Source organism: Nyctereutes procyonoides, unplaced genomic scaffold, assembly GCF_905146905.1.
Source record: "Nyctereutes procyonoides isolate TBG_1078 unplaced genomic scaffold, NYPRO_anot_genome, whole genome shotgun sequence".
NCBI lineage: Eukaryota > Metazoa > Chordata > Mammalia > Carnivora > Canidae > Nyctereutes > Nyctereutes procyonoides.
In genome coordinates, this window is record NW_026575139.1 from 11111610 (window position 1) to 11238003 (window position 126394).

Here is a 126394-nt window from a genome sequence, read left to right on the forward strand (position 1 = left end):
GAGTTAGAGTGTATTATGCTAAGTGAAATGTCATATAATCTCACTCATTTGTGGAATTTGAGAAAGAAAACAGATAAACATGGGGGGGAGGAGACAGGAAAACAAGCCATAAGAAACTCTTAACTATAGAGAACAAATTGAGGGTAGGTGGAGGGTGGGGAGGTGGGGGATGGGCTAGGTGGGGGACGGGCATTAAGGAGGGCACTTGTGATGAGCACTGGGTGTTGTATGTAAGTGATGAATCAATTATACTGCAGAAACCAATATTGCACTGTATGTTAACTACTTAAAATTTGAATTAAAAACAAAAAACAAAAAAACCATTTGCTTTGTGATGCTTTATAGCTGGAGGACATTCCTCATTTTGCAGATGAGGCTTTTAAAGAGGTGAGGTCTTGGGCAGCTCTGGTGCATTCAGCCCAAGGGAGATCCTGGAGACCCAGAATTGAGTCCCAAGTCAGGCTCCCTGCATGGAGCCTGCTTCTCCCTCTGCCTGTATCTCTGCCTCTCTCTCTCTCTGTCTCTCATGAATAAATAAATAAAATCTTAAAAAAAAAAAAAAAAAGGAGGTAAGTTCTCTGTGCTTTCAGAGAAAGAGATTACTCTAAGAGCTCCCTAACCCTGGTCCTGCTCCAGGCAGTATCTCCAGGATTTGGTCTTTAAAGTTTCTCTTTCACAAAACTGCCTTGCAGCAAAACCTGATTTTAAGACATCAATTAATACAAACAGGTGAGCCTGGGTGGCTCAGTCAGTTGAGCACCTGCCTTCAGCTCAGCTCATCATCTTGGGGTCCTGGGATCAAGTACCCATTTGGGCTTCCTGCTCAGCAAGGAATGTTTCTCCCTCTGCTCCCCTCCCCCATCTGTATATGTGCTCTCTCTCAAATAAATACATTTTTTAAAAAAATTTTATTTATTTATTCATGATAGACATAGAGAGGCGGAACTCGATCCCAGGTCTCCAGGATCATGCCCTGGGCCAAAGGCAGGCGCCGAACCGCTGAGCCACCCAGGGATCCCCAAATAAATAAATATTTTAAAAAATTAATACAAATATAGCCTTCATTTTCGCCAGTATATATTCAGAAAATACATGGACATCCTTAGATCTGCCTCAGAACAGGGATCTATTTGAGTATTTCTTGTACCACACTCTTCTAGGCACAAGGAATATGGTAGATGTTAAATAAATAGATCCTCTTGCCTTCATGAAGCTTACATTCTTTTGAGAAAATAACTGTGAGAGAAGAGAGCAAGCAAGCCAGAGCTGGTTTGATGACTTTTACAAAGTATCCAGTCTAAATCCATTCACTACATATACCTATAGTCAGTGCTGCCTTCATGGATGGATTATTCAGTTAGAGGATTTTCCGCAAGAAATGTGTAATGCCAAACTGGAGCCCCCAACCTATCCCACAGGAAAGAAGTCTTGTCTTCTCCCTCACCACCGTCCCCAGCTCCCTCCTTCTCAACCCCATAATATTTCGATGATTATCTGCTATTTGGGATTCTCCACCTCACTAATCATCTCCATGAGCTGGAAGAGATTCTTGCTGTTTGTGTGTGGATTTATATTTCATTAAACGATTATTATTAAAGCCTTACTATCTCTAACAACAAACATTATTACTCTAATAACAAACATTTCCATTATTTTTCCATTTTAAATTTTGCTGTGAAGGTTTTTTTTTTTTTTTGGTATAATCTTTTATGAATGGCTCTTATAAAGGTAAAGAACAAAGGGAGAATTCTAGCATTACATTGAAATTTTTAAATGTTACCATCAGAACACAATAAGCAAGTGTTAGACCAAGACCTTGTACCAGGAGAAAAATATGATCAATTTTAATATATGTCTATTTAGTGTCCTATGATATTAATTGAATCGTAAACAGACTAAATGCCCTGCAGTATGTTCCAGCTTTCAATACTCATCAATATATTTAGTTAATGGTCTAAAGTACAATATTTCCAAACAGCACCATCCACCTTATATGTTTGCCCCATTCTTGCTTTTTTCTTTTTTTTAAATGCTTTCCTTTGTGGAGTAGAGGACATATCTTGCCCTCCATTCACAGGGCTTGTGCTTGTTTTCCTAGTAGCTGTGGTGATGGATTTGCACGATTCCCTCTCTGGCCTGTTCTACCCTTGTGACCAAGGTCATGAATATGCAGCACAGCAAGTTGGGGTCAGGGATACAGAACAGAGCAAAATAATTGGCCATTAATAAGTCTGGACCCATGACTTGGGCTTCATTAGCTCTGTGCTTTCACCCACTGAGCTCTTAAGTCACAGGCAGCCAATGGTTGTACAGACTTAGGAAACAAGTATGTGAATTCAGATTCTAAAATGCCCAATGGGATAAGATCACAGCTTTTTGTGCTTTAGTTGTTTACACTAAATCCAAGCCAGGAGTTTTTTGTTTTTCTTTCTTTCTTTTTTTTTTTTTTAATGTAGCTGACCTACTGAGAAGTGTATCCTCAAAGTCATTTTATTTTGGAAATTCTTAAGTCACCATTTTCCCTATTAATCCCAAAGTTAAGCAGACGAGTCACTTTAACCAACTTCCAAACACGCAGCAACTTCTCATGTCTCATGTATGTGCTAGAGGAGAGGACAAACCAGAGAGCTGGTCTAAGATACCCCTACAATAGGCATTTAGTGGCTTATAGATGATCTGATAACTATGGAGTTAAGGGATAAGCAGCCACAGTATAAGCTGGAATGGCATGTTTTGTGGTGACTCAGTTTGCCTGAAGAGCAGAGCCAGTGATTGGCACAGATTGGTACTTTCAATGAGGTCTTGATATAGAGAAAACTGACCACGGTGATTAATCAGATAAATTGACACCGATTGTGGATTATAGCAAACAACGGGCCTCACCAATTCCCGCAGAGGGAAGCTCTAGTTTGGTAACTGTGTGGTTTGGTTTTGAATCATAACAGATAGCCTTGGTCCTGCATTTAGGAGCCATGTTCTCCAATATAGTAGCCACTAGCCACAAGTGGCTATTTATAGCAAAATTACTTAAGATTAAAAATTCAGTTCTTCAGTGTCATTAGCCACATTTCAGCTGCTCAATAGGCCCAAATGCTGGTGGTTGCCATATTACACAGCATAGGATATTTCCATCATCACAAAAGTTTTATTTGGACAGCACAATTCTAAAGATTTCTTTCTTTCTTTCTTTCTTTCTTTCTTTCTTTCTTTCTTTCTTTCTTTCTTTTAAGGAAAGAAACATCCATATTCGTCTGGATCAGGAATGTTGAGAACCCCCAAATTTTTAATACTTGAGCCATGATTCTTTGTCCATCCCAAGGAACATGTCCCCTTCTGAGCCAGGCAGCAAAGGGCAAGCAGATTGGTTTCATTGTGTCACTTCACTCCAAAACCTTCAGTTGCTCCTGAGTGTCTACCAGGGAGAAATGCTAAGTCCTCAGGCCTAGCATTCAAAGCCCTTCAACAGTTTGTTGATCTACTTTTTCAGAGTTACTTCTGTTATTCTATAAATATGAATTCTCTGCTTCACACACGGCAGTTTACTCTCTGTTCCCTGAATAAACATTGTGTCCTCCCAGCTCATTGTCCTTTCCATGCCATTTCCAGGGTCAGATGTCTGTCCGTATCGTTACCACCTGTCTAAACCCTAGGGGTCCTTCATGCCCAGTTTAAATCCCACATCTTTCCAACTTTACTGATTCTTATAGCTCCAAATGGACTTCTTTCCCGAATTCCACATCTCTTAGCCATTTTTACCTGATATATCTTTTCATGTATCTTAGCTCCTCATGTAGATAGTAGCAGAAGCTCCATGTTTTACTCTTTGAACTCAGCATAGTCCCTGAGTCAATAAATACCAATATATTATTTAATTGGTTAGTATTGAGTTCAGTTCACTCCCAGGACTAGGGAAGATATTAGACATAAATTTTCCAAAGTAGAGACAAGAGGAAAAGGAAATCTTTACTTTAATGCTGAACTACCACCTGAAATCAGTCTCCCTAGATTTGGTGGCAGGCCACATCTCAAGAACAGGCTGGATTGTTTCTGCCTTGCTCCTTACCTGCACCCTGAGCAAGCATATCCTTTCTGCAATTTTCTCTCTGCTTTCACATAACTGGATCCATTCCCAGCTTCCTGTGATGGAGAAAATATGGCCAAAGGCAAGTTGTACTTGAATAGGAAAACTGAACTATCTACGCCCAAGTCCAGTGAAAATGCTTCTTGAGTTTTATTCATTCTAAGTAGAGACTCTGAGTCATTGGGTAATAAACCAACCCTCGGCATCACAACGGGATGAGTGGACCATTCGGTCACTGAAAAGATTTACCTTTAAGAGAGTTTGCAAGTTGTACAAATGAGTATTGGCACGCCCCCCTGGCTTCTCACACCCTCCTCCGAAAAACAAGAGGATAGAAATAAATTTTGTCTCACTTCAGGGAAAGTTTATTCAAGGTTTTATTTCTATTAACCTTGACAAAGCCAACAGCTATTTCCCAGAAGAGGAGTGAAATATTGTTGTGAAATATTATTTGCTATGTTAAATGGCTGCTTCCTTGGCTACTCAGCCACAGAGACTCAGCTATCTCACCTGTGAAATGGCTGTAATCACAACATACCTCAAGGGCTCCTATGAGGAAAAAGAAAAAATGAGAGAGAAAAGAATGTCAGATTAGTTTGTAGACAATAAAATCCTAGACAAATATAAGGTGTGGGTGTCTATAATATCTAAAATACGTGTCAGCTAAATATGGCAAAGGTCAGGTCAGAAGTCAGTTCAGGACCAGTCAAGGGAATCTGAGGCAGTCATTCTAAGGCTCTGCAGTGGGAAGATCCAAAAGGTCTCCCATCGCCCCCAACAGGCTGCTGCCCGGGGCAACAAGCCCTCTCGGCCTCACTCCCTCCACCACTCCAGTGGAATGCTGCTGAGTCATCACCGTCTTATAGAGCAGCCTAAGAGATTTGTGACTCAGAGAACTGATTTATCGTGTCAGGTTTCACTGCTCCAGCTCTTCCCTGCCACACAAATTTTCATAGTTGCACCTGTTTCACATTGTTTGAAACCTAGGAAATGACCCCCAAATTGAATAGCGCAAAATATACAAGCCATATTTTAAATGGCTTATGGACAAGTGATTCACGTACAGGCATTTCTGATTTTCAAATCCCAAAGAAAGGTGAGAACAGATTAAAGCTACTCAGCACTTTGTACCTGCGGGAGCTTTGTATTTTGGGATACTTTGAGGTTTGAACACTGTTTCAGCCTGTATTTTGTATACAGAGGCTCACACCGAGCTATTCTTTCTAAATTTTCTTTTTCTTTTTTTTTTTTTTTTTTTTGCTTGTGAACATTTGCTAGACAACCAGCTAGGTGAGGGGGGTTAGGTGCTGCTAGAGCCAGAGAACAAGTTTTTCCTTTCTGTGAAAGAGCACCATGCTCTAAACTAGTCCAGTCATACCTGTTTTAAATCAGCCGAAGAGAATCAAATTTTTAGAAACCAGCCTAAAAGTTGCATAATGAGTAATGAAGATAAAACCATGATTATTCTTTATTAGCACTTTGCAACACTCCCTAAAATATTTCAGAATGTTGTAAAAGAATTACAATTGCAAAAAAAAAAAAAAAGAATTACAATTGTATAGCTACATTCCTTTTCATTTGTTGGTTACTCCTTTCAGAATATAAGCTTCTCTGAACTCATTTGGGAAGAAGAAAGGGAAACACTGCTAGCCTGAAGAAGACAACAGTAAAGAAACTGATAAAGCTTAACAACAGGAAAGTGTCAGCAATTTAAACGAAGGTCAAAGATTTTAAACCAGCTGTATAGATAAGACATAGCACAGAGAACAATTCAGGACAGCCAAACCCTAAATGGAGTAACAAAGTTCAAAGCAAAGTCATCTCAAGATTTTCCATAGTTGCTGGGAGTCCTTGTGGATGATAACATTCCTCTGCTCCCCTTATTACAATTAATCTTTGATTAAAATGTTTTCAAAGGTCAAAGGAAAGATCAGTATGCTAAGGATCCTAAAGCCCACTCTGTCCCTAACTATTCCCTTCTCAGAATTTAGTTTTCTTATCCGCAAAATGGAAAAGGGGGGACCAGATGGACTTTCTGTAGTTCCTCCTAGATTTAGAATTTTATGATTCTAAATATTTTGCTTGTGAATTTTGCGAGGGATTTGTGCAGAATTCCATTAGTAACTAGGGGACCCCCGGAGATGTGGATATAAATAGAGCTAAGGTCACAGGGGACTTGAGTCAGGAGTTATATCTTTTTACAAACAGTAATAAATTAAGATCATTATAGAAGTCCTACTTTGTTGAATGATAGTTGATTAGAATACTTAGAACAGACTAGGCCATACCTACTCAGACTGACTGTGATACTTAACCCCCCAAATTACAAAAAAAAAAAAGATCAAAAGATCAAAAGCTGGGTAAAGGACATTATCTTTGGGGCAGCCTGGGTGGCTCAGTGGTTTAGCGCCTGCCTTCTGCCCAGGGTGTGATCCTGGAGACCCAGGATCGAGTCTCATGTCGTGTTCCCTGCAAAAAAAGATAATGTCCTTTTTTTAAAAAAATATTTTATTTATTTATTCATGAGAGACACAGAGGGAGAGGCAGAGACACAGGCAGAGGGAGAACCAGGCTCCATGCAGGGAGCCTGATGTGGAACTCAATCCCAGGACTCTGGGATCACAACCTGAACCAAAGGCAGATGCTCAACCACTGATCCACCCAGGTGCCCCCTGATTTTTTTTTTCTCTTCTAAATCTTTGTGTTGTTCATAGAATGTAATAGAATACACACAAAGGAAAGCTTGGAGATAACCCTTGATATTTAAGAAGACATTATTAATTTCCCAATGATGATATTTCCTTAACTTAAAAATAAAAAGCAAAGACAATTGGAGGAAAAAAATTATGTTAAAAAAAAAAAAGTACCTTCTACATTGTAGACTATCACTAAGTATTGGTTGGTTGATTTTCTTGGAACTCAAAAGACACATTCACATCTGAATTCTTCTACCACCGTCCCAATTATTGTTCATTCATTCCTTTAATGAATCTTTATTGAGCTCCTGTAGTGTAAAGTGAAATTCACTAAGCACAGAGAGTATAAAGATGAATTGGATAGGCCCTATCCTTAAGGAGCTCACAACTAGGGAGCTAATTGCTGACCACCCGAAAGCAGCAGGTTTGGTATGTACTAGAATTGAAGTAATAGGCCCAGAGGAATATTTTGTAGCACACTGATTCACAGTCACATAATCTTGGGACAGGCTGTACAGTAAACCTAACTTTTTAAGCAATGGGGACTCTCCCTCCAGAAGTACAACAAAGATTACATGTGAAAATAAATGTAAAAGTAACTTTAAAAGCCTAAAGAACTATATATAGTAGATAAGACTAAATGTAATGACATGATAAGGGCTGGGCCTAACTTCTTCACGGCAGAATAAACATAATAGTAATAGAGCAGTTAAGGAAAGCTGGAAATCATCTAACCCAATCCTTTCATTCTACAGAATAGAAAACTTGAGGTCCCAAGAACAAAGGGACCTACGCAGGAATTCCCAATTTGTTAGCGACACAGTCAAATCTCTTTTCTGGCATCATGATCTGATTTAACACAAAGAAGTCACGGTAGAGATTTCCTATAACAGATATATTGCAAAAGAAATATGATGTATTGTTTCTTTGGGCAGGTATCTTTACGATGAGTTGCTGGTTTGGAAGTTCAGAGATTGCTCACTTGGCAAGCATCTTTGGGGATGACTACTAGCCGCCTACAGAAAGAAAACCACAGCTTTTCTCCTTTTTGAACAAGGCTTTGAATAAAGGTTTGAGAAGCAGCAATAAACAGCTACTGGCAACTACAGCCTTGGATCAAAGAACAACCTTTACATGGGTACAGCAGAAACACCACCACCAGTTGTGAAGCCTCAGGAAACACTATTAACAGCACAACCTTAGAAACAGGATGTGAACAGAGAGACTAGTTCAATCACAAAAGATCATTAGATCATCAAAGCCCTATTGTGTCAAAATCACAGATCGAGGATGTGAAACGAAACAGCAGTTCTAAGAAATCCACGAGACCTCATTTTTCTCAGCTAGATTCCTAGAGTACAGAAAATAAACCAAGTAACATTTCTTCTCTGCTACTTTTTCTGGAGGACACTGAAAACTGTGTTCGGAGAAACGCATTCCTGCAGTTCCCTTACTTTCTTCCCAGTTGCGCAGTCAAGTTCCCCAAACGCTTGAACCATCTCACACCTAGAGCATCAGCTCCAGAAAGTGAGGGTATTTACTGGAGAAAAAAGAAAAAAAAAAAAAAAGAAAAGAAAAAAACCCAAAACAACAACAACAAAAAACCCAGGCTTGGGAGACAGACAACCTAGACTGTGCTCTGTGCTCTGCTACTAAATTGCTATTGTGGGGGAACGCCTGGGTGGCTCAGTGGTTGAGCATCTATCTGCCTTCAGCTCAGGGCGTGATCCCGGGGTCCTGGAATCGAGTCCCACATCAGGCTCCCTGCAGGGAGCCTGCTTCTCCCTCTGCCTGTGTCTCTGCCTCTCTCAGGAATAAATAAATGCAAATCATAAATAAATAAATAAATAGCTATTAGGGTCACTATAGGTCTGTTAATTGACTTTCCTCGATCTCAGATTTTTTTCAATGCATGAGGGCTTCGAGGTGCTTAAATAAGTAAGTAAACAAATAAATAGCTATTAGGGTGACTATAGGCCGGTCGATTAACCTTCCTGGGTCTGATTTTTTTCAATGCAGGAGGGCTTTGAGGTGCTTAAATAAACAAACAAATAAACAGCTATTAGGGTCACTATAGGCCTGTCGATTGACCTTCCTGGGTCTCAGATTTTTTTCAATGCACCTGGGCTTCAAGGTGCTTAAACAAACAAACAAACAGCTATTAGGGTGCCCAGAGGCCTGTGGATTGGCCTTCCTGGGTCGAGTGTTTTGAATGCACGAGGGCTTGTTGCACTGAATGCCGACCTCAGTCCAGGAGGGCCTTTCCCCCAAGAAGTCACCGGGGCTTTCGGCGGGGGGAGGGGCGGCCAGCAGCTTCCCCCGGCCCCCAGGTCCCCCAGCCGGGTCCCCGCGGGCCCCCTTCGCCTCCCGGCCGGCGGGAACGGGGCACGGGCCCTTCTGAAACAGAAGCGCGCAGGGGCGTGCGGGTCGGGCGGCCGGGGCCGGGGTCGGGGTCGGCTCCGAGGCCGTCGGAGGCGGGTTCCGCGATGAGGGCGGCAGCGCTGCTTCCGCGGATCGAGCCGGGTACACGAGCCCGGGCCGGGGAACTCGGGCCTTGTTTCCCAGGGGGCGGGGAGGAGGGGGCCAGCCCCGCGGGCCGAGCCTCTCGGAGCCGGGGAGAAGGAGCGGGCCTCGCGCCGGAGCCTTTCAAGAGCGCGCGCGCGGCCGGGCGGGCGGGGCGACCGCACTATATCTCCCGGCGGAGGAGCACACGGCGGGGCCGGCCGCACACGCCCCACCGCGCGCTCGGTGAGCGGCCGGGTGCTTAGCTGGCGCTGCGGGGCCTTCGTTCCTCGTTCCGTGTGACACGGGCGCTCTGATAGGCCAGCGCGACCCTGCAGTGGTTGGCCGGAAAGCGTCGAGCCGTCCGATTGGCTGCGCCGCCCCTGCAATGCGTCAAGCCGCGGCGGGCGTGGAGGGCTCCGCGTGAAGGGTCGTGGCTGGCGGGGCGGGAGCGGCTCCGCCTGTGGCCGCCATCTTTACTAGTGGCAGCGCGCGCGGCCCCGGACGCAGGGGCTTTGGCGGGCGCCCTTTGGCCGGTGGAGCCAAAGGCTCTGTGACACAAGTTTCCTCTGGGGTTTCTTTTTTTCCCTCCTTTTTTACTTTGCAGAGGGCGGTTTTGCGTTGGCTCCGGCCCTGGAGAGGTGGCGGGGGTGGAGTCGGACGGGGCTCCCCGCTCGGGGCTCGGAGCGCGGTGGTCACCGGGGGGGGAGGGGCGGGGCGGTGGTCCCGCGACAGTGGTCGCCGCCGCCTCCGTCTAACCGCTGGCCTGGCCTTCTCCCGGGTGCGCGGCTCCTCTCGTGTTCTAGATGCAAAAACGAGATTGGCTCCCCGGGCGTCTTGCTCGAGCTGGAAAGCCGTTCTGGAAAGCTCTCCCGCATACGTCATGGTTCTTGCTCCTGCTGCTGTTGCGCGGTCCCGCCCGCACGGATGCGTTTGTTGTGTGTGTGTGTGTGAACCATAAATCCAACAGACGCCTTGGAAACAAGTTTATCGGCTGCAGAGACCGTTTTTCTTTTTCTTTTTTTCTTTTCTTTTCTTTTTTTTTTGCCTGCAGGGGCAAAACTGAGCTTGCCCGACAGACATGCTCCGAGACGTTTGGCTGAAAATTATTTTGATCCTATCCGTCGATTTGCCTTTTTTAGGCAACTGTGATGTGCATGTGTGTGTGTGCGCGCATCCGGTTTTCATCCGTCTCTGATGTCCACCCCCGCAAAAACGGGGGCAAAAAAAAAAAAAAGCAGCAGCAGCAGCCGCCTTCCTATCTTTGCAGCAAAAGTGGTCGTTCAGGATGCATCCCTCCACCCCCCACCCCACCTCCAGCTCCTTTGCATGGATGTGGGTGAAAAGAGAGAATATGTTCCCTGGATAAGTTAGGGATGGGGAAACGGAAAAAGAAAGCCATGGTTGTCTGGGTGTCGCGGGAGGCGGCGTCTTGGTTGGTTTTATTTGAGCTGCGCAGGTGCACGTTGGGTGGAGGGCGGCTCTCCCCGAAGGTGAGCCCGTGGGGCTGCCTTGGTGTCGGGGTTGCCATGGCGACGGGGAGATGCGGCTGGTGGGGTTGGGAGGCCTCTCCCACGTCTGGATCCGCTCCCCTGGTTCCCGGGTCCTGCCTTTCACACTCTTCTTCCCATCCCTGTCCGAGATTCCTGGGTTGGTCCCTGCAGGCACACGGGGGCGTGTCAGGTGTTGGTGTGCGCTAATAATACAGGTGCATTGGCTGCCTCGTGCACATTTTCTGATCAGATGCCGCATATTCTAGGCAGGATGGTCTTCGGTACCGTTGTTGGCCGTTACAGTTTGGTTTGCAAGTTGTTGCCCCTCTTGACTCCTCCTCGCCAATCTGGAGCAGTTGATGATTGCCTTTTATGCCTTTTTCCATAGGTGAACCACCACTTTACCGTAGGGTGCCTGCCTTCTGCCTGCAACTAACGCTCCCCTGGACTGTGTGTGTCAGGAGAATGCCCCAGCACTGAGTTCACACGGACCTTGCAAGAGAAAGTAAATTGCAGCTTTGCACAGCCTCCAATATAGCAACCACTCCCCGTGTGTGTGCCTCTGTGCGACACTCAGTAATTCAATGTTCTTTGGCAGCCGCAGTGCCAGGAGCAGCCACTCTGCTTGCTGTTGTGAAGGGTGGCAGAGGACGAAATCCTCCAGAACTGTGGTTTCTTCTGTAGCATGAAGAGAATCCGGTCTATCTCCCAGAGTCCTTGTGAGTTTTGCTGGAGACAGGAATGTGCCAGCACTGTGTACCTTGTAGAACCATGGGCAGAATGGTATTCAGTTACCAAAACGTATATTGAAGGCCCGTAACTGTCTGACCTTAGGAGAGAAAGATTTTCCTTCAAGATTTTTCTACTTGGTAGGAAGAACAGATGGAGAAACTCAGATCCAAAATTTTAAATGGCATAATTTTTTTCCCTTAATTGAAGGCATAGTATTAATATAGCCTTATTAGCATACGCTGCCAGATTTGAGGGCCCTTGGGGTGACTGGCTCATCCGTTTGCCTAGGACGTTCCTTGGGGTTAGCATCAAAGGCCCATGTCCTGGAGAGCCCCTCTTGTCCCAGGCAAACATTTGGTCACCCCTGGACTGTTCAGTGTTGCAAGATGGGAGGATGAACGGAATGGGAAATGAAGGTTCCTACCATAGAGAGGCGATTAGGTTTCCCTGCAGCTGAAGGCCACTGGTCATAAGAAATGAGATAAGCATGGGCTGACACCTGAAACTCATCCAAAGTCACATTGATACTTTGATCCACCCTCATTCTTCCCTCTCTCAGTCCCCACACATGTTTTCGTTGTTACTGTTTATTTATTTTTAAGATCTTATTTATTTATTTATTTATATTTATTTATATTTATTATTTTATTTATTTAAGATTTGATTTATTTATTATTAAGATTTTATTTATTTATTTATTCATGAGAGACACAGAAGGAGACAGAGGCAGAGACAGGCAGAGGGAGAAGCAGGCTACATGCAGGGAGCCTGAAGGAGTCGAGCCCCTGACTCCAGGATCACGCTCCAGGCTGAAGGGGGTGCTAAACCGCTAATCCACTAAACCACCAAACCACCGGGGCTGCCCCACTGTTTTTATTTAATTCAAATCTTTATCTCTGGTAAAGCCTTTATTGAGCTTTTAGTGACTTCAGAGTGCTTCTTTTTTTATGCCATGGATCCCTTTGCCAGTCCAGTGAAGCCTATTTGCTGCCATGGTTTGCTGCCCATATTCATAATTGAAGGCATGCTAAGTTTCACTTTGAGGTTAGTGCAAGTAAACATGTTCTACCTTTCCATCCAAGTTCCCGTACCCTGTGAATTGCCTCCATGGGGTCCAGGTTGAGAGCCCCTGCCCCTGCATTGCCCCATTGCAGTTCTCTTTCCACTCTTTCCCCTTTTACATTCTTTCACCTTGACATTCCCACCGCCACCACCATAGTTCAAGGCACTGTTGCTGTTTCCCTCACTCTTTGCAGAGGTTTTTGTTGGTCTCCTACCCTTTGTTCCATCTTCTGCCCAGCTGATGGAGTCGTTTTCTTAAAGTAAACTTCTGATTATGTGATTTCCGTCCTCAAACTGGCTTTGGCTTCCTAGGGCCTCGAGAATTAAATCCATAAACTTAGGAGTTCTTCAGGGCTCTTTATAACTTGGTCTTTTCAGTCCTTCTAGCTGTATACTACCCTTTGCATCTCCTAGGTTTGAGTCATATGAATTGTTATTCAATATTTGTGCTTCCCCCCTCCCTCCTTTATTCACATGGTTCTCTTGGGCTAGAATTCTGGTTTCTATCACCTCTACCTCACAAAGTTTTTGAAGGCTTACTTCAAATGCAGCCAGTGAAAATAACCTCTTTCTCCCCAGAGCTCCCTTAGCACTTTATTTCATCCTCTTCTGTTACTATACATTATATTTTTACTGAGTATTTGATTATTCATTCCATAAATATTTATCAAGTACGTGTTGTGAATGTGGCCCTGTACTAGAGGCAAAGGGGATATGAAATGAAACCGATTTGTATCTTGGTTTTATTTTTATTTTTATTTTCATTTGCAGAACAGATTTATTTAAATGTTAATTTTGGATGCATTTAGGGGACCTGGTGGAGTGGTCCTAAAACCACCCCAAATGACCAATTTCACTGCTGCTTTTTCCTTTTATTTCTCCCTCTCACGCTTCTAAAACTGATCTTCATGGAGTACCTTGGCATCCTCCTAGGCCGTCCTCCAGTAGTCTACTTTGTGTGGCATTAACTATTTCTTTCTGAAACTTGCCTGTATAAACTCGTCTTTCTTAGACAATTGTATTTCTTCTTTTTAAAATTCCAATGTAGTTAACATACGGTGTTATCTTAGCTTCAGGTGTATAGTACAGTGATTCAACAATTCCACATAGTACTCAATGCTTCTCAGGATAAGTATATTCCTTTCATCTATTTCACTGCTCCTCCTGCCCCCCCTCCCATTTGGTAACCATCAGTTTGTTCTCCATAGTTGAGTGTCAGTTTTTGTGGTTTCTTTTTTTTTTCCTCCTTTGTCATTTGTTTTCTTAAATTCCACATATAAGTGAAATCATACAGTATTTGTCTTTCTCTGACTGGCTTATTTCACATAGCATTAAACTCTCTAGATCCATCTATGTCATTGCAAATGGCAAGATTTTACTCCTTTTTTATGGCTGAGTAATATTCTGTTGAATATATATACCACATCTTCATTCATCAGTCATTGGATACTTGGGGGCTGCTTACATAATTTGGCTATTGTAAACAATGCTGTAATAAATAAGGGGTGCATTTGTCCTTTTGAATTAGTGCTTTTATATTCTTTGGGCAAATACCCAGTAGTGTGATCACTGGATCATAGGGGTAGTTCTATTTTTAATTTTTTTGAGGAACCTCCATAGCATCCTCCATACTGGCTGCAACAATATGAACTCCCACCAGCAGTGTATGGGTATCCCTTTTTTCTCTTCATGTTCACCAACTCTTGTTTCTTATGTTTTTGATTTTAGCCATTCTGATAGATGTGAGGTGATACCTCATTGTGGTTTTGATTTGCATTTCCCTCGTGATGAGTGTCTGCTGGCCATCTGTATGTCTTCTTTGGAGAAATGTCTCTTCATGTCTTCTGCCTATTTTTTAAGTTGGATTATTTGTTTTTTTAGTGTTGAGTTGTATAAATTCTTTATATATTTTGTATACTAACCCTGTATCAGATATGTCATTTGCAAATGCCTTCTCTTATTCAGTAGGGTTTTTTTTTTTTTGTGGATTGTTTGTTTTGTTGTGCAGAAGCTTTATTTTTTGATGTAGTCTCAACAGTATATTTGTTCATTGGTTTTTAAAGGACTTACATTTCAGTCTGGGAGATAAACTTTTTTTTTTTTTTTTTTTTTTTTAATGATAGTCACACAGAAAGAGAGAGAGAGAGGCAGAGACATAGGCAGAGGGAGAAGCAGGAGAAGCAGGCTCCATGCACCAGGAGCCCGACGTGGGATTCGATCCTGGGTCTCCAGGATCGCACCCTGGGCCAAAGGCAGGCGCTAAACCCCTGCGCCACCCACGGATCCCCAGACTGGGAGATAATATAAACCTAAGAAATGCTTTTTCAAGGTAGAAGAAAACAACCAAGTATTTCAGAAGTGCAAAGGGAAAACTAATTTTACTCGAGGAATCAGAAAAGATTTTGTGGAGGAAGATGGCCTCCAAACTAGCTTGGAGAATCGTGATCTATATGGATGTACATAGAGAAGGCATTCCATGCAGAGAGAATGCCAGGAACAAAGGAAGGAGGTTGAAAAGAGCAGCATGTGTTGGAGAAGAGGAAATTTAATCTGTTATTAAGGGGCCTCATGAGAGAGCAGCCTGGTGTCAGGTTGGTTTAGGGTAGACAGAGAATGGCAATAAGATAAGACTCTCCTGTATGCATAGAATCCATTGAAGAGTTTTGACAAGAGACTGACAAAATCAACGGTGATTCAAGAATAATTATGTAGCGCCAGAGTGGGAGGTGAATTTTATAGAGAGTGTAGACAGGGAGACTGATGAAGGCAGTAACAATGAGAATAATGGCAATATTTATTGAGCATTTACAAAATGCTATGCAGGAATGCCTGGGTGGCTCAGCAGTTGAGCGCTTCCCTTCAGCCCAGGGCCTGATCCTGGAGTCCTGGGATTGAGTCCCCCATCAGGCTTCCTGTGTGGAGCCTGCTTCTCTGGGTGGTCTCTGCCCCGCCCCCCCCTCTGTTTCTCATGAATAAATAAATAAAATCTTTTTTAAAAAATGCTATGCAGGGATCCCTGGGTGGCGCAGCGGTTTGGCGCCTGCCTTTGGCCCAGGGCGCGATCCTGGAGACCCGGGATCGAATCCCACGTCGGGCTCCCGGTGCATGGAGCCTGCTTCTCCCTCTGCCTGTGTCTCTGCCTCTCTCTCTCTCTCTGTAACTATCATAAACAAATAAAAAAAAAATTTTTAAAAAAAGAAAATGTCTTTAAAAAAAATGCTATGCAATATCTTTATTTGCAGTATCTTGTGTATTACTCACAAAATTATTCACTCCTTTTCACAAATAAGGAAATCCAAGCTTGGAAAGAATAAATAACTTGTCCAGGTTCACCCATGGTGACAGAGCTGGAAGTTGAACCATTACTGTCTGGAGTAGTTACTGGTCCACTAGTTAGCTATAATCTGAAAATACTAGCAGTGGAATTAGAGGAGATCCAAGAAATGATGATGCTCTTTTTTAAGTAGTAGTGTTTTTGTACTTTGTATTTGAGGTGAAAAATGAAAATGCAACAAATATCACCATGGTTGGGCTAAATTCCTGGACTACCTTCTTAAATATTGATCTCATTGTGTAGTAAAGAAATAAGACCCCAGTAAGCAAAATACAATTGCTACAGTTTTGCCTCAATTTATAAAAACTCATAATACCGAAATGGAGAAAGAGTTTAGAGGCTAGTTGACCTTGGCTTTCTACTTAGACTCCTCAGAACTTCACAGAAGAAAGGAGTAACAGAACTGTGTTGAAGGTATACCGAGTTAGGCTACCAAATAGGCCTCTTGAATGTGAACTAGAACTTTTCAAAGTATTTACCTTGGGTGAAAGATTTCTTGGGCTAGCATCTGTTTAAAGATGTTTAATGGTTTCAGGGCACTGGAGGAATGGTTTTCCTATGCTCTTGGTCAAGTCTGCAACCTTCACTCACTTTGTCTCCCTAAGAAAAAAAGCAGTAAGGAGAAAGCTAGTGCTGTGCCCTTCAGGAACCACTAGATTAATTGATTCCCCTTGGTACTGTCTTCTCATTCACTGAAGATTATAAAAAGAGGAACAGGGAAGGGGGAAGTTTCATTTGTCCTGATATCTTTATTCCCCCTCTCCCTACCATTTAAACTTTCCATCTTTTTCTGATTGTAGATGGAAAAATTAAACCTTGTATGTGTCAAAAATCCTTCAAACCTGGGAAAGGCTCACCTTCAGAAGTTCTAGTATACATTTTATAACACCTTGACTAAGTTTTCCCCTTTGCTCTAATAGTCTTACTGCATTTTATGTTTTATTCTAATTAGATATATCACGGGTTCCTTAAAAATAAATTACCCTTTTTTTTTAAAAAAAAAGACCTCCCACTACCTGTTCCATTGTCTTGCATATAGTAGTCACTCAGTCTTTTCTTTTTCTTAAAGATTTTATTTATTCATGAGAGAGATAGAATCAGAGACAGGCAGAGGGAGAAACAGGCTCCCTGTAGGGACCCCAATGTGGGACTTGAGCCTGGGAATCCAGGATCATGACCTGAGCCAAAGGCATATGCTCAGCCACTGAGCCACCCAGGTGTCTCATCACTCAGTCTTGATTTGTCATTTTTCTCATTTTTTTTTTATTTTTCTTTTCTACCCAACACTTGATGATTGCATTAAAAAGTTCAGTGATACTCTGGAAAAAGGTTATTCATTTACGATTCATTCAACCATGTTTATTGATTTCATTCTAGATGTCAGGTACCTTTGAATGTGAGTGCCGATTACTCTTTCCTGGAGTCAGGGTTCATAATCTTATTTGGGTCACCAACACCTTTTTTTTTTTTTTTTAATTTATTTTTTACCAACACCTTTTAGAATCTAATAAAGGCCATAGAAACCTCTCAGGAAAAAAAAAACTCTCAGAAAAGCATATGTATATAAAATAAGTCTGAAACGTCTGCCATAGAGTGTAGACTTTCTGACTCAAGACCAAAACAAAAAACATTTTTAAAAATCCCAAAATCCGGGATCCCTGGGTGGCGCAGCGGTTTGGCGCCTGCCTTTGGCCCAGGGTGCGATCCTGGAGACCCGGGATCGAATCCCACATCAGGCTCCCGATGCATGGAGCCTGCTTCTCCCTCTGCCTGTGTCTCTGCCTCTCTCTCTCTCTCTGTGGGACTATCATAAATAAATAAAAATTAAAAAAAAATTTAAAAAAAATCCCAAAATCCTCTTCAGTGTGATGTGTTTAGAGGTTTACCACTGTATGATCAATCATCTAAGATCTTTATAGGTAATTATATATGTAAGCATTCATATGCAATTGCTCAATGATCTAGCACCAATGGAGCTATTCCAATACTTGAACTGTTTGTTTTAATCCTAACACTGCCTAAAGCAAAAATGGCCATCTTTCTACTCCTAGAATTTGGAAGATGAAACATCATAGCACCATTATTCTTTAAGAGTTCTAATTCAGGGATCCCTGGGTGGCGCAGCGGTTTGGCGCCTGCCTTTGGCCCAGGGCGCGATCCTGGAGACCCGGGATCGAATCCCACGTCGGGCTCCCGGTGCATGGAGCCTGCTTCTCCCTCTGCCTGTGTCTCTGCCTCTCTCTCCCTCTCTCTGTGTATCTCATGAATAAATAAAATATTTAAACAAATAAAATAAAAAAAAAAGTATTTAAAAAAAAAAAGAGTTCTAATTCATCACTGATAAAAACATTTTTCAAATTATAAAATGTCATATTGGTAGACCTAGTCTTTAAAGCCTTGAAGTTCTAGTCTGTTGTTTTAAATTTTGTGCCAACTGAAATGTATATGATTCAACTAAGAAATAAGGTACAAAAATTAGATTTTTTGTAGAACATTTTCCCATAAGATTTAGTAAAACTTCTGTTTTCAATCAATGTTCACTTACTGTCTTGGAAAAAATATTTATTTTAGCTGAAGGGAATGAGTAGTGACAGCATGAGTTATTCTCAGGACAGTTTCCCAGTAGGTTTTTTGTATTAATTCCCTCATGCTACTCTTCCTCATTAATGTTGGTATTTGCTGGATTTTATTATAGAAAGACTCATAAAAAGGAAACCTATCATAATCTATAAATTTGTGTAAAACTTGTATGTTTAAAAGGTGCAGAGAGGGAACAAAAGCTGCCATTCGAGAATTTCTTCTCTGTGAATAATTAATGATGGAACAATTGGACACTGAACAAAATTTACAAACATCTACAACTCTTTACCTCCACCTGGAAACTTGTTGCAGTAATTGTTATTTCAGTAAGACAAGGCTGTGGAGATTTCCAAAAAGGATGAGATTCTAAATGGCTTTTAGGAATCCAGTATGACAGTGTCCTTATCACAGAATGAAGTCTGGTTGATTGACTGACTGAAGTTTATTTAATCTCTACACCAAATGTGGGGTTTGAACTCATGACTCTGAGATCAAGTCATATGCTCTTCCAACAGAGCCAGCCAAGGGCCCCAGTGAAGTCTATTTTAAGTGGCAAAATGATCTGAATATAGCATAAAGAATTTTTTACCCAGGCCCTGTCTGGCTGAGTCAGTACAGCCATGTGACTCTTGATCTTGGGTTGTAAGTTTGAGCTCCAAGTTGGGGATAGAGATTACTTACAGATAAAATTTTTTAAGGGGCACCTCGGTGGCTCAGGTGGTTAAGTATTTGCCTGTGGGTCACGTTGTAATACCAGGGTTCTGGGATCAAACCCCACATTGGGCTCCCTGGTCAGTGGGGAGTCTGCTTCTCCTCTCTCTGGGTCCCTCTCTGCTTACCACCCCCCCCCATTGCTTGCTCTCTTTCTCTCAAATAAATAAATAAAATCTTTTTTAAAAAAATTAAAAATAGGGGACACCTGGATGGCTCAGTGGTTGAACATCTGCCTCTGGCTCAGATCATGATCCGGGGTCCTAGGATTGAGTCCCACATCGGGCTCCCTGCAGGGAGCCTGCTTCTCCCTCTGCTTGTGTCTCTGCCTCTATCTTGGTGTCTCTCATGAATAAATGCATAAATAAAATCTTTAGAAAAATGGGATCCCTGGGTGGCACAGCGGTTTGGCGCCTGCCTTTGGCCCAGGGCACGATCCTAGAGACCCGGGATCGAATCCCATATCGGGCTCCTGGTGCATGGAGCCTGCTTCTCTCTCTCTCTCTCTCTGTGACTATCATAAATAAATAAGTTTTAAAAAAATTAAAAAAAAATCTTTAGAAAAATAAAAATAAAGTCTTTAAGGGGCGCCTGAGTGACTCAGTTGAGTGTTTGGCTTTTGATTTTAGCTCAGGTCATAATCTTGGGGTCCTGGGATTGAGCCCTGCCTGGGCTCTGAGCTCAGTGGGGAGACTGTTTCTCTCCCTCTCTCTCCCCCTCTTCCCCTGCCCCTTCCCTCTCTAGTGTGTGCTCTCTCTCTCTCTCTCTCTCTCTAAAATGAATACATCTTTTATTTAAAAAAAATCGTAACGTGTGGGGCGCCTGGGTGGCTCAGTCAGTTGAGTGTCTGCCTTTGGCTCGGGTCATGATCCCAGGTCAAGCCTAGAGTTGGGCTCCTTGCTCAGCGGAGAGTCTGCTTCTCCTTCTCCCTTTGCCCCTCCCCCTGCTTGTGCTCTCTTGCTCTCTCAAATAAATCTTAAAATTGTAATATGTTAAAGATTGCTTTAAAAAAAGGATTACACATTTAGGAAGCAATTGAAAAATAAATATGTTTAATAACAATCATGTGGGGGGATCCCTGGGTGGCTCAGCAGTTTGGTGCCTGCCTTCTGCCCACGGTGTCATCCTGGAGTCCCGGGATGGAGTCCCACATTGGGCCTCCTGCAAGGAGCCTGCTTCTCCCTCTGCCTGTGTCTCTGCCTCTCTCTCTGTGTGTCTCTCATGAATAAATAAATAAAATCTTAAAAAAAAATAACAGTCATGTGGAAGATCATTTATTACAGTCCCTTTGGGTATCATCAGAAAATAGTAAGCAAGGTTACTTCTATGTGGGAAATCCTGGGGATGTCAGCACAGTCTACTATACACACAGGGAAGGCAACAGATACTAGAGTTCATTTTCTAGTGTCTTGTTTTGCCTTGGCTTCCCTCATGTAAAATTATTTTTGCAACGTCATTTAAAAAATTTTTGCTTTAAATAGCTTTTCTGTTTGTCTTAGGTGTTTTTAATTTCACAGTCTCAACACTCTCATCATCTGGGGTATATTTTTACATAGATGCTGAGTGCAGCTCTTCCTGTGAGTTGTTGGTGAAGAGATTTTAAGTTATAACACTGGTTATAGTTAAAAGATTTACCAAAGCAGAACATAAAAAAACCACTAATAGGGATCCCTGGGTGGCGCAGTGGTTTAGCGCCTGCCTTTGGCCCAGGGCGCGATCCTGGAGACCCGGGATCGAATCCCACGTCGGGCTCCCGGTGCATGGAGCCTGCTTCTCCCTCTGCCTGTGTCTCTGCCTCTCTCTCTCTCTCACTGTGTGCCTATCATAAATAAATAAAATTAAAAAAAATAAAAAATAAAATAAAAACCTTTAAAAAAAAAACCACTAATAGAATGGTTATAGCAACATCTATCTTCTCAAATAAGAATCCTTACACCAATGTTTACTAGGAGCGTGCTTTCATATAATACACAGTATATCACGTCTAGTAGCATAAACGCAAATTCCAACGAAATATTCTGAGTGAAGAGGATTCCTTCCCAGCACAGTTTTACCCTTCCCATTAATCTTTGTACATCTGGTTTCCATTGCAGTTCTATATGCAGCCATTCAAACAAACTGTCTTCCTGGTTTCTGTCTTTTAATTTTTTGGCCTAATATCAGAGTTACAGAAAAGTTACAACAGTAGTACAAAGGATTCTCATGTACCCTTCCCCTGTATTTCCCAACTGTTAACATTTACCACATTGGCAAATTTGCACATGTTCTCTTGTGCTCACTCTCTCTTGTGGCAGATGTCATGCCCCTTTGTCCCTAGACAGTTAGGTGCATAACTCAGAAATAAGATCATTCTCTTACATAACTATAGTACAAATGATCAAAATCGGGTAAACGACATATACCATTGTTTATTATCATCTAATCCATAGTCAAATTTTGTCCCAATACTGTTCTTTACTGCAAAAGAAAAATCCCAGATCATGCATTGCGTTCAGTTGTCATGTCTCTAGTCTCATTTAACGTGGAATCCTTCTTGAGTTTGTCTTTGTTCTTTACCACATTGACTAATTTACTGATGTCTAACCAATCAATATGCTTTTTAAGGAAGTAAGTATATCCTAAGTAACTGAATTAATCACTGTCAAGACAGACAGGAAAAGGTTTAGGTGCTAATTATCTTATGTGACATTCATTAAAAAATCATGCCCAAAGAAATGGTAAAGCAAAGGATAAGAAAAAGCAATTTAGAATTCTAGAGTTTTCCACCCCGATATGACACAATCCTCTGTTAATGAGAAAATAGGAAACAGACTAAGACAGTTTGGATAATTGATCGGAAGCCCTCCAGCTCTTGTGTTTGCTGGATCCCCGTACTTCTGTCTATAGCATATATGCTTAATGGAAAAAAATCCTTATAAAGCCTTGGAAGTAGTATATTGGCTTATTTTTTATTAATTCCATGTACTGTGTTTGGTTTGCCCATAGAATTCTGCTTACCAGGGACTCCTGGGTGGCGCAGCGGTTTGGCGCCTGCCTTTGGCCCAGGGCGCGATCCTGGAGACCCAGGATCGAATCCCACGTCGGGCTCCTGGTGCATGGAGCCTGCTTCTCCCTCTGCCTATGTCTCTGCCTCTCTCTCTCTCTCTCTCTCTCTCTCTCTCTCTCTCTGTGACTATCAGAAATAAATAAAAATTAAAAAAAAAAGAATTCTGCTTACCAGTGATCTGTGTTACTCTGTACAACAGCTGTATAATAATTGATATTTGATTTATATCATAATGTTTATAATGTAATGCTTGTCATAGAATCTACATTTATCTTAGGACCACGTACACAGGGTTTAGACGGGGCAGTGTGACAATCTGTCTAGGCCACAAGTGTAACATGACCATATGTACTTCACAGCAGACAAGTTGGGCTCGGTGGAAAGGAACCCTTTAACCAGGGACTGTTCTGAGCTTTCCACCAAAGTATCCCAACAGGATAGGAGACCAAGGGTGTCTACTGCTGCGGCCCTGAGGGTGTATACCCTGAATGAGTCTACCCAAATCTACACACCTCTTCGAAACTTTATGTATTTCATGTTTAAAATTCAGACAAATTTTATTGTTTCTTTTAATTAAAAAGATGTTATGCACCCCTCCCCCAGTCATCTAGGAGGACTTATTCTTCCTGCAGCTTCAAATACCACGGGACATCACCACACCCCAGTTTGAGAAACATGTGGACAAATTTGTGAAGAGAGTTGCAGAATTCCAGGCTCGGGGTAACTCATGAGCAATGCTCTGACAGGTGAAATTCTGTGAAGAAGTGCAGAAGTGGGACTTGATGCAGAGTCATCGTGGACTTTGGTGCCACCGTAAGGAGTTGGAGACGTACAGTGGCCAAGAGCAGTGGTGCTGGGTAGAAGGAAGGAAACCAGGATTCTAGTTTGCACTCTGCTACTGCCTTTGCCATATGACCTTGGGCAAAGCGCTTGAAATCGGGACTTGGGTTTCCTTATCCAGAGAAAGGCAGTACCAGAATAAGTGATTTTAAGTTTCCTTTTGGCTATAATATTTTGTGATGCATTATGGGCTAATAACATGCATTAGCATGTATGGTTTGCCTGTTTTGTAGTTTACAAATTTAATCGGATAGGTACTCTTAATATTATTCCTAGCTACCTGCTGCTGATAATACACAATATCTATTTCTAGGCAGTGAGTATATTTATACTTTCAAGAATATAACTGGGGGCGGGGGGGGGGGAGGAGAAGAAAAGGAAAATATCACAGTGAAATCTAGGCCTGCCATCTTATGGATTGTAAATGGTACTACCGAAATACAGGGTAGTGTGTCTGTTAGTGTCAGCAGATGATTCTTGCACATGTCAAGAGAAGACCTGCTTATGTGTATGTAGCTCATTTCCAAAGGAGTTCATGCAGTATTTTAAAGTTTATTTTCTTTGATAATTCTTAGTTTTAGCCCTCCAGTAAAGAATTGAAGTAAATCTAAGAAGCCCCTGCCTCCAATTTTAATTGTTTATTGATCCCAATAATTATTTCCTAGCAATATTTCATTCTCTAAATGGTTACCGGTAGTTCTTTTGCTTTTGAAATCGTGCAGAACAAAAGAATGTTCTTTGAAATGATGGTACACAAGTGCTGCCGTGCATATTTTATGAAAGCTGTGATCATCCACGACTGTGATATAAGACAGTCTTCCTTTCTCCTTTTTGCAAAATAGCTGAGAGATGATGAGAATAGATGGTTTTCCATTGCAGCTAGGATGAGCATTTGTGGAATTTACTCCTTCCATCCCCTGCTGATGCACCTTAGCATTTATTTCCTGTCATTTAAAAAATCCACAACACAGAACTTTTATTCACAGTAAACATGGGGGAGTTAGACAGTAGCAAACATTTCTCAACTCTTTCGAAACCGTAACTTTTCACATATTGCGAACAAAGGACCAAGGAAAAAGACTGCATCCCAAGCAAATGATGGAATTTGTCTCTAGTTAACATTTTGTTTTGTCCAAAACAGATCCAAATAAAATTCTTCAGCCTCCCTTCCCAGTAATAAAATTTGAGACACTGAAATATCCTAGAGGTTGCTTTTCATGGGCATTCTGAAATGTTCTCTGGGGGCAAAACCAGTAATTCTTCTGTTTAAGGTTGCTGGCTGCTTGAAGCTTTTTAAAACTGTGTTCTACTTCCCACTGGTTTTCAATTTATTTTCAATATGCTTCAGTATTTATGGAGATTTTAATCCCTTTCAAGTTGAAACGCGATTATTAAAGTACAGTAGAAGGCAGTGCTTGGACAAGGCTGACAGTACAAGTACTTACTTAGTGCAACTAATTTTCACCGGTATGGATCCTTCTATCTGAATCCAACATCACCAGTTGGTATCAATCATGGAGAACTATAGCAGAGTTCTATCCAAGCCATTTTAGCTTCTCAGGGCTCCCTTTTTGACCAGAGACGTTGGCTCTTCCCACTGCCTTCTGAAAGGTCAACACTTTTTCTGATTATCTTGTGATTTAATAATCAGTTCCCCTTTCTTTAGAATTTTCTCTCCTCCTGGTTTGACTAAGTCCTATCAACTTTCAGGAGACAATGCAAAGTGTTATTATACATTTAGCCCGATTGAAGTCTGTGATATCCACATTTTCTTGTTTATTTTGGTTATGTATTTTAAGATTTTTTTAACAAACATTTGGAATATTTTAAAACCCTGCTCAAGGTTTATTCTTTTGTAGCCTGACTCTAATAGTTTACCTAAAACATATTGGAGAAAGCTTTTGGTTTTACTTCCAGTTGCTCAATTGATGTTTCAGAATTTCTAAATCATCTACATTTGCTTTTACTCTTAAAATAATGCTGTCATATTATACAATCAAACGACTGTCCAAATGCCAACAATATGTTTTATAGAAATAAAGTTGTTCACAGAAATAAATCACTGTAGGAGAGATAGCTCATAAATAAGTGTTTTGTAAGGTTCAAGTTTCACTTAAAAAAAGGTAGAAATTCAAATAATTCTAAGGCTGAAACCTAGTTTTGGGAAGGAATGCAAATGTGTCATTTACATGTTGAAGCATAAGTGTATGGCTATCTGTTAAATTTCAAAGTTTAGTTTACTTTCACTCCTGCCACAGGAATATTCCAGTGGCCATAAATCAAAAAATAAAATGATTGCCAATTCTGTGCCTTTCACTTAAACAAGCAATTAAAATGTTTTTCTTTGGGTCGTTATTTTTGGAAGAATAAGATACCGGTTTAAAATTTAAATTGAGCCAACTGGTTTTATAGAGTTTCATGTCATAAGATATATTTGAAAAGCTTAAGTAGTATTGCTTAATAATAGAGGGAGTTGGCTACAAAAGAAGTAAACTGGGCGGAAGGGGGGAAGAAGTAAACTAGCTCATTGCTTCTGTGAAAACTCAAGCATCAATGGGGGGTGGGTCATTGTTGGAGATTTTGTAGAATGTATTTTTTCACTGGAGAGAGATTGGGCCAGATTTTCTCAGCGATTCTTTCTAACTCTGAAAGTCTAAGATTTTAGTAAATGTATGACTAATCCTTTATGGAATTTACCTTCACAATTTCAAAATGGGAGGCATTTTGGGGGTGTTCAATCATTATTCTGGAAATATATCCTGACTTGGGACAGTGGAGGAAAATCCCTTTTCAATGACATTGAAGGCATGTTGACAGTAGAGGAAAAAAAAATTGAGCTCCTGTAGCTGTGAAAGGACTTTATAAAAGCAGTTATCTATTTCATGTTTCTCTTCTGTTCCTGCTGATCCTCAATAAGTCCTTTTTAAATAGAATGTGGGAATCATTTCCTGTCATTATTGGGTTCTGGAGTTTGACCTCCCCTCCCCCAAAATGACTGTCCTATGGTAATTGGCCATGTGTGGGGGCCACTACCTTGTAGCATTTGGGTGATAATCAATGGTGAAGATTTTTCCATTTTAATTCCAGAAGAAAAACCTTGTGACCAGAACCTTTTTGGGTGGGTGCCAGCTGCCCAGCCTCCCATTGTCCCCCAGCATCCATCTAGTTGGAGAAGAAACCATCCCCTGGCTGCCAGTGTCTGCCGAGGGCCCATGAAGCACCGTAGACCCCCTGGGAAGGGGTCTCGTTGACCCTAGGTAAGTTGTGATGTGACAGATTGTTTCTGACCAGTGGAAGGTGACCCTGAGCAAAACTAGGACATAAAAAAGTTTTTTTTTTTTTTTTTTGTTATACTATTCACCCTGGTTCCCACATTTATTTTCCTTCCTGGTCACCAAGTGACAGCTTTCATCTTTTGACTTTCAGAGTCTTGATTTAATATTCACAACACACCCTCTCCTCCTGCTTGCTTTCTGGAAAGGATGTGTTATTAATATGCTAATGCAAATTTAGGTTAATGTCTGATCTCTCCCAGGGATGTGTGCGTTTCAGACCTTTCTTCTTGTGCAACAATAGCATCAGCTGACAGAAGAGGTATATGGGGCCCCTTGTGGAAAGTATGTCACATTAAACTGTCTCCTAGCCTGCCTTCCCTTAAGGTCTTAGCCTCTAGTCTCATCTCCAGTATGGGCCTCATACCTCTTTCATTCATTTTTTTCAACACATTTGCTGTATTTACTCAATATAGCAAATACCTGTAGAGCTCCAATGTGTGTCATGCACTAGGCTAGGCCCGGGACATACCACAGTGAGCAGAAGAAGGCTCAGTCCCTACTGGGAGGGACTTTAGAGTCTACTGAGAGAGTGGCATGATCAAATAATTGCATAAATAAATATCAAATTATAACTACAGTAAATGCTACAAAGGGGGCGGGAGCAACAGAATGCTGTGTGTATACAGCAGGGCATTCGACTGAGCCAGGAGGTCCAGGACACACTCCCTGAGAGAGTTTGGCTGAGTGGGAGTTAATGAGACAAAGGGAATGACAGGATATTTGGTTGCCCAGGATCTCCATAATAACACATCAAAGCTTGGGTTGCTGAAAACATCATAAATTTATTGTCTCACAGTTCTGGAGACTGGAAGTCCAAGATCAAGACGTCAAGAGGGCCACGCTCTCTCTGATGGCTCTAGGGGACAATGCTTCCTTGCCTCTTCTCGCTTCTGGTATTTGCTGGGCATCTTTGGTGTCCCTTGGCTTGTAGATGTACTAGTCGACCCTGCCTCCTCCCTATGTGCCTTCCCTCTGTATGTGTCTATCTCTGCCTCAGAGATGACATATGGTGTTGGATGAGGACCCACCCTCGTGACCTCATTTCCACTTGATTACTTCTGCAGAGACCTTGTCTTCAATAAGGTCACATTCTGGGGGTCCTGGGGGTTGAGACTTGAGCATATCTTTCTGGGGGAAACAGTTCAATCCATAACAGGAAAAGAGTAGAAGAGTAGAGCATTCTAGGCAAGGGAGACAGAACATGCCAAAGTCCTCTGGTAAGAGGAAGCATGGCCTGTGTGGTATGGAGAGTGAGCAGGAAGTGTGGTGTGAGAAGAAGCTGGAAAGGAAGTGAGATTAGTCGTTAGGCCTACCTTAGAGATTTGGGTCATAATGGAAAAGCCCTTGCTGAATGCAGGTAGGGGGGACTCTGAGAGCCAGGTAGGGGGCAAAAGAGTGCAAGGTGTTTTTGGATATGCCGGGCTTGGAGTAAGTACACCTTAGAGTAACCTGTCAGATAGGCATCTGTAGGTCTGGAGCTTAGAGGAAAGGTCCCTGCCGAAGATAAAAGTCAGTGGCATGTAGGTGATACTGATGGCATGCGCCCTGAGGGAGAGCCTGGAGGGAGAAGAGAAGAGGCCCCGGGGCCATAGCACGAAACTGGTCTGCACAGAATGGAGATGCAGAGCAGCCGGGTTCAGAGGAGAGGAAAATCAGGAGAGAGTGGTCAGATTCAAAGCGTGTCCATCGGACGCGGCAATATGGAGGCCATGGTGTCCTTAGAGGAAAGTGCTCTGGGGTGGCCGTGGGAGGAAGCCAGACCAGAGGGAGCTGAGTGATCGGTGAGGGGGTGGCGGCTGCCAGGAGTTGAAGACAGTCTTCCTAGACACTGCCTTTCCAGAATCTCGGCTGTGAAATGGTGGAAGCGGTGGTTTTTGGAAGCAGAGTATGGGAGTGTCTTGGTTCGGGCCCCATGACACAGGGCCATGGACAGGGTGGCCTAAACTACAGACATTCATTTTCTCATGGTCCTTGTCCTGGAGGCTCAGAGTCTAAGATCCAGGTGCCAGCACAGCTCCCTTCCCGGCTGGTAGGGGTCACCGTGTCTCCATGTCTCACACGGTGGGAAGTAAGAGAGAGCTCAAGCTCTCTGCATCTTTTGTTAGAAGAGCACTAATTCCATGATGAGGGCTTTACCCTCATGGCTTCATCTAAACGTAATCCCCTTCCAAAGGCCCCACCTCCAAAAGCCTTCTCATTGGGGGTCAGGGCTTCAACATATGAATTGTGGGGGGACAAAATTCAGTCCATAACAAGAGAGAGGGGTTGGTTTATTTGTTTAATGGAAGAGCTTTTGGCCTCTGAAAGTTGCAGCTGAGGGGGAAAGATGGAATATTTGAAGAAGAGAAGGGTAACCGAATGCCTACAGCAGAGGAAAACAGAATAGAGAAGGCGGCCCTAGGTAGGAGAGGAGACACTTCCTCACTAAACAGGATTCTTTAGGATTTTCTGTCCCTGGCTCTCCTGTGTAACAAGGCAGAGGGGACCCCGTCACAGCCAGTTGTCAGCCTTGGGGCAGATGCTACATGCTGGGGCAGGTGTCTTCTACCCTTGTGTTTGGTAGTCTTATCTGACAGCTGCTATAAATACAGGAGGGATTGAAGGCCAAATCTTGAGTAATTCAGTTTGGGTAATCTATCAATCAATCATAAGATATGTCACCATATCAAAATAGATGATCGTTTCCACTTTTAAAAATAAAACTTTGGATTTTTGGTCACTTCAAGGTACACTTTTTCCATTTTTCTTCTTCGGCAGTGAAAAAAAGTTATATAATTTTTTTTTTTAATGCATAGTTTGGCAGGTCCAACCCAGAACAAAGTCCATCTAGTCCTCTCTCTTCATCTGGGTAGCGATTCATTTTGTCCTGATCATCATTTCTCTCCCCTTTTGTTTTTTAAATTCTCGATTCCATTGGTCCTTAATATAAAATTTTCTGGAATACCTCTATGTTTTCTTGTTCTAATGTATTCCACTCTGCATTTCCTGTATTAAACACTGTGTTCCAGGTATGCATTTATGGGCTGGCCTTCAGTTGCACCTGCCTGGGCGTGTTGAAATTGCTGATAAGAAAGACTGAGCCCCAGCTGTTTAGCAGCTCAGGAACACTCTAGTTCATACTGGTGGTGTAAGTGGGCTTAGGATTGATTTTCATGAAAGTCTTCCTCTTTTGTATTTTTACTTTTGTTTTTTAAAAAACTTGCAAAAAACATTATCTGGAAATATTCTTATCATAAAAGGATTTTTTTTTTAATACAGAAGTAGAGCCAGGCGTAAAAAAAAAAAAAAAAAAGAATTATCTGCTATACTTTTCCCAGCATTCTCCCTATCAATTCCATTTGCTACTTCCTAAGTGGAATTTGTATCTTTAATACGTTTTTGCAGTTTTCTCTTGCCCCAATTCTCCCCCTCTTACTCTTTATAATCACTGCAAAGGATTCCATAATGTAGATGTATCAGTATGTAATCAAATATTTTTTGTTGCTGTAATTGAAAATGCTGCAGCAATGTTATTTGTGCATTGTTTTCCATATATGAATGTATTTCTTTAGGTTAGATTCAAAGAAGTCATATCCTGGGCATATGCATTTGAATTTTTGGGAAGTGTCTTCTGGCACCCTTTCTCCCCACCCCCATTTGCCTCTAGATGTGCTACTCTGGAACTCCCTGATCTGGTTTGACTGGTCTTCCTAGCTCCAGGAATTAGGTGCCCACGGTGCTGGGGGTTGGGTGGGCAACATGGCAACTACTGCTGGCATATTCCTCTCTGTCAGAGAACCAAAACACTTTGCTAATGTGGCAAAAGAAAAGGATCTCAGAAGTGCTAACACCTGTGTTCTTGGATCACCAGAAGCACAGATGGACACCTTGCTCTGGAAAGCAGAAATCTAAAATTCCAGGCTTTGAAGGAGGACACAGCACATGGCACCATCTCAGTTGGCTTAAATGGAAATTAACTTCTGCGGCTTTACCCAGAGATTGAGACAATTGGCTAACTCGTATTTAGAGAATAAACAAAACCTGATTTCTACTCTCAAGAGTACACTCCATGGTACATCTACATAAAATTTCAGACAAATCAAAAATTTAGATGTGAGTAATGGAACTAGAAAGTGCTAGAAGAAAACTTTGGTGATTTATATACATATTGTCAAGTTGGCCTTGATTCTTCTAAACATGACACCAAAGCTAGACACAGCAAAACAAAATGAATTCATTTGACTAAAAGGAAATTTGTAAAAAACAAAAATAAAACAAAACAAAACAAACAAACAAAAAAAAACTTCCCAGAGGCAAGAAAAACCAACAATTTAAGGTAAAACGGCGGTGGGTGGGGGGGCAGGATGGCGAGTGCGGGAGGACCGTCCATCTGCTGCGGAGCCACCTGGGTCCCCTGGCACCGCGCAGCGAGCACCAGCCTGGAGCCACCAGGACCCCCTCCGCGGCTGGGGTCACCTCCCTATCATGACACCCCTGGGTGGCTCAGCGCCACCCCGATGCCTCCCCGCGGGCTCTGCAGCCTGCAAGGGGCCCTCCCGTCGGGGGTGCTCAGGCAAGTGCCTCCCGTCCAGCCACAGTGGCCCGGAGCCCCCGTCCTTGTGCCCACATGGTGCCCGCTGGGCCAGCCCGGTTCGTGCCTCGAGGCACGAGGGCACCAGGACCTGCGGGGAGGCCTCCCCACGACCTGGGTCACACTGGCACCTACCTCACGGCAGGTGACCAACTCAAGGCCTTCCTCTGCGGGGAGCCCCGACCTCTGCCCCCTGCGCTCCCCCTGCGCACCCGCCCGCCTGGGCACCGCTTGGAGCAGGTGCAGCAAAGCTGCGGCCTCACAGGTGTCCTCCTGGGGCCTGGGCGCCAGGGGCCTGAGGTGTCTCAGGGCGCTGTGGCCACCCTTAGTCTACCCTGATCGGCGGGGACTGCACCCAGGCCGCGCTGTGAGCCACCTGGGCTGTGGGAGGGATGCCCCCCGTGCCCCCCCCCCCCCCCGCACATGACGGCTGCCTGCAAGGACGCCCCTCCCTGTGCCATCATGATCAGCTCTTGCTGATAGGCTCCATGGAGAACAGCCTCTGGCCTCTTAAAAGGAGGTGGAGGTGCGGGGGGTAGGGGGTGACAAAGACCCCATCCCTTCCACGGATTGGGACAGACAGTGGGTGGGTGGAAGGAGACTGTGTCTCCGCACTGAGCCAAGGGGGTAGGGGGCTGCCCCTCTAGGCCCACCCAGGCCCCCCTCACCCAACAGCTTTCTTCCTGCCATTTCTCATTTCCAAGCCCCAAGGATAATCACTTTTCCACCACCGCCCTCCACCCCAAGTTCAAGACCAAATCTGCTAAGGGACCCCTCCCTTCCCACCATTTCTCTGTGTGTTTGCTGTAGCTGGGTCTGCTTCCGGAAGCCGGAAAACCTTGGGGCCTGGTGTAGTCTGCACCCATTCCTGTTCATTCCTGGAATCTAAAGATGATGAATTTCTTAAAAAAAAAAATAAGGTAAACTAAAATCTGAGCCTATATATTTAATATATGTATGTAATATATAATAGCCGTGTGTAAGATCCCATATACATACATATAAAGAATTCTTAAAATCGGAAAAACCAACATCTCCAATAGGAACAGGGGCGGGAAGTCATGATTAAGCAATTTATCAAAGAGACAACACAAAGAACCATAAATATTTAAGTATACATTGGCATAATATTTCTAGAGCTCATCAGCTTCAGGCATTAAACCATGTATATACTAAAAGTGTTTTTACTCCCTTTGACCCAGAAATTCCACTTCTTAGAATTTATCCTAAGGAGGGCAGCCCGGGTGCCTCAGCAGTTTAGCACTGCCTTCAGCCCAGGGCCTGATCCTGGAGACCCGGGATCAGGTCCCACGTTGGGCTCCCTGCATGGAGCCTGCTTCTCCCTCTGCCTGTGTCTCTGCCTCTCTCTCTCTCTTTCTCTGTCTCATGAATAAATCACTTTTTTAAAAAATCTTAAAAAAATGTGTCCTAAGGAAATAACAATGGACGTGCACAAAGATTTAATTTATAGATATTAATTTCAGTCCTGTTTATACTATTTGAAAAGTGGACTATCATCTACCAGAGAGAAGTATTCCATGAATCATGGTACAACAAGATAATTTTAATGGATTCGTAGAATGTCACTAATGCTGTAGAAAGGATTATCAGGCAAAGATCCCCATGGTGTACTATTAAATGAAAAAAAATCAGGATCTGAAGCCTCCTGCATATTGGGATACCCCTACTTTGTGTTCCCTAAATACACTTCTTTGTAGCAGAAAAGACCAAAACTTTAGTAGTAGTTATCTGGTTTGGGGGATTTTGACTGATTTTCATTTCATTATTTTTGCTTGTCTATAATTTTTAAATATTTCATGCATTATGAAAAATTACTTTTGGAAGAATTTCATATTTTTTATGTACCATTTTTAAAGATTTTATTTGTTTATTTTAGAGAGAGAGAACATGAGCAAGAGGAGGGGCAGAGAGGGAGAGGGAGAAGCAGACTCCTTGCTGAACAGCAAACCAACTGGGAGCTCGATCCCAGAACCCTCGATCATGACTTGAGCTGAAGGGAGATGCTTAACCAGCTGAGCCACCCAGGCACTCCTCATGCACTATTTCTAATTCATTGATCTCTCTTCATCTCTTTATACCTATATATTGAAACATTACCCTCTTTTGTAGAGTCTCCCACTTGGGGGTCACTTTTCGGAAATCTTTAGTGAGTAGAGGTGCTAAGTCTTGCCTTAAAAATATGAAAGAACAGGGACACCTGAGTGGCTCCATCAGTGAAACGTCCAGCTCAGCTCATGATCTCACGATAGTAAGATCAAGCCCCATTTTGGGCTCTGTACTGGGTGTGGATTCTCTCTCTCCCTCTCCTTCTGCACATGTGCTCTCTCTCTCTCACTCTCAAAAAAAAAAAAAAAAAAAGAAAGAAAAGAAAGAAAGAAAGAAAGAAAGAAAGAACAGACTTAGAGGTAAGAAAATAAACTAAAGGGATCCCTGGGTGGCGCAGCGGTTTAGCACCTGCCTTTGGCCCAGGGCACGATCCTGGAGACCCGGGATCGAATCCCACGTCGGGCTCCTGGTGCATGGAGCTTGCTTCTCCCTCTGCCTATGTCTCTGCCTCTCTCTCTCTCTCTCTCTCTCTGTGTGACTATCATAAATAAATAAAAATTAAAAAAAAATTAAGAAAATTAAAAAAAGAAAATAAACTAAAATACCTCAAACTTTTGTAATAATATTTTATTATGATTTAAGACATGAGACACACTGTCTAAAAAATGGCTCACAAACACACTCTTAGATATACATTTTGAGAATATTTCTGGCTCATTCTTAATTACATGTGGATGAGTACTAGGGTAGAAATTCAGGAATAAAACAAACATTAATGCTACTGTCTCAACTCCCTCCAAATATTTATGGGTTATATAATGAATTAAGAAAAATGATATCACTTTCAATTGTTAACACTTTCGGAACTGGGAATTAGTTTACTCATGCAAGTTTATTTTTAATTCACTTGGTTTCATTTTTAATTTGCCTTATTTTACTCGAAATTGTTTTTCTGCACATTAAAATAGAATGCCCCTTGCATAACGGTATTACTCAGACACCCTGAACGTGATGATTTGCTTCACATCTGATTCTTATCTTTGATCGTAGCTGAACACAGTTTTCAGTGAAGACGGATTTGCCTAGTCAAGTATTCTGAAGAAAAAGTGCTATACCCACATAGTTGAATGAGTTTATCTCCTTGAATTCGGTGAAGCTAGTGGATATTTCAGATAACTAAGCACAGGGGGATGGTTGGATATTCACTTATTCCTTCATTCAACACGCTTTTATTTATTATTATTTTTTAGATTTTATTTGTATTTATTTGAGAGCATGCAAGAGCATGCAGGGGGTGGGCGGTGGAGGGGCAGAGGGAGAAAGTCTTTTTTTTTTAAATTTTTATTTATTTATGATAGTCACAGAGAGAGAGAGAGAGGCAGAGACACAGGCAGAGGGAGAAGCAGGCTCCATGCACCGGGAGCCCGACGTGGGATTCGATCCTGGATCTCCAGGATCGCGCCGTGGGCCAAAGGCAGGCACTAAACTGCTGCACCACCCAGGGATCCCAGAGGGAGAAAGTCTTAAGCAGACTCCATGCTGAGCACAGAGCCTGACGTGGGGCTCCATCCCATGACGCTGAGATCGTGATCTGAGCAGAAACCAAGAGCAAAAGTTGTACTGACTGGGCCACCCCAGTGCCCCCAGCAAGCCTCTATATGGTGTCTACGGCAGGCCAGGAGCCAGGCACCTGCACACCCCTGTCCCTTTCTTCCTTCTTGCCTACCTTGGGCCAAGCTTGGTGTAGACCATGACAGGACAACCTGGAGAGAGACAAATATGACGTCAGCCCCTGCAGGCCTTGCCAGCCGGCAGAGGCACAGAGGCGTGTGCAGCTGGTGAACAGTGAGGGGAAAAGCCTAAAGCAGGCAATCAGAAACCTCTAGAGGGGAGGACCTTGCTGAATCATAAAAGATGAGGAAGTGATTGTTGTGCAAGGGAATTAATTCGTCACTCTGCCAGCAGCATGGGAGACAGAGGAAGAGAAATGCTGGACTGGGGTGGGGGGACCAGGATGCTGGTGAAGGGAGGACAGGACCCTAGGTGAAGGGAGTGGCAGGGCAAGGAAGAGAGGCGAGAACACACACAACGCGTTAGAGACAGAACTCGGTCTTGAGGCCTGGCTTTGAGAGGCCAAACAAATAAAAGGGGCCAGGGAGACACCTGTGTCAGGAAGCCTCGGGAGTCACCTGGGGGGGTGGTGGTGGTGGTGGTGTGAATATTGGCGCTGCCCCTGGCCACAGGACAAGCTGTTGGGGAGGACGCACAACTGGAGGCACCTGCGAGTCCCTAGCTGAGTGCATATAGGTCTGAGAGCCAGGGTGGGGGGGTCTGGAGTTTGGACCTGTAACAGATGTGAGAGGCATCTGCATCTAAGGGTCACATTTAAACGACAGTAGAAGAAAGCCTAATGTTTTAGGCCTTTAGACAACGCTCATTTTAGTACGTTGGTATTTTGACAGAGCCACTCTTTTCCATCATTTCAAATTATTTATTCCATGAAGGAATGTCACCCACAGCAGATCATCACAGTGCTGCAACTCTGAATTTTATCACCAAGGGAATTTGAAAATGCAGAGTCCTGGGGGCACCTGGGGGGCTCCGTCAGCTAAGTGTCTGCCTTCAGCTCAGACCATGATCTCGGGGTCCTGGGATTGAGTCCACTTTTTCCCCCTCCCTCTGCCTCTCTTCTCACCTACCCTGACTCATGTTCTCTTTCTCTCTCTCAAATAAAGAAATAAAATCTTAAAAAAAAAAAAAAGAAAGAAAGAAAGAAAGAAAGAAAGAAAGAAAGAAAGAAAGAAAGAAAAGATGTGGAGTCCTGGATCCCACCCCCAGGGACTGATTGAGTAGGTAGGTGAGGCCGGACGTGGAATGTTCACCAGAGACCCACGGTCTCAGCCCTGGGTGGTGGGTGGGGTCACGTGATGGGGTCTGGGATGCATTGTGAGTACATGTGCCAGGAGTCCCCTCGGCGCCTCCTTCCCCTGCCACATCATCAGCAATAGGCCTCGTCCCCACAGCAAAGCCACAGGAGAGAAACCGCCTGCGCTGCTGGGCACCTGCTCAACACGTGTTTCCCTGGAGGATGCTCGCGAGCCATGGTGGCCTTCGCACGAGTGAGAAGTAAGCCTGTCGAGGTTAAATCACTGAGCCTTTCAGGTGTGCCTGTGACAGTGGCATAGCCTAGTCAGTCCTGACCACGGCAGCCTGCCTTCCGCGGGGCCCAGAAGCCATAGACCCACACTGTGGGTGCTTCTGCTTGCCCTGGGCCTGACCACATTTTGCGATCAGTGACCACAGCAACCTTTGGTGATAGCCCGGGTCTTGTGGGTACCTTAGAATGTTCTTTAACCTTCCATAGAGGAGGCTTGGCTAGCAAACCGTGTGCCCTCCATTCAGAAATGTTAAGGCATATGTCACTGAAGGAAGCACGATCCATCAGTATAGTTAACGTGTGCATCACAGTTTGTTGAGCACTTACCACGTCCCGGGCACAATATTAAGGGCTTCATATATATCACCTCGTTGTCCTCACCCTTACAAGGTAGATATGATTAGATGTGATTGTATACAGTTGGCTAGTAGTGGGGTGGGATTTGAACCCAGTTTTGTCTAATTCCAAACTTATGCATTTTTAAAAGTTTATTATTATTATTATCATTATTATTATTAGTAGTAGTAGTAGTAGTAGTAGTTTCTACATCCAACATGGGGATTAAACTCACGGCCCTGAAATCGAGAGTCACATGCTCTTCAGACTGAGCCAGCCAGGTGCCACTCATTTTAAACGTGGACTTTTTTTTTTTTTCTAAACGTGGACTTTGATCTCTATGCTCCTATTTGCAAAATTTTACTTCCCTTATGTTTTAGAGCTTGGGGTCCTACAGTTGAAGATGGCTGTGGGTGTCCCCCTAGAGTGACTTGCAAAGGCTGTGGTAATACTAAAGTTTGTGTAACAATAAATAGTAAAAATTTTCTTGAACTTGCTTTACACTTTTAGGCCAAGCATTTTTCAGGCTTTGAGGACAGCTATCTAGCATACTTTCAGCTTTCCTAGCAATAAGTGAAGATTTTCGATTTGTAAGGGCTGTGAAGTAAGTTTGCTATAGGGTTAGAATTCCTTACTCCGGGGATCCCAGGTTCTAATGAATTTGCCTAGCTGTAAAACCAACTGATAGCACAAATCGCTTGTAATAAAATCCTTTGGAAGTTTCTCTGCACAGACCTTATGTCAAAAACTCTACAAAATAATCTCTACAAAGAAAAGCAAATGTTGTATGATCTTGCTTATATGTGGAATCATTTTAAAAATGGCAAACTCAGGATCCCTGGGTGGTGCAGCGGTTTGGCGCCTGCCTTTGGCCTAGGGCGCGATCCTGGAGACCCGGGATCGAATCCCACGTCGGGCTCCCGGTGCATGGAGCCTGCTTCTCCCTCTGCCTGTGTCTCTGCCTCTATCTCTCTCTCTGTGACTATCATAAGTAAATAAAAATTAAAAAAAAAAAAGTAAAAATGGCAAACTCATAGAAACAGAAGGTGGAGAGTACAGGTTGCTAGGAGTCGGGGCGTGGCGAGGGCAAGGGAAATGTGATGTTGGTCAAAGGGTACAAACTTTCCGTTATAAGACGAACAAGTCCTGGAGATGTAACGTACGGCATGGTGATTATAATTCATAGCTTACAGTACTGTATTGTATTCTTGAAAGTTGCTCAGGGAGTGGATCTTAAATGTTCTCATCACACACCACTAAACAAGGCAGTTATGTAGGGTGATGAACTGTATTGTGGCAAACATTTCACAATATATACGTGTATCAAGTCATTGCACCATAATACCATGTTATGTGTCAGTTATCTTTCAATAAGGCTAGAAAAGAAAAGAAAAAGTCTCCAGATCAACGGTCTGTAGAGCGCATCTTCTCTTGAATCTCAACAACTCAGTGTTGTCTGCTAGAAAGCAGAACTGTCTCTTCTTAGGCCCAGTCTTCTCCCAGTCACATAATTTTGCATTTGCTAGGGATCCCTGGGTAGCTCAGTGGTTTAGCGCCTGCCTTTGGCCCAGAGCACGATCCTGGAGTCCCGGGATCAAGTCCCACATTGGGCTCCTGGCATGGAGCCTGCTTCTCTCTCTCTCTCTCTCTCTATGTCTATCATGAATAAATAAATAAATAAATCTTTAAAAAAAATTTTTTGCATTTGCTGGGACGCCTGGGTGGCTCAGAGGTTGAATGTCTGCCTTCGGCTCAGGGTATGATCCCAGGGTCCTGGGATCGAGTCCCACATCGGGCTTCCCACAGGGAGCCTGCTTCTCCCTCTGCCTGTGTCTCTGCCTCTCTCTCTGTGTCTCTCATGAATAAATAAATAAAATCTTTTAAACATTTTTTTTTTTTTGCATTTAGTGCCTCTCCTGGACAGGCCAACTCACTCACGGACACAGAGAAAACAGGTATGTCCCACTCACGTCAAGGGTTCAGCTAACCAGTGGATGGCAGTGCCATACGGAGAATGTTTAACAACAGTAGCAGAAATAATTCAAACTTCTCAGTAGAAGAAACTGTTGTCACAACAGACCATAGATACGCTTCTTCTTTGGCTCTGTTAAATAGCAAACCATTCAATAGGGTCAAATGTTGAGCGTTCAAAAGGGCTTTTTCTTACCAAATAGAAAACCTTCCTGCAAAATCATCATCTACCATCTGCAACAGTTGGTAATCTTGTTAGAAACCTTGATTGAAATATTATCTGGGTTTATTTTTCCCTTTAACTTCCCTTCAGAAATGGGTAGCATGGAGGGAGAGGTTACCCTGGGATACCACAACTGGAGAAGTGATTCACCCTGCGATGGCCAGAAAACGTGGGTTTGTTGATATAATTTCTTTATTTTATTTTTATTTTTATTTTTTTTGGTTGATATAATTTAATGCCAAGTCTCAGAGCAGTTGAAAATTAGAATGATTACATGCAAGCTCATGAAATATCTCCAAGCATGATTTACTCAGGTCCCATTTTCTTCCCCTCCTCCTTCTTTTTCTGATTTTATTTATTTATTTATTTATTTATTTATTTATTTATTTATTTATTTCACACACACACACACACACACACACACACACAGAAACAATGCACAAGCATCAGAGGGAGAGGGAGGAGCTGAGTAGAGAGCCAGACTCGAAACTCAATCCCAAGACCCCAGGATCATGACCTGAGCCGAAGGCAGCAGCTTAACCCATTGAGTCACCCAGGTGCCCTGCTCAGGTCCCATTTTCAAACAAAGGAACCTGGAGGAAAAATGTCCCTGCAGTCCCAAAGGGCCCCATCCAAGGACCCATGCCTTGCCTGCCGAGCCACAGAGGAAGGAATTTATCCTGGGTGGAGAATTCACCGAACATGCTGCGCTGACTATTTGAGAATGACTTGTTCCAAAAGCCCTTCGGAAACCAGTAATCCTTTTAGTGTGGCTTCTGGAACGGTTACCTACCTGCAGCAAAAAGTAATTACAACTGTCAGCCAGCAAATAATTGCTCCAGTGTCTAAATGAATGGGAAATCTTCTCTGGATGGAATTACTGTTCCTAAATGAGTCAGCTCAGCCATCATCTTTGCTTTGGTTGCTGACAAATTGGGCCATCGGCCTACACCAGTGAGGAAGGGTGAAAGGGGTGAGGGAGCTTTAATTGGTGGAGATGGGCCTCTCAGGGACTGCACAGCTTACCAGCTGAAGGGCTCTTCTGAGCTGGGAGAAGCCTTCCATGAAGGCACGAACACCCTGGACAAGTTTCAGGTCCCAGGACTTGGCTACCCGCTGCACCCTAAAACCTCTGAAGCCCCAATCTTTCCCCCCCATTCTCTGCCAGCACTCACTAAATATACAAGGGCGTCCAGTACATAGGAATCCCCGCGCCCACAGCTGAGCGACGATGTCAGGAGTTGTCACAGTAGACCTTTCTGCAAAGGAATGAACGGGAAGGGTTTGGCAAGGGCAAGGAGTCAGAAAGTCTGAAAAACATTTTTTTAAGAAAGAAAAAATTCCAGTAAATTGGAACAATGCCCTTCCAATAAGACTCAAAGGCCCCGGGTGCTCAGGAACCCTAAAGGACCCCACGTTCATGTGCCAAAAAGCCAGCCCTACTTCGGTTGGAATCCAGCCCCCTCCCCCGGCCACTAGAAGCTGGAAGAAGGGGAGATAGCAGAGCCCCCACCCGCCCTGGGGGAAGATGGGGGTTCTGGACCAGCCGTGCTCTGAGCCAGCTGCAGTCTTGGGCCGGATTTTTCAGGTCCCCGTGTTTGGTCACACGTGCTGCTGTCACTGTCAAGGGCTCTCTGGCTTGGAAATCCTCCTGGAGATTTGGGGCATGGTGAGCCCGCGTGGTCCCAACACGAGCAAGGTGCTGTGCGGCAGCCAGCATTAGGGCTGAGGCTTCTCAGGACCCCTCAGGAGCTTAACTGCAAGGTTTTTAAAAGATTCCTGTGCGTGGAGGACCAAAGGGCATGGGTCAGCCCTGCAGGAACTTACAGATAAATCGCTGCCAATTCAGGAGAGGGTAGATGATCAGGTAGGGGCCTGGCCCCATGGTGACCGTGTGCCTACAGGCTGGGGCCTAGTGCCAGTGACCAAGCCTGCCTGACCTTGATATTATCCATTATCCCCTGCCAAGGAAGAGGAAGCAGGGGGCGTTAGATGGGTGAGCACCACTGTGGGGAAGGAGTCGTCCCTCCTGCAGAGCCCAAGCCCAGCTTCCTGCCGGGTCTTCCACCTCAGTCACACCTGGTCTGGCGGCTCACAGCTGCCTGCATAAATCTCAGACCATCGGGTGCTTAGACAGCTGTGCACCTACCTGTCTTGTGTTCTCTCTTCCGCCCCAAGTTTAATATTAATATTGATTCCTAATACTGAACACCTGACTTAACTGCGGATGCATTTCCACGTAGAGACCAACAATATCCAGTTTAGAATGTGTTGCTAAGAAGATAGGGATTCTTTCCTGAATAATTATGCCTGGGCTTAGTTGCATCAGTAAGTAAGCAAATACCAGAGATAATTATTTACTGATTATTATGAATTCAGTGTATTTTCCCTCCGCACCTTAGATTTACTTTGCTATCGTCTCTTTGAAAAATGGTCATGAAAGATGCATATTTAACGTGTACTATTAAGGATGTTGTTTGACTTTTCAGTGCGTTGCTTAAAACCACATCTCAGCTGCAACACTTTCATAAATAATTTTTGACGCAAAGACGAAGGAAAGAATTCACCTATTTTTGACAGAGCACTTTGTTTGAAACATTTTGCTGGCAAATTCTGACCTTGTCACTGCCCATGCCCTTAGATATGTTTTTTTTTTTTTTTTTTTTTTTTTTTTTCTGGAGGAGCATCTGGGTAGTTTATATATGTTCTGTTTTGAACATCAGGTCACATTCCACATTCACTCTGTAAGCTTCCGAGGGCTGCTCTTTGCTGGGGCCTGGGCCTAAGCACCCCCATGCTATGGAAATCAAAGATGAGGGACACTTGGGTGGCTCAGGGGTCAAGCATCTGCCTTGAGCTCAGGTGTGATCCTGGGGTCCTGGGATTGAGTCCCCGCATCTGAGTCCCAGGAGGAGCCTGCTTTTCCCTCTGCCTGTGTCTCTGCCTCCCTCTGTGTGTCTCTCATGAATAAATAAATAAAATCTAGAAAAAAAATAAAAATAAAATCAAACTCTTCCTGTGAGCAGGTCTTAGCCTGCGAGGCTCTTTTGCTGGGCCTGGGAGGGGTGTGGGGAGAGGGCGGGGAGGTGCTCTAGGTTGGGGAGCATCCGAAGGAGTTGGGGATAAAAGCGGTGTGGTGACGCCACCGTCAGGCTCCTGCGGGCACTGCAGGCAGGGGGAGCAGAAACCACCCGTGAAACCTTGTGTTGCGTGGATGAAAGCAGCAGTGGGAGGGCCTCAGTGTGCAGAATGGACAGGAAGGACCCTGGAGTCCGCCGGGAGCATGCTTAAATGTTGCAAGTACAGTGTGACGATAGTACTGATTACAATGACAGACCATTTCCAACCTTTTGGAGGAGGAGAGGGTCACGGACCCTTTAAGAATAGAAGGAGGGGCACTGGGGGCTCAGTGGTTGAGCATCTGCCTTGGCTCAGGGCGTGACCCTGGGGTCCTGGGATTGCGTCTCACATCAGGTTCCCCACTGGGAGCCTGCTTCTCCCTCTGCCTGTGTCTCTGCCTCTCTCTGTGTGTCTCTCATGAATAAATACATAAAATCTTAAAAAAAAAAATGCAACGAAAGCTTTGGATCTTCTCCCCAGAAAAATAAGCACACATGTACCAAGTATTATGTGTAATTTTTTGGGGGGGGGCTCTTGTGTCCCAGTGGGTGATGAAACGGGTGGATTTGGTATTCCCCAAAGGGAACAGGAATAGCACAGTGCAGCTGGTGGAAGTCAGCTGGGAAAGGAGGTAGTTCAGGAAAGGGACTAGGACGGGCAGAAATGTGGAGATGCTCTCTGAGCAGCACATTTGTGTCTAGGGTTGTGTGAGGAGAGGCCCAGCGGCGGGGCTGGAGGGGAAGAACTGAGTCATTTGATCTGATCCTACGAGTTTTCCTTTTGAGGGATGCCTGGCTGACTCAGTTGATGGAGCATGTGACTCTTGATCTTGGGGTTGTAAGTTTGAGCCCCACGATGGGCATGGAGATCACTCTTTTAAAATCTTTTTTTTCACTCTTTTAAAATCTTAAAAGAGAGAGAGAGAGAGAGAGAGAGAGAGAGAGTTTTCCCTTTTAGAATAAATGAGCTCCTGGAGTTAACAAAAAAGCAAAAGGCAACCAAGTACTTCCCCAATATAAATAATGGAGGCAATAAAAATGTCAGTAGTATTCCTAGAGGGGTTTGAGATTGCTGCCCTAAAAAAAACCCCTGTAAAATAAAGAAACCGACGCGAGGTAAATTCCCAAGTGCGCCTTTTCATTAATATTCATTATGAAGCTTAAAAATGAAGCGTAAGTGGTAAGAATCAAGATCAGGAGAGAAGCTGACCATTTAAGATTACAGTTATTAAAATAAGCTTTCAGAGGGACAGATACATCCAGATGTCTACACTTTTCAAAATTGTTTTCACGGTGTCAGTGTGCCGCAGCGAGAGCGGTGTAAGTGAGGACACCGTGTCTCTCCTGTTCCAGGTTCTCTGCTGGCATCACCAGAGCTGGCAGCTGACAAAGCAGCACCTTAGGCTCTGTAAGCTGCACTCCAGTGGGAGCTCTCTGGGGTCTGATCTCCTGGGAGCAGATGTGAGGAAGTAGACCATTCTCCCCAAAGACATAAGGGAGACAATATGGTTAGTTTCCAGAATATCCAGGGCCAGGGCCCATGTTCCACAGGAAATCATCACCCTGACATTTGGGTTTGGGGAATTCACCTGTTCTCCGGACTGGGGCCAAAGCAATACACCTACCTGTTCTGGGGACTACAGAGGGGCATAGCTCTGAATCTTCCCCTCGGCCACCCTTCCCAAAGGGTCTGGTGGCCATGGGATAGGCCATGCAGAGCTCCCGTGGGTCCAGGCTGGGACTAGCCACCCTGTGCCCATGAAGCACCATGGAAGTGAGCACTGGTCGTGACTTTCTAGGAACTACACCCTCTACTCACTATAACTATGCTAGGTCTCTGCACCTGGGGTGTTCATATAACCTCAAAGCTGATGCTGTAGAATGAGTGGTCTGGGTATTTCTGGAGACAGTAACTGATCTATCAAGGTAATTGTGGTGGTTTTGGAAGCCCCAATAACTTACTTCCGGGGAGCTACCTAGCTTGGGATGCACGCGGATGGTATGGCATAACAAGCCTGAAAGTGCTCTGCTCCCTAGAACTTGCAGCAACTGGAATCTGCAGCATATTTATTTTTGCAGCGCTCATCTATTGTCAGAAAACATCAAAGGACAGGAGAGGTAACTTGCGTCAAGGATCCCAGGGTCTGGTCTTGTTAGCTGATGAACTGTATTACTGGGTGAACCATGACCTCGTGTGGCCATCACTGATGTTGGTATTGAGGATACCAAGCTACACACCGTTCCTCATCGTTCACCATGACTTGTGCAGTTACTCAAAGGCAGGAGGCTAGATTTTTCTGAGCATTCTGATTCTGAAAGATTCGCTTCTGGAAGGTTATTTGCAGGCCTACCAGGCCCAGGACCCAGCGTCTCTGGCTGGCATATTAGAGATGCTAATTTAGCCTTCTCTCTTTATTACACGATCCTATTTGGAAGAAAAACTGCCCAGTACCATTCATGTGATTGCTTAGAGTCTCATGCCATGTTATATAAAGTTTTACAGTAATTGAAAAACTAATGAATAGCACCCCAGGCAGTAAATAAATCACAAAGTTCATTAATTCAAAGCACCGAACATCAATTTGTAGAACACCACAGCACAGTGTAAGAAAACATTACCTACAGTGTAAGAATGAAAAAGTGGGAATTAATTTTATTTTAATTTTTAATGCACCTTTGACTGCTTGAAAAGATATTAAACATTAACATAATTTAATATATACACTAGCATTTATTAAACCAGTGATTCATGAACAAATTAAGCACCATGTGTTTTTTAAGTATTAAAGATTCAATAGTGATCATTAACTTGAATGTCAAAGAGGAAACCATTCTCAGCCTGTTCTGCAGAATCCTCCGTAAATCATGCAACCCATATGCTGAAGGTTGCGGAAAATTGCAATCAGCTGCTTGATCATCTGAAAGGAGGTTGAAAGATGTTAAGCTTTTGTTTGTTCTGATCAATCAGTTAGCTAAACATGTGGGAATGGTGAGAAATCAGGCGATGAATGGGCACCCTTGATGCCCCCATTCAGTGTCACGGGAAAAGATTGGTTTCTCGGGTTGAGGAAAATCAAGCTGCATCTCGAAGGTTCTGTCTATGATACAAGCATCACTGATGATGCAGAATCAGGAACTACACAGGGTGTGTCGCTCAGTCTGCACAACCGTCGCCAACATGTGACCTCTGACTGCTGAGGTCTTTGAATTTGAGAGACCTGACTTGGATTTTGATTCTTTAAAGAATCAAAACACACAAACACAAAAAAACACAAACACACAAGAAAACACAAACCTGAACTCCAAATAACTAGCAAGTTGGGGTGATTTTTTTCACTCAAAGGAATGAGTAGTCACTCCAGTAGTCACTTGATAAACCAATCAAGAGCTAAAGCAACGTACTGTACAGTGTATTGTTGGTTTTTTCCTAATTGTAAAAGTGGGTTTATCTGAGGAACTCCACATGGTTGGTATTAAAATTGTGCATATAGGCAGCCCGGGTGTCAGCGATTTAGCATCACCTTCCGCCCAGGGCCTGATCCTGGAGGCCTGGGATCGAGTCCCACATCCGGCTCCCTGCGTGGAGCCTGCTTCTCCCTCTGCCTGTGTCTCTGCCTCTCTCTCTCATGAATAAATAAATAAAATCTTTAAAAAAAATTGTGCATAGGATTCCAAGTTGCTAGAAAAAGAATTTATTGTCTTTGAAATTTGTCAGTGTATTTATCTACTCGAAGCGGCTTTTGGCTTAAATTATCTATTTTATCTGGCTACATGGATCAAATTAACAGGTTTGCCAAGTATCCACTAAGTACATCCATAAATTCTATTGGGTAATTGCTATTTACTTAGGTTCATAATTTCTCTGCAAATGAATAACTTCCACTCAAGACTGCAATCGCCTCACATCAGTGGCCTCCTTGCTGGCAAATCCCGTAGAGCAGCTTCGGCTCATAGGCTGCAATCATTTATGCAAGAAATTAGTAATCAGATACTGGAACTCACTTAAATGATCCTCAAAGAAATTTGGGGCTGAACTGTCCTTTAGGAAATAACTTTTTTCACACTTCTCAGGATGAGCACTGACTAAGGTATAGAATTGTTGAATCTCTATGTTGTATACCTGAAACTAAAATAACCCTGTACGCCAACTATGCTACAATGATAAATTAAAAAATAAAAAACCTTTTTCTTCTTTCTATGAAGGTAAATATATTCATTAGATATTATGCATAAAAATATAAAGTCGAATGTGTATATTCCCTCCAACTCTGCTACTCGGATGTTACCTTATTTACTTCAGGGTGCATAAACTTTGTTTTTCAAATATGTATATGTATTTTGTCATACTAAACCTATTGTTTTAAACACCCTTCAAGAAATATGTCATGTACAGGACACACGGGTGGCTCAGTCGGTTGGGCATCCAACTCTTGGTTTTGGCTCAGGTCATGATCTCAGGGTTGTGAGATTGAGCCCCCAAGATGGGCTCTGGACTCAGCAGGGATTCGTCCTCTCCCTCTGCTCCTCCCCCTGCTCACATGCACATGCTTAAGCTAGCACTCTCTCTCTCTCTCTTAAATAAACAAACAAACAAATAAATAAATAAATAAATAAATAAATCAGGATGCCTGGGTGGCTCCGAGGTTGAGCAGCTGCCTTCAGTTCAAGGTGTGATCTCGGGGTTCTGGGATCGAGTCCCCGCAGGGAGCCTGCTTCTCTCTCTGCTTCTCTTTGTGTCTCTCGTGAATAAATAAATAAAATCTTTAAAAATAAATAAATCTTAAGAAAAAAGAAACATGTAGCATGGCAACTTTCCACATTAACACATATAAATCAATTTTATCACTTTTAAGGCTGCATAATATTTTACTATATGGACTTTCAGGTTGTTCCCAATTTTTCATTATTTGTTATGGACAAAATTGTGTTTCCCCAAAATTTACACATTGAAGCTCAACTCCTCAGCGTGACTATTTGGAGATGGGGCCTTTAAAGAGGTAACGAAGAGGTAAATGGGGATAATAAAAGCGGGGCCTTAATTCAAAATGACTGGTATCCTTATACAGGAGGAAGAAACACCAGAGCAAATGTCATGTGAGGACACAGGAGAGGATGGCCACCTGTAAATCCGGGGGTGCGGGGGAGGCCTCAGGGGAAACCAACCTCCCAGCACTTTGATCTTGGACTTCTAACCACCAGAACTGTGAGAAAATAAACTTCTGTTGTTTCGGCCACCTCTGTGGCATCCTGGTAGGGCAGCCCTAGCAACCAACAAACTATTACAAACGCAACAGATGCACAGTTAAGATAAATACCTAGAAAAGGACTTGCTAGTTCAAAAGTATTCCCTTTACCTTCCCTCCTCCCCTCAACCTACCTGTATTTTTTTTTCTCCTTTGACTTTTTTTTTACACATATTAGCCAATCCCCACCCAGCAGATTTCTACCTAAGTATCTTCCCACCATCGCTATATAATGTCTGCTTTCTGCACACACGGGTATCTTTCATCTTTTAAATCGTCACTATCATTTATTGGGGTGAAATTTGCATTTCTTTGACTATTTATGAGAACAATATCTGTCCACATAATTATTTGCCTATCTTTTTTTGTGAAAAGCATTTTCATTTCATTTCCCCATTTTATGGGTGAGAATCACATTTACCTTATTTATATATAACAGCTTTTTAATCTGTCTTAAGGATGTTAGTGCAGTTTGTTTTTTAAGATTTTATTTTTTTAAGTAATCTCTCTGTCCAGTGTGGGGCTCAAATTTACAACCCTGAGATCAAGAGTCCCTGCTCTGCTGACTGAGTAAACCAGATGCCCCTGGATGATCTAGTTTTTTTTTTTTAATTCTTGCTTCATGTTTTATATTTTTCTTTTTAAGATTTTATTTACTTATTCATGAGAGAAACACAGAGAGAGAGAGAGGCAGAGACACTGGCAGAGGCTCGAGAAGCAGGCTCCATGCAGGGAGCTCGATGTGGGACTCGATCCCAGGTCTCCAGGATCACACCCTGGGCTGAAGGTAGCATTAAACCGCTGAGGTATCCGAGCTGCCCTACATTTGTTTTCCAGAGTTGTCTGAGTTCAGAAGTTTTAAATTTTAGTCTGGTAATATCCATCAACACTTCTTTTTAGAAATTCTAGCTTTGGTGTCTTGTTAAGAGGGATATTATTTGCCCAAAGATTTTTTTTTAAAAAAGGTTTTATTTATTTATTTGAGCGAGAGAGAGAGAGAGAGAACACAAGCCAGGGGGAGATGCAGAGGGAGAGGAAGAAGCAAACTCCCTGCTGAGCAGGGAGCCCAAGGCTGGACTCAATCCCAGGACCCCAAGATCATGACCTGAGCCGAAGGCAGATGCTTAACCAACTGAGCCACCCCAGGTGCACCTTGTCCAAAGGTTTCAGAAATACTTATATTTTCTCCTTGATGTTTCATGTTTTTTAGCTATTTAATTTTTTTAACTATTTAATTTTTGATCCAACTGGAATTCATTTGCTACTAGGAAGAACTAGGAATATGATTTCCTCCTTAAAATTTATTTCAAGATCATTTATTGAATGACCCATACTCCATTCACTGATTTGAAATACGATGCTTATGAGAGACCAGATTCTGTATCTGTAATCTCTACTGTGTTTTATTATGTCCACTGAGTTCTAAACCAGCGCCATGCCATTCAAAATACTATGGATTACTATATCAATGTGTTTCAAATCCGGTAGGGCCAATTTACTCGACTATTTTAATTTAAATGGTGTTCTCAACTCCTGTTACAAGGTTATAAACCATAGTTTGATCGTGATGAAGAAGGGTGTTGCTACTACCAACCGAGTCTTTAATTTCATCTCTGCTGCATCCATACTGAAAACAATCTCTCTTTCATTGTCCCATCACATTATCTTCTGAATAGTATCCGCTGATGTGTGTTTCCCTTTCTGGATCATGAGATCCTTGCAGGCTTAGGTGAGGTTTACGTCACTTGGAGATGGTATTTTATCACTAGTGTAGAGCACAGCACTTAGTATGCAGTTGAAAGGTCTCAGTGCAGGCAGGGGCGCCTGGGTGGCTCAGTCAGTTAGGCATCTGCCTTCAGCTCAGGCCCTGGTCCCAGGGCCCTGGGAGCTAGCCCCACCTGCTCTCACTCATATTGAGCTCTCTGCTCAGCAGGGAGACTGCCTCTCCCTCTGCCACTCCCCCTGCTTTTGCTCTTTCACTGTCTCATGTTCTCTCTCCCTCTCAAATAAAGATCTTAAAAAAGAAGAAAAGAAACTGGAAAAACGAACATAACCAACCAACCTCTGTCCTTCTATGTAATTCAGGAGAGGTTACTTTTGGGGAGAGGGTGGATGGGAAGTGGGTTTGGGTTTAGGGAGAGATGCTTGGGGACCTCAATTTTATGCACAGTATTTTATTTCTTTTATTTGAATAAGGATTTTTCAGCCTCGGCACTATTGATGTTTAGGGTCAAATAATTCTTTGCTGTGGGGGCTGTCCTGTGCACTGTAGGATGTTTAACAGCAACCTTGACTTTTATCCACTAGATGCCAGGAGCACTCCCCAACTGTGACAACCAAATATACCTCCAGATGCTGCCAGATGTCCCCTGGGGAGAAAAGTTGCCCTTCCTCTCCATCTCTAGAGCCATTGATTTATAATAAAGAACGAGTAAGTGTAAATAGAACAACTTAAGAAAAGGAAGAAAATGTTACCAAGTGCTAAATCCGAGGTAGGAGGTTAGCTCATGATTATTTGTTGTATTTTTCTGTATCTTTAAAATCTTCTAGTAAACTCAAAAGGAAAATGTATCTTTTTATTCTTATTATATTTTTTAAAGATCCAAATCTTTTAGCTTGGTGATACTTTAAAGTGATATTTCAAAAAAAAAAAAAAAACTGCTGCCTCTATCCCACAGGCTGGACACATCCTTGCTAAACCAAGCCCCGGGGATGCTGCTCTTTGATCTGCTGCTCCATACACTTATTTTGCAGAGATCTTTGATAATTCATCCTCGGTATTGATTGCTGTGTATTGGCATAGTTTATTGCTCCTTTCTGATTTCCGGCAATCCATAACAACCTCTTTCAAACTCTCCCCTCCGTCTAATCCATTCTTCACACTGCCACATAGTGGTTTTTTTAAAGACACAAATATTTGATCCCCTTGCTTAAACTCTTTCAAAATAAGGTTCAAATTCCTCAGCATGGTGCAGTCCTGAGATATGATTCCCATGCAAATCACCTGCAATTAGCACAGACATGAGGGGTAAGGTCACCATCCTTAATCAGACCACTCTCCCTTTAGATGCTAGCCACAAGTGTAGGGGTGCCCAGGCTAACCTACACTCCTGACCAACTGGCTACAAATTCAGGGGATCCCTCAGCCACCCAAGGTACGATAATTTGCTACAACAGAACTCTCAGGGAAGTGCTGTAGTTATGATTTTATCCTTTATCCTATAAGAGATAAAAATCAGGACCAGCCAAATGATGAGATACATAGGTGTGAGGTCTGGGAGCATCCTGCATGGAGAGCTTCCCCCCACTATCTTCATGGTACCAGGATGCACCACCTTCTCAGCACGCTGTGTTCATCAACCAGGAAGTCCATCAGAGAATCAGTGCCTAGAGTTTCACAGAGGTTTCATGACGAAGCCACGATTGATTGCATTATTGGCCATGTGATTGAACTCAACGTCCACCCCCCATCCACTCCCTGGAGTGGCTCAAAGTCCCTCCCCTCTAATCACATGGTTGGTCTTTTCAGGCCCATCCACATCCTGGGCCCTCTTGTTAGCATAAATGCAGGTGTGGTCAAGGGCCTATTGTGAATCACTTGGGAAAGTCCTAGGATTTAGTGTTTGCCTCCACCGAAGAAGTGGGGACAGGGACCACATTTTTTATTGTACACGCTGCCACACGGCATTGTTTGTGAGGACCTGACCAGAGCCTGTCTCACTTCGCAGCAGCCACACAGCCCTGGTTGAGGATCCTCAGATACACCTTGTTTTAGAATTTGGATTCCTCTCCTTGTTTCTCCTGTCTGCATTTGCGTTCCATTTGGTCTACCCAGTGAATTGCATCATTTTTCAAGACCTAGGTAAGCGGCATTACTTCTGTGGAGCCGGGCAGAGTGGACCCCCGCCACCCCAGCATTGCTAGCTCCCCTCGTTCATTTGTGGATTATCTTTGCACATGCCTCCTCTGGCCAGAATTATGTGTTGATCTGTCTGTATGTACTGTTGGCATGTAGTAGAGTGACTTTGCTGAATAAGTGTTTTTTGGAGCTTTGTCTTTATTATTTGAAGTCATATTTGTCTTTCTAGAAAGTGTCCTCTTGTTCACCATTTTGACACCCCACCCTTTATGCTCTGGCAGGCATCATTATAAACACCCTTTATAAACACCCCTCTTCAGGGGCAGCCTGGGTGACTCAGTCGGTTAAGCATCCGGCTCTTGATTTCAGCTCAGGTCTTGGTCTCCAGGTTGTAAGATTGAGCCCCGAGCTGAGCCTTGCTTCTGGCTCTGGGCTCTGCAGAGAGTCTGCTTGAGATTCTCCCCCTCTCTCTGCCCCTCCCTGCACTTGTGCTCGCTCCTGTGCACTGTCTCTCTCTCTCTCTCTCTCTCTCTCTCAAATAAATAAATCTTAAAAAAACAAAAACAAAAACAACCGATCCCCCTTGGCCACTGGTGGATGACCTACCATTTGCAATCTTGTGGCTCACAGTCCTGTCTGGCCATTCAAGTTTGGAGAACTCATAGATAAACTCAATGAGATGACACAAACAAGGTTTGCTAAATATCTAGAAATAGGAATGGTTACGTATATTGTGATTCCATGCACTGGATGATATATTATACATCTATTCCATGTGCATGACATTTGTGTAAAACAGATGCATAGGCAGCATATTAGGAGGAAAAGTAATCACAACTATGATGAAAAAACATTCCCATAAACTAAGATACCAGAAAAGCGGAAAAGAAAGAAAAGGCTTGTGTAGAAATACTCTGAAATAGTATTTATCCTTGGACAATGGAAATATGGGGGATTATTCTGCATTTTCTTAGTACTTCCCTGCATTTAAAACTTTTTATGTATCAAGCAGGTATTGCATGCTTAAAATGGAAAGGGTAGTTCTGTCTGCATTCCTAAATAGATGGACAGAAGGTGAAACCTGTTTAATTTAGATACTTTCATCCAGAACTGGAAATTTACAGGGGAAAAAAAAAATCTGCACTTTGTTCCTTTGGGTGGTGACAGGAGGCAATGAAAACAGAAGCATAGATGGGAATAAAAGAGAGGTGATACACAGGCCACCCCTGCCTCATACTCAAAAGATATGTGACCAAGGGACTGACGCCTGGGTGGCTCAGTGGTTGAGTGTCTGCCTTTGGCTCTGGGCGTGATCCCAGTCCCAGGATCGAGTCCCACATCGGGCTCCGTGCATGAAGCCTGCTTCTCCTCTGCTGTCCTGCTCTCTCTGTCTCTCATGAATAAATAAATAAATAAAATCTTAAAAAAAAAGATATGCAACCACAAGCCCCAAAGACAAAAATTAACAAGATAAAGGAATTTTTAAGTAGACATTAAGGGCAAACAAGTTCTCAAAATGTCACTTTTCTAACCAAAGAAAGGCAGCCTAAATAGTAGGGATTTAATTATTTGCTAAAAATTATTTAAAATAGAAGGTTTATTGCTGATTTCTTTTATTAATGTTTTATTATCTATTAAAAATGGAAAGCTTATTATTGATTTTATTACTGTTGCCTTCTTATATTATTATTATAAACGGTATACATTAAAATATATACGATAATATATACCAATGGTATATATTTGAACATAAAACATTTTTCTGGAATAACTCTTATGACAACAAAAGCTGAAAATTCTTTCAGGCCATTTTGGGCAAAGGTGCTAGTTTAAGAGTAAGCTCTCTGGGGCAGCTGTGTGGCTCAACTGGTTAAGCGTCTGATTCCTAATTTTGGCTCAAGTCATGGTCTTAGGGTCTTAAGATAGAGCCCTGCATAGGGCTCCTCAATGAGCATGGAGCCTGTTTAAGATGCTCTCTCCCTCTCCCACTGCTCCTTACCCCTCGCTTGCTCTGTGTCTCTCCCTCAAAAACAAAACAAAACAAAACAAAACAAAACAAAAAACAAAACAAAAAGGAAGGTGAGCGCCTGGTTGTTCAATTAATTAAGTATCCGCCTTCAGCTCAGGTCATGATCCTAGGGGTCCCGGGACTGAGCCCCTCCTCAGGCTCCCTGCTCAGCAAGGAGTCTACTTCTCTCTCTCCCTCTGCCCCTCCCATCTCTCACTTGTGTTCTCTGTCTCTCAAATAAATAAAATATTTAAAAAGGTTTATCTAACCTTTTGAAACTGGTTAAAATCACTTTTTTTTCCCCGTGGGGTGCCTGACTGGCTTGGTCAGTAGAGCATGTGACACTTGATCTTGGGGTTGACTTCAAGTCCCACATTGGATATAGAGCTTACTTTAAAAAAAAAAAAAATCACCTTTTCCCCAAGGCTCTTAGGCAATGCCCTCAGCCTGACCATACAGACCTCCTTCTAGGAGCGTTAACCTAAGTGAGTTTCCTTCTATAGAGTATTCTGAAAAGTAGCATCATCATCAAACCCTGCTGCTAACATCCTTCTCGAATTTCTGCATGACTTTTCAAGACCTTACATATTTCCGTTTCTTGAGTATGTGGACTGTGATTGGGCACAAATAGGCTAGTTTAGCTGTGATTGAAGAACTGCTTAAGATTGTGTCCACGTATTAAGGCATTTCCAACCTCAGACAACAATAACAACAATAACAAGATGGAAAGCAGACCACACCAAAAAGTGGCTCAGGCTCTTTTCTTTCTTTCCTGAGATCTCTGTTTTCCAAAGGCACATTTTCTTTCTTTTTGCTCTGTAGGGGCCACCAGAAAACTCCTTGCGATTGAATGAGTTGAGAGACCTGCTTCTCCAGGTCCCCTGAGTCAGTGAGTGAGGATTCCTTTATTCATAAGGCGAAAGGAGTTCACTCTTCCATTTTTTGTTAGACCAGTTTAAAAGTCTCATTCATCGCGGAAACTAATTAGAACACCTCCAGACTATGGGATTACAACTGTGAATGTGGAAATGTTTGGCATCATTCACTCACTCATTCTGTATTACTTGGGACTCTGGATTGTAAATGACAGAAAGTCAGCTTGAATCTGTTAAACCGAAATATTGGGTTATTCCCCAGAACCCAAGTACAGGAATGAGGCTTCAGGGACAACTGGAAGGAGTGTTCCCGAATCTCTGGGACTGCCCTCTCCAACTCACATCTGCTTTCCTCTTTCTCTCTTGACAGGCATGTTTCCTCTGCTTCTCCACCAGCTCCTGGGCTATTATATCTTGCAGCCTAGATGCACTACGAGGTCAGTTTCTCTTCTCAGCTCTAGTTCCAAAATCCCCGGAGAAGAACTTGGCTTGGCCTGGTTTGGGTCTGAACTGGGTTGGGTACCAACCAACTGAAGACTTGGCTAAGTCTGGTTACACAGCTACCGGGAACACTCAGATGGGGCTCAGGAGGGCCAGGCCACTCTGTACTACCACGCCCACCTCCCACCGTGTGGATTCAGGAAAGAATCCACTGCTAACAAAGCAAAACAAAAGGAGTCCACTACCTATTCTTTTTCCTGTAATATCCTTCTCTAAAAGCAGATGGGAATTCTGTTATTTTGCATCTACCTACTTTGTGTCTAACTGCCTCTTGGCAGTCCTTTTCTTCATATTGTGTCTCCGATGACATTGCCTTAAGGCGGTTTTCTCTAGTTTTCCATCTCTACTCATGCACACCTCTTTTTCATTCTTCATGCCCAGACTGGCTGCCTACTTCTACTGGGCTCTAATGGAACAACAGCTCTCCTCTAACTCCTGCAACTAAAACAGAGCCGCCTTTCACAGAGCTCTCCTGCATAATCTCCCCCCTCTTCCTTCACATATATTCTCCTCTTCCCAGCTTCAGAGAAAAGATTCATTCTTGTCAGTGTCTGGAGAGGGTCAAGATCCATGAGCCCATGTGGGCTAAGTGAGAACACGCTAGAAAACGAGATAGATGCTAGAACGGGGATTTGCTAGAGCAAGTAATCTCTGCCACAAAGAACAGAAGGACAAGGGGTTGAGAAGTGCATTCTCAACCTTGAGTCAAACTACATACAAAGTTAAATCATACTTTGAAACCATTTTTGGTTTATTGCAAGAAATCCCTGCCATAGGTACTGGAAACACTCAAATTCTGTAGAGTGAAATAATAATAATGACAACAACAACAGTTAAAGTGAGCTGTTTCCATGTATTCTGGGTGGGTTTTCCTATGTAGAAAAAAAGGCTAGTCAAAAGTTTACTTTTTTCTTTTTTGAAGATTATATTTATTTATGCACAAGAGACACAGAGAGAGACGCAGAGACATCAGCAGAGGGAGAAGCAGGCTCCTTGCAGAGAGCCCAATGTGGGACTCAATCCCAGGACCCCGAGATCATGACCTGAGCCAGAGGCAGATGCTCAACCACTGAGCCACCCAGGTGTTTCTACTTTTACTTTTGTTTAATGATATAGAGTTTGCAAGGATCCAGCATACTATGGCCATAGGTCAGACTGACCCACTGCTGATTTGTATGGCCCATAGGTTAAGAATAGTTTTCACATTTATAAATGTGGGAAAAAAATAGAAGAATATTTTGTGATGTGTAAAAATTGTACAAAATTCAAATTTCAATGTACTTGCCACAGAGACCATATGTCCTGCTAAGTCTAAAATAATTATGTGACTCTTTTCAGAAAAAGTTTGCTGACCCCTGGTTTAAAAGGTTAGTGTTTAATTTATTAAACAACAAATTCAAAACCTTGGTGTGTCCTTAAGCTTTAAAAAAAAAAAAAACAGATGGTGGTTACACTTCTGTGAAACCACCACCACCACAATCAAGATACAGAATATTTCTATTACCCCCAAGAGATTCTGCAGGCCTCCCATAGAATATCCCTCCCTCTGCTCCCACAGCCCTAGGCAACCACTGATCTGCTTTCTGTTACTATATATTAATTTGTATTTCCTAGAATTTTGCATAAATAGAACCATATGGTAAGTGCTCTTGTGTCTGTCTGTTTTTACCCAGCATACCGATTTTGAGATTCATTCATATTGTTGTGTGTATTGGTAGTTTGTCCCCTTTTATTGTTACATTTTTTAAAAAGCAAAATTTTAATTTTTAGTTTAAAAATTCTGCACTGTAGAACATTTCAACATTTTACCAAAAAAAGGCCAAAATAGCACATTATTTCTTTTTGATGTACTTCAATTACCTGTCAAGTATTAATTTTTATAAAGTAAAGCAATTGTACTTACACATATAGTAAACTTTAAATTCTCTTAGATTTTTTAAAAGAGATTTTGTGTATTTATTCATGAGAGACACACAGAGAGAAGCAGAGACACAGGCAGAGGGAGAAGCAGGCTCCCTGCAGGGAGCCCAATGTGGGACTCAACCCCAGGACCTCGGGTCATGCTCTGAGCCAAAGGCAGATGCTTAACCATGGAGCCACCCAGGTACCCCTTTCTCAGATGTTCTGAAACTCTGTCTAAACTTCCTAAGATTTCAACTTAAAGTCAGAAGTTTATATCAGTTACTCAGTTATACCTTTTATGTTTTTATTTTTTAAAATTATTATTATTATTTTAGTAATCTCCACACCCACTACAGGGCTTGAATTCTTGACTGAGATCAAGTGTCACATGCTCTTTCTATTAAGCCAGTCAGGCGCTCCTGAGTAAACACTTTAAATTGTTCTTATAAGAAGGGTCTCTTGGGCCAAATTCTCCTACACATTTGTGGCACAGAAAATATCTCACATGCCCAGATTCCTTCTGATTACAGAGACATTACTCTTATGGTTTTGATTCTCCCAAACCTTCCATATTACTTATTTTTCTGGAGTAGAAAAATACGAAGCCCTGGAAAGGACCGTCACCATCCCAGCTAAGCAAAGTAATTGGTTAAGGAAGCAGATGCTGTCCCAGCTAATTGAAGTAACTTAGAGTCAGAGATTTTGGTAGAACCTGAGTTTTAAAGTTGCAGACATGCAAAGGTTTACTACTCATCTCTCATACTAAGGTCCTTTTTATAAATACAATGGAGGTCTTCAAAGCATGAAGGGTGCTTATTTTGGACTCACACAAGGTCTTACAGCTTTCTTGAGTCCACCCATCCCTAGGTTAGATTTGTAACTATTTGGTTTCTCATATATTTTTTATTTAACTCTAGAGATCTTTGAACTCCCAGGGATCCAAAGAAACATATTTTCATTTATCTATTTTCACCTGCAAATACTAGAGTGTGTATCTCTAATATATGAAAACCTGAATATTTTTTAAATGTATGCTCCAAGCCCAATGTGAGGCTTGAACGTACACCCCCAAGATCAAGAGTTGCATGCTCTACTGACTGAGCCAGCCAGGCACCTCTATAAGAACTTCAAAAAGTAACAGTGCCATTATCTCATTGAACCAAATTAACAAGAATTGATGTAATCTGTCCACCTCTTATTTCTCCAACTGTCTAAAAGAGATGTTTTTACAATGTCCGATCAGAATCATAACAAGGCCGTATATTTGTCTGGTTGATACGTCCCTAAAGGTGTTTAAGTCTACTGCCATCTTCTGTGCCCTTAAAGCCATTGATTTTTTTTTGAAGAAACTGGGTTGTTTTCTATAATTTCCCACACTCTGGATTTGGCTGAGTGGTATGAACTTTTAGGTGGTATGAACTCTCTAAGTTTTCTTCATCCCTTATATTTCTGGTAGCAGGCTTGATTAGATTCAGATGCTTTTTTTTTTTTTTTGTCAAGAATACCTCATGGGTGCGTAAATATGTTTTCTAACTAGCAAAGACTTTTGAACTTGATTAGACCTTCCATTCTTTTGTATTGCTTAGATATTCAACATCTAATTTATTTAATTAAATCTATTTTATTTAAGAGTTTTATTTTTATTATTTTTTTAAAGATTGTATTTATTTATTCATGAGAGACACACAGAGAAAGGCAGAGACAGGAGAAACAGGCTCCCTGCGGGGATCCCGATGCGGGACTCGATCCCAGGATCCTGGCTGGGGTCACGACCTCAGCCACCCAGGCCCCCCCCCCCCACGCCCCGCTTAGATATTTTAAATGGTAAACTGAAGTTGGGATATCTCACACGGTTTTGAGTTGGACCTGCAGTCACAACTCACATAACAGCTAATTTTTACCAGGTGTTTCCCTTGGTCCCGGCACAATGACAACCAAGCAGCTTCCTTACGATGCTCATTTAATCTTTACGAACATTTTGCAGGAGAGGAAACTGAAGCTGCCAGAGTTCGATTACTCTGACCCAGTTAGTGACACTGTGACGCGTCCGGGGGTCGAACTAGGATCCCAGCTCCGGGTTGGTTCCGCGCGGAACAATCCTACCTCGGGCTCTCTGCATTTTCCCGGTTCTCAACCTCCGGGTATCAATTATACGTTAGTGGTTCCGCCCCGCCCCTCGCCCCGCCCCTCCCACCAATCGCCCCGCCCCGCCCCCGCCCCTAGCCACGCCCAGTTCCGGGTCTAGCCGAGGGAGCTCCGGGGTTAAAACACACACACACACACACACACACACACACACACACACACAAACCACACTCCCCAGAGTGCACCGCGAGAGCTAAGGCCTCACTACCGGCGTCCGCTCCCCGGCGCCATTTCTGTAGAGGGGACGGCAGCGCGGCCTGTGGCCATGGCGCTGTTCCCGGCCTTTGCTGGCATTAGTGGGGCTCCGGATGGCGGCAGCGCGAGGAAAGGTAAGCAGGCAAAAGGGATGAAGAAGGCACTCGGCGGGCTTACAGCGGAGTGTCTCGGTCCCAGGTCTCGGCCCTTGCTTGGGGTTTGTTTATCCATCTGTGTCCCAGAGTTCTCCGCGGCGCTGCAAAGCCTTCTGGGAAGGGCGCCCTGGGCTGGTCCCGGCGTGAGGTTTGAGTTGCCGAGCGCTGGTCGGAGGAAGAAGAGCCCTGGCAGGGGTCGTGGGGCGCGGACTTCAGGTGGTCCTGCGGTCCGGCCCCCTCCTCGCCGGGGGCCTCCGTCACGTCCCCCTGAGAAACAGACATTCACATTCCGGGGAGAGTCCTGGTGCAAAAGGCGAGGTGTTCCCACTGCATCCCTCCTGGCGTTTTTCCCCCGTTTTACTGAATTCTGAACTGTCCGGTGGGTTCCTAGCTTTTGGCAGAACTGGAGCTGGGGATTAGCATCCGCAGCCTGACCACGCGCGGTTTCTCCGCGGGGTGGGGGGGCACAGGTGCTGGGAATCAGAACTGGTAATTGAGGGGAATCACGTTCCATGTTCTGGCCCCAGGACATCTGCAGTTATTACAACCTGAGACGGGGGATTGTAATTTAAAGTCATTAATCCTAGATCCTACACATAATGTGGCCGAGCCCAATTGTGTCTGACTCCTTCCTCTTTTATATCCTCTTATGGTTCCTACACCTTTTTTTTTTGGTAATGCTCTACATCATTTTGAGTAATTTCCTATGTAAATTAGTGCAATTTTTGGTTATCCTTGACTAGGTTGTAACCTGCATGTGGTCGGGGACAGTGTCTCCAGACTGCAGCATACTTCGCCCAGAGCTCAGGTCCAGAATATTGTAGGTGTGCAAGAAATGTCTGCTGAGTATACAGACCAATAATAGGCGATATGGGAAACAGGCAGAAGAAATATTATTACATTTCCTTACTCCCTACAGCCGGTTGACAAGTCCTTGAAACAGGCAAGGCGACAATCCTCTAGGGACTCAACTGCCTGGGTTGTTAATACTTTGCTAAGGGCGAAAGGTCCTGGAGACTTTGCTTCCGATGTTTCTTAGAGACTTAACGCTCTTCCCAATCCCTTCCCAGCTTGAAAGTACAGAATGGGCCACTCATCATGACCCCAGTGCAGCTCTTCCTGTCCACAGGTCCTGTCCCCGTGCCTTTTTTTTTTTAAAATATTTATTTATTCATGATAGACATGGTGGGGGGAGGGAGCAGAGACACAGGCAGAGGGAGAAGCAGGCTCCATCCCAGGAGCCTGACGCGGGACTTGATCCGGGACTCCAGGATCATGCCCTGGACCGAAGGCAGGTGCTAAACCACCGAGCCACCCAGGGATCCCCTGTCCCCGTGCTTTAATAAAAGCCTCCTTTTTGCACCAGGTACGTCTCAAGAAGTCTTTCTTGGCCCTCAGCTTGGAACCCTGATGTCTTCCTTACATCAATAGGTATTTTTTAAAAAGTGACAGAAAAGGTAAGATGTTATAGGTATCACAGGTGAACTACAGGAATACTGACTTCTGATGGGAAGTTCAAGAAGGCTTTATTTAGTAGGTGACTTTGGCGATGGGTCTTCAAGACCGTGCAATCTGGATGGATGGAGATAATGGAAGGGCATTCCAGGGCCTTTAAAGACATGCAGGGGGATCCCTGGGTGGCGCAGCGGTTTGGCGCCTGCCTTTGGCCCAGGGCGCGATCCTGGAGACCCGGGATCGAATCCCACGTCGGGCTCCCGGTGCATGGAGCCTGCTTCTCCCTCTGCCTATGTCTCTGCCTCTCTTTCTAGCTCTCTCTCTGTGCGACTATCGTAAATAAATAATAATAATAAAAAAAGACATGCAGGAAGGAAATCATGTGACCTGTGCAGAAAATTGCAAACAGTCCACAGTTTGTGTGGAAATATAGAGGCCTAATGAGGGGCCTTGGGAAATATGGTTGGGACCAGTAGTGAGGGGCGGGTAGTGACTTAACAGGCCAAAGGTTTATCTCTTCTTTGGGGAGGGTGAAATGGAAAGTTTACAGGAGAGTGTCGTCCTTGTCATTGATCTTCACCAATATTTATCAGACATTTTCTGGGTATTCAATATCAGGATAATGTTTGTAAAAGAGGTTTTTAGGAAGCACTGTATTTTTACAAATTTAGACGTTATCACTCAAATTAACTCTGATTCTTTAATATCATCTAATTTCCTGTCAACGTTCACATTTCCCAAGTTGTCTCAAAAATGGCCTTTTAGTGCTGCTTCAAGTCAGGATCCCAAGAAAGATACAACGTTGTATTTTGTGAATGCATCTCTTAGGTCTCTTTTTAATATGAAACCGTTTCTCCTTCCCTTTCAGTTTCCCTGGTGATTTATTTGTTGAGGAAACTGGGTCACTTGTCCTGTTGACGTTTCCTACCAAATCCTCCTTGGTGTCATTCAGCATCCTTCTCTATCCCAGTATTTCCTGTGAACTGGCAATTAGATCTAGAGAGTTAATTAGATTCAGGTATAATTTTAATTGAAAATACCTCATTGGGTGTTTGCTATTTACTCAGTTTGGGAGGATGTGCTGTCTAGCTTTTCTTCTTTTGGTAATGTTAAGATTGATCAGTGATTTCAGGGACAACTGGACTCATCCGTGATGACGCTGCCCATCAGTCTTTTACCTAATGATTTTTGCAGCCATTTATGATTGTTGCTTAGATGCATTATTTCGTTGGGGTTACAAATGGTTATTTTCTAACTTTAGTTTTCCTCCTGTGTTAGCATCAATTATTCTGTAAACTTTCTGTCAACACTATTGGGATACCTGGAAATAGAATGCAGGTGGGGAAAGACAGGATGAATGGTTAATTTGTTCCCTTTGTCAGTTTTCAGAAAATGAGTTGGGCTCTCTGCGACTTTTAGAGGTCTCCCTCTTCATTATGAACTGTTGAATTTTTAACGCTTGGATTTTGATCCATTGTAGATATTATTTTTCTAATGCTCAAATCATCCCATCCGTGGCTAATGGGAGTCTAAGTTCGATGTGTGTCTTTTTGACATGACCCAGATGTCTTAATTGCTTCCTTGCTTTCTGGCCTAAAAGATGCCCATAGCTCATCACTTACATGTTCCATTATGGCCTGGAATTGCCTGTTTCTCTAAAAACCATGATTTCTTTTAGCGGAAAATGGTATGGGAAGGTTAAAACCACAGGTTGGTGTCAGGAGTACTAATTGCATTGGGTTGTCATTATTTGTAGACATTTTGAGTGGTCAAAACCAGGAAGAGAAAAATACATCATAAATTCACCTTGATATTTCCAGGTCAAATTTAATATTGTGAGATTTTTACTTAATTTCTTTTTGTAATATAATTTGTAATGTATATACCAATTTATAGTTAACATTTATATTTCTTTCCTCTTATGCTGAAAATCTTAGTTCTTGGGGTGCCTGGCTGGTTTGGTGGGTTGAGTGTGGACTCTTGATCTTGGAGTTGTGAATTCAAGTCCCACGTTGGGTGTGGGTGTTACTTCAAAATAAAATCTTGGGGCACCTGGGTGGTTCAGTCTGCTTCTCCCTCTGCCCCTCCCCTTGCTCGTGTGTGCACTCTCTCTCTCTCAATAAAATCTTTTAAAAAATTAAAATTAAAAAAAAAACTTAAAAAAAATCTTAGTTCCTAATGCCACCAACACAATTATGTATATGTTCAAAATAACAGTAGCAACATGATTAATACTAAATATAGTTTATATTTCTTTGTGGTTTCTTTTGTCCTTAGGACATATCCTGCAGCAGATATGTGGTCAGTTGACTGTGTTTTAAAATAATTTCTGTGTGGTTTTGTCACCAGTTTGACATATAGTTAAAGTAATGTATATTTTTAATTTTGGGGGATTGCTTTTTTCTTCTTTTTGAATTGATTTGGTTTTTAGCATTGTGAAACATTTACATGATCTTAAGGTTGAAAATGTAAACCAGGTATATTCATCTCTGTCATTTTCTGTACTATGTGGGTTAGAATTTTAATTAGTCAATGATATCCTTCCATTTTCTCTCCCTTAATATGAGTAGGTAGCTACATTTCCTTCCTTTTCTTAAATACATACTGTTCTACATTTTATCTTATTTTTTTGAAGACTTATTTATTTTAGAGAGAGCTCTAGCAAGCAGTGAGGGGTGGGTAGAGGGAGAGAGAGAGAGAGAGAGAGAGAGAGAATTCTGAAGCAGACTCCCTGCTGAGTGCAGAGCCCACTGGGACTCATTGTCATGACCCTGAGATCACAAACTGAGCTAAAATGAAGAGTCATTTTCAACATACTGAGCCACCCAGGCGCCCCACTTGTTTTGCATTTTAGCTAAAATTCCAGAGATCACTTTACAGTATAACATGAGATCTTTCTCATTTCTTTTGACTGATACACAGAACTCTATCATGGGATGTCACAGGGTATTCCCTATTAAGAACATTTAGACTGTTTCCTTTCTTCCGCTGTTATTAATAGAGGCACTCTACTTTGTTGTTGACACATGATGTTTCATTAGTTTCAGGTGTACAACGTAGTGATTCAGCAACTTTATACCTCATGCTGTGCTTACTGCAACACTGTTAGAATATCATCGACTATATTCCCTGTGCTGTGCCTTTTATTCCTGTGATTTATTCCTTATTCACAGGCATCTCCCACTCCCCTTCACTTATTTTGCTCATCCCCCGGCAACCATCAGTTCTCCATATTTATGAGTGAGCTGCTTTTTGTTTAGTTGTCTTGTAGATTCTACATATAAATGATATCAGGTGGTATTTTTGTTTCTCTGACTTCACTTAGCATAATACCCTTTTAGGTCCATTTATGTCATCACACATAGCAAGATTTCATCCTTCTTTATGGCTGGATAATATTCCATATTATTTCTATTTTTATGTATATATCACATCTTCTTTACTGACTCGTCTATTTACGGGCACTTGGGCTGCTTCCGTATCTTGGCTATTGTAAACACTGCTGTGGGAAACATAGAAGTTTTTATGTCTTTTCAGTTTCTTTGAATAAATACCCAGTAGAGGAATTTTTGGATCATATGGAATCTCCATACTGTTTCCCATAGTGGTTGTACCAATTTACATTCCTATCAGCAGTGCAAAATGTTCCTTTTTCTACATATTCTCGCCAACACTTTTTATTTCCTGCCTTTTTTAATTTTAGCCGTTCTGACAGGAATAGGGTGATAATCCATTGTGGTTTTGATACACATTTCCCTGATGATGAGTGATGTTGATCATCATTTCATGTGTCTCTTGGTCAACTGGATGTCTTTTTTGGAAAGATGTCTATTCACGTCCTTGCCTATTTTTTGTACTTTTTGCTTTACACTGTAAAATGATATGAAAATGTAAGATCAATAATAAGTAGTGCAGTTTCAATTAAAAAAGACAAACTAAACTGCTGGACAGAGTAGAGAGGCAATAACCAAAGAGGTGACAGCAGCTCCACCACTCTTCACTCTGGAGGTACTGTTAAGCATTAGGACAGGATTTAAATAGCCATCTTATTCAGTAAGAGGTTTGGGGGTGTGTGTGGAGATTTAGTAACATTCATTCTTTGAACAGATATGTAGTGCCTCCATTGTGTTAGGAGCAGCAGAGAGTCTCCAGTGTCTGGTCCCTCCAGTTCTCTCAAGCTTTCCTTCTTATACTATCAGATTATTATTATTTTTTAAAGATTTATTTATTTATTTATTCATGAGAGAGAGAGAGAGAGAGAGAGAGAGGCAGAGACACAGGAGGAGGGAGAAGCAGGCTCCATGCTGGGAGCCCGACGTGGGACTCGATCCAGGGACTCCAGGATCGTGCCCTGGGCCAGGTGCTAAACCGCTGAGCCACCCAGGGATCCCCTACTATCAGATTATTTATTAGGATTTTGTAATGTTTTACATTGTTGTCAGGAGTCAAATATTTGTACAGAGTTGTGGAGGAAGGTGGTATATCAGTTCATTTAATCCTCATAACATATGAAGCAGGTGTATTATCCATATTTGGGAGAGAAACTAAACTCATCATTTTTTTCTCCAGACCGTGCTCTTCTTCCTGGGACCACATATAGAACATGACACCATCATTCCCCAAGCCAAAACTTAGGCATGTACTTTGCTTCTCCTCCTGTCACGACCCCTCATTCAATTCTTCATCTCATCCTTCCAGGCAACTCTTTTCCCACCTCTTCTAGTTTGTACCTCTTAATCCCTTCCATCTAATCTGCCCATCCCCGACCCCTTGCCCTCTGGCAACCATCAGGTTTTCTGTATGTATAGGTCTGATTCTGTTTTGTTTGTTCATTTGTTTTTTAGATTCCACATATAAGTGAAATTGTGGTATGTCTTTCTCTGACTTACTTAGTGTAATATCTTCTAGGTTCATCCATATTGTTGCAATTGGCAAGATCTCATTTTTTATGGCTTAGTAATATTCCCTAGAGTGTGTATGCGCTGATGCACATGCTACATCTTTTTCTTTTTAAAAATTTTACCTTTTGGGCAGCCCTGGTGGCTCAGCGGTTTAGCGCCACCTTCAGCTCGGGGTGTGGTCCTGGAGACCCAGGATTGAGTCCCGCATCGGGCTCCCTGCATGGAGCCTGCTTCTCCCTCTGCCTGTGTCTCTAATGAATAAATAAATAAAATCTTTAAAAAAAATAAAAATTTTACCTTTTTATTTGAGAGAGATAGCGAGAGAGGATGAACAGAGGGGAGAGGGAGAAGCAGGCAGGCTCCCCACCAAGCAGGGAGCCTGACATGGGGCTCCCATCCCAGGACCCTGGGATCATAAAGTGAGCCAAAGGTAGATGCTTAACCAATTGAGCCACCCAGATGCCCCACACACTACATCTTTATCCATTCATCTATTGATGGATATTTAAGTGCTTTCCTATCTTGGCTATTGTAAATAATGCTGCAATGAATATAGAGCGTATATCTTTTCATACATTAGTATTTTAATTTTCTTAGGATAAATACCCAGAAGTGGAATTGCTGGATCTTATGGCATATATATTTTTAACTTTTTGAGGAACATCCACACTGGCTGTACCAGTTTGCATTCCCATCAACAGTGTACAGGGTTTTGTTTTTTAATTTTTTTTCCTTCACATAGTAGCCAACACTTATTTCTTGTCTTTTTGATTTTAGCCATTCTGACAGGCATGAGACGATATCTCATTGTGGTTTTGATTTGCATTTCCCCAATGGGTGAGTGGGGTTGAGCATCTTTTCATGTGCCTGTTAGCCATCTGGATGTCTTTGGGAAAATGTTCAGGATTTTATTTATTTACTTATTCATGAGAGAGAGGCAGAGGCACAGGCAGAGGGAGAAGCAGGCTCCATGCAGGGAGCCTGACGTGGGACTCGATCCCAGCTCTCCAGGATCAGGCCCTGGGCTGAAGGTGGTGCTAAACCACTGAGCCACCCGGGCTGCCCCCCTGCCCAGTTCTTAATTGGATTGTTTTATGTGTTTTGAGTCCTGTGAATTATCTATATATTTTGGATATTAACACCTTACTAAATATGTCATTTGCAAATATCTTCTCCCATTCAGTAGGTTGCCTTTTTGTTTTTTTGATGGTTTCCTTCGCTGTGCAAAAGGTTTTTAATTTGATGTAGTGCTAGTTGTTTATTTTTGCTGTTTTTGTTCATGCCTACAAGACAAGGCCAAAAAAATTTTTGCTAAGACTGATGTCCAAGAGTTTAGTACCTATGTTTTGTTCTAGGAATTTTATGGTTTCAGTTCTTACGTTTAAGTCTTTAACCCATTTTGAATTTATTTTTGTATATGGTGTAAGACAGTGGCCTAATTTCATGCTTTTGCATGTAGCTGTCCAGGTTTGCCAACACCTTTTGTTGAAGAGACTGTTCCTCATTGAATATTCTTGGCTCCTGTGTTGTAGATTAAATGACCATATAAATGTGGATTTATTTCTAGGCTCTCTGTTCTGTTTCATTGATCTAGGTGTCTGTTTTCATGCCAGCATCATACTATTTTGATTATCATAGCTTTGAAGTATAATTTGAAATCTGGGAGTGGAATATTTCCATCTTTGTTTTTCTTTCTCAGGATTACTTTGGGTATTCAGGGGCTTTTGTAGTTTCATACAAATTTTAGGATTATTCTGTTCTAGTTATGTGAAAAATGCCATTGGTATTTTGGTAGGGATTGCACTGAATCTTGGAGATTGCTTTGGATAGTATGGACATTTTAATCATAATCTGATGATTATTTTTAAAATTTCTCTGATAGTTCTTAGTGTATAAAAACACATCAGATTTCTATATGTTAATTTTACTTTATTGAATTCATTTATTATAAAAGTTTTTTGTGGAGTCATTAGGGTTTTCTATGTATGGTGTCATGTCATCTCCACAAACAGTAACAATCTTACTTTACTTCACCATTGAGCATAATACTGGCTGTACGTTTGTCCTATATGGCCTTTACTATGTTGAGGCATATTCTCTTTCTACCCACTTTGCTGGGAGTTTTTTTTTTTTTTTTTTTTTACCATGAATGGATATTAAGCTTTGTCAAATGCTTTTTTTGTGCATCTATTGAGGTGGTATGATTTTTATCCTTTATTTTGTTAATTGCGTTGTGTTGATTGATTTGTATGGATTGTGAACCAACACTGGAATAAATCCCACTTGACCATAATGTATGATCCTTTTAATGTACTGTTGAATTCAGTTTGCTGATGTTTTGTTGAGCCAGTTGACTCTTAAATTCATTAGTTTGCCTTTGTTGTCTGACACTGCCCAGTTTTTGCCATCATTACCCTCCTGGATTGACAACAGCCTCCTAAACAGTCTTCCTATCTACAGTCCTGCCTTCACTCCCTGAACCACTCTCCGCACTGTCAGGAGCATTTTTTTTTTTTTTAAGATTTATTTATTTAGTCATTCAGAGAGAGAGAGAGAGAGAGAAAGAGAGAGAGAGAGAGAGGCAGAGACACAGGCAGAGGGAGAAGCAGGCTCCATGCAGGAAGCCTGATGCGGGACCCCATCCCGTCTCCAGGATCACACCTCGGGCTGCAGGCGGCGCTAAACCACTGCACCACCAGGGCTGCCCATGTCAGGAGCATGTTAAAGTGTATTGTGCGCCTGGGATGCTCAGTGGGTTAAGTGTCTGCCTTCGGGTCAGGTCATGATCCCAGGGTTCTGGAATTGAGTCCTGAGTTGGGCTCTCTGCTGTGCAGAGTGTCTGCTTCTCCCTCTGCCGCTCCTCCTGCCCATGCTTGTTTTCTTTTTTCTTTTATTTTTTTCCATGCTTGTTTTCTCTCTCTGTAAAATCTTTACAAATAAATAACATCTTTTAAAAAAAAGTGTATTGGGATCCCTGGGTGGCGCAGCGGTTTGGCGCCTGCCTTTGGCCCAGGGCGCGATCCTGGAGACCCGGGATCGAATCCCACGTCGGGCTCCTGGTGCATGGAGCCTGCTTCTCCCTCTGCCTGTGTCTCTGCCTCTCTCTCTCTCTCTGTATGACTATCGTAAATAAATAAAAAAAAAAAAAATTAAAAAAAAAGTGTATTTATTTAAAAATACCATGTACCATTCACTGGTGTAAATGCTTTACAAATACTGACTCACTGAATCATAACCCTATGAAGTCGGTACTGTTATTCTGCATTTCTCAGGAGGAGGGAACGCAGTCACAGAGCCAGTAAGTAACTTGTCTGCTCACATGGCTGGTGGGCCACAGAAGCAGGAGCTGAACTCAGGCGATCTAGTGTCAACACTTGTGCTCTTGAATACTGCTCTTTGCTGCCGATCTTTGGAATCCTAGATCTGACATTGTCACCTTGTGTAGAGCTCTCAAGTGTCTGTCTATTGCCCATAGGGTAAGTCCAAACTCTGACATGTTTTTAAGGCCCCCTGGCCTCTCCAGCTTCATCCTGCCCTCACTTGCTGTCCCTCCCTGTGATCCAGACAGCACAGCTTCATGCTGTTTCATGCTGTTTCCCAGAGTCCTGCTTTCCCACGGTCAGATCTTCATACCAGCCATGTCTTCTGACTTAGACTCTCGCTAGGAGCCCATCAGCCTTACTCCTCATCCTTTGGGTTTTAACCAAGATGCTCCTCTTGGCAGCTTCCTCTCACCCACACCTAGTTTGGATAATGTGCTCTCATTGCACCCTCTGTGTGTTTTCTCCATCTTGAGGCCTGTCATGTTGCCAGTAAGTGACTGCCAGTGTGTCAGTGCCCTAAGGGTCAGCTTCGGTTTGTCTTGTTTGCTGTGTGTTCCCAGCTCCTAGACTAGTGCCTGGCTTTCAGTAAAAACAAAACAAAACACGCTGAGTGAAAGAAAAGAAAGACTCAGAAGTTAAGTATTTTGTTACAAGTTGCACAACCAAGAAACAATAAAGCAGTATTTGAACACCCTTTTGGCTCAGAAACTTGTGTTATAAATCATACTGTGTGATATTAGAGTGTTGGGGTTTGGGTTGTTTAAACATCACTTTTGGCACACCTGCATGGCTCAGTAGTTGAGCGTCTGCCTTTGGGCTCAGGTCGTGATCCCAGCTCCTGGGATCAAGTCCCGCGTCGGCCTCCCTGCGGGGAGCCTGCTTCTCCCTCTGCCTAGGTCTCTGCCTCTCTCTCTCTGTTTCATGAATATATAAGTCTTTTTTTTTTAATTTTTTATTTATTTATGATAGGCACACAGTGAGAGAGAGAGAGAGGTAGAGACACAGGCAGAGGGAGAAGCAGGCTCCATGCACTGGGAGCCCGACGTGGGATTCGATCCCGGGTCTCCAGGATCGCGCCCTGGGCCAAAGGCAGGCGCCAAACCGCTGCGCCACCCAGGGATCCCGAATATATAAGTCTTAAAAAAAAAAACACTTTTGGGATCCTGGGTTCTCTTCAAATTGTAGGTTAACTCCGTCTAAGTGCTGACTTTGGCTAGATACTCTGATCACCATCTGAAAAGCACTTCTTAGCCATGTTTGCTAGTGCTTTCTTTTTCTTTTTCTTTTTCTTTTTATTTTTAAGATTTTATTTATTCATGAGAGACAGAGAGAGAAAGAAAGAGAGAGAGAGACAAGCAGAGGGAGAAGCAGGCTCCATGCAGGGAGCCTGACGCGGGACTCGATCATGGGTCTCCAGGGTCAGGCCCTGGGCTGAAGGCTGTGCTTAAACTGCTGAGCTACCCGGGCTGCCCTACTAGTGCTTTCTGTACAAGTGTTTGCACGCTCAGTTTCCCGGTCAGGAAATAAGGACTTTGATCAAAATGAAGAGCTAGGCTCACTCATATTAAAGGAACAATCTCCTTCCTTAATGTATATGCTTACTGAATGCACTCAAACTTAGAAATGTCTTTTGAGTTATTCCTGGCGGGTGGTGCTCAGCGGAGCTCACTGAAACCCAGTAATCAGTGCTTTCTTTGTTATAATCGAATAGGGAAGAGGGGAACTTGGATATTTTATCCAACTGTGATTAAAAAAAATTTTTTTTAAACTTATTCATGGCAGTTTCTCCATCCCTCTGTCTAATGGAATGGAATTAAAGCCTTTTGACTAGCAATGGAGAAACAGCAGTATATAATAAACTTATTATAAAGAGCATGTCAAGCTAGGGATGATTCATTATATAATTTTCTGTAAAATAACACTTGCTGTGGTTCTTCCAGATACCTGCCTGGTTTTTGTTAGGCAGTAGTTCTAAAGTGGTTTTCTGCTTGGTTCTTGTACCTTTCCTTTCCTATTGAGTGTGTGTGTGTGTGTGTGGTGTGTGTGTGTATAGCAGAGTGCTGATTTCCAGGCCCGATTCAACCTAATTTACTAACCTACGAGGACAAAAGATTGGTCAGCTTCTTTGTTTGAACCCTAGGCATGTTGTATCCTGCTCGTTCCTTTTTGAAATACGTTGTTACATCCTGCTTGGTATTGACACAGTGATCTAAATACATATTTGACTTCTCTCAAAGGAATTTGTAAATTGTATGACGATGTAAGTAAATGAAAAAAAAAAAACCTTTGCAATCTGATTAATAAAGTATCTCTTAATCTCAGATAACTTCCTCTGAGTTCCTCTGAGGATTCCACGTAACCAGAATTTAACAATCTACATGTATTACATGAATAGTTAGGCTTGTGATTAAGTATAAATACCATATGAACAGAGACCTGGCCTGCCTTACTCACACTGTATCCCCAGTGTGGGGACCTGCCTGGGCATGTACTAGGTGTTCCATATTTTACTCTTTAATGATTCAATTTCCATTTACAGCAAAGACTGGAAGAATCAAAATAGTTGTACTTTATACCTAGATAAATAGCATGCTTTTGATGGTGTCAGGTTCCTTTAGTTCAGTAAATTAGATGCTAGGAATAAAAGATACGAAGATATGGCTCAGATCCTCATTCATTGTATTTATTCAGCAAATATTTATATTTCAGTTTTGTGCCAAGGCACTGTACTAGGAATACAAGGAGTGAGTAGTCGTGACCTCTGCCTTTATGTAGCATTTAGTTTAGAAAGAAAGGCATAGGAGGAGCTCATAGGGTGCAAGAATTGTAAACTAGGGATCCCTGGGTGGCGCAGCGGTTTGGCGCCTGCCTTTGGCCCCGGGGCGCGATCCTGGAGACCCGGGGTTGAGTCCCACGTCAGGCTCCCTGCATGGAGCCTGCTTCTCCCTCTGCCTGTGTCTCTGCCTCTCTGTCTCTCTCTGTGTGACTATCATGAATAAATAAATAAAATCTTAAAAAAAAAAAAAGAATTGTAAACTAATTTACTGTATTTGTTTGGCTGGTAAAATATTTTTGTCTTTTTCTTTTTTTCATTCTCACTTCCTAGTAATCATTACTAATCTGGTCCTGGTAAGGATTTGAGTTGTTGACCTTTGCCTTGGAATAAAGTAGGAAGAGTGCCATGCAAATAATGAGTTTATAATGTGAGAATTGCCACAATAGCCCCATGTTGCAGAGACACTTCCGGAAAACCAGCTCCTTAGTTTAAGGAGTGAAGAGTAGCACCATGGTGTGGTGGGGAGCACCGATCGGGGTGCAGGTGTGTACCGTGTCCTTGTGACTGAATTTCTTTTGGCCTCCCGCTGTTGATCTGTAAATGAGGCAGTGGTACCCTAGCCGAGCTCCTTCAGGGAGCCTTCTCAGAGCCACCCCCTCCCTTTGGCCCCCAGGAACATCACTACTTGGGCTGTTCTGATTGCCAGACTTCTCTGATTTTGTTTAAACAGTGTTTTCTCTAGACTAGAACTTTCAAAATTCTGACATGACTAACATCCAATAATGATTACTTCTAATGTTCCTTGTTCACTGCTCTTGTGCTACCAGGAAAGAAAAAAAAAAGCAGCTGCTGTAACTTCTTGTCAGGTGGAAATACCCTTTGCTCTGACAAAAGGTCATTTGATTGAGATGAAGTTCACAGAGGTGGTCAGTGCTGATTTGGGCTAGAACCCCAGGAGTTTTAGTTCTGTATACACTACTCTTTTCCCACAGTGGTCTCACATGGCAAAGCCTTAATTGCTCCCTTAAAAGCCCTTTTTCTTATACTTTCTGGAGGACTCTGGAGAGTTGCACACTTTATGCTTTTGGTTTTTTTTTTTTTAAGATTTTATTTATTTATTCATGAGAGAGACAGAGAGAGGCAGAGACACAGGCAGAGGGAGAAGCAGACTCCCTGCTGGGAGCCTGATGGGGGTCTCGATCCCAGGACCCTAGGATCACGCCCTGAGCCCAAGGCAGATGCCCAGCCACTCTGCCACCCAGATGCCCCCTTTTTGTTGTTTTAACAGCTGTTTTTTGTTGTTTTACATCTCCTCCAAGCTGTCTTCACTACCTAGAATATTTTTGGAGAAATCTCTTGAAATTGAGGGCATCTTTCCATACATATTGTTTTTCCATTTTTTTCTCACCTTTCCTTTGTTTATGAGAAAATCCAATTATTGTGGAAATAGTCATGATCTCAGGGAGCAACAGGAACCATTTTCACATACCTCTTGCCACGAATTCAACCCAAGGGAAGAGAACCAACCTCAGAAGGAAAAGGAGACAATAGAAGAAAGATTGCCCCAACAGTTGCTTCGCACTCACGGGGTGTGGCCTTACAAGTGACTTAGTTCCTCTGAGCCTTAGTCTTCTCTTTTATGTGGTGGAGATCATAGTACCTCCCAGAGAGGGTTGTTATGATGCTTAACAGGAGTAAGGATATAAAAAGGGCTTTACCTGGTGTTTGGCCTACAGTAGGCACTTAATGGGTTAGAATCTCTCCCTCCCCCCTTTAAAAGGTTTTATTTATTTATTTAGAGAGTGAGCATGTGTTCACGAGCAGGGGGTGGGCAGAGGGAGAGAGAACCTCAAGCAGACTCCCTGCTGATTGGGGAGCCCCAATCAGGGCTCCATCCTATGACCCTGAGATTATGACCTGAGCAGAAATGAAGAGTCAGATACTCAACCGACTGAGCCCACCAGGCACTTCTCCCTCTTATTTATTTATTTATTTATTTATTTATTTATTTATTTATTTATTTATTTATCTATCTATCTATCTATCTATCTATCTATCTATCTATCTATCTATTTATTTATTTATTTATGATAGTCACACACACAGAGAGAGAGAGGCAGAGACACAGGCAGAGGGAGAAGCAGGCTCCATGCACTGGGAGCCCGATGTGGGACTCGATCCCGGGTCTCCAGGATCGCGCCCTGGGCCAAAGGCAGGCGCCAAACCACTGTACCACCCAGGGATCCCACTTCTCCCTCTTAATGTAACATTCCTCTTTAGGACTTTCCTTCCTTTTGCTCTTTGCCACAAATATTTATTAAAGTCCTCCTGACGTATGCTAGACATTGTTCATGGTGCCACAGATACAACAGTGAGTAAAACAAAGTATACGTGTCATCACAGATGACATATTCTAGTATCTCCTCCTCACTGAGATGCAATAATCATCAGGGACTAGAAGACAACATATGAACACTGTTCCAGCCCAATACTAAAAAGACAACTCATTTTAAAAAAGGGCAAAAGATTTGACTATTCTTCCGATTTGAGTGGCCAATAAACACATGAAATGATGCATTGCATCATTAGTTACCAGGGAAATGAAAACCAAAAGCACAATGAGAAGAGACATCACACACACTAGGATGACTGTAAAACCTAAACCACAGAGACAAGTTGCCAAGGATTTGGAGAAATCAGAATCCTTACACACTGTTCCTGGGAATGTAAAGTGGTGCAGCCAGTTTGGAAAACAGTCTGGTATTTCCTTAAAATGCTCAACATGAGTTACCACATGACCCAGTGTTTCTCCTGGATGTCTAGCCGAGAGAAATGAAAACATATGTCCGTATAAAAACTTGTACATGAGTGTTCATGGCAGTATTGTTCATTATAACCAAGTGTCCATCAGCCAATAAATGGATAAAATGTGGTCTATCCATAAAATGGAATATTATTTGGCAGTAAAAAGTAATGGAGCATGGATACATTCTACAGCATGGATGAACCTTGAAAACATTATGCCAAGTAGAAGAAGCCAGTTACAAAAGACTGTGTATTGTGTGATCTCCTTTATTTATTATTTATTTATTTTTAAAAGATTTGCTTTATTTGATAGAGCAGGGGCAGAGGGAGAGGGACAAGCGAGCTCCCTGCTGAGCAGGGAGTCCAATACGGGTCTCTGTCCCAGGACCCCGGGATGATGACCTGAGCTCAAGGCAGATGCTTAACCAACTGAGTCACTTAGGCGCCCCATAGGATCTCATTTATAGTCAATGTTCCAAACTGGAAAATCTGTAGAGACAGATTAGTGGTTGCCTGGGGGTGGGAGAGCTGGAGATGAGTGATGGTAACTGCTAATAGGCATGAGGTTTCTTTTTGGGATTATGGAAATGCTCAAATTACTTCATAGTGATAGTTGCACAATTCTGATTTTTTTTTGCTTTGTTTTGTTTTGAAGTAAATTCTGTGTCCAACATGGGGCTTGAACTCATGACTCTGAAATCAAGAGTCACATGCTCCACCAACTGAGCCAGTCAGGTGCTCTGCACAATTCTAAATATACTAAGAGCCATTGCTTGCACATTTTGTTTTTTATTTATTTATTTATTTATTTATTTATTTATTTATTTATTTATTTATTTACACATTTTAAATAGGTGAACCTTACAATATCTAGATTATGTCCCAGTATGACTGTCAAGTGCACTTACCCTTTTGTCTCCTAACTTCATGTCACGCACCAGTGCTCTGGCCTCATCCTAGAACACAACAGGACAAAATCCAAACCCTTCTTGGGGCCCCCTTGCTACACCATCCCTTGATTTTTTCCTTTCTTTCAGTTAAGACTCCTGAAGGGTTAGAAATTAAGTGACTTGGAAAGAATCCATTCCAGAGGAGTTAGAAATTAGTGGATAAGCAGAAAGGAAAAATTAGGGACATTCAACTCACCACCCAGAAATAATCATCATTAATATTTTATATAATGTTAGCATTAGCAAAGTTGACACCCGTGTTTTTGTTTTCAAAGAGGAGTAGTAAGGAAAGGCTTATGTTAAGTTACTGAGGACAGAATATTTTTTGAAGAAAAATACCTTAATCTCCTGTAACAGCATTAAGCATGTCAGGCTTTTGTGCATGATTTGATTTTTGAGCTTTTCGGAATTGTCTGCATCAGATTTGAGGTCATTAAGTCCTAGTGCTTTGGAAACATTTTTGCTCCGTAGAGTGTGGATGGAATCCATAAAACCTTGTTGCTTTTTAAGCCACACTTGTTGCATGGCTTTTGCTTAAGCTGCAGCCTGATAGCACAAGAGGATTTCAGTCTTAAGTATTTTAGTGTGTGTTAAAGCCCCATGCCCTGTGAAATAAAAATTTCATGGATTCCCTGTGGCTTCTGCAGACCGTCTGGCTGACGCTGGCTGTGAATTAGGATGTCAGCTGGTAAGATGGATTTCCTGCTTTAGAAATCACGTGGAGCTAATTTCATTGATCTTTTTTCCCCACTTTTGTTTGTGCAGAATTAGACTGGCTGAGCAACCCGAGCTTTTGTGTTGGAGCCATAACCTCTCTGAGCCAACAACCTGAAGAGGTCACCGCCCTGGTTTCTGAAGGGTCCCCACTGACCAGGTAGTTTTTTTGAAAGATGGATTTTTTGTTTTTGTCCATGTACTGCCTATAACTTGGTTTGAATAATGCTCCTTAGATTAGAAAAAACCCTGTGATAGAAGAGCAAATTACCAATCTTTTTGCTTGAACTAACGAGGTGCCCTTTGACTGTTTTCTTTTACTTCATTCATGGATTATTCCTCTTTTCCTCCGTTTGCATTGTGGTGGCAAGTGCAGGACACAGTCAATGCCATAATGAGGCCACGAGGGAAATGGCATGCACCATTGTGATGGTTGTATAATGTGACCTTATTAGTAACCTTCAGAATACTGTAGTCCAGTGTTTCCTCAGTTGTGTTTTTAACCATTTTTGGAAAAATAGAAGAAGCTGGTGTGATAAAACATTGGATGAAATCTCATGAAAACTTTGGGGAAAGCAGAATGGCACACAGAGATCTGTATCGAGCTTTGAAAGAAATTGTGGTAGAGCATCAAATTGAGACGTGAGCCCTCTAGAAAATATAGGTGGTCTCATTAAGGTGATGAGCCCCAAGAAGTCAGTACTCTGAAAATACGAGAAGCCTTTGGAAATTGACACCAGCCGATGCCTGAGAGAGGGTTATGTCAGTGATGCAGAAGGGCTTATTATAACCTTTAAAAATCTGGACCAGAATTAAACCTTTTTAAAATTTTTGGCATTAAGGACATGCTGCCTTAATATGGAGGAGTGAAAATAAACCCTTGATAACATTGCTTCAGTGAATACTTTATTTGGTAAAATAACTGGCAGATTATTTTCATTTAAAAATAGACAGATGTGAAAGTCTAGGTTAGGAAGTTGTTAAAACCTAGACTTTCTTCACCTACTGTTGTTTTAGGTCCAGTTCCTTTTTCTGGGTGGGTGGGTGGTGGGGTGGGGAGGTCCAGCTCTTAAATCCTTAAGGGGAGTTGTGATCCAGGAAGGCACTGTATAGATACATGGGCGAATAGTAAGCCCCTCTGGGCATTCCTGGAGTTCCCTTTTTACATAGTTGTCTGCTTATTTACATAGTCTTCTCCCTGATTCTCTTCTGGAAAAAATTCTAATGGGTGATTTTCCCAAGCAGGAGTCCTCTGAAATCAGAACCCTCAGATGAAAGTGACAGTAACAAAAAGCCCAAACAAACAAGCAGAAAAAAGAAGAAAGAGAAAAAGAAGAAGAGGAAGCATCACCACAAGAAAATCAAGAGAAAACATGGGCAGACCAGTAGCAGTGGATCTGAGCCAGATAGTGAGCCTGATAAGGACAAAAATTCCAGAAGCATTGGAGATAGTAAAAAGGAATCAGAGAAACCAAGGTAGGTTTTCTATTCTCACATATCTGTGACTTTTCACATTTTGAATTTTTTCCCTCAATTGTTGCCACAAATTAGACATTGGAATGACTGTTTAGCCACTCAGTCAAATGGAGTCCCGAAAAAGCCCAAATAGAGCTCTACCATTAGAGCAACATTAAAAAAAAAAAAAAAAGAAAAGAAAAGAAGAAAAGAAAGAAGACTTTTGTTAAAAAAATTAGGGCCGTGATTTTATTTGAGAAATGTTAGACACAGTAATGATTGTGTCAAAATTTGATTCAGGCAAAAAGTCTTTGGGATTTTGAAAGATGGCTCATGTGCTACATGGTGGGAACATGGGCCAGTTTACTACATAGTTAACGGTCCCATCAGTAAGGGTCAGAGTAAGAAGAATGTCTTCTTTCTCTTCTGTAGTCCTCCTCTTCCTTTCGATTCCTCACATCAGCCCTACAGGCGGACGCGCACTTTTGGGTTAAGGGTAATGTAGTATATAAGATCATCATTGCTCTCGTCATTCCTCTCGTCCTTTTTCTTTCTTTCTTTCTTTCTTTCTTTCTTTCTTTCTTTCTTTCTTTCTTTCTTTCTTTCTTTCTTTCTTTCTTTCTTTCTTTCTTTCTCTTTCTTCTTTCTTTTCTATTTTATTTATTTATTCATGAGAGACACAGAGAGGCAGAGACATAGGCAGAGGGAGAAGCAGGTTCCCTGTGGGGAGCCCGATGCAGGACTCGATCCCAGGACCCCAGGACCACGACCTGAGCCCAAGGCAGATGCTTAACTACTGAGCCATCCAGGTGCCTCCCAAATTTAGTATTATTAAGATTTTTTTTGACTCTTCAGGTGTTACTTGCTTTTATTGTGTGCTTAGAGGTCCCGCTGGCGTCAGTGAGGGCTCTGTTGCAGCGAGTCTGGAGTGTGGCCTACGGAGTTCCCATCAGACAGGCAGACCCTGCAGTCCTTCTGGATCTTTCTGCCACTAGATCCATGGAGAGCATTGCAGGCCTGTGTGGCCCAGAGCATCAGATTGATTTTATGTCTCAGGTGCTGTATCTGTAACCCATACTTTCTCTAGGAGGGGAAAATAAAGGAGTCCAGCAAAAAGGTTCTGAATTTGAGTTTCTGTAGGCAGGACTCACAGTATCTTGCTTGGTACCCTCTCAGCAGCTGGCACGGGGCCTGATGTGTAGTAGGCCCTCGGTACTTTTTTGTTGTGCGAGTGAATGAATAAATTTCTGATATTTTTGCTTCTCAGTATGTCTTTACAGCAAAATATATAGATCATTGTTTTTTTCTGAAAACTTTTAGTTGTCCTTTTTTTTTTTTTTTTAAACTGTTGAGGAAAATGAGTCTTTTAAAGGGTTTCCTGAACGCAGGGACTACTGTTAGAACTTAGAAGGTAGTTCTTTTCAGCCTGTGTTTAATCACATCAGAGGTGAGCTTTACTACCTCCTGATAGTTCCATGAGCCAGATGGCATTTTTAAGTTCATTGATATCTTTCAGAATGTCCCCATTAAGATCAGAATCAACTGTTCTTGTTCTTCTCTTTCACTTTCTTACTATGAACTTCTGTGGTCTCTTCCTGGGAAGATGACCTGGAGGAGTTGTTTCCATAGAGACGAGGATGAAGATTTTAGTGGTGAGAGCATTTCTGTGATGTGGGGAAAGTGGGTTCACGGGGGTTGGGGTGGGGTATAGTACATCACATAGAACTCTATTTTAGGTGATCCAGGGACGACTTCACCCTAGGGCTACAGCCGTTCATGGACCTTTGTCTCCAGGGTCAGCTCTTCACCTTCAGATAGAGGCAGAGCCTAGACCAGTCCTGCTTCCTGACCTCAGTACCCACTAGGGGAGGATCAGAAGCTTGTTTACTCCCCAGGGGTGGTCTGTTCCCCACGATCCCAGGAAACATTCTTTATGGAATGCTTCCCTCTCATTCCTTCCCTTTGTTGCCCCTTCCCAGTTTGTCAACAGAAAACCCTCCGCAGGTGTTCTGAAGGGGAACATGTGAAAAATCACCACGTATTTTAACGTGAGCTGCTGTCATTCAACAAATACTCATTGAAAGCTACTTTGTGTCCTTGAAATGCCAATCCTTTGTATCCTCAGCCAAGAATGATTTAAAAGCCTTTAGAATCTTTATTTCTATCTGGGTGGGGTCAAAAAGCAAATATGGAACAGTCAATGGCTCTTTTGACAACTTTGGCAGTTTCTTGTGTCAGCAGCATCACGAACTGATTTTCTTTAGAGGAGGGAAGATGTCAGATGCCAGAAAATCTTTCACTCCCTCTCATTTGACTCTTAGGGAAGTGGTTCCATTTGTATCTTAGCTGGTTTGGAGCTGAGGTTGGTTTGGTGGATTCGTCAGGGTGTGGTCTCACACAGGCTCTCTCTGGCCTCTGTGTAGGAGGAGGTCAGCTCACAGCAGAGGTCGCTGTGACAGTGAGGCTAGACCACGCCCGAATCCTGTCTGAGACCGCCCGTTCAGAACTGTGGCTGTGCTGTTGTCGTTAAGTTTTGAGTTGGAACAATCTGGGCACTTTTGAATGAGTCAGGCGAAAGCAAGGGCAACTCACTTTATTAATTTTTTTTTAAGAAAACTTGTTTATAAATATATTTGAAATTCTAGTTACAGCCATTTAATGGAGTGTTTAAAAAGAACACCTAGGGGGCACCTGGGTGGCTCAGTGGGTTGAGCATCCTGCTGTTAATTTCTGCTCAGGTCGTGATCTCAGGGTTCCCAGCCAGGATCGCGCTCATGGGGGAGTCTGCTGCTCCCCTTCTCCCCCTCAGCTCCTCCCCAAATGCTGTCTCTCTCTCTCTCTTTCTAACATACATAAGTAAATCTTTTAACAAAATAAATAAAAATAATACTTGTATTATGTTAATTTCTGCAATAAGGTGACCTCTTTTCTTAATGGAGTGCTGCTTAGCCTTGACAAATTTTGCTTTGTATTTTAAAGCTCTTTTCACTGCAGGAGTCCCCTTCATCTGTGGTATGTATACATTTTATGTACTCAGGTGTGTTTTTTCTTTTTAAAGATTTTATTCACTTGAGAGAGAGTAGAGCAGGGCTAGGGGTGGAGAGGCAGATGCAGAGGGAGAAGCAGATTCCCCGCTAAGCAGGGAGCCCAGTGCGGGGCTCTGATCCCAGGACCCCAAGATCATTGCCTGGGCCGAAGGCAGGTGTTTAACTGACTGAGCCGCCCAGGCACCCCCTAGTGCATTTGGTGTTATGTGGAGCATCACTGTTGAAATGTTTAATATCTCTGAAAAGGTGGGCTGTGTACCTAGAAGATTTCAAAGTGTGTCTCCCTGTTTGTTCTCCTTCCTGTGTCCCACAGTCGAGAAGATAATGCTGCTGCTGCTGCTATTGGGCATCGCTTGGTTTGGCTTGAGGACATTCAGGCTCTGAATGGAGGAGAAACCTTCAGAACAGATAAGAAGCCGGATCCTGCAAACTGGGAATATAAGTCTCTCTACAGAGGAGACATAGCAAGGTACCTGTCATGATGTCTCTTCTGCTTTCTGCTGGTGGGAGGTGACTTCTTTCTCCTCACTAAACCCTACGGCATGGTTGCTATCTGCTCCCTTCCTTTGTGGATCCTGGTGAGCATCCTCTGTTGCCGAGCTGTTGAGTCCTGTGTCTCATGTCACACTCTGAAATGAAAGCTCCAAACTGGAGATCAGGATCCAGGTCTGAGGAGTCTCATTTCTCCATGGGTGCCTGTAAGTGTGCCAGCAGAGAAATTTTTATTTTTATTTTTAATTTTTTTAAGATTTTACTTATTTATTCACAAGAGACAGAGAGAGAGAGAGAGAGGCAGAGACACAGGCAGAGGGAGAAGCAGGCTCCATGCAGGGAGCCTGATGTGGGACTCCATCCCAGTCCTCCAGGATCACGCCCTGAGCTGAAGGCAGATGCTCAACTGCTGAGCTACCCAGGCATCCCAGAGAAGGTTTTTAGTGACTGTTTGTTGAGTGAATAACCTAAAAATACCTTGAAATAATTGTGACAAACTATCTGGAAACCATTTGGTCTGATCTCGATGCCATTGTAAAAGTCACGAAAGCCTTTTATTTATCTATTCTCCCCAACTAAGCCATTTTGAAAGTGACATTAAGTGGTAATGACTTCTTCCAAAATGTTTCCGGCAACGTCACCAGATAATCAAAAAAGAGGCGATGGTATTCGCTTCAGTAATTAGTTTATTAAACTTTCCTCTAATCTGTCAATCAAAAGTATTTAAATACTTATTAAATCCCTTAGACACTGGGTCATTTGTAAGACACTGTTGGGAACACAAAGGGCAGAAATACACAATCTCTCTTCCCACACAGCTCGAAGATAATGAAAATTGAAGGTAGAGAATATTGGAATATAAAGCCAAGCAGAGACCATTATCATCATTCTTTATAGGCTAATTACTTTCTAAAATAAATTTCAGTTTCCATTACGTTGCCGCACCTTCAGATTTCAGTCGTTGTCATTCCTCGTGATAATACTCCTCCCCCTGTAGGCAGGTCCTGTAAGAATTCCTTTATGACGTGTTTATATCTGTTACTTTTCAGGGCGTATTTATATTTGCGTGCTCTCTCCTAAAGCCTCATGGCTGAGAGTAAATGACTATTCAGATGTATTCATACGTTTTTGAATATTTTAATACTCCTGAAAGCCTTGTTTGGTTCCCCATGCCAGTGAGGTACGGTGCCACAGATGAGATGGAACCCAAGAAAGTTGGAGGGTTCAGCAAACACTAATGGAGTCTGAAGTGTGTATTGTGAGCCCGTGCTAGTTCTTTCACTTACGTTAGCCTGTCTGGTCCTCCCCACTGCTCTGTGAGCAGGACAGCACTCATTTTTATGTACAAGGAAGGGAACCTCAGGGTAAGTAGCTTCTCAAGATCATGCTGCCAGGAAGCTGCTTTCTGGGGCGTCTATGTTTCTCTAACCTCAATTTTTTTTTAAAAAATTTTTTTTTTTTTACCGTCCACAAATAAAGTGAGTCTGGTTGGTAGGATGTTTTCTAGTTGGGAAACAGAGGACTCCGGTTCTTATTCTCACTTGGCCATTTGCTGATACTGTCATCCCACATAAGTCCCTAACCCTGCCTCTGTTTCTTCGTTTGTTAACTCCTGCTGTGCCTTACACACAGATAGCAGGCATCATCAATACGAATTAGAAGTTAGTTCACAAGGATAAAGGGTTATTATTTATCAATAGATAAAAGAGGAAAAATAGTTACAGTGACTGATCTTATAGCTCTGCTCATGGACAGCCCAGACCTCAGGAGGAAGATGAGGAGAGACGTTTATTAGTCTGACTTGTGAAAGGTACCATTGGAAGGGCTTGGGGCATTGCTGTGATTTCCCAGTAGGTTCCTAAAGCTGAGGTGAGGTAGGTCTTTCCCGGATCCATAGCTATACTGCTGTCAGTGTCAGATCTAGGAAAGTATTGATCCCATAGCACTGAGTTGGTCCGAGGACAGGGGGAGTATTTTGTCAAGTCATGGATTTTCACACTTTGTGAGGGGCGCTGAAAAACCAGGAGCGTTGAGAGGACTCGGCTAGCACCGTTGTGTGAGGACCGGATGGGGGCTTGTGGGTATTGGGCCTGTGTCTCTTCAGCTTCGCTGGACCATCTTTTGGAAGGTGGTTTGACAGTGTTCTTTGTAACTTGGAAAGGCAGAACCAGGATCAGTGAGTGGAAGTTCCAGAAAGTGAGATTTGACTCAGTATCAAAGCAAGTTTTCTTTTTCTTTTAAAGATTTTATTTATTTATTCATGAGAGACACGGGGGGTGGGGTAGGGCAGAGACACAGGCAGAGGGAGAAGCAGGCTCCACGCAGGGAGCCCCATGTGGGACTCGACCCCGGGACTTCAGGATCACGCCCTGGGCTGAAGGCAGGCACTAAACTGCTGAGCCACCCAGGGATCCCCCTCAAAGCAAGTTTTCTAATAGTGTGAGCATTCCGGCAGTGACCTGGCATGTGTTCGTGTATCATGGTGAAACAGAGCTTAGAGTTCGTGGGTAATAGTCACAATTATCTTTGGCAAGTTCTTTAGGGCTAATATACTAGCTTCAGTGAGGTTCAGCTCTGTTTTTTTCTCCATTCTTGGAAAAGATTGTTTCTTCAGCAATATACCAGATGAAAGAGTTGGCTTATGTTTAGGAGTCAAGTCTTATAAAATAATAATAGCTTTAACTTATCTTGTCCTTGCTATATGGCTAAGGACTTCAAGTGTATAAACTTTTTGATTGTCCCTGCTATTCTGTGTTGTGGGTATCATTATACCCATTTCACAGAGGAGGAAACAGGCACAGACAAGTTTTGTGTGTGTGTGTGTGTGTGTGTGTGTGTGTGTGTGTTTGGCGGGGGGGAGGGTGCGGTTTATTTTAAATAACTTGGTCAGGGTCAGCTAGTAAGTGATGGGGTTGGAATTTGGATCCAGGTAGATGGCTACCATGAGAGCATATGTGAATCGAAGTCCCTGAAGGAAAGGCACATTTATTATTGCCCAGTTCACTTGGGGGCTCAGAGCCGCTGAGTGGATTCAGGTCAGGTTTGTGTATGTACTCAAGTTAAATATGTTCTTTTCCCATACCCGATCCCTCTTGTTTTTTTTTTTTTTTTCCCCTCCTCCTTCCCCCTCCCTTTTCCTGTAGCTGAATTCATTTAAATTAAATATCCATATGCTGTCATTCACTGAACCTCCAAAGTGGGGCTCCCTCCTCCTGGAATTATTCAGGAAAGACCAGCTGACCATTTGATAAGGATATTACAGGAAAAGTGCCTTCATTGGGGGGAATACTGCATTAAATTACATCCTAGGTTCTGCCCAATTAAGATTCTATGATAAGTGGTAAATTAGAGAAAACCCAAATGTCCAACAATAGAGAAGTGTTATCTAGACTTATCCCTCCAATGGACTGATTCAAAACCAATAAAAATTGTATTTTCTAAAATGAATAGTATGGGTAAATGCACAAAAGTAGGCAGGAAAGCTCGAAGCTGTTGTATCAACTGTTTTTAAAAAGATGTATGTGGGGGATCCCTGGGTGGCTCAGTGGTTTAGCACCTGCCTTTGGCCCAGGGCGTAATTCCGGGGTCCTTGGATCAAGTCCCGCATCGGGCTCCCTGCGTGGAGCCTGCTTTTCCCTCTGCCTGTGTCTCTACCTCTCTCTCTTTGTGTCTCTCATGAATAAATAAATAAAATCTTTATTTTTATTTTTTTATTTTTATTTTTTTTAATAAATAAAATCTTAAAAAAAAACAAAAGATGTGGGTGAACACGTATAAATACATCGACACGTATCTGAAAGTAGGCACTTAATGATACAGATCAGTAAGACTTTCCTTTATCGTTTTCATCTGTTATAAAATGTAGCTGTTAAAAATCAGTTTTACAAAATGCACTTCTAAAGTCAGAAAACTCTGTAAACATTTTTTTTAAAGAGATTATGCGAATGTTGAAATACTGTTGATTTTTAGTGAAAATAAAATAGTAATTAAGGGGAGAACAAAACCAGTCCTACTTTCGGTGTGTTCCTTACAGAACGATGGGTGTGTTTAAGCTCTCGAAGCACTATTTTATCTCCTCAGCCCTCATTAAAGTTGTTTTGACTCCTAAATGGACCAAGGAGGACCTGGGGTGAGGGGATGGAGAGGAAGAGTTTGCGTGTGACGGGCCGGAAGGGCGGCTTCTCAGGCACCTTTTGACTGGGGAAGCAAAAGAGGTGCTGCGTCTGGAGGGGGGGGCATGGGGGGGGAGGTGAGGGCAGAACTTTCTGGAAAGATGACAGAAAGTGGTAGCTGCTCTGTCCTGCCCTTTCCCCCGATGACAGCATGATATCATGAAAAATCTAAAAAACAGCATAAGCTGAAAGAATTTTACAATGAACCCTCTTACTCCCACCCTCTACGTTCTGCCATTAATTTTTTTTTTTTTCTGCCGTTAATATTTTACTGCACCTGCCTCATCGCGTGTCTGGCTGTTCGTCCGTCCTTCAACCCGTCTTACTGTTTTGGTGCCAGTTATCAGAATACTGCCCACTGCATACTTCAGCAAGCCTGTCATCTGCTGGAGTTCCAGATATGTTTTTTTTTTTTTTCTTTTGACTTACAGCTGACCTACAATGTAACTTACACACAAATCTTCATTTGCGGAGTTTTGACACATGCATATGCCTGTATGATCCAGCCCTCTGTGAAAATACAGAACTTAACTGTGACCCCCTCCCCAGATTTCCCCCGGCTCTCTTCCATTCAGCCCACATCCCAGCTCCCCAGGGGCAGTGTGTGCTAATTTTTTTCCATCCTCAATTAGTGTTGTCTATCCTAGCATTCCACACAAATGGAATCACGTAGTACATGCTCTCTTAGGTCTGGCTTCCTTCAGTCAGTGTCATGTTTTTGAGATCCAGCCACGTTGTGGCATTTGTCAGTAGTTCGTTGCTCCTCACTGCTGGTCACATTCCGTTGTGTGGCCGTACCTCCGTTTATCCATTCTTCTGTGGATGAACACCTGGACTCTTTGTGGAATACGGCTGCTGAGAATATTTGTGCACGCATCTTTGTGTAGAAATGCAGTTTCCTTTGTCTTGGGTAAATGCCTAAAATAGAATTGCTGGGTCATGGGGTAAGTCTAAGTTTAGTTTTGTCAAGAAACTGCCAGGCCTTTCCCCAAAGTGACTACCAGTTTGCCTTCTCACTAACAGCGTGTGAGAATCCTAGTTACCTGGCCCATGATTCACTGGTGTTCAGTATTGTAGTATTGAATTTTTGCGTTCTGGCAGGTTGTGGCATATATATCTCTTGGTGGCTTTAATTTGCATTTCCCTCATTGTTAGTGTTGTTGAGCACCTCTGCATATGCTGATTGACCCTTCGTGTTGTCTTTTGTGAATTCCATCCGCATCCTTTGCCCATTTTTTAAATTGGTTGTTTGTCTAACAATCATACCAAAGAGTGCATGATTTCCCTTAGCCTTCATGCACATATTCAGTAGTTACGAGTTTGTGATTCTGGGGGCACCTGCACGCTCCATACAAGCCTTTTAGAACCCAGTCTCTCTTCCTTTAGAGTAGAAAACAGCCAAATGTAATTTTATTCAACACACTTGTTTCAGGATTAAAAATACAATCTTAGCCCTCTCCGTTTTCTTCTGAAGTGGGGACACAGGACCACATTGCGGAAAAGGGACCAGTCTAGGAGACAAATGACTCACTGTCTCCTGAGGCTCCAGTGTCCTCAGGAATAGCATAAAGGAGGGGGTGAGGATTCCCGCCTTGTCAGTTCCATGTGAGCATGACAGTGACATATGAGACAGTATTTTACAACACTCTAGGGGAAATAGAAATTACTAGATCTGGAAGACAAACCTGATCTTAAGTTCTTGAGGCATTAGCAAAGAAGTGTTTAGAGGAATAAGTCAAACACAGAAAAGGTTCCTTGCTAATTATCATATTTCTCTAAATGGAAACAGTTTGACGGTAAGGTGAATTTGAGTACGTGTGCAGTTCACTTGCATGATGAGCGCCCAGGCCTGCTGAGCTGAGCCATCACTCCCGTAGATCTAGCGCGCACACCCTACCTCGGTAACTTTTTTCTTTTTCAAATACAAGATACAAGAGGAAAGGAGACTCCTGCCTTGGCATTAACCCCAAGAAGCAGTGTATATCCTGGGAGGGGGCTTCCACGGAAAAGAAGCCTTCGCACAAGCACGTTGAGCGCTATTTTATGAAGAAGAGTGTGGTATTAATGAACATGGATGGAGTTGCCGTTGGCAGTAAAAACGAAGCTCCCTCATCTGAGCCAATCTCGTTTATCCCAGTGAAGGGCACGGATGAGGTGGTTCCTCCCGTTACAACCTGGTTGAACCCTCTGGGGATTTACGATCAGTCCACCACGCAGTGGTTACAAGGACAGGGTCCTTCAGAGCCAGAAACAAAGCAGCCAGACTCACAGACGGACAGAGAGAGCGCTCTACTCAAGGCCAAGGTGGAGGAGTTCAACAGGAGAGTCCGGGAGAACCCCCGGGACATTCAGCTCTGGATGGCGTTTGTTGCTTTTCAGGTAAGTAGCGCTGTTGCAGTTCTGGTACTTTGGAATGACTGTCCTTGTTTGGGGAGAACTGATGGGTTCTGCAGCAGTTTGGGGCCCCCGGGAGGACCCTGGCCCGGGACATTTGAAGACGATTAAACCGTAGGCCCTGCCCTGAGCTCGCTGCAAGCCCACTGAGGCAGTTGGCCATGTGAAGAATAAGTGCTTTCGGGTATAATTTCGGTGTGGGATGAGGGAGTGACATGCCTCTAGGGAATAAGAAAGGGCTTCTAGAAGAAGGTGACGTTTGAACAGAATCTGGGGAGAAGCAGTGTGCAGAATGCGCCTTCTCATCACGTGACCCAGCGGGAGCTCTGTGCTCCCTTTCTGAAACACTTGCCTTTGTCTTCGTCCTACTTAGTTTTTTTTTTTGAACCACTATATAGTGTTATACAGTTATGTTTTGCTCCACATTTGGCTGTTTTATGGGTAAAGTCAGCTCTTGAGAAGCAGTATTCCAGGAGCTGCATGCCGTCTATTGTTACATATGACCTCACGACCAAGCGCAGACAGGTGAATCAGGTGAAATACACACTCCGTGGTATCAGGTGATACAGACACTGAGGAACGGAGTTTTCACCCCGAAAAACGCTGTGATAAATAAGTGGTGATCAAGAAAGTCTGAATGATGATTGGTTTTGGGAGGCGATAGACATTGGGGCTTGTAAGGAGCTCTGTTGTGCTGGTGGAGTTTTGAGGCTCTCTTACTTCCACTTGAAAATTGATGTTTTTGTTTTGAGGACGAAGTCATGAAAAGCCCTGGCCTGTATGCCATCGAGGAGGGAGAGCAGGAGAAGCGGAAGCGGTCTCTGAAGCTGGTTCTGGAGAAGAAGCTGGCCATCCTGGAGCGGGCCATTGAGAGCAACCAGAGCAGCGTGGAGCTGAAGCTCGCCAAGCTGAAGCTCTGCACGGAGTTCTGGGAGCCCTCCACCCTGGTCAAAGAGTGGCAAAAACTGATATTCTTACATCCCAATGATACAGCCCTTTGGCAGAAGTACCTTTTATTTTGCCAGAGCCAGTTTAGCACCTTCACCGTGTCAAAGATCCACAGTCTTTATGGAAAATGCCTGAGCACCTTGTCTGCGGTGAAGGATGGCAGCATCTTATCGCACCCTGCCTTGCCGGGCACCGAAGAGGCGATGTTTGGTAAGAAGCTGAGGACCAGATCCATTTATATTCGGGTGCTTATCCTTTCTTTTGGCTCTAGTCAAAAATGAAGATTTGTTTCTGGTGTATTTTAGAAACGTCAGAACTGATAAAACAGATTTAAACAAAAAGCATCAGGATGCCTTTGGATTAGAACAGATTCTGTGTCCAACTTCTTGGGAGGGATGAGCGATGGGTATTAGAGCCAAAAAAGTTAGTGAAACCTCAGTGGTCTAGGAGTTCCAGGTTTTCTGCTTATTAACCGAGGAAACAGAGCCTAATTCTTGGCTGTTATGGCTGTCAGTGGCCTTCCCTATGGAGATACCTGCCTGCCCCTCTCACCTGCTCTCAGGTCTCCAGCAGTGGTGTTCATGGGGATGCCCTGATGGCTGCAGGTCAGCGCGCAGAGGCAGCTATCAATGTCATTACTCCTGAACACTTCTGGGGGGTCCTGAAGGAACCCGGAATACAAACTTTGTCCAGTAATGAGGTACAGAAGGCAGCAGGTGACACAGGAGCTGGAGGATGTCACTTGACCTACATCCTGGATTTGCCCTTCCCTGGTTCTCTTGGGACCCTGTGACCTCACATATTTCCTTAACCTGCCTGAGATCCCATTTCTCCCCCAGCAACGATGATATAATAGTTGCTTTATACGGTAACTGAGCACGTTCACGGAGATTGACACGTGAGTCTGGCTCGGTGCCTGGTGCACGGCAGGCATATATTTGATCAAAACCTTGATGTTTCTGTTAACTTCTAAGGAGTAAATGTTTTGCCCTAGAAATAAAAAGCATTTACCACACTAACATAGAGTCTCATATTTGATATCCTTTGTGGTATGCTCAAATGGGCAGTGCTACTTGGTAAATGGAATTGTACCACCGTTCAGACAAACCAGAATCATCAGAGAGGGAACCTTGATTTGTTGACAGTGGACTCGGAACAGAGGGTGAAAATTGCTGGTGAATCTACCATCTAGCGATCAGTTGATCACAGATCTTTGCTTTCTAATGAAAATCTTTGCTTTTCCTAGAATTTTTCTTGTAATAATGAGTTTTCAGTGTTTAATAACTGACCAACCTCTTACCTTGTTTTTATGTAATGTACATAGTTTTTATTAATATTTGTATTTCATGATGGTTTTGTGTGAAAATTGGAATAAAGGTACTTTGCAATTCTATAGTGAGTCCTTGTAATAAGGACACACGTCTTTACAGCCTTGAAATGATCACAGTAACTAATTTCGGAGAAAAAGATGTTTTTGTGTTGAAGTGCACGTTTCTAGAAGTTGTGTTCTTTGCCTTTGGTGATGTTAACCAGTATTCTCCCTCTTGCTGTCCCGTTCTCAGCGCTCTTTCTTCAGCACTGCCACTTCCTGCGGCAGGCCGGTCACTCAGAGAAGGCGGTCTCTCTGTTCCAGGCCATGGTGGACTTCACCTTCTTCAAACCAGACAGCGTGAAAGACCTGCCTACCAAGGGACAGGTGTGGGTTCTAGTTCTGTGACCTGTCTCTTCCCAATACCCCCCTCTCCTCCCTCCACCACTCCCCTCCCCCTCCTCCTTTCTCTTTCTCTTCTGGGGGCAGGTGTGGATGATGGGAGATGGTCTGGTAGTAGTTTTAAAATATATCCTCCTCTGTATCAGTCCTGCTAAGAAACTGTTGCTCATAATATTCTGATGATCCAAGGACAATTCCATAATGAAGGTAGTGAAAATTGGAGAGAGAAAAGATCCACTCCCCCCCAGTATAAAGACTCACTGCGTCCCCCTGTTTTCTTACTTATGGGCCTTATTTCAGTGCTAATTGTCCCCACCAGGAAACAGTTGTTATGCCTTTTAGAGCACATCTTACCATCTCCTGCCTCTCCACATTCTAAACTGGGTCTCAGGTCATCTTAGCATTTCCACAATGTAAGATCTTTGCGGGAGTTTCAGACAATAGCACTTGTTGGCACTCTGTCGACACCCATCCTAACCGGGGAGGTGATAATCATTTAGATGACAATTGAACACGGCCCATATTTGTGATGTAGAAGCAATAAAAAAAAATCTCATCACAGAGCTATCCATATAAGAAAGCCGCCTTTTCCCTTTTTCCTTGGAAGAAATCTCGGTTTCCTACTTTGTGATAGGGGTCGGGTGGAGGATGGATAGGGTATCTGAATTTATGGTGAACTTAGTCTTGAGAAGCTAAGATCTCCATCTTGTGGAATTTTCATGAATTGCCTTTAAAGACTATTTTTATCATTATTATATTTTTTTCTAGAGGAAATTGGGTTGAAGAGTATTGGTTAACATTAATATATTTGATTAGTAGTATAATAAGCCAGATAACAAAATTGTTTTAAGACATACTTTGCTATGTTAAGGATATGCTGTGCTGTGGAAGTGAATCTTAGCTGACTGCAGGGCCTTGGGAGTGTGGTTGTGGGGTCAGGATCAGAGCAGCCTTAGCCTTCATCCCCACCCTTTGCTGACCCTGCAGACTGTGTTTAGAACGAACAGTCACTGCTTGTGAGTATGAAGCCTCAGGAGCCGCTCCCCTAAAGTGTCAGCAGAGCCTGCTGCATGCTCTTGAGATTTTGCATACTAACAACACTTGTTTCAAAGCATTTACATCTTTGAATAAAGCTTTTTCTTTGAAGACATTCCATATTTTTATTTTTTATTTTATTTATTTATTTATTTTTTTTAAATTTTATTTATGATAGTCATACAGAGAGAGAGAGAGAGGCAGAGACACAGGCAGAGGGAGAAGCAGGCTCCATGCACCGGGAGCCTGACGTGGGATTCGATCCCGGGTCTCCAGGATCGCGCCCTGGGCCAAAGGCAGGCGCCAAACCGCTGCGCCACCCAGGGATCCCCAGACATTCCATATTTTTAAAACCAAGAAACATTGTTACAAGAAACAGTAGTAGAGCATAAAAGAAGCAGAGTCTGATCTGTGTTTCTACAGAATAAATAAATAGGTTATAATGATCACACTTAAAAAAAGAACAAAACAAAACAGCACTTCTTTTTCTTGAGTGTGCTTCTGTCCAGGAAGCTTAAGACCTGGGGAGAGGGAGTGTGGTCTCTGGCTCTCCTTTCCAAGCTACGGGGCCTGTGTCAGGACCATTGCCTGCCCCTGGGGCTGTCCTGGATGCAGCCCTCTTCTGGGTGTGCGTGGCACTTCCCCAGGTTCAAGCTGGACGTTCCTGTTGCTCCCAGCCCACAGCGTGTCATTGAAAACCTTGTCCTCTTCTAACGGTTTCTTACAAAAGCTTTCCTTAAGCAAGGACTTTAAAGTCCGTATTGTCAACTGATAACACGATTGCTTTCCTGTTCATTGCTGTGTTCACGTTCTCCATAGGATATTACTGATACTACTTTTTTTTTTTTTAAGGATTTTATTTAATTGACAGAGACATGCATAAGCACAGAGAACGGGAGGGAGAGGGAGAAGCAGACTCCCCACTGAGCAGGGACCCCCCCCCCCACCCCCCCGAGATCATGACCTGAGCCTTAGGCAGACAACTGACTGAGCCACCCGGGCATCCTGGGAATTACATACTGCACTGAACTAGTCACCGCACACAGCAGACTTAATGCCCCAATGTGTGAGAGCAGAGGTGTGATCACAGGGCCTGGCTTCAACATGCAGACCTTTTTATTCACTGGATGCCTGCCACATGGAGCTTGGTGCCAATAAGCATTTGTTGAATCTGTACTCTGTATTGGGCACTGTGTAGACGTCAGGAACATAGAGTTGAGATGTCATGCCCTACAGAGCTCCCACTCTGTCCTGTTGAAACTTTGAATCCCCTTGTCCTCAGAAGGTCTTGAGGGCAATATGATTTCAGGTACTAAGGGGCCCAGCGGCTTTAGGGGAACTGGGTGTGTCCCTGTCCCCAAGGGTCAGAACTGGGAAACCATTCCTCTCCTGCCTGGCTAGAGGCCCTTCTCGACCATGTCCAGTCTTTTCCTAACACACTCTCAGAAGTGGCAGCCCGTCACCTTTTGCCATATTCTGTTACACATCACGAGGTCCAGCCCACATTCAGGTGTGAATGCCACAAGGCAGGGGTACGGTCACAGTGGGGCTCTCTTGGAGGCTGCCTACCACACTAGGTCATTATTTTTCCTGTCTTAGGGTGTATCATATATACTGGAAAGACAAATGGCAAGCAAGATTTCAACCATGAGCCTCTCTCTCTCTCTTTTTTTTTTAAGATTTAATTTATTTCAGAGAGAGGTAGAATACAAAGCAGTAGGGGAGCAGCAGAGGGAGAGGGAGAAGTAGACTCCGCGCTGAGCAGGGAGCCTGATGTGGGGCTTGATCCCATGAACTGAAGGCAGACGCTTAACTGGCTGAGCCCCCCCAGGCACCCCCTGTGAGCCCCACTCCTGCTAGTCAGAGCATACTTTGCTCAGTGACTCAATAGGTTTGTACCTGTTAATCTAATAATGTTCGTATTTTCAACCTGCACAGGTGGACTTCTTTGAGCCCTTCTGGGACAGCGGGGAGCCCCGGGCCGGGGAGAAGAGCGCCCGAGGCTGGAGAGCATGGATGCACCAGCAGGAGCGAGGGGGCTGGGTGGTCATCGGTGCAGGTGAGGCACCTCTCAGGCAGGTTGTGTATGCCTCTGCCTATTTCTTGTGGAATGTGTTTTCACAGCTTTATGATTATTTGTTTATGTGTATAAGCTCTTCAGCAGTCCCTGAGAACACTGTAGAAACATCACAGTGTCAAAAATGCATTAAGTGGATGCATTGGGAGAGCAGACTGTCTCTCACCCTTAGGGTCTTTCAACTCCATCCTGTGGAGGGTTTGTTTCTTTCCAGAAGACATTTCATTTTCCTTGTACTTTTTTTTTTAAACTTAGTTCTTTTATTTATTAGTGTATCATTTTAAAGATTTTATGTATTTGCTTGAGAGAGAACCACACACATGAGCAGGGAGCCCGATGTGGGGCTCGATCCCAGGACCCAGAGATCACGACCTGAGCCCAAGGCAGAGGCTTAACTGACTAAACCACTCAGGCCCCTGTTCCTTGTTTATTTTAAAATACTTATAGATGCACAAGAAGTTGGAAAAAAGTACACTGGGAGGTTTAGTGTCCCCCACCAGTTCCCGCCCATGGCAGTGCCAGGATGCAGAAGCACAGTCCAGATATTGGCCCCAGCAGTGTGTGGCAAGCACATAGGTGCATGCATGTTTGGTACTGATGGGCTTTATCACATGTGCAGCTTCCTTTAACCATGTCCACGGTCACGTACAGAACCAGTCATCAGCACAGAGTTCCCCGATGCTGTCCCTTGTAGCCTTTATCCCTGCCATGCTCCCCTCTGAGGTCGTCACTATTATTATGTTGTCATGTTATTTCGCGTATGTTATATAAATGGAATTATGTGGCGTGTGACTTTTTAGAACAATTTCCTATTGTTATAAAAATATATACACAATTTACCGTTGAAAAAAACATTTTTTGAGCCCACAGTGCCGTGGCGTTGACTGCATGTACACTCTCGTACAAGTGTCTTAGCATCTGTCCGTCTCCTCAGCACTCACGTCCCCAGTGGGAACCCCGCACCCACTACGCAGCAGCTCCCCCTCCCTCCCTGCTCCTGAGGACCACCGTGGCACCTGCTGTCTCTATGGATTGATTATTTTAGGGACCCCAGAGAAGGGGAGCAGACAATTTTGTTGTGTGGTGACTAGCTTATTTCACTTAGTGCAATGTCTCCGTCCAACTGTTGTCGGACGCTGAGGTTGCCTCACCTTTTGGCAGTTGTGAGTGATGCTGCAGGGAGTGTAGTGTACAGGTACCCAGAGGTGAAAATGCTGGATCGTATGGTAGTTTTTTTGATTCTTTGAGGAAACCATTGTACTGTCCTCAGGGCTGCACCGTTTTATGTTCCCGCCATTGCTGCACAGGGGTTCCAGTCTCTTCACATCCTCACCAACATCTGTTTTCTCTCTAACTTCTTAATGATCAGTTGTTGTTTTTTTTCCATTTAGTGTCATTCCCCTGAAATCTGTGGGAATTGTTGCGTGCATCTGTCATTTGTTGCATCTATCTTGGGGAGTAGTTCGTGGTGTAGACGTACCGTGGTTTATTTTGCTGCTCACTGGCTGCAGGATGTTGGGAGTGTTCCCGGCATGTGGCTGTTACGAATAATGCTGCTGGGGTACAGGTGTTTGTGGGTACATGGGTTTTCATTTTTCTGGTGCCAGCACCCAAGAATACAGGTCCCAGGTCTTATAGAAAGTGTGTTTTGTTTTGTGCACATTTAATTTTATAAGAAATCGACCTCCTGTTTTCTAGGGTAGCTGTACCATTTTATATACCCTGTTTATTTGTAAATTTTTTTTTTTAAGATTTTATTTATTTATTCATGAGAGGCACAGAGAGAGAGAGGCAGAGACACAGGCAGAGGGAGAAGCAGGCCCCATGCAGGGAGCCTGACGTGGGACTCGATTCCAGGTCTCCAGGATCACGCCCTGGGCCGAAGGTGGCGCTAAACTCTGAGCCACTGGGGCTGCCTGTAAATTTTTTAAAAAGATTTTATTTATTCATGAGAGAGAGAGAGAGAGGCAGAGGCACAGGCAGAGGGAGAAGAAGGCTCCATGCAGGGAGCCTGACTCGATCCTGGGTCTCTAGGATCATGCCCTGGGCTGAAGGCAGCGCTAAACCACTGAGCCACCCGGGCTGCCCCTTATTTGTAAATATTGAACTTTACTGAAGACCCAAGACTTTTCTTCCATTCTGAACATGTCATGTAGCGTTCTAGAACTGTGTTGTCCAGGATTGGGAGGCATTAGCCACATGCAGCCTTTTTAATTAAATTAAGATGAAATAAAATTAAAGATTTAGTTCTGCTGCCAGCTGCATTTCAGGTGCCCAGTGAGTGACAGGTGGCTGATTGCCGTATTAGACACATAAGATACCTATTACGTTGTTGTCATAAAAGGTTCTATTGGACAGTGCTGCTCTAGGATATGTGTGTTCCCATGTTAATTGCTGTGATAGCATTAAAAATCATCTGATTTCATTAGTGATCTGCCAGGGGTTTTTGGGAACGTGATTCATGATCGGAGGGTCCCTCAATGCCTTTGAACCCCTGCATGTCCCAGAATGCTAGGCCTGTCTTACTCCTCTTGGCACTGCAGATGCCCACTCCAGACCAGCAGACCGATTGGGTGTCAGTGGCAGTTTTATTTGCTGGTGAGGTGAGCTAAAAGGTTTATTCTTGCCTAGATGATGAGGATGATGAACCAGAAGACGAGGACCAGGAAATAAGAGATAAGAGCCTGCCCAAGTGGCAGATCTGGCTTGCCGCCGAGCGGTCCCGAGACCAGAGGCACTGGCGGCCATGGCGCCCTGATAAGTCCAAGAAGCAAACTGAGGAAGACTGTGAGGACCCTGAGAGACAGGTAAGTGTCCCAGCCCGGGAGGGAGGGCAGCTGCGGGGTCCCTACCTTCTCCCACTTCCATGGGGTGCTTACCTGAAGGAAGTTTGTTGAGCTCTCAGAGCACCGGCCTGGCTTGGGGGATGTTTGCTCACTCCTGTTCTTGTCTGTGGAAATTTCATCGGCCACTGGTGATGTGGGAGCACAGGGGGACTTGACCGGCTGGTTTCTGTACCCAGGAGGAGGGTAGGCCCCTCTGGAGATTGTCTTCCAGTTTATTCAGAGAATTTTTCTCAAGGAAGCCTGAGGACTCAGGGTTTTAAAAACGTGGTATCCCTTGGGACGCCTGGGTGGCTCAGTGGTTTAGCGTCTGCCTGCTGCTCAGGGTGTGATCCTGGAGTCCTGGGATCAAGTCCCACATCGGGTTCCCTGCATGGAGCCTGCTTCTCCCTCTACCTGTGTCTCTGCCTCTCTGTGTTTCTCATGAATAAATAAATAAACTTTTTTTTTTTTTTAAGTGGTATCCCTGTCCGAGGTTATTTAGCTGTATGCACTTTCCCCACCAGGCTTGTGCGTCCTCAGAGATGGGGCAGATAGATTTGACCGGGGAGACGGGAGGAACTATTCAGGGAGGCCATCCTGGGACAGTTCGTACACGGCTAGTCTTGCTGGGGAAGGAACCTACATTACTGAGCACCTGTTGTGCATCACGCACTTCACTTATATTATCTTGTTTGCTGTCATTGAGTGACTTGGTCTGTGCTACTCCATGCCTGGTGGCCAGTGGCTCTGGACATTTGGCATTAGTTAAATAGAAGAGATTCTGTTTGGAGACCAGAAGGTTGTTTTTTTTTTTTTTTTTTTTTTTTTTTTAAGATTTTATTTCTTTATTCATGAGAGAGGGGTGGGGGCAGAGAGCCCGACGGACTCGATCCTGGATCTCCAGGATTACACCCTGGGCTGCAGGCAGTGCTAGACCGCTAAAAAAAAAAAAAAAAGATTGATTTATTTATTATTTTAGAGAAAGAAGAGGGGAGAGGGAGAGAGAATCCCAAGCAGACTCTGCCCTGAGCTTGGAGCCCAATACGGGGCTCGATCTCATGACCTTGAAATCATGATCTGAGCCAAAATCAAGAGTCTAATTGCCTCCTGTGGCACCCAGGTGCCCTCAAATGATAAAATTCTTATCTTCTATCTTAATAAAGAGTTTTAAGGGTTGTAACTTATCCAAGTAACTATGAAAGCAATTATGTGTGCTTTCAGAAGTGAGCATAATCCTAGATTTTCTGTGAGGCTCCTTTGGAAGGTTTTGGCTTAAGCCCTGTCTTCACAGTCTTCCCTCCTGAGAGTCTCTGGGAAGTGTGAGAATGGTGCCAGGTCCCCTCCAGCTCCTCTTTGGCCCCCCTCCTGCCGCCTCCCTCAGGCTCCCCTCTGGCTCCCCAGGGCCTTTCAAGGAAAAAAACCTCTGGCTTTTTTGCATCTTGCCGGGGAAACCTAGATCTTGTCTGTTTAAAGTTTTAAATTGGATAAAGTTGAATCGTTCACACATCATGTGAAAGGAGCCCTGGGGAAAGTCGAGAAGCCTTGTTGCTTGGCGAGGTAAACCACCCCAGCTTCCCAGAGGGTCACTCCACCTTGTCTGTGTCGCAGGTGCTGTTCGATGACATCTCGCCATCTCTGATCCAGCTCTCCAGCCCAGATCTTCGGTTTCAGCTGGTCGCAGCCTTTCTGCAGTTCCTGGGCGTGCCCTCTGACCTCAGCCCCCCAGCCTCCTGCCTCTACCTGGCCATGGATGAGAACAGCATCTTTGACAATGGGCTTTATGATGAAAAGCCGTTGACTTCTCTCAACCTTTCCTTTTCTGGCGTCAGCTGTGTGGGCCGCTCAGACCCACTGGGCTGCCGGCGCTGGACCCGGGGTCACAATCGAGAGGGCGAGGAGTTCATCCGCAACATCTTTCACCTTGTGATGCCTCTGTTTTCAGGCCAGGAGAGGTCTCAGCTCTGCTTCTCCTGGCTACGGTACGAGATGGCGAAGGTAACTCTGGCCCCCGCCAGTCCCATATGGGGGCTTCAGGAACAATCGAGGGCTCTTGGTGTTCCTCGGAGCACTGGGCCATGGCATCACTTTGTTCAGGGATCCCCAAAGTCCCAGGGTGTGGCTGCCCCTGCAGAGGGGCTGCAGAGGGGAGGAAAGCAGGGAGTATGCAGCTCATCAGTGGCTGGAGCTGTTCATGGTGGTCGCCTTTCTGTTTCCAGGTGTTTGGGGTTGTAGGAGCAGTTAGTGTGAAGAACCAAGCTTAGGCAGGGGTTGGAGGATCTCAGGGTTGATTAAAGTAGATAAAATAAGCTACTTACTTACCCTGCTCTTCGTGTCTGTCTTCCTGCTAGAAATTCCTCTGGGGTGGACTCTTCTGCCTCCTGCTGGCCACCAGTTAGCACTGACCCCTGACACCCTGAGTTCGGGGGCTCCAACTGCAGGTTGTGTACAGCATGTATTGTGAAAATAGCGTGCAATAAAATGTGGCCACCTTTCCCTGGAGAAGAATATTTGGAGCATATGAGCCTTGTTTATCGAGGTTTCGGATGGAAACCTGGACGGGGTTGTTTGGGGGCGCCGGTCACCTTGGTACAATCCAGATTTGTTGTCGAGCTCAGAGAGCCTCAGTGTTTAGCAAACGTGACGAAGGAAGGAAGTGTAGACACCTGTGTGGCTTTCTGAAGTTGATGGTCCAAAGGGATGGCTTTAAAAATCACAGAGCACTTGGGAATCCTTTTCTTTTTACTTCCAGGTCATCTGGTGTCTTCACACTAAAAACAAGAAAAGGTTGAAGTCACAAGGAAAGAACTGCAAAAAACTAGCCAAAAATCTCCTTAAGGAGCCAGAAAACCGCAACAATCTCTGCCTCTGGAAGCAGTATGCGCACCTGGAGTGGCTGCTGGGCAACACGGAGGAGGCCAGGAAGGTGTTTGACAGTGCACTCAGCGCGGCAGGGAGCAGGGAGCTGAGGGACTGGGAGGTGTGTGAGCTCAGCCTGCTGTATGCCGAGCTGGAGGTGGAGCTGTTGCCAGACCCGAGGGGGGCCTCTGCGGCCCGCGCCGTCCACGTGCTGACCAGACTGACCGAGAGCGGTCCCTACGGGCCCTACTCTGGGCCAGTCTTGGCCGTCCACATCCTGAAAGCTCGGAAGGCATACGAACACGCGCTGCAGGACTGTCTGGGGGGGAGCTGGGTCTGCAGTCCCGCCCCCACCGCCCCTGCAGGGCCCTGTCACCGCCTCATTAGCCTGGTGAGGTGCTTCATGCTCTTCCAGTACTTGACTGTGGGGATCGACGCTGCTGTGCGGGTATGCGAGCAGGTGTACGCAAAACTGAAGGGCTCCGCTTCCCCCGGTGGCTCCAGCCCCGAGGACGCAGGCAGCGCACAGAGCCCGAGCAGCGTTCTTGAGGCTGTCATGCTGATGCACACCAGCCTGCTCCGATTCCACATGAAGGTCAGCGTTTACCCTCTGGCTCCCCTGCGGCAGGCACTCTCGGAGGCCCTGCAGTTGTATCCGGGCAACCAGGTTCTTTGGAGGTCCTATGTGCAGATTCAGAGTAAGTCCCACACAGCCAGTAAGACCAGAAGATTCTTCGATGCCATTACCAGGTCTACCAAGCCCTTGGAGCCTTGGTTGTTTGCGATTGAAGCCGAGAAGATGAGGAAGACGTTGGTGGAAAGTGTTCAGAGGTTAGTACACACATCTTGTCTGTGTGTCCACAGACCCGCTGCCCTGTGAGGCCTCCGGGACCCAGGAGGGAATACAGGTCAGCGCCTGTTGTGGGTGTCCAGGTAACCGAGGATGACACAACGAGGGAGGACCAAGCTTTGCAGGTGGCAGCGGCTTTCATTAGGGGCTTCCATGCCGTCTCCCTAGGCTGCAGGGATGGCCCGTTTGGGTTCCTGCACATTGCTTATGATGCATGGGTGTTGCCGGTCAGGCGTGCAGCTGTCTGAGGAGCTGTGGCAAAAGCGTAATGGGCGAGACCTGGGCTCCAGCGTAGGACCCTGGATTCGATCCAGATTCAGACCTTCCACTCCTCGGCTGTGTGGCCCGGGGCAGGTCACATCAGGTCTAGTAGGTTCCCTTCCGTAATGTGGGAAGAATAGCTGAGCAGCCCTGGAGGGGCCAGCGAGGGAAGTGCTAAGCACAGAGGGGTGTGAACTCACTGCTGGCCTCTCATCGTTACTAAGGACGACGGCGACGGCATCACGTCCTCCGGGTCCCTCTTGACAGTGTGTGACCACAGGTTGAGCGGCAGTCCCGGGAGTGCGGTAGCCGTGGCTATGCTCACCTGGTATCTGCTGACTACTCAGAGTTGCCTCTGAAGAGTGTTTCACTTTGTTTTTCTCTTTTTTTTTTTTTTTTTTAATTTCTCCTGTTGGGGCTTTACTCACTCTACTTTCCCTAAACTGAAAGGACTTTCCTTCCCATCAAGTAGGCTCTGCATTCTGTTGAGTAAAGGTGAGGCAGAGAAGCAGGGAGATGCTGCGTGAGTTCTGGGCTGACTCTGCTGGGGGACATGAAGCCTGGGCGCCGCCTTCCTCTGGCCTGGAGGGGCCATGTCGTGTCTGTACCCTGAGCGCCCCCAGACCTGCGGGCGGCACCGTGCCTGACCCAGCGATCCTGCTGGAGTTCACGTTTGCTGTCACTGACGCACCTGTTCCTCTGATGGTGCTGGGTAGGGCGAGAACCTGGCTCGGGGTCACGGGAGCCTTTGTCTTGCAGGGTGGATGGCAGAGATGTCCACACCACGATTCCCGAGACCGGCCTGACGCATCGGATCAAAGCCCTGTTTGAAAATGCCTTGCGGAGTGACAGCGGCAGCCAGTGCCCCTTATTGTGGAGAATGTATTTGAATTTCTTGGTAAGAAAATGTTTCATGTTCTTGTTTTTCCGCAGAGCCCTGCCGCTTCCTCACCAGTGAGAACGTCTGGTGTCCAGTAGCCACATCCCAGGAAGGCTGGCAGGGGCTCCCTCTTGCCCCCTCCCCTCCTCAGCCTTGCTTAGTCCGTCTGGGAGCCGTGGTGGCGTCCCGCCGTGTCTCTGGGACTTGGGAAGGGGGCGCAGGTCGCATCTGTCCTCGAGGCTCTGGTCGAGGGACAGGCGTGACCACTGGGCTGTTTGATGCAGCAGAGCTTCCTGTGTCTCGGAGTTGACGTCCTCGAGTCAGCAGCCTGGAGATGGCCCGAGAGCGCTCGGTGGGTGGGGAACTTCATTCTCTGCCACGTGTTCCTAAGAATTCCTGGGCCTCGATTCCGTTCTGTCTTTAGTCAAGACCCACCCCAGGATGTAGCTTGGACAGTGGGCCTCCCCAGGGCAGCTTTGCTCTCACTTAAAAGCACGGTAGTGATTGAATGTGGGAAGGTGCTGTTTAACTCTGTGAAGGTGCGTGTGGAGGCCGCGTTTGGTTAAGGACCTGGCGTTGGGACGGGTCATGTTTCTTGTGATACGTCCAGTGCCGAAGTGCATGGTTTTGCAGGGACATCGTCTCCTGGCTTGCTTGCGTGTTTCACCCGAAGGCTGCGGAATCACACCCAAGTGACCCTAATCAGTGTTGTACTTCGCAGACGCCAGGACTGACCTTCCTTATCTCTTACGTTCCCAGCGGATAAAGTCTCAAGGCAAAGTATTTGAACTTTTCCAATTGACATATGACCGAGTTCAGGTGTAGAGATGCAGAGAAAGTACAGTAGGGGTCAGGAGAGGTCAGAATCCACGTTGGCGTGGCTCCCCGAGCTCTGAAAGGCCCAAGTGGCCGGGAGGACATGGCATCTCAGCAGCGTGTGTTTTTAACATTTATTCATTCATCAGACCCAAAAGCTCAGATTTTATGTTTTGGTGCCTGTGTGTGAAATGAAACTTTCAGAAGCACAGATGCTGGGGCAGTTGTCATGGCGCATTCGTGGCTGCTGCCTGTTGCTGGTCGGGGGCGGCGGTCGGGAGCTCCTGTGCTGGGGCCGCTCGGCCGAAGGAGTGCGCGAGTCTTTGTAAGCACGTGATACCCTGCGATGTAAACCGGGAAGGCCGGCGCCTTTGCCAGTTTAACTTCTGTCGTCGTCGGTAGGGATGAGCAGAGACAGACTTACCGTGTTCTTACAAGGACTCTCCCGTGAGCCAGGTTTGGTTGGATTGTGGACAGAAAAATTCTTGTTGACTTGGCAAAAAAAGACTGGGGCCCTCAAGAAATTTCTGTCTTTCTGGAAAGGTTAGTGTAGGACCAGGGACGAATTAGTGCGTGACTTCTTGCGGCTCCTGGGTTGGCTCCTGAGGCACTGATAACCCGGTGGAGAAATCCAGCTTGGGCCAGAGGGCTTGGTGAGGAGAGGACCGGAGGGAGCCGGCCCTGTGGCGGAGAGCGGGTGGTGTGTGCATGTGTGTGCGCCGTCTCGTGTGCATGTGCGCCTTTCCGTGTGTGTGCGCCTTCCTGTGTGCGCGGGTACGCATTTGCAGGTCTACACACACGCAAGTGTATTTACTCACTTGCTTTTCCCTGCAAAAATGATGGAAGGAAGTGCAGCTGCATTTGGGAGAAGAAAGGATTAGACACTGAGCACCGCCTGCTAAGTTGGGAACTGCGCTTGAAACCCGTCGTGGGGGCGCTGTCAAGGGTGCCATTCCCTCTGCATGTCACCTGTCAGCCACACCTTTTTGTTGTTGTTTTGGCTAGTATTGCAGTTCTTCTCTCTCTTTTTTTTTTTTTTTAAAGATTTTATTTATTTATTCATGATAGAGAGAGAGAGAGGCAGAGACACAGGCAGAGGGAGAAGCAGGCTCCATGCACCGGGAGCCCGATGTGGGATTCGATCCCGGGTCTCCAGGATCGCGCCCTGGGCCAAAGGCAGGCGCCAAACCGTTGTGCCACCCAGGGATCCCACGCTGAGATATTTTGGTGCATGAAGGAAGGACAACTCCACTCACTGGGGAGGCCCGGCCTCGAAAGGGCCGAGGGGGCACAGTGGTGCCCTGGGCTCCGCAGCAAGCTCCGGGGGTGGTGACAGCCTGTGCTCACAGGTGCTGGCCGTTTCTGGGCATCAGCCTGGAGGAACCGGGAAGGTGGGGCGGCCATCCTTGGTGGCCGGAGTGCCCGAGCCCCAGGCTCTCTAGGTGCTGTCCCTGGTTCCGGGAGGGCCACCAGCAGCCCTCCACTGTCCTCGATGCCGTGTGCCGGCCACCGGGCGGGTAGAGCCAGTGGCCACTAGTGGGCTGTCCCCGTGGGAATGCACCTGGGGAGGCGGGGGCCAGGAGAAGCCTTGAGCAAATGCAGGTGCTTGCTGACCCGGGGACGGCTCTGCCGGGATGGGGTTCCCTGGAGGAGCCACGGGGGACGGGGTCTCATTCCTCTGAGATCTCATCAAATGGTCCCCATGTTGCATCAAGGCCTGAGCCTCCTGTGACACCCAAGGCCTGCTGGCCCGGGGAGGGAGGAGGTGAACCCAGAGGTCACGGGCCCCGCCTGCTCCCACCCAATGGCGCAGGGTCTCAGGCCCGGGGCCGCCATGACGGTGCCACCCCTCCGCGGGCTGGCTGGGTGCCGTGAGCCCCCTGTGGGTCCGTGCGGGGCACCCAGAGTGGTTTCCATAGCCTTAGCGTCTGCTCCAGTGAACCTTCAAATTCCTCCCCTGCCTCAGGTTTCCTCAGGAAACAGAGAGAGGAGCAAAGGCGTGTTCTACAAAGCCCTGCAGAGTTGTCCTTGGGCTAAGGTGAGTCCCCGAGACCACGAGGTCTGCACACATCCACCGTCCGCATCACTGGGGACGGCACCCCCAGACCTGCTAGGGAAGCCTTGCCCTGCACGGGGCCAGTGTCTCCTGGGGCTGCCATCATCTGCCCAGAGTTTGGGTGCTCCTGGCGTAGGGGTCCCTGGGCCACTGGGGAACCAGGCGGCCTCGCTCCTGAGTCGTGTCTTCCTGGCAGCGTGTGCCGTGTGTGGTGCTGCCGAGGGGGACGGGGCGGGGGACGGGGCGGGGGACAGCGCGTGGACAGTGCAGGCCTCCTTGTCCTAGGTACTGTACCTGGACGCCGTGCAGCACTTTCCCTGAGGAGATGCAGGAGATCCTGGACCTGATGACAGAGAAGGAGCTCCGGGTGCGCCTGCCCATGGAGGAGCTCGAGCTCCTGCTCGAGGACTAGAGCCCAGGCAGGAGGGCGCCGACATGGACCATGGGCCTGAGTGTGCTTACAAGACCTCTGCCTTTGAAGTTTCTGATCTTAGTGTTTGTACCTAGGCTATCCGTGTCTTACCTCTTGCACATTTTGGGATGTGCAGACAACCTAGAAGCTTCTGTTTGCATATTATATATGTGACCACGTGGACGTGTAGGTGAGAACCATGCCCAGTGATACTGAATGTCCCGTGGTGGGCCTGTTGGTCCCACCCTTCCTCCGCCCAGCCAGTGTGCCCTGTGGGTTGGCATCCTTGGTGGTCCTGCCGGGGTCTCTGGGCCTTGTGGTGATGACAGGGAAGCTCTGGTTACTCAACCCTAGAACCGGTCCCCAGGCTGGTGAGGAGAGCAGACTGCCCATCTCCTCGGACCAGAGCAGAGGCTTGGGTGCTCTGGCCTATACCCAGCGTACCCCTAAGCCCCCCTTCCTGCCACTGCCCAGCTGCAGACCAGCAGTGTCTAGGTGCCTGTTAGGGAAGCAGCCTCGCAGGTGCACCTCAGCCCAGCTGCCAGTCTACAGGTGACCAGGAGCCCTGAGGGCTCGGGTGCACCCATGTGTGGCAAGCCCTGCCCAAGGGAAGGGCCCTGCTGCAGAGGAGCGGACGGCCGCGTGAGGAGAGTACAGACCCAGCCCTGCCTGAGATGGGCCACGTCCCTGATTCTGAGGGCTGTGAATGGAATGAAATGTAAATACCCACGTTCAGACCGCTTTCTTCTGAAAAGGACCTGCCTTGCAGTTATTAGCTCTTAAAGCAGTTTCCTACCAGTTAATTATTCTGAGGTCCTGCTCTAAAAAAACAAACAAAAAAAAAACCCTAAAAGCCATGATGTCTGTAATTGCTGAAGTTGCATTTCTTTGGCATCCCATCCAGAAAAGCCAGTGTGTGGCTAGAGAGGGATGGACCCTGGGGAGACGGGCGGCCTGAGTGGCCATTTGCCTCGGCTGCCCCACCTCCTTCCCAGCTTGCACATGGAAGTGCCTAGAACAGAGAGAAGTGTGGCAGTAGATGGGGAAGGGGAGGTTCGCACTGGTCTGAAGGCCCTGGAGACGAAGGAGGTTCCTGAACAGAAGGAAGCACGAGGGATGGCAGGGCAGGGGGGCCCTCAGGCGGCCGTGGGTTCCCCGCAGAAGCACCACACTTTGCTCCTGCCCCAGGGTGCCGAGACACCGTGTGAGGTCACCTGATCTGCAGACCTTCCAACGCGGAAAGCTGTTTCCTTAAAGCCATGGCCACGCTCTCAGCCTTTGTTGCTGAGACAGTGGAGATGCTTCCCCGTGAGCTGCTGTCAGCCGGGCAAGAGGTGTGGAGTCTGCATCCAGTCCTCACCCAGGAGCCTCCACCTGCTTGCTGCTGCTGAGCGCCAGTGTGGAGGCTGCAGAAACAGGATGAACTGCTGGAGGGGGAGCACGCTTTATTGGGGACAGAGCACTGCACGTGACCCACAGAGGAAGGCAGCCCAGGGGGTGTCCTACACATCACGCGCAAAAAGGTACACGGGAGGTTTTGCTAAGAAAGATCAACTGGAACATGGTTTCCTCCGGGGGCTTCCCCCACCTCCTCCCTTGGAGGGGTCAGGACACGCCCAACCATCTCCTTGAAGGCAGCTCTGGTCCGCTAGAGATACAGTCCCTCGGGGGTGCCCTCTTGTTTTTTATAAAGAACATTTTCTTTAGATTTCTTGAAGTCTTCATTTGTTACTTTCATCCGACGCTCTCTCAAGGCCATCAGACCAGCCTCTGTGCAGATGGCCTGTAAGAAAGAATGGTATGCTCAGAAAGGGAAATACTTTTTATTTGCATTCTAACAACTCGAGAGCGACTTTGAGTGAGGCGTGAGACGCGCAGACTAAACAAACTGCTTAAGCCATTTGGGAAAAGAGGAGATCTTTTTGAATGTTTTACACATTGTAATTATTTTCTCAGAGGATCAGAAGTGGCTCTGAGGGGAGGACAGACTCGGGTTCTAACCAGCGGGTGGCCTGGCGGGGAAGTTCTCAATGTGCAGGGAGCGATGTTCCCGGGCCACGGAGGCACTTACACCAGAGAGCACCCATTTCATTTACGGTCATGAGAGAAAAGACGTAAATCTCAGGACAATATTTATGGTGATACGTTTATTTTCTCAGTCATCACTTGTCAAAAGTAAAACAAGGACCCAGGCAACATGACAGGACAAAAACACAGTCCTGACACTGAAGTTTCTATCTGGTTTTGGCCTTCAGGATATTTCAAATGGTTTAGCAAAAAAGAAAGTGTTATTTGTGAACAAAAAGATAAAGCAATAAAATGGTAACTTTTGATAAATCGAGGTGATGGATGTATCAGTATTTGCTATTGCAACTTTTCTGAAGACTTCAAATTTTCAAAATATAGAGGTAGTGCAAAATTTTAAAATGATTACAATTTTAAAAAGAACTTTAACGAAGACACCAACCTAGTTCTAGGGAGGCCAACGCTATGCAGCTCAGGGCAGGCTCTGGCATGAAAAGGCCCCCACATGTGCTGTCCCCACCCAACCCCTGCACATACACCTGACAAACAGCCAGGTCTTCACCTGCAAAGCAGCTGGACCCATATTCAGCGCCCAGGCCTGGCTCTATTCTGGTCCTCTGGGAAGAGACGTCCCCTCCCTCCCTCCCCCCCACCCCCCCACGCACACGACATCGAGCAGTATCCAGCCCAGGCCTCACCTTGATGTCAGCACCAGAGAGGTCATCCTTAGCCATGATCAAGTCGTCCAGGGTCACATCATCAGCCAGCGTCATCCTGCTTGTGTGGATCTGAAAGATGCGCTTCTTAGTCTTTTCGTCAGGCAGGGGGAACTCAATCTTCCTGTCAATGCGGCCTGCAGGTAGAAAACGTTTCCAGTCACAGCCCTGTGCGGTCCCCAGGTGTGGCTCTGGCTCCGGGAGCAACCTGAGCCAGTCTCCTCACTCACGCAGTCTGCGCCATATCCTGAGGAGCAAACACTCCTCCTGTAGTTTGTAATTATCTACATTTGAATTCATCCCATTTCAAAGAACTCCTCTCTGCCCTGGTACCCGCAGAAGTAAAGGAGTGGTTCCTGAATGGCGTATGTAATGGATGAGGACAGATTGTGTTAAAAACAAATTAGCCACTGCTGCTCTGGTATTACCTGAATGTAAAAAAATGAACCTGACTTAGCATGTGAATTACTTCAGAAAAAAAAAAAGAATTTTCATAATGGGAAAGATTCACCACTTAAGATTGGAATTAAGAGAGGCACACTGCACCCACTGCATCATGTCCGTCCAACCTCAGGACATTTTTTTTTTTAAAAGATTTTATTTATTCATGAGAGACAGGAGAGAGAGAGAGGAGGGAGAGAGAGGGAGGGAGGGGCAGGCTCCATGCAGGGAGCCTGAGTGGGACTCGATGCCGGGGGCTCCAGGATCACGCCCTAGGCTGAAGGCAGGTGCTAAACCGCTGAGCCACCTGGGCTTCCCTCAGGGGACAGTTTTTAGTAAGTTACTCTGTACTTCAATAACGGATTTGCCTTGATAGTCTTTTTTTTTTTTTTTTTTTAAAGTTTTTATTCATTTGTCAGAACAATCACATGAGCAGGGGCACAGGCAGAGGAAGAAGCAGGCTACCCTCTGAGCAGGGAGACTGATGTGAGGCTCCATCCCAAGACCCTGGGATCATGGCCTGAGCTGAAGGCAGATGCTCAACACACTGAGCCACCCGGGCGTTCCTAGTGTGTATCATTTTAAATCCCCTGAAAGTGCACTTACAGACACACAAACACGGCAATTCTCCATGAAGGAACTAAAGCAAACCTGACCTGGTCTGATAAGTGCTGGATCCAAGGTTTCTATCCGGTTTGTGGCCATGATGACCTTCACATCACCCCTTGAATCAAATCCATCCAACTGGTTCAACAGTTCCAACATCGTTCGTTGAATTTCCCTCTCCCCACCAGAATTTGAGTCGTATCTTTGAAAAAGAAGAGAACGAGTGAAAACCTAACTCATCTTGAAAACCTAACTGATCTCCTGCTGAAGGGTAAATCAGTAACAGCTCTGGCAACCTCTGACACCCTCAATGAATTCTAGCAACAAAATCAGCACACCCTCCCAACCACCACGTTACATTATTTAAATCATGGAAGTTTTCGCGCCTGAGGTTCTATCATTAACTCAGTCTCCACATGTGGTATCTGAGCCCTAACCCGACTGGGGCTCCTCGAGGGCAGGGCCTGCGTCCCCAAAGTCCAGATGATGCCTGGCTCAGAGCAGATGCTCAGGACAAGGTCATGGACTGCTCTCCAGGCAGTCACAGCTCCCGGGTGGTGGCTGGCTGGCACCTGGGAGAGCAGAGCCTGAGGCATCCATAGAGAGCCATGGATGGCAGGAGCTGTGGCAAACCAACGTGCAGGCCATACAGTGGGTACTCGGTGATCACTGTGCTCTGAGAAGAGCTACAGTTTTGACCTCTGATCAACACAAAGTTAAGAGAAAGGTGTACCTTTTTGTTCCAATGGCATCGATTTCATCAATAAACACGATGGATGGTGCATGTTCTTCCGCAACTCGGAACAATTCCCGAACGAGTTTGGGCCCGTCGCCTAGGTACTTCTGAATAAGTTCAGAGCCAACCACTCTCAAGAAAGTGGCTGAGGTTTGGTTTGCTACTGCTTTGGCTAATAAGGTTTTACCTGTTTTAGATTAAAAAAGAAAAGGACAAAGGAAGAAACCCCTCAAGTGCTGTTTTAACTTAAAAGCTCTGTCACTACCCCCTTAAATGGCCATCAGAAATTGGCAGATCGTGGATGAAAAGCCATGCCCCCATTCAGGTGTCTCGACATTCTGTTCTCCAAGGCAGGTAAGAGAAAACTGACAAAAACCTAAGTAATGTTTTGATTATTTTTAACTTCCTAAATTCACCATCATAATGTCAGAAAATACGTTTTACTGGGTTATTCAAAATTGCATAGGTTTTTAACCCGACCCATGCACCCAAGGCTAAAGATCCAAACTCAACTTCTTGTGAAACTATCAGTGATGGGAAATGGCCTAGGAACCACAGTCCTGGAGCACCAGGCCTGCATGCCTGGGGCTGAGAGTCACACCTGTGCCAGGCAGGCTTGCCCAAGGCTCAGCTGAGGCAGGACTGGCTCCCAATGAAGCCCACAGCTGAGAGCTGCTGGAAGCTCTAGAGAGTTCTCAGTCTGTGGTGTGCCCTCATGGGGAAGTTCCTCTCCCCAGTCTCAGGGATGATCTCAAACATTTCCAATCCTGCTCCATTCCTTGATATTTCTATTTCAGGTCAAAGATAGAAGATTTGGCAGCCACCCTGTGAACTTCAGGGCTGGAAACCTTGGCCCCTTTGATGGTGAGGACATGGGCACAGGGCCAGGGAATGGCATCAAGACACTGGGACAGTAAAGGACCAAGCTCAGGCTTGGTGAGTGATGATGAAGAAGACTGATGTAGTGTAGTGATGTAGAAGACTTCGTTCAAGTAGGGAGGAGGACAAGGCACTAAGCTTTGCAACATGTTGTGGGGCAATGATGTCTTTTTGGTCAGATCTGCAGAGGGACAGGCCTGGGGGTTAGAAGCATAGAATTCTCCCTGAGAATACTGATTAAGGATAGTGAGCAGAAGACAAAAAGGACCTCCTAAGTGGATGGCACCTTCCAGTCCAGAAGCAGCCAAGGCTAGGTCCTGGGGCACTTCAGTAGCAGAGGGATCACCAAACCAGGCTCCTCCTCCTGACGGGCCTGTCACCCTGTGCTATACCCCAGCTCTTACCAGCCCCTGGCAGTGCGCGCACACCAAAGGCAGCCCACAGCTGTAGGTGAGGATGCCTGCATTCCAGCTCCAGCCCTGTTACCAGCTCAAGTTCCAGAGCTCCTGCAGCCTTGGCCTAGTCACTGGCTTCTCTGAGACTTCACTGCCTGGGCCGTAAAAGATGATAGCTGCAAAAGCTCCGTGCCTCTGAGTTCAGTTGTTTCCCAGTTCCTCCGCTGTGGGCAATCCTCTGCAATCCGTTCACTCAAATAACTGTGCTTCCTCTGGAATTTACAGCAGTGAACCAAGTCCTGGGCTATCTGGGTCAACTAATTGCATAATGAACCAACTATATATTTTTATCTTCATCCATTTATCCAATATTATATTCATTTAGTACAATGGACCAGAGAATGAACCCAATTTGAACAGCACAGAAGAGCTTTTAAATCCGTGGTTCTCCACCACGGCTCTGGTTCCTGGCCACACTCCAGATGAACAGATCAGAATTTTCAGGGATGGGACCAGGCATCGGTATTTTTTTAAAGCTTGAAGGTGATTCCAATGTACAGTTGAGTGTCCTGGTTTATTTTGTGTCTCACAAACTCTTTTTAATGGACTCATGTTACCTTTATGAGTATTTTTATTGGACTCACATTACTTTTATGAATGCTTTAAAGTCTTATGTTTCACAGTACATAAATCTAATATACTTGATTACAAAGAGGAATTCAAACAAATTGTACCTGCATTCACACTGAGGAGGGATGGGGAGGGTGCTGCCTACTGGTTTTTAACACATCAAGTCTGTTAAGTGTACAATTTCGAGTCTGGGATAATTCAGTTTCTTACCACCTACTATACAAATAAATATACTTTTATGTAATAGGTATGCTTATGTATCTATTCAGAAAATGTCCAAAAGGTTGCTTAGAGAATCTTGTTTTAAACTAAGGAATTGTGGCATCCTTACTCAAGAACTAAATAATTACAACAAGCTACTGCTGTGGCTCAAGAGCACAGAGTGCCCAGAAAGTCGAACCCAGAGCATACATACCTGTGCCAGGTGGACCATAGAGAATGACCCCTTTTGGGGGCTTTATACCCATCTCTTCATAATATTCAGGATGAGTGAGAGGAAGCTCCACGGATTCCTATAGAAAACAAATACTTGGTAAAAATGAAATGCTTTCTTACTGAAATTATCAGATCCATTCATTGGCATCATGAACAGATCTCACTTTCTTTTTTTTAAGGATTTTATTTATTTATTCATGAGAGAGACACTCATGTGTGTCAGAGAGGGAGAGGGAGAAGCAGGCTCCATGCAGGGAGCCCGATGTGGGACTCGATCCCGGGACTCCAGGATCCCGCCTTGGGCTGAAGGCAGGTGCTAAACCACTGAGCCACCCAGGGATCCCTTGGTCTCACTTTCAACAAAAACAAGCTAAGCTGTCACTTACTCTTGTTAGAGACCATGTGCCTGATTTCATCTAGCAGGAGGGACAGACCGAGAAGAACATGTTCTCCCGAAGCTCCCAGTACCCGTCCCCTTCCTGTTCCATCCAGTTTCCCTCTCCCTGTCCTGTAGAAGTCAGCCTTGAGCAACATTTAAGTTCTTCCTGACCAAAAGGAACTTAAAGTGAAAATACACCCCCCTTTCAATGAAGCTACAGAAAGGAACTGGCAAGATTTTCTGATTGCTGTTACACCAATGGACATGATGGCTATTTCCCAGATCTGTGACAGCTCTGCATGACCTCCCTGCAGATGGCTAGCCCACAGCAAACCTGAATGACCACTTCACTTCCCCATTCACACTATCCCCACACCCCACTGGAGGTTTCTAGATAGCCATAGTCAAAGTCAACATAGAGGAAAACATTATATATTCACACAGATAATTAAACGTTGCATATCAAAAGGATTAAGCTGCAGCTGCTGGAAGAACAATCATACTATTTGTTAATCCTGAGTTAGGAAATAGAAATAACAAGTATAGGGCAGCCCCGGTGGCGCAGCAGTTTGGCGCCGCCTGCAGCCCGGGGTGTGATCCTGGAGACCGGAGATTGAGTCCCACACTGCGCTCCCTGCATGGAGCCTGCTTCTCCCTCTCCCTCTGCCTGTGTCTCTGCCTCTCTCTGTGTCTATGAATAAATAAATAAAATCTTTCAAAAAAAAAAAAATAACAAGTACAAAACACCACGGCTGGCAAGCTCTAAGTCACTTACTGCTTTGATCACTAAAGAAAAAACAAAATTTGCAAAATAACTCCAAGTACCCTAAATGAAATAGTAGTAAGAAACCAAAAATTTAGAAACCCAGAGCTCGTTCTTAGCCCTACCTTAATTTCCTGGATTTGGTTGTCCAATCCCCCGATATCAGCATAGGTTTCCTGGGGGGCCTTTTCTACCTTCATTACTGTGACCAAGGGATCTGTGTCATCCATGAGCACCCCTATGACAGCATGCACCTAAGAGAGAACATCAGTTTTAATGCAGAAATGTGAGGTTCACACAATCCATTCATAACAAAGCAATGCCAATCACAAAACGGCACGAATGGACAGATCTGAGAGGAAGGAGAAAGCACTCCTAGTGATGTCCACAAGACATCAACTTGCCTTGTGGTTGAGCAGGACAGAGCAGCCTGGTTCCAGCAGATCCTTGTCTACAAAGGAAAGAATGCTGACATAGTGTTCTGAACCCACAGATGTAGACACGATGGCATGATTGTCATCAATGATCTCTTCCAAGGTTCCTACTGACATTGGGGTTCCCCTCAGATCATCCACCTTAGATCTTTCCTCCTATGAAGGAAAAGCAGATTAAACCTAAAAAGCACACGGGCTGACAGTTTTACTAGATATCATGACATTTACAAAGCAGGTGGTGCTTTTAAGAGGCAGCCAGTAATGATTCATAAAAGCCTGAATGAGTCAGCTACTTGATATTTCATTCAGTTACTGAATTCTATACCTAAAACTATTAATTTGTGAAATGCAAGTTATGCAATATTTCTCAATTTACCTCTTGCTTTTCTTCTAAAGGCTTCATTTGTTCCTGATTTCTAATGAATTCTTCCTCCATGAGAAGATAGTCTTTAATTCTCTCTAACTTCAATAATTTTAACCGGCATTGAGTGTGAGGTGTCACTGTAATTAAAAAGAAAGTTTTATTAATTTGGAGCTTGAAGTTTACAATTAAGTTCATCCTTAAGAAAAAAAGGCTAAGACTTATGGTGATCGTAAGTATGAGGTGCCTAAATGCAAAGGGACTTTGGCAGTTGTAAGCAGGTAAAAATGAGCACAAGGTCTATGACTAAATAGCTAATACAAAACATCCGCTAAGTGAATTGTAAGAAGAAAAAAACCTCAATGACCCCAAAGATAGTTTGCTTCGGTGTTTTTTTCCCCCACCGGTGTTAAGAGAAATAGGTCTAAGTGCTGTCCAGTCAGAGTACATGGTTGCGGGCGAGCTGAGCAAAGCATCCGTCTGTGACAGGACTGTGAAATATTAGTGATATTAATATACATAGCAAGCATTTTCTTTTGGCTTGAAGTCTCATGCTACACAGGAATTTTAGCACACATAGACAAAAATGTCAACCTTTTCTTTTGTGGTTTCTGAGTTTCTTCTTCAAAATGTCTCTTTTTCTCTAAGGTTAAATATATTCCTAAATTTTCATTTATTTACTTATTTTCATGACTGTAACCCATCTGGCAAAAAGGGGTCCAGTTTCATTTTTTCTCAATAGCAAATAAAAGATGCCAGCCATTTATGTTAAACAATCCCCCTCTTCCCACAGAACTCAAACGTCACCTTTACCACATTCTGATTATCCATGTAATTTGACTGTTTCTGGACTTCCTGTGCTCCTCTGGCAATCTAATGATCTACTCATCATCAATACCATGTTGATTCATTATGGTAGATTAATAGCATGTTTTTCATTGTCTGACTCCCTTTCATTCTTAACCAAGAAGTATTTTAAAAATTATTTCATCGAAGCAGGAAGACACTTGTTAGATGGAAGTGGAGGAGGAATGTGAGCTGAAGCACTGAGAAGCAGGCAGCCATGGGAAGGACTGAGGGAAGAACATTTCTAAGCAAAGAGCAAAAATCTCCAATGTGTAGAAGAGTCAAAGAACACAAGGCAGGGCTGTGTGAAGAGCGAGCAAGGGGACTGGACGGGGCTGCAGATGGAGAGGTGGGCTGGGTCAGGTCACCCGATCTGAAGTTTAGTCTATGCTGAAACAGTTTACATTCATATTCTAACACAATGGTCTTCCATTTCTTCATGAAATGAATTTCTAAGAGTTATTCATGCTCAATGTGAATTTTCTAATCCAAAACTACACATTCTGTACATCAGAGAAGCTGGTTACCTAAAGGAAATTATTGGAGTTTCTTAAAGTGAGACACAGCTGTGCCCTGTTTGTATGCTGCTAAAACCAAAACACACCTTTTATTCCAGCCTAGCGGAGTGCCACACGCAGGAGTCAGAGCTTCAGGCACCCCATTTCCTGCCTCCACATTCAGACCTCTGAGCTACATACACACGGATGGTTCCCACAGAATCGAGAGTGCAAGGAGGGACAGTGTCCTTACCCAGTGGAAGCTTGCTCGCAGCATCTGGTCCCTTTGTTTTCTTCTTCTTTTTCCCCACTCTAGTTGGTACGGGAGGTTCATATTTCTTTTTCTTGTCCTTGAATTTTTAGAACAGCAGGAAAGACAAAAACCGCACAAATCATATCAAAACACAAACTTCTTTCTGTAGGACCGTCATCTATTTCTAGGGGCTGTAATATCTTTCAGAATGCTATTCAAAACTGTCCTTTTAAAAATAAAACTAGGTTTTACATTCCTGCATTTTTAATTGGTGAATGTAACTGATCTTTCTTTTTATAATACCCAGTGATTATTCAGTAAGGACTAGAGTTCAGAATTCAGAATTATATACCAAAAGTCTGAGCTGAAATGATGAGACAATTCTTCACATTTAAGGATACTAAATACTAAAAGTACAGGCAATTTAACACTCTGCAATGTTATTTTATACATTTAAAAATCATTAATTCATAACTACTTACTTGACAGGTCAATAATCTTTTCTAAAACATCAGGAAGACACTGTGTCTGTAGGCCAGGCCAGGTAAATAACTACAAGGATTACTTATTTTGCATTTTGAAAGTTCTGAATCCTTAAAGAACTTCTCAGCTGACATCTCTGATAGGTTCCATAATTTACTCACATCACAGACATATCTGGCTCATTTACCTTGTCATCCTTCTTGCCACCTCCAGGGCCATGACCACCACTCTGACTTTGACCCTGAAAAAAGAAATCAGAGGGATAAATTCAGAACATGATCACTTCAAAAGAACATCCTTATTTTCCTGTGACTGTAAGACACCAAGGCCTCGCCCTCATTGTAACCTTCCTGAATTTACGGTGTACCTGCAGTCAACATGTACATCTAGCGTGCAGAAGTTTTTTTTTTTTTCCTGCAAGGCTATTAGGAGATCAGTGGTGCTGCACCTTGCAACTGACTGCATCTTAAATAAGGACATTTCTATTAAGTAATTGATGTAACTTGTGTATCATAATGAGGCTGGGGTTCTAAGACTACCCCTTTTTGAGAGGAAAGTATAGAGCTTGACATTATTATAAAACTACTTGACTGAGTATATTTCTTGAAATTAGGCCACCAAAGAGAAATCATTTTATCTATTCAACAATGATTTATCAATCATTTACTCCTTACTAAGATCACACCAAGACCCAGGAGACTTTCAATAGCAACTTTTATATACCTCCCATCTCTAAAGCCTGGGGCTCTCGGCCAGGTCTTTCTTCCCAATCTGTAAGGCTGAATCACCTTAGGTTATTAAGAACTCAGTGTATTATAATTAGCTCATGGAATTTCAGATTTTAAAGCAGACTCCTTAGTGACAGAACAAAGCTTAACACAGAACAGTTACCTCAAAAATGATGGCATTTAAACAACAGTGAACTTAACCTGAATAGAGGAGCCCTCTTAGTCACTTCCTCAGAAACACCTAGATTAATACGCTGCCAGCTTAATTATCCAGAGAGAACAACCATACCATGGTTACCTACAAGAGTGAAGATCAAATATATTTCTCCACACGCAGGAATCTTAAACTTTTGTGCTTTATCCTGAAGAAGGTATTTAAGGGCCCTGAGAAATTCTGGTGAACAGAATTAGTTCTACCACAGTGGGGTGTCTGAATTACAGGGCTTCAACAATCACTTACTTATACCCCCTAAAGGAACCAGCTGTTGCCTGGTGTTTGTGGGTTTCTTATTATGTGCCTAAGTCTGTACTAGACATTTCCCCTCACTGCCTCATTAATTCCACAACATCCTGCAAGGTAGGGTTCATTATTCCCACTTTCTTTAGGAGGAACTGCAACAAGCCTAAGAACACGGGGCTGTGGAATTAGATGCATCCGGGTTTCAATTCTGACTCCATCACTAATAGGCTATGTGACCTTGGGTTAAGTCAGGTCACCTCCTGGAGCCCTGGCGTCCTTAACTGGAAAGTGGGGATGATACTAGCTCTTGTTACTGAAAACGAGGTAACCCACGTAAGCCATTCAGCATTTGCATGACTCGTAGTAACTACTAGCAATAGAATATTATTGGTGAAAAGAAATGTTAGGGTCAGGATTTTAATTAGTCTGGTCACAAAATCTGGGCCCTGAAATACGTCTGCTTCAGCTCTTCACTCTCTCTTGTTGATCCCATCTGTTTTTATCCAGGACTCTAGCCTCCCAACTGAGATTCCCCTCACCAATCCAGCTATTACCTTTTAAAACAAAACAAAACAAAGGATTCTTTCATTCTCCTCAAAAACTTTCAAATGTTCCCTATCATTTATGGTGTGACATCCAAACTCTTTAGAGTGGCATACCCGGCCCTTGCCAAACTGGCTGCAGCTGACCCTTCCCATGTTCACCTACCTTTCTCTCATGATCCTGCAAGTCTGGCTTCGGGAGGACAAATTCCTGAATGGGTCCCAAACTTCTGCATGTGTGGGGCATTTTACATGATGTTTCTCAGTCTCCAATAACCATACCAAGTATACTCATTATTAAGCCCTCACTGTATGGCAAGCAGTGTGCATTCTCAGGGTATTCTCTCATTCAATTCCTACAGACACCACGAGGATGGTAGTATCATTACCTCCAGTTCACACATAAGGAAGCCAAGGCCCACAGATGTTCAGTGACACAGAGCTTGTCAGATGTGGCCAGGAATCACTCAGGTCTACTGGCCACCAGCATCTGTGTGTTTCTCTACTACATATCATCTAGAAAACACTAACAGGGTGTGTGTTAGCACATCCATTTACTGTGTCTCAGTTTCCTTCTTGGTAAAGTGAGGATACTAATAATTACTGAAAGGACTGTTGTGAAGAATAAGAAAATGCTGGAAAATACTCATGTTTACTGTGGCATTATTTTTTAAAAAGATTTTGTTTGACACAAAGAGCGAGCACAAGTGCAGAAGCGCAAGGGAGAGGGAGAAGCAGGCTCCTCGATGAGCAAGGAGCTCGACTTGGGGCTCAGTCCCAGGACCCCAGAATCATGACCTGAGCTGAAGGCAGACGCTTCACCGACTGAGCCACCCAGGCGCCCCTACTGCGGTATTATTTACAGTAGCTCAGATACGGAAGCAAGCTAAGTGTCCACTGATAAACGAAGGGATAAAGAAGTGGTGTGTAAATCCACACAAACACAACGGATATTACTCAGCCATTAAAAAAAAAAAAAGATGTTGCCATTTGCGACATTCAGACCACAGGCATTAAGCTAAGTGAAGTCAGACGCAAATATAAATACCCCATGATTTCACTTATATGTGGAAATCAAAAAAAGAAAAAAAAAAAAAAAGCAGAAACAGACCCACGAACGCAGACAGCTGGTGGATGCCAGAGGAAAGAGGGTGCGGGATGGGCAAAACGGGTGAGGGGGGAGTGGAAGGTACAGGCTTCCAGTTATAAAATGTGTTAAGTCACAGGGATAAAAGGTGCAAAAAGGTACGGCACACACAGGGAATACAGCCGGCGATACTGTACAGTGACACGCAGCACGGTATGGACTTGCCCACGGTGTTGCCCACCTGAAACTCACGCGACCCGGCGGGTCAGCTACGCTTCAGTAGTAGAGGTGGTAGTAGTAGGAGTAATAATAATAATAATAATAATGATAATAATGATAGAAAAGTAATGATGATGATGATGATGATGGAAAAGTACCTCGCACATAACAATAATAATGATGATAACGATGGAAAAGTAATAATGATGATGATGATGATGGAAATGATGGAAAAGTACCTCGCACACGTCGGAGCATTACCCCCAAGGCCTCGTAGGTGGGCCTCACGACCGTGTGCTCGGGCGCCGCTCACGTCCCATCTCAGGCCCTCTGCACCCACCATTCCTTCTGCCTGGACCGACGCCTCCCTGTCTGCACGGGCCACTCTCCCATCGTCTGCTCAGACCTCAGGCCTCGGAGGGACGTTTGCTGACACTCGGTGGGAAGCAGGCCCCCGCCCCCCCGCCCCCCCGCCGCCCCCTACCCCGCTCCCCTGCCATCACGTTACGTGTCTCTTTTCCCACTTTCCTGGTCTGGCTGCACCAGTCAGGCTCACCCCTTGCGCCCTGGGAGCCTGCCCCCCCCCCCCCCCGTTGCAGGTGCTCCATACACACCTGCTTAGTGCACTAGCGGATAAGCGCCCGCTGGAGCCAAGGCCCGGCCCCCACTCGGCAGCCCGGGAGGCCCTTCGCGCCAAGCCCCGGCCCCCGCCCCGGGTGCGTCGGGTCAGGGCCGCCGCGCACCTCCCCCCCCGCGAGGAGACCGCACGGGAGGGCGGACCGAGTGCCTCGGGAAGCCGCCGCGTCCCCTCGTCTTGGGCCGCTGCGACCCCGTGGCGCCGCGCCCCCCGGCCGAAACCCTTAGTCACTCACCATCTTGCTTCGGCCGCTCGAACCACCGCTGCCGGAAGTGCCTCCGCCAAGGCGGCCGTCGGCGGCGGAAGTTGCCACGGGGCCCTACGGAGGCCGTCGGGAACCAAATCCCCTCGCGGACGGAGCCGCGCTCCGGGGGCCGGGGTGGGCGGGGCCGCCTTGGAACCTAGGAGCCGGGCGCCAATCTTGCAAATAGTTTACCTGGAAAACGTGTGAGTCGAAGTGATCAGCTTATTGTCAACACTTCCAGACAGTGACCTAGACCTTCTAAGGACTAAGGCAATGGTGCAAACACACAATATTCAAAATATGCAAAAAATATGCAAAAATCGAGAACCTACTGCTCCAAGAACCCGAATGAGGTTTGGACCTGCGAAGCTGGCATATACTTTTGGATCAACATTTAAGCTATTATTTGGTCTCTGGAATAAACGTGATCATCTAAGAGTATTTCCTTGGCTAATGAGTCACCTAGAGGTCTTCTTTTTCCCTTGCTGGTCTGTGACTTGCGGTGATGCCAAATGTTGTCTTAAAAATAGCTAATCTTAAAAAAAAAAAAAAAATCTTGCACCTGATTGGTAACGTTGGTCATTTATTCCATCCACCGGGTCGTTAGAGCGATAGCAAGCATCCCTTTGGCCTCTGGGAACTTCCACTAACATGTGCTCGAAATGCTGCACGTTGCTGACCTGGGGAGATGAGCTCGGTTTTTTTTGTTTGTTTGTTTGTTTTTTTGTTGTTGTTTTCCCTGCTCCTGATTAATTGAGGGATTTTAGTTGTGAAAGGCTCCAAGTATTTCACTAATTCACACACAACAGGTACAAACTACAGGAAATTACTCTTTCCTTTGCATCATCACTAAAATGCTGTACTAGAAAGTCTGGATGCTGTCGGCCTCCACGAGCACGTCTGGCGTCCACTCGGTGCATGAAATGGTTTGACAGGTGAAGACAACTCCGTCCTCGTGGATGCTGAGAGGAATGCCGGAGCTGTGTGGAATGTCTGAGCGATCCTGAGGTGTGACCTGTGTGTGACCTGAAGAAGCGTGGAGTTCCTGAGGTGGACACAGGCTGGTAACGAGTATGTGAGAAAACCAGAATCCTGGAGGACGTGCATGGAGAAGCGCCGTAATGCCCAGCAAACACCCTCATCTCATTGCTCCCTTGCACAGGCCCTGCCAATATTCCCCACTCCCCGGCAGCCAGCCCTGCCACCCCAAGTCTTGCAACTTCCAAAGTCCCCAAGCACCAAGTGCTCCAAGCAGCCTTTCCATCCCCTTCCTGCTTCCTCTTAGCTATTCATCATGTAGATAAACTTCAAGTCTCTACTCTCCTTCGTTTTAGTGACATTTTACCAATTGCTTGGATCTCCCTCAGAAAAGGGGCAGGGCAACTGGCCCGCTCAGGGATATCCTTTTGCCCTAGGAAAAAAAAAAAAAAGGGTGAGGCTGGGAAGATTGTACGGACTCTCCAAATCCCCTCGGAGATTATGCAAAGTCACATTAGTTAACTTTGGTCTTGCTCACATGAAGAAGTAATATTTTTTCGTAATTAGCCTGGGCTGCGTTTAGAACATCCAGGAATTTAAACTCAATATTGAATTTCACGACGGTGTACATATGTATTTATGAATGTATATAATTGCATATGCATTTATACTTTTCCTTGTGCTTGAGTGTGTGTGTAGATCTATTCTCCTCTCTACATCTCTGTACACTCACAGACACACACGTACATTGGTGCCCTGCAAGTTCCCAAAACCAAGCTTACCATCTTCCCCGAGGACCTGTTCACTCTCACATGTGTTTTATCCTGGCTACTGATGCCGTTCAGAGACCCGAGCCAGAAGCCTCCCGTTTTCCCTCTCCCAACCCCAGTCAGCTCAGCGGTCAAGTCTTGTTGCTTTGCCTCTGTCATGTTTCATCATCTCACCTCTCTTTCCATCACTACCTAGTCCCTATCTCATCATCTCATCTCACAATTCATTCAGCAAATGATTTCTGAGCACACCATGGGCCAGGCTCTCCTCCAGGGTCTGAGGATACTGCAGTGAACAAACAGAAATCCTTTTCCTAATAGCTTTTGCAATAAACAAGTAAACCAGTGGGTAGCATGCTACATGATGATAAGTGCTTTGGGGAAAGTTAAGTGGGGGAGAAATAATAGAGATAATAATAGAGCGGTGGTGGTAGGTGCTTCTGACTTTAAATAGGTTGATGTCTGAGCAAAGACTTGAGGAATAGCTATTCAATAGCTTGAGTTAGCTATTCAGATATGTGAAGGAAAAGCTTTCTAGGCAGAGGGAACAGCCAGTGCAAAGGCCCTGAGGTGAGAGCTGCAGGGGATGGAGACCGGAGACACATATGGTGAAGAAGTGAATAATAGACACATAACTCCCTACGGAGGCTCAGGGAGGAGTTAGAGGCAAAGCAATCTAACCTGATAGGGAAGAGAGCAGATTTGAGCATCAGAACACCTGGGTCGCAATCTGGGCTCCATCACTTACTGCTGTCTTGATTTCCTAGCGCTGCTATAAGAAATTACCACAAATTTAGTGTAATTTTTTCCTGGAAACTCTAAGGAAAACCTGTTCTGTTGCCTTTTCCAGCTTCAAGAGGCCAGACTACGTTCCCCAGCTTGTAGGCCTTCTTCTGTCTTAGAGCCAGCAACACTGGCCCTGCTTCCGTCCTCCCGTCTCTCTCTGACTCCCCTTCTGCCTCCCTCTTTCACTTTTTAAAAATGAATTTATTTATTGAGAGAGAGCATGAGAGCAGGGGGGAAAAGCAGAGGGAGAGGGAGAAGCAAGCTCCCCACTGAGCCTGGAGCTGAGGTGGGGCTCGATCCCGTGACCCTGAGATCATGACCTGAGCCCAAATCAAGAATCAGATGCTCAACCCACTGAGCCACCCAGGCAGCCCCCTGCCTCTTACACTTGGAAGGACTCTGGCAATCACCTGAGGGCCACTCAGATAATCCAGGATAATAACCCTGTCTTTAGGTCAGGTGATTAGTACCCACAATTCCATCGGTGAACTTGGTCTCCCTTTACCATGTAACCTGCCATATTCACAGGTTACAGGGGTTAGGACACAGATACCTTTTTGTTGTTGTTGTTAAGATTTTATTTATTTATTTATTTATTTTATTTATTTATTTATTTATTTATTTATTTAACAGAGAGAATGAGAGTGAGTACGAACTGGGGGAGCCGCAGTGGGAGAAGGGGAGGCAGACTCTCCGCTGAGCAGGGAGCCCAGTGTGGGACTCGATCCCAGGAACCTGGGATCACACCTGAGCTGAAGGCAGATGCTTCACCACTGAGCCATCTGGGTGCCCCTAAAAAAAAAAATCTTTATTGATGGGTTGGAGGAGGGGGCCTGCAGAGGAGAGGATGTAGGTGCAGCAGCTAGGACGGTAACACCACCCACCCACTCCCTTCCCTCTGGGCCCCTTGGCCTCCCTCTCCTGACCTCTGCCTGCACCTTTCTTCTGTGGCTGCATTCAGAGGACCTCAGGCATGGTGCTGGGCCCCAGAGCTGCATGCCGACTTAGGGTGCGTTTCCTTTGGGGTTTCCCTCTGGCTCAAGTGGGCCCCCTGTAGAACCCTAGAACACCTGTCGGGCCTACTGGCTGCCTTTGCTCTCTGTTCATGCGGCTCCACCTTGGGGTGGCCTGGTGGCACAACCAGATGCCAAGCACCTCCTGTTGGGTGTCCCAGTGTCTAACATTCCCTGCCCGAATCCAGGGGGCCACCCAGGGCTCACGGCTAGGAAGGGATGGAGAGATTGGTGCAGCACAGAGAACAAGGAGCGTCCGCCGGTTCTCGAGTTCCACGAGCAAGCATCAGGGGTCAGGAAAGATCTCAGGACAGAGAAAATTGAATGGGCAACGTCGATAGGCAGGTGGAGTCACGTGCCAAGCAGGGCCACAGGCGGCCAAGGGGGCTGCCCCCAGGACCACCAGGATCCCCTGGGGCCTCTGCAAACGACAGTGCTCTTGCATTTGCTCCTCTGCCCTGCACATGGGGCAACCGGTCTACATCACGTATATGTTTTTGACAGAAACCTCTCCCAATCTTCTGAAGCTCAGCCCAAGTGTGTTCTCCATTTTTTTGCTACTTGCATGGTTGTCCTTGCCTTGGATTTAATTTGATACTCCTCCTGGGGCACCTGGGCGGCTCAGTCCGTTGAGCACCTGATGCTTGGATTGGGCTCAGGTTGTCATCTCAGGATCATGGGATGGAGAGCCACGCAGGGCTCCACGCTCGGCAGGGAGTTTGCTCGAGAGTCTCTCCCTCCCCCTCTGGCCCTCTCCCAGTTCGTGCACATGCATGCTTGCTATCTCTAAAATAAAATAAATAAATCTTTCGGGACACCTGGGTGGCTCAGCAGTTGAGCACCTGCCTTTGGCTCAGGGTGTGACCCTGGAGACCCAGGATCAAGTCCCACATCAGGCTCCCTGCATGGAGCCTGCTTCTCCCTCTGCCTGTGTCTCTGCCTCTCTCTCTGTGTCTCTCATGAAAAAATAAAATCTTTTTTTTAAATAATTTAAAAATAAATAAAATTTTCAAAAATCTTTCAAAAAGTCACACTCTTCCCTGTAACAATGGGTCTACTTTGATAATTCCCACCCCCCACCCCCCATTGTGGTTTCCTGGGTCCTAAGGATGGGTTGGACCCCAGGGCGTTTTGTCCTTTAAACATAAAGCATTGATTGATTTGCCCTTCCTCATTACGTTATTACTAACAGAATACTACTCTTTGCCCCTTTGTTGGTCCTGGTCTGGCTTTGAGATGGTTTTCATTGGTAAGATGGGAAACTTGGCGGTAGGCGCTCAGGACAATAGGGCTTTATGTTTTAAGGATCCTTCAGACTCATGATTACATCTTCCAGGGGCCTGGTGAGCTTCTTTTTGACTTGTAGGTACTACGGGTCTTCTACACAAGACACCTCTTGGCCCTTCCCACTGTTGTTGTTGTTTTTAATTTAGTTGAGAGAGAGACAGAGAGAGAAAGCCCGAGCAAGAGGGATGGGCAGAGGGAGTAGAAGGAGCAGACCCCCGCTGAGCAGGGAGCCTGACCTGGGGCTCGATCCCAGGACTCTGGTATCATGACAGGAGCCAAAGGCAGATGTTAACCAACCCAGCTACCTAGGCGCCCACTATTTTTTCATTCTTTCTTTTTTTCTTTCTTTCCTTCTTTCTTTTCTTTCTTTCTTTCTTTTTTTTTTTTTTTGAGAGAGAGAGAGCATGGAAGTACAGAGGGAGAGGAAGAGAGAATCTTAAGCAGGTTCCACGCTTAGCAGCACTGAACCCCACTCAAGGCTCGACCTTAGGATCTTGAGATCAGGACTTGAACCAAAATCAAGAGCCGGATGATTAACGAACTGGCTGAGTCACCCAGGTGCCCCTCATCCCACCTTTTTGAGGCATTTACCTAGTGTCCACATTTTTTGTACCCTGGCAGCTGCTTTATATGATTTCTTAACTATGTAGAGCTTATTTCCCACGTACACCTGGGATATGTGCTCATACTTTCCCACAGTTTTGGTTCACTTCTTTCTGCTAACTTATAGATTATTTCGGTCACTAGTAGCATATATTTTTGCAATGTTTCCAAATGGTTTGATTTTTTTTCTTCACCCTCCAAGTGCCTTCCTGAAATGGTCCCCCTTGGGTTCAGCTATGGCTACTTCCATCTCAGGCCCTGCTTGCAAAGGGGGTAAGCCCCGGATGAACTTCCACTGCCTGTCGCTCCCTGCATGGAACTGGCTTTGGTTTCACCTACCTTTGCTGACACCTTGGGATCTTACCCCAAGTGAGACGCCTGGAAAGTCTATATTCACACACATCTATTCCCCCGGTTGATTTTTTTTTTTCGGTTATTTTTAACTCTGCTATAGCCAATTCAAACAAGCCTCGAGAAGTCTTTTCTGATTCTTCCAAGTTGTCTAACATGCAGTGAGTTATTGACTCGGAATCCTGCCGACTGCGCCGACTGTCACCAGCCCGCCGTGAAGGTGTGTACATGAGTGTGTCTTTCTACGATGTCAACTTGATTCAGTCCTAACGGTTCACATAACTGGAACGCAGGTCCAGGATTCCAAATTCAATGATATTTCACTACGCACTTAACTTGGCTTCGCACACAGCACACAAAGCAAACCACAAGACAAAGTCACACAGCAAACACGGTATAGCACAAGGTGAGAAGTTAACACGCCAAATGCGAAGTCAGTCTGTGAACACACAGTTGGGGTGAAGGGTACGCAGCTGGGGTGCTGATCCAGGGCAGCTCTTAGCACCTGCTGCTTATCACGTCCAAACAGCAGAGGATCTCTGTTATGTTCAGAGATCAATGGGGCCAGGGCCTTTGGTGGCAGCTGCCTTTCTGATGTGGTCAGATGTGAAAGGTCAGTGTTTGGACGGTCTGACAGTTTGCTGCAAAGTCTTCTCTTTTAAAAGGGGTTGAATCAGCTGAGGCCTTTGCAGGTCTTCTCTGGTTCTGCTGGTTATGGGTTCTGGAGGGTCATCAGCCCGCGCTGATTTCAGCAAGTCCTGGTCTTAGCTGCAACACCCTTGGCTGCTTACACCACTGCTTGACATGAGTGACTCCATGCTGTTCTCTACAGTAGTGTGATGGCTAAGAGCACAGACTGAAGTCAGGTTGCCTAGGTTTGACCCCAGCTCACCACTCACCTAATGCATCCGTGTTTGGCCCCAGGCCTGAGTTTTTCCAAGTGTAAAATGGGTGTCCTAACAGAGCCTCCCCACAGAACCACCTAATAGTATATTAGGGGACATCTGTGAGGTATTTAAAACAGTGCGTGGCATGCAGTAAGCGTGGCATGCATTTCTTTAATGCTTTTTAAATGAAGTGTTTGTGAAAAACGCCTTGAAGTTTGATAACGTGTCACAAAAAGTAACTCCCCGCTTTAGCGCGAGGCTGCTTGTGAGCGTGGGTGTGACTTCTGGGCTTGGTGATGGAGCAGGAACCAAAGTGGCCAGTTTTCGGGCTGGCCCATAGGTGCCTGCAGTTCAGACACTGGCCAGCAGAGGACACCACGCAACCAAATACTGTGCAGTGGCCCGGTTCTGACCAAGCAAGGAGTTTCTTTTTTATTTATTTTTATTTAAAAAATTTTTATTTATTTTTAAATTTTATTTTATTTTTAATCAACTTATTTAAATTTATTTTTATTTTCTTTTAAAGATTTTATTTATTTATTCATGAGAAACACAGAGAGGCAGAGACCTAGGCAGAGGGAGAAGCAGGCTCCCTAGGGGGAGCCGGATACAGGACTCCAGGATCACCCCCTGAGCCAAAGGTAGATGCTCAACCGCTGAGCCACCCAGGCGTCCCTTAATTTTATTTTTAATTTAAATTCAGTTTGCCAACATAGAGTATAACACCCAGTGCTCATCCAAGAAGTTCGTTTCTTATTTATTTATTTATTTATTTTATTTTATTTTATTTTATTTTATTTTATTTTATTTTATTTTATTTTATTTTATTTTATTTTATTTTATTTTATTTTATTTTTTTTTTTTTTTAAGAAGTTCGTTTCTGAGCTGGGCTCTGGTGCTAAGCTCCTGAAAGGCCTGGACCCTCTCCTCTGGCACCCTCTGCTCATGCACTCCTCCGGCTGGCCCGCCTTCTT

At 44.6% G+C, this 126394-nt stretch overlaps 2 protein-coding genes across 3 annotated transcripts; one reads left to right on the forward strand and one right to left on the reverse strand.

Annotated features, from left to right (window-relative positions):
* The first annotated feature begins 58568 nt into the window (after nt 1–58568).
* NRDE2 (NRDE-2, necessary for RNA interference, domain containing) lies at nt 58569–104693 on the forward strand. Its single transcript, XM_055304091.1, is given in 15 exon segments — nt 58569–58717; nt 75714–75822; nt 76908–77138; nt 80478–80633; nt 86757–87207; nt 87975–88380; nt 89733–89866; nt 92855–92975; nt 95625–95800; nt 97427–97813; nt 98568–99505; nt 100545–100683; nt 103448–103519; nt 103823–103849; nt 103851–104693. Coding segments are annotated over 15 exon segments (3510 nt in total). The 5' UTR covers nt 58569–58653; the 3' UTR covers nt 103950–104693.
* A 676-nt stretch (nt 104694–105369) lies between these two features.
* On the reverse strand, nt 105370–116977 carry PSMC1 (proteasome 26S subunit, ATPase 1). 2 transcript variants are annotated; one of them, XM_055304093.1, is made up of 11 exons: nt 116725–116859; nt 115016–115069; nt 114346–114442; nt 112765–112889; nt 112359–112544; nt 112080–112208; nt 110793–110889; nt 108471–108660; nt 107788–107939; nt 106673–106827; nt 105370–105732 (listed from the first exon to the last, which is right to left on the reverse strand). In XM_055304093.1, the coding sequence occupies exons 1-11, from the start codon at nt 116803–116805 to the stop codon at nt 105598–105600; spliced, it is 1401 nt and encodes a 466-aa protein (XP_055160068.1). In that variant the 5' UTR covers nt 116806–116859; the 3' UTR covers nt 105370–105597. The 2 variants fall into 2 exon arrangements, with proteins under 2 accessions (XP_055160068.1, XP_055160067.1); XM_055304092.1 differs by lacking the exons at nt 105370–105732; nt 106673–106827; nt 116725–116859 and adding an exon at nt 116948–116977 and having other exon boundaries at nt 107555–107939.
* Between the last annotated feature and the right edge of the window lie 9417 nt (nt 116978–126394).

What these genes read in the sequence shown, in the direction of transcription:
- PSMC1 (XM_055304093.1), bottom strand. Translation starts at nt 116,805, where the DNA reads ATGCCCCACACATGCAGAAGTTTGGGACCCATTCAGGAATTTGTCCTC. An exon ending in GTGGCAAGAAGGATGACAAG is followed by an intron (nt 114,443 to 115,015) that starts GTAAATGAGCCA and finishes TAAAAATTCAAG; the next exon opens with GACAAGAAAAAGAAATATGA. An exon ending in TCTCTGGTGCTGACATCAAG is followed by an intron (nt 105,733 to 106,672) that starts GTGAGGCCTGGG and finishes TCTTTCTTACAG; the next exon opens with GCCATCTGCACAGAGGCTGG.